The 142411-nt window shown below is 43.7% G+C and overlaps 3 protein-coding genes across 6 annotated transcripts; all 3 read left to right on the top strand.

The window, feature by feature from the left end:
* The first annotated feature begins 46790 nt into the window (after window positions 1-46790).
* Window positions 46791-71131, top strand: SERPINE2 (serpin family E member 2). Of its 2 annotated transcripts, XM_065640024.1 has the most exons (10): window positions 46796-46873; window positions 49343-49503; window positions 60761-61035; window positions 63554-63781; window positions 64756-64953; window positions 67436-67634; window positions 67782-67882; window positions 68899-68985; window positions 69544-69627; window positions 70451-71131. In XM_065640024.1, exons 3-10 carry the CDS (start codon window positions 60780-60782, stop codon window positions 70486-70488), a joined length of 1191 nt encoding a protein of 396 aa, XP_065496096.1. In that variant the 5' UTR covers window positions 46796-46873; window positions 49343-49503; window positions 60761-60779; the 3' UTR covers window positions 70489-71131. The 2 variants fall into 2 exon arrangements, with proteins under 2 accessions (XP_065496095.1, XP_065496096.1); XM_065640023.1 differs by lacking the exon at window positions 49343-49503 and having other exon boundaries at window positions 46791-46873.
* An 8173-nt stretch (window positions 71132-79304) lies between these two features.
* WDFY1 (WD repeat and FYVE domain containing 1) lies at window positions 79305-106535 on the top strand. Its single transcript, XM_065639827.1, has 12 exons — window positions 79305-79488; window positions 87312-87379; window positions 89046-89119; window positions 90319-90373; window positions 91721-91871; window positions 93594-93706; window positions 96355-96481; window positions 98060-98165; window positions 100488-100589; window positions 101538-101668; window positions 102824-102932; window positions 103649-106535. The coding sequence occupies exons 1-12, from the start codon at window positions 79352-79354 to the stop codon at window positions 103706-103708; spliced, it is 1233 nt and encodes a 410-aa protein (XP_065495899.1). The 5' UTR covers window positions 79305-79351; the 3' UTR covers window positions 103709-106535.
* A 2729-nt stretch (window positions 106536-109264) lies between these two features.
* AP1S3 (adaptor related protein complex 1 subunit sigma 3) lies at window positions 109265-131935 on the top strand. Of its 3 annotated transcripts, none has more exons than XM_065640305.1 (5): window positions 109265-109331; window positions 127891-128069; window positions 129326-129434; window positions 130400-130537; window positions 131499-131935. In XM_065640305.1, exons 1-5 carry the CDS (start codon window positions 109323-109325, stop codon window positions 131532-131534), a joined length of 471 nt encoding a protein of 156 aa, XP_065496377.1. In that variant the 5' UTR covers window positions 109265-109322; the 3' UTR covers window positions 131535-131935. The 3 variants fall into 3 exon arrangements, with proteins under 3 accessions (XP_065496377.1, XP_065496379.1, XP_065496378.1); XM_065640307.1 differs by lacking the exon at window positions 131499-131935 and adding an exon at window positions 131137-131211; XM_065640306.1 differs by lacking the exon at window positions 109265-109331 and adding an exon at window positions 114232-114294.
* Window positions 131936-142411: the final 10476 nt, after the last annotated feature.

Below are 142411 nucleotides of genomic sequence, written 5' to 3'. Positions count from 1 at the left end.
GCTTGCCTGCGGATTTTGAACATCCTTCAAGTAAAACTAGAACAAAGCCACCCTCCCGCCTCCAAAGCTCCTAATTTGCCTTTGCCGGCAGCACGCTGCTGCTAACAGGAGCTGGCGGTGCCGAGTACCAGCAGATCTCATGGCAGTGCAGATGGGAAGTCTGACAGGGGAGCGAGCACGTGCTCTGCACCTTGCTTTCCAGCTCCGAGCCGTTGTGGTTCAGCTGCCAGTGCCAGGCAGGAGCCAGAGAGCGCCAGCAGCTGGGCAGGGGCTGCGCTGTTTCCACAGGAGGGTCCAGCGGGCTCCCAGCACCGCAGAGCTTCCCCGGCACTCCATTCCCTTCCCAGGGGTTGCTCATGCACTATCTCACCCCTCAGCCTGAAATGCATGTTTATATGCACCGCATGTTTCGCTTCTCCCCACCATCCTTCAGCGAGGTCCTGGAGGAAGCAGCAGAAGGTGGGTCCCAGTGTGTCTCTGTCGGCAGCAGCTGGGAGGGTTGGGATGTGTACTTCTCCCTCGGGTGCCACGGCTGGCTGTGAGACAGCCTGTTTCAGAAAGTGGCTCTGTCTTTGGGCAGACTTGCACTTACCCCCGCTTATCCTAGCTGATACCCCTGCACCATGCTGCTTGCCTTCTTATCTCTGTATCCCTAATTCTCCTCCTAACTTCCTTTCTCTCCTCCTTTCACCCTGCAGTTGGAGGCCAGCTGTGATGGTGTGACCCGGCATCTTTCTGCAGAGGCGTAGGACGTGCTCTGATTGAATCAGGTACTCATAGAAACACTGAAGGCTGCTGAGACCATCCCTCCACGATATTCAAGTGCGGCTCTGCATCCGGATAAACCGCTGTAAGTTTTTAACAGAGTCAGAACAAGGATTTTCTTTTTCATTCCCATTCCTGATGTAAACATTTCCACTAAAACCTCGAAAAACTCAGCCTCAGGCAAACACCTGGCTTGGAAAAAAAAAATCTAATTGTGATTGATTTCAGTTGCGCAGCTTTGCAAGCACCTGGCAAGGAAAGGTTTGGGGGCAGTTGGTGGCCGCAGCTCCCTGCAGCAGCCGGGAGACCTCGGGGCAGCGAGGAAGGAGCTGGCTGGCTGCGCTGCTTGCACCGCACCACTGGCCGAGGCCAATGGTGGAGCTTGGCTCCAACTTCGTCAGGAATTAGATTAAAATGAAATGCTATCGAGTTTCCCTTTCTAATTCTTGCTTTTCAGTGGGCACACACAAATAAGCATTTAGCATATAGTGCGTGGAGCTTTTAGTGCCCTTTGAAAAGGCTTCTTTAATACCAAGCTTGACTGGAAGTAGGTCAACTGAAAAATGAGTAAATTACAGTTGCAAAAATGCATTAGGAGCGGTGGCGTGCATAAATCTAACTGCCATTTAGCAGAGGTGCTAACAAATTAGATATTAAAGTTTTAGATAGAAAAGTTTTCCAGGCTGTGGCTGCTGAAGCAGCCTCTGCCTCCGGGCACTTTGTCTGCCCTGGTGTTGTTCTGTCACCTCCCTTGGGGACCCGCGGGAGCAGCGTGTCGGGCAGCTCATGACACGGCTTCGTCTGTCAGATCTCCTGTCTTTTTTTCTTATAAGGTTAGACTATTGCATGCAAACTTGTTTCTTGATGCACTCTTTATAAAAGGATGAATATTGCAATCACTGGCAAAGCCCTGTTCCGGGGACAAGTGCTAGGCACCTTCTGAAAATCAGAACCTGCAGTTTATGTTGACGTGGTAGTTTGGCATCACCAGGGGTTTGAAGTTAGAAGCCTTCAAAAAATCCTTCCAACTTTAGTCACTGCAAAGCCAAACTCATGAACTTGCACCTCTTACCCTTTTTCTTAATGAGAGGGTGGGGGAGAAGAGGAAGGAGCTCAGGGGAAACACAGTTTCAGCAAGGAAAATTTTAGTCTTTTAAAATTGTCTTTTTAGAGAGGAAAAAAAAAAATAATCACACAAAAAACCCACCAAAAAAACACAACCACCCTGAAAACCCAACCTTTAAAAACTATCGTCAGTACACCCAGCCAGAAATGCTAGGAAATCTGATTCTCAAAGGATGTTCTTTACTCTCTAACAAACATTTTAAATACCAAGTCTCTAAGAAGCGGCAAAGCAGTTTAACATAAATATAATGGGTTGATTGTGATGACAAATACTTTGAAAATGTCATTTAAAGAAAATATTAGTGTTTTCTTGTTTCTCAGGCTTATGGTTTCTGGGCCAAGCTCCTTCAAACTGCAGAAAAATCAAGATTTTTCCTCCTCCCACCTAATTTGAACTCTGTTCTCTCTTCTCCAGTGTGGCTCTTGTTCTGCTGTCTGCCAGGCATGCCTCCTCATCCAAACACATACAAAACTTGTGTTGTATTTAAAAATAAATATTCATTATGCCCTGGCACCCATGCTCATCCAGCTCTCATTTGAAGGGTAAGAAGTACTTGATTTTCTCCAAAACGTAGCAGAAGGTTAATAGTTAAGAAAATAGCTTTAAAAAGTACCTCCCTTTAAACACCTTTCCAGGTGCTTATTTTACTGACTGTATGTGCTCTCAGATACCCAGGCAGGGATGGTACTTCTGCATGTGCTGCTGAAATCAGTCAGATAAGCAAGTTTAAAGCACAGCATGTTAAGTTCTCCTCTGTACTGCAGGTAGATGCTAAGCACAGTCCCTGGGGATTCCCGGGTACAGCCAAGGGCAGTTGGGAAGGGACATTTTTAATTGTTACCCAAGTTATATATTCAAGTTATATATTACCCTCACAAGTGGTAACAGTATGTAAGCCTGGAAAACTTCTGTTCAATTCTTCGTTGCTGCTAGAGCTGCTTTATTCTTGCATGGTGAGAAAATTCACCCTGGCACCACAGAAGGCAATGTGAAAACCCCACACTGTCACCTTAGGTCCTCTTCTAAATCAGAACCATGCTTTGAAATGTGAAGAGGCTTCTTCCTCATCTGTTTTCATCTCCTCCCCCCTTTCCCAGCTGTTCTGCAGTGAGTTTGTCATCTTCTGTCTCGCTGCATCAATTCCTAACGCAGGGCTGCTGGGTGATGCCACCACTGAATCCTTCTTTCTGATTGAGGGTGAATATTTAGCTGAGTTTTGATCATAATATCCTAAAAGAGGAGCAACTATGAAAACTGTAAAGTTATTTAAAAATGCAACTGAGCTCCTGGACATAACGTCCCTATGATCCTGTAGAGCATGAGCCGCTTACTTGCTTTGCCAGATTAGCAGTTTTTGTGCTCTAAAGCTCTGGAGTCCCGAGTGCTAAATGTGTGATAGCCAGCACCAGAGTGAGGAAACTCAATCACAGTCACAGAGATTAATGTCCTGTCAGCTCCTGGGTTTGCTGTCCTTTGTAACCATGACCCACACAAGGCAACGGAGGCCTTGTAATAAAGTTCAACTGCTTATCAACACCCTGCTGCGTCACCTGCTTTCCTGTGTCAGCTGCATTTTTCAGCAGTGGCTTCTACTTACCTTGTCTTGGGACCTTGGTCTGAACCTCCAAAATACCTTCTTGTGCTTGAACCTAGGATTTGTATCAGTTTATTTTATAGGTTTCAGGGAAAACACCCTGGTTTGGGGAGGGAGAGGAGGCATTCTGCACTGTTGTGTTGTGAGCATCAAGCTGTGAGCATCAAGCCTATGTCTTTAATTCTCCACAAAACAGTTAAAAAGAAAGCTATAGTAATTCTTCTCCAGGTTAAATGCTGTTTTAAATGCAAGGAGAGAATTACAGTTGTAGACAGCTTGCAGTTTCATTGTATTTCAAGTACATTTTCTCTCATTTTATATCTTTTCTTAAATAGTATGCAGATACGTCTACAAATATATTTTGGGTCATTATTATATATACTTCTGAGACAAGGAAGGAAGAGGTAAGACTGTGTTATGATGCAGAAGTGCTTCTGCACCGTCAACAACACAAGTAGAAGCTGAGGCCTGACAGAAGCTCCATTTCTGAGCAAACTCAGCAGATTTCTCCTGGGACTGGAACAAAGGGGCACATAATGATGGGGACAAGAGTAGGGCTGCACACCAAATTACATGTGTGCCACCAGTGGCTTTTCATCCTTGCTGGCATTGGGTTTTTGAATCTTGTTAAAAGAAACAGCACTGCGCATCGTGAGCGTGTAGCCTCCTAGGAAGAAATAAATGCCCTGTCCAGGAGCTTTGCTGAGATCTGAGCTGCAGGAGGTGGCTTTGGCTAATTTACGAGGAGAGGTAAATGAATGGGAATATTCTCCTACTTGTAAAGGCTTTGCCACAGGAATCCCTGGTGGGTCTAAGGCTCTTTGGCAGCATACAGAGTCTTCAAATGGATACATAGCAGATGGCTGTGCTTGTGCGTTCAATGCATCTTTCAAAATCTCTGCTATTATGTGATTTTAAACTGATGCTTTTCATAGCCCCATGTCTTGGTGTGGTGAGTCCTGCCTGTATAATGGAACAGGATTGTCCTGGGAAAGGCAAAGATAATGGCAATGAAAAAGCAGTTTTGCTTCAATACAGCAGAACACCTATCTGGAAAGATAAGCAATTCTATTGCAATCAATAGAGTTAGGTCTGTGTACCAGTAACGTGTCAAGTGCAGGACTATGGTCTTGTGTTGTATAATAATTCTGTTTTAAGCTTTTACAGCTGTGACTCTCCATCTCCTCAGCAGCCACAGAGTAGCACATTCCAATGACTGCCACAGAGCTCTGCTGATTCAAAGCATTTTTGTGTTGTTTTGCTGAGGAAGGTGAGGACGGGCACTTGGGGGCACCGGGAGTCGGGTGATGCTGCGCAAGGACGGCAGCTCTGGGAGCAGAGCTGTCCTCTGCCTGCTGGCCTGAGCACCTTCCCTGGAAAGGTTGATTAGTTTCCTGCTAACCACGGGTCAAGGTATAGGGATGCAGTGGTGATCACAGTTTGGATGAGGCCTGGTGCCTCTTCACCTCTTTTTTCTTAAGTCACCACTTCGTCTGTTCACCATTTCAAAGAAGGAGCAGAGACAGGCATGAAACCCATGGGAGTGCCTTTCTTTTTTTCTGTCTGCAAGTTGATGATAATGATGATGATGATTATTATTATATATTTTGCCACTTGAATTATATATAATCAGAAATCTGAGCCAAGCAAAATAAGGATGATAAATACATTACCACAAGCAAAATATATGGAATATTTGCCTTCATGTTCTTTTAGTTAGCTGTTTTGCATGAAGTATTTCAACAGAGCAATTCATCCTCTTCGGTTACTTTGTATAACTGTATTAACAGAGGATGAAGTAATGATTGTTAATGATGGGTAAATTACTGTCAAAGCTGGTGAATCCCACATGGTTTTGTTACGCATTTAAATTTATCTGTTGGATATTCCTCCACGGGGGATTAAGAGAGAACTGGCCCTTCAGATCCAAGCAACCAACCATCGTGTGTCTATTTTCAGCAGAGGTTGTGCTCTACTTAAAATCTAACTTGTTCCAAATGTCACTTCCAGATGATCCAAAGAGAAGTGCTTACAGATGCCTGCCTTGAGGAGAGCAGCAAGGGAAAGGGGAAAGGGCATTACATGCATCCATCTCATCAGGAAGTTTTGTCACATTGTCAAAACCCCAAAATGTTTGAGTTGCCAAACACAGTTTCTCTTGCCCTCCAAATCAGTTCAGTATGCTGTGCAGAAAAGCAGTCTGAGCAGCAGTGTCCTTGAAGGACCCAGTACAGCTTGATTATTTTTAATTGAAAATAATGAACCAGATGTTCTGCATACACCGGGAAACCCAAAACGCATCCCTACTGCCATGGGGCCAGACCTGCGACGGATGGAGTGCGACCACATGTTGCTGGGACATGTTTTTCCCCTGGAGCTGCCTGGGCTCTCCCTCCCTTCCTCGCGTGTTGTCCTGGGCATCTGCACCCCAAATCTTTCCCGACCCCATCCTGCCCTGTGTCACTGCTGACCCCAGTCCCAGCTCCGGGGTGACCCAGCCCTTCGCAGGGCAGCTCCTGCCTCCCTCCCTCTCCGCGCCTGACCTCGTGTACACTCAGATGTGCTCCACAGTTGCATTTTGTTTTATATGCCTATTTGGAGTCAGAAAATGCACAAACGGAAAAACAGCTGCTGTAACAAGTTACCTGACTTGTCCTTTTCCGTGTGGCTTGGCCACAGCCCCGGCTCGCCGGAGCAGGGCTCAGCGTCCTCCAGCCAGTCTGGCATCTGGTCGGCTTTCAGCTGGAGCAGAATTCAGGCATTTACAGTGAGGAATGGGTGCTTGTGGGAGATGTTTGCATGCAGTAATGTGCTCAATGGCTCTCAGTCTAAGTATTGAAAAATGCAGAACACCCTAGAAAAACTGCCAGCCTTTGTTACTTAACTCTTTGATGATCATGTAACAAGTGACTAATAACTCTAATAACTTGGGTTTGTTTAAAAGTATGCTTGTTTCCTCTTCTACTGCTTAGTTAGGAGAGAAATGAAATCTGACTTCCCAGCCCTGTTTAGAAAAATCTTTGTATACTTCTTTTCTTGTTTGAATGATAGTGCTATTTACTTCACTCTTTTTACTCTGTTTCAGATTTAATATCCTGGTATTTATTGATTTACTATTTGAGTCATTATAAGGTAACCAATTTTCAGGTTCTAGCAAGGATTAATCTGCCAAGACACAGTTTCACAGATGAGCTTTCAGTGAGACTTGCTGAATTAGCTTGCTGGATCACATGTTGTACACAAGCATCATTTGCACTGAGATTTCTCTCAGGGGGCAGCATCTCCTGTCTGAAATACAAAAGTGGTTCACAGACTCGTGTCACCAAGAAAGGGTGACAGAAAAGCTGACAAGTGGCCCTAACATCTCTAATGCTAACATCTGACAAGAAGCCAGGCGCTGGCTGGGGCACTCACGGTGTGGTGAGGGGAGAGGCTGCCCTGGTGTGGGCACGTTCCCAGCACCTGCAGCACTGGGCAAAGGTCGTAGGGGGGTCTGGAACATGGAGGTTATGTCAGAGCTAAAACACTTGTGAGAATTTCAAGGCCCAAATAGCAACATGAATTTTGGTATGTAATTGTTATGTTCAAATGCATGTATAATGATTTATACTATAAAAACACATTATAAATGTCAACGTACAAACACGGTGTATATAGCTTTAACATCTTTGCACTAGTCTTCTGTGTGAAAATGCACAAGCTACTCTGTGAACTTCAGTTGATCTTTGGTCCTTCCTCTAGCCATCGAGTATATTGTTTAATTTTTTTGGACAGTACACACATCACTGATGGGCACTTCATAAATATAGCTAAATCCATCCTGGCAGGCTTCATCTTTAATTTTATGATGTGGTTTTCTGTCTCGGATGACTACATTTTTTCCTAACTGTTGTAACAAAAGCATCCAGCATGATTCAGGTTTCTTCTCTTAGCAATCGTACTTGTTGTGCATTCAAATGAACCAACTCTGCCGTCTGGAGGGCCGTACAGTGCTCTTGAAGCAGCAGGTGAGATGCTTTAATCTGAGATTCCCATTAGAAAGCTGGTGCAATCACTCCATCTGACTTCTTAACACCTATATGTGGATTTTTGCTCCTCCCTGTGATTAGGAGTGACTCACTGGCTGCAACTTCCCTGAATGGCTCTGGAGAAGCCGCCTGCTTGTCTGTGATACTTGCCCTGCTTCTGACTCTCTCCTAGGGTGACTGATGGGCTGGTATCAGCCCAGCTCCACCTAAGCCTGGCTCCACCTGAGCCTAGCTCTAGGGGCTGGCAAAGGTGTGGAGCTGCTGTGCCCTCCCCACAGGATTGTCCTGTGTGGCCTCGGCACTCAAGAGCTGTTGGAAGCAATTTGCTGAAGAGGTGTTACAGTTTTGGTCAGTCTCTTGGTGCTCATAGAGCCAAAGGTTTTACTGTTTTTTTTGGTCTGTGTGGTTTTTGTTTTGTTTTCTTGTGTTTTACTTTCCTCCCTGTGCATGATCTCTTTTTAGAAGCTTGGAAAGCAGAAACATTCAGAAACAGCTGGAGCTGCTGGGTGAGAAGAAAACCCATATCAGCAATCGATTTGAGTGGGAATAACAGAGAGTTGTTGGTGGGAGGTCAAGGCTACAGTGCGTCATGTCTAACTAGCCTGTTTACCTTCTGCAGTTCTTTCAGAATGTTTCTTCACTTTTTTTTTTTTTTTTTTGACATGGAAAATCTGGGGGTGGTTCTTTCCTTTCTGCTTGTAATCTCTGGGTTTAGTTAAACCCACAAAAATGCTGAAAGAAATTGCTTAATCCCACTGAAGTCTGTCATCATCTTTCAACTTGATATAAATTTTTGTTAGATTTTGGAGGAAACTGGCGTTTAAAGTATTTTTTAGGCCATGACAGAAGATGGTATGTGTATATCTGATGGAAAGGTTTTCAATGAGTACAACTAACATATTGCAAAACCAGTGTCCTGCACATTCAGTTTTTAGGGGTATGTCAAGGAAATGTCCTAGAGAGTCGGGCAGAGCAGGCTCTGTCTGCTGCACTCAAGCTAGTACAGATTTCACCACACATGACTACTAAGATTACATATTTGTGAGGGTTTTGCTTTCTGCTGTATTAGCCTTTTATACATCAAAGATCTTACTTTTAGTGCAAAGCTCAACTTCCAGGCTTTATGGCATTGCTGCAGCCTGCTCCAAAGGAGATACTTACTATGGTCTCCCTTGTTACTTCTTTTGAAATCACCTTTCTTTGAAAATACATGTGTTCTGGTGGTTACAAGTTTGGCCATTACCTGTCCATGTACTTGGCAGGACAAGATCTGCAGCAGAACAAAACAGATTTATAGATGTATATAGGCCCTGGCTTTCCAGAGGAGTTATTGGTAAGGACTGCATTTTTTGGCCAAAATGTCCATGACTCAGCATCCGTCATTGATCTTTGGAAGTCATTGTCATACCTGTCAAACTTTTGAGTTTCTTCCACCTTGCAAATTTCCTAAACTGCTGTTGTATAAACAGCCTTTTAATTAGATCTTTCTTACAAGTCTGTTAATAATTGAAAGGGCCATCTGTACTATCTGAATAAGCACCATATCTCCTTCCCTTTTCCTTCTATCCTTCCAAAAGACCTGCTTGTAACTGTGGCAGATATTTGTGTTCAAGCTTCACCTAACCTAGAAAAATGAGATCTTCTTTTACATAGTACTTATGTCCTTGTGACTGTATTTCAGACTCATAGCTGACACTGAGCTGAATTTGCTGTTGAACTCTCTATCTACCAGCCTGAAAATATCTGGTTTCTTGTGACTGAACTGAATAAGCAGCAAATTCAGTATTTTTTTGTTGTTAACAAGCTTTAGCACACATTCTGAGAAACCTCTATATCTTTCGTGTTCTGAATGTGGTCATGAATGTTCCTTGGCTGTAGTAGAATGCCTACCTGCATCTATAACAGGTTTCCCATGCTTTTTTTCCATTGAATCTCTAATGGTAAGAAGGCAACGTGGTGTAGTGTACCAGGCTGGGAAGATACCTCTTGAATGGAAAGCCTGTGTCTGTTGGTTGCAGATGCTGTACAGAAAATTAGTTAAGTTGAGCTGCTTGGGAAGTTACCCTCACTATTTCCTGAGAGGAAGTGTTTCTTTCAAAAAAAATTTTAAAAATAAAATCCAGCACTTGATTTGGGGAAGCAGGGGAATTCAATTCTCCATCAAGGAAATCAGTAGGAGACATTTCGTGTGGGAAATGTTGATGAAATGTTGATACTTGTCAGCTTTTACAACAGTGACTCTGTGCCAGCGTTCCGGTGAAGTGACAGTGGTTTAATGCTGCCCCGTGACTGCAACTCGCTGTGGGTAGGTGCTCTGTCAGCTCGTCACACACGTGCAGCAGGAGCGTGGGGCATCTGAACCCAGTTTCACATCTGAGCAGGTTCATGTGGTTGGTTCCCCACAAGTATTTGAGCCAAGAATGCTCTGAACTCCCACACTTCATGGGAGGTTGCAAAAATGTAACATTTTGTGTTCCAGTTTAAGACAAAGCCAAATGGAGTTTCAGTTGGGAGAAAATGGTAATTCTTGAATGGTCACCCCTGGCCCACCTAAGGTCTGGTAAGTCAGGCTTGATAGTACAGATACACAATGGCCCTAGAGACAGCTGAAGGCTGAGCCAAAATATTTTGGAAGAACTGCAATAGAAATGGCCAGGGCAGATTGTTCTTGTTCTGTCATCAGCTCTACCTTAAAGAAAGCACTGTTATTTTAAATGAAGAATGAATAAATGCATTTGAAAGATGTAACAGTTCAATCCATTGACTAAGGACAACAGCAATAGCTCTGGCTTCACCTTGTGCAGAGTGCTTCCACCTTGTAGAGCATAACAGCAATAAGCTGTATTTAATCACATCTGTGTGCACACCCCCCAAAAAATGCTCTCAGCTGGCTGCAATCCCTGTCCAGGTGAAAAGTGTCTCCTCTGCATCACAGGGCTGCACGTTTAGGCAATAGGGTATGGGGGAAGGCAGAAGCAAGTACTAAACTTTGGGCTGGATTAGTGTAGGAACCAGAACATCACTGGCATGGTGTGGGATCAAGTACTGGCATCCCACCAGGTTCTCTGTGTCGCAGAGTTGCTGCTGGGCAGTGGTTAACGACTGAGCTTTTCTGCCCACTGCTAAAGGTATGAAATGACTCTTCACTGTTTTCCTGTAGCTCTTCTTGGCTGTTTTTCCATTAGCTGTGGGCGTTGTGGAGATTCACTGGGGTCTTTGCAGCGCTGAAACATTCTGAAACAACTGCAAAAGGTGTTCCCTACAGCTCGGAGGAGCTGCATTACAGCACATAGTTGGATTATTTCATTTTAGTAGGGATCATACACCTGGGTTATAACAGATAAACCAGACTTGACCTAGTGGCAAACAGAAGACTCCTGGCATCACCCCACTCATGCCCCACTTGGAGGTTTGAATACAAATGAAGTACTGAGTACAAATAAATACCCTTTTGCACGGCAAATAAATCAAGTTTCTGTATGGAGGATTAACGTAAACTGGAGCCCTACTGATTTCTCTTGAAAATTCCTTGGGAAGACCAGTTGCAGCCAGCTCTTAAAACTGACTTCACTTACAGCATCTTACAAAATTATGTGATAGATGAGGAACATGTGTTCCTTTTGCCTGTTTTATTCTGCCCTACTTCAGTTATTTTCTTTTGCAAAACCTGCCTTTTGCAGTATGTCTTAGCTTGATGTAAGGGCTCCTTCTCAAATCTACATTGTTTCCACTCTAGATAAGTGTGGAGGAAATATTGCTCAACACAGCCTAAAAAGAATGAGCATAAGAAAAGACTCATCTGGATGATTTTTGATCAATTGGTTGTGAACAAATGCAGCCACTGTACCCTGTGATAGTTGGGAAACACCCACTACGAGGCTGATGGTGGTGATGGTAAAAGCCTGGCAGAAGCCAACACCAACTTACTATTGGTATTTGTGGAGGGAGTGCTTTTCACTGTGCTAGGCAGTAAGAATTAGCTCCCCTGCTCCTTCCCAGCAGCATCTGTCTCACCCCAGCTGTAAATCCAAGATGCTGTGTGGCAAAAGCTAAGGCAAAAGGTACTTTTTGGCACTCTGGTGTCCAAGGCTGAGAACAAAACACCATGACAAGATGATCCACTGAGTCATCTGCCCTGGGAACAGCGTGTGCTGTCACCAGCTTCTGGAAATCATTATAGCTGTTAATTTCCCAGGACAATCCCTCAGAGCAGTTTGTTTGCACCGACAGGAAGCATTCACTGTAAATTTAGGCAGGAGATTAATTTCTCCTATTTCTCATCAGCAGGGCCAGGAGGATGACTTGGACAACCAGCTCACGGGCCGCGGGGTCTGGCTGCACAGGCACGTGGCAGAGGATGAGATCATCTCGCTGTTTGGGACAGATGCTGCACCTTGGCGAGGCCATTGGTGCATCCATCCCCGCGGCACCGTCCCTGTTGCCTGGCAGGCTGTGCTTAGCTGGTGTTGAGAAATGAGCAGTTCTACGCCATGCACCCCTTCTGGCAACCAGGTAAAGAACTAAAACACAAAGCTGCTGGCAGCAGTTTTGGTGGGCTCCAGCTGCGTCGCAGAGGGCAAGTGTCCATCTTTTGGGCCTGAGCAACTGACTTCAAACTGGGCTTACCCAAAGCTGCGCTCCTGCTAAGAGAGCATGAATTAACTTTCAGGCTTTGTGCACTGAGGAGGTCTTTAACAGGAAGGAAATAAAGGGAAAATTAAAACTCAGGCTTTCAGAGCAGATGAAAAATCCCAGTGTGATCCAAGAGCCAGGGTTGGCTGTACCCACACACTGAATAGGAGGAAGGAGGAATCATTTCCTCAGGCCTCCTTTTGTGCCTGTTAGCTCATTAATGCCTCTTTAGATCTATCTGACTAGTTTAAGCTTGAGCACCTGGAAAGCTCTAGGTTGCATGTTGGCCAAAGAAAACATGGTTTTGCTATTAAAAGCACTCTCATTTTATCTCATCAGCCATGCTGTTTGCAAAGGTGAATTTGGGCTCTTTGCTCTGTTATCCTCGCATGCAACTATTTAGTTGGCCAAAGGTAAGTTTCTGGAGAACACCTGACCTCACTGAAGATAAATGTCCCATTCTGGGGTTGGAAGGTAAAAAGTCTCATTTAGCTTATTACAGCTTGTGTCATCCTCCGTAGCAGAAACACAGAGGTACGACTCGGGTGGCTGCACATTTCTCCATCAGCCCTGGCTGCTGGGGCCATCACGGGCTGGTGCTGGGAATCCCCAGCAAAGGTTCTGAGCTGACAGTAAGCAACACAGATGCTACAGTGGGGAGAGAACCACTCTTTCATGAGGTGAGAGGAAGGAAATCTCAAGCTGCTGCCAATAACACAAGGGCATCTTGTGATGAACTGCAGTAAGGGTGGGGCTGAGAATGAGTGTCTGCATTTTTTTTTTCCAGTATTACTTCATAGAGCACTTGTAAAAGATATGCCCTTCTGCAGTTTGTTTTTGCTTAACTTGATGAATTTGCTATTTCTTTGTACAAGAGCTCATGGAAAGATGCCCTTGATCCAAGGTGCCACTGGTTAGTAGAAGGACGACCTCTCTGGGTATTGGTCTCTGTAAATCTGTTCTTGCAAGACACCTTCTTGGTGAAGCAGGTGAAGGCTGTTGGATGCTGTGCTGCTCTCAGTGTCCAGCTTTGAGTAGCTCTGCACTCTCCTTCCCTGAGATGCTGATAATAGAACCAGGGCTCTACTGCCAGAGTCCTCCCAGAGTACCCCAGCCAACCTGCTAGTGTTTTATGCAAGGTGAATCATTATCCTTGTTTTGTGGGATTGATTTGGTTTTGTTTTGTTTTCTTCAGTGTGTTAATATGCTATTTAATGTATTGTCGAATTATCAATAGAATAAGAAAATCATAACTTGGTAAATTAACCCTTTCGAACTCAGGTGTCTGAAATTAGATGTACATTGTGTCAACTTGATTTCCAAATGCTTTGGAATGAATGCCTGCCCCATTATTTATCAGCCTTTCTGTGTGTGACTAGCCCTCACCATCCAAATCTGAATGCTGTATGTGGAGACGAACCTGGAGCGATGACCACCGTCTAGGGCAGCCCATACACAGAAGCGATGCTGTCTCTCCACAGCGACCTTGGGAGCTGGATATAGTAGTGAGGGAAGCGAGAGGCTGGAGCAATAATTGCTAATGCACTGAAAAGGGGCTTGGGCTGTGGAAACAAACTGTTACGATTAGTTTTTACTTGGTTTGAAGAAAATATTCCCGTTCCACCTATGTTTCTGGTAACAGCTGAGCCATCCACAGGCTCTGTGGCAGGTTGTGTGTGGCAGGTTGTGTTTGCCAGCGTCCTCCCCTCGCTCCTGCATGTGTTTACAGCAGGAGAGATGTTGAGGAGAGATCCAGCCTTTAAAAGACACACGTCTCCAGTTCTCTTACTCCCATGCCTCTGCTAAGAGTATTTCCTAGGCTTTCATGTGTAGATAACCCTTGCTAACCTAGCTGTTAATTTAGTGAGCTAAACATAGTTGCTAGCTTCTCTCAGCCCCTGGGAAGCAGTCACAGAGGGCTCTTGGTGCAGTGCTGGGCTGGGAAGAAGCTGTCTTTGTTTTGATTGTTGTTTTCTCCTGCAATATTTCAGCTGGGAACAGGCTCGACCTGCTATCCTTAAACAGAGAGGACCTGTGGTTTTCCTGCATGGTTAATGAAAAGCAAAATCTGCACAGCATCCCGAGGGGAGCTGGGGAGGAGCTGCAGTGGTGGTCAGAAGAGGGAAATGCAGATTTCCCCACCTACTATGAAAATGGGGCTAACAGCAGGGAAAGGCAAGGTAGGGGTGGGAAGTGTGCTGTGCAAGCCTCCAGGTGCTGGGGTGGACCAGGAGCCCAGCATTGCCCTGCAGCTCAGGAATGGCTGTAATGCAAAGTTATTGCGGGGCTTGGGAGTCCTCGCCATGGCTCCTGCTCCCTGCTGCGCCTGCTACTGTCAAAAAGGAAAGAGAGGTGGCTCCTGTCCCCCAAACAGTGAACTTTCATAATTTTTTTTTTTAATGTGATTAATGGAGTCATTCTTACATATATTGCTACAAGGTCAAACCATTTGTTTTCACGGGGTATGCTAATATAATCTATTTTTTATTCCTTCTCAGCCATCTCTTAGAGCTTTGTTTGGTAAAGTGTTGCAGATATACTTCTACGTGACATATTTATGCATACCATCACTGATCTGCATTCAGCCCTGCACTACAGTAATAACTGATAGGTTGTAATGTTTATAAATGTTGCTTTGAGATTTAAATTCTAGAGACAAGCCTAGGAAATAGATCTTATTGTAACACACCGTAACCAAATAGGCTCCCAATAAAGAGAAATAAAGAAAACAAATTTTATATCTGGGCATTAACATTCTCCCAGATGTTGGGTACCATCTGCCAGGATTTTTTAGCTCCAAAGTAAGCTGTGTTTATAACACCTATAAACCTGGTGATTGCTTCCCTTTTTTCTCCCCTGCCCACGCTTTTGCAAGGGAAGGATACACACGATAATCACGCAGGGTAACAAATTCCTTTTGGTGTATGGCAGAGCAGTGCAGCACAGTCCGGGGGACTTGGCTCCATCGGCAGGATCAAGATGAGCGCTGTGAGGACTGAGGAGCTGGATCCTCAGGAGCAGGAGACCCGTGGGTCCAGCTTCCCATCGCAGGGCCATGGCGAGGTGAAGCTGCGGCCCAGGAGGAACGTGCGGCTCCATCGGCGTTCCCACCTCTGGGCTGCCACAAACATCAGCGCTCCTGGGAGGGACTTCTCTACGCGAGAAGGTTTTTATCTTCCCAGTTGTTCATATTTGGGATGCTCCTGGTTTATTCTGGCAATAAGGCTGCTAGCTCCTAGTATTGTTTTGAAGAGATCCATACAGGTGTTACATGTATTTACGTGCGCTTCACATGTACTGCTTACAGGTGCTCAAGGTCTCAATTTCGACCTTACTGCTATGTGCTTGTTATATCAACAGTATATTTAGATCCCCCAGAACTCAAGTTTTTCCTGGGGAAAAAGAAAAGTCAGTATCTACTGAGATACTGAAAAGTCTTATCTAGTTTTGTTTTCCCTCTGAATCCCAGTGATTCCACATAAATATGAGACTTACTAGAGGCTTGAATGCTCAGCTGTGTGCATTATTTCCATTGGATTGGAAGCAGATTGAAAACTGGAGAAGTGGACATTCACATGGTCCAAGAAATGAAAGGTACAACTAGCACTGGGTTATTTTTTTTCCCCTCTGAGTTATGCTGACAGCAGCCATAATATTAAGGCTGAAAAGTTTATTTACTATATAAAAGCCGTATTTTCCCTTCTTATCCCAGCTTTTCTTGGCTTGCGTTGCTTGGCAGTATCCCCTTAACCACTAACACCCAGAGGCATGGTATTAAACTGGGATGAAAAATGAACATGCAGAAGAATATTGGAGATTTAAGTGGGTATGGTTCTAAGAAAACCAGTGGAAAATATGTTTACTCCAAGCATCTGTAGCACCTAATTGAAGGAGTGATATTTTCTGTAAGAACATAGGGAATGCTTTTCTGCTTTCTCTTTGGCTTTGAATTTCACGTTGAATTGATGTGACATAATCCATGGAATTATTTTCTCACAGCTGCAATGGAAACTTTCTGCCAATAGACAAGGATGTGTTAATCGCAGTGAAAAAGCTTACATTCAGTCCAGCTTTGTTGCTTTCTGGAGACCTTGTTAGGAACTGTTGCTTCCTCCTAATTTATTGAAATCTAGTACACAGTGAACACTATTATTTTTGATCTATTAATGTTGCTATAAATTTGAATAGTTAGAAAAGGGTGGCAGATTGTGATCAAAAGGGACCTGATCTACAGCTGTGTATGAAATCATTGCCTATACTAAATGTGAGAATGAAACACGTATTTATGCGCCCATAAAGGATGATTTAGTGCTCCTGGGCCTGCAGTATTGGCATCACCGAATGAATTTCTGTGAATCTAATTTAGAAGGACATAAAAGATCCCTTTTCACCTTTAGGGCATCTGCAAATGCTTCTGGTTGCTAGTTTGTTGCTCATTCCTATTACTTTTCCTGGACATCTCTAATCTGAAGGCTGAGTTCACCTCCGGTGCCGGGATGGGGTCCTGGCATGGGGGTGTCCCCTGGAAGAGGTGGTGGGTGCCAGAAGGTCCCTCATGGGGAGGCGGTCGGGGCGCTGAGCGCCGCTCTCTGGGCACGTCTCGCTGCTGCTGGGCAGGGACCGGGGTTTTAATTAAGTGCAGCTAAGCCCTGGTCAGCAGTTTGGTTCATCATTGGTCTGGTGATTTTTCCAGTGCCTTTCCAAAATAAAGAAATACAAGGCACGTGTGTTTTTGACAGGAGCACAGGGGCAGGGAATGGCAGTTTCTTTCCTGCATCCCTGTCCCCCCTGTTTTTTAAGCAATGAGGGCCTGCAGCAGCCATATGTTCTAAGAGCTACTGATTAAAGCATCCAAATCTTTTTTACTGTATTAGTCTGTATTTACAGAGGTCGCTTATCTTCCCAGAGACACAACACAAAACAAAACACAGGCAATCAGTCAGTCCACGATGCATTTGCAGCCCTCCGATGCATTCACACCCCCCGGGTGCAGCAAATGGGCAGGGGACTCCTCCAGCCTCTCCCCTCCACACCTGGCCTTCCAATTCCTTGCCTTTTGTCACACGTGCTGAAACAGTAGCTCTTTCAGATGTTAACTTTTCTTGTTGTTGTTTTTCTTTCATTCCAAGATACAGATCTACAATTTTTGGAGACCTTTGAAGATGTAAGTTGAACAAGATAAATTTTAAAGCTCTTCTAATCAGCATCGCAGCCCTGGTTTGTGCCATATGGAGGAGCAGAGGAACAAACTGGAGCTGAGAGAGTGAGATGGGGTGAGTGATGCACCAAATGGCCTCAGAGCAGGTCACACTAGCAGAAATAAGTGCAGATGAGGAGATTTAATGGGCACTGTAATGTAGACGGTCATGACCATCACAACAGAGCATGACAGTACCATCAGGGTGCCTGGAAAAAACTAGATTTTCTCATTTAACCAACTGTATCATTTTACAGTCGTGTTTTGGAGATTAACAATGAACAGAAGAGGCTACTGATGCAAGTGCTTGAGAGATGGGGAGTTCATCCTGCGAAAGCTCCAGCTGAAAACAGCAGGGCAGTGTTCAGGCTGCGTAAGCAGGGCCAGCAATGGGCTTTGAGCAGAGGCAGTTTCATGAACGTATCTGTGGGGGAAACAGTCAGGGTAGAAGCGGCCCCAGTCACCTGCTGGGACGGCGGCTGGAGGCAGGGCTATGCCAGGAGGTGCCTGGCCTTCACCAGCCTTTGCAGAACGTCAGACATGTAATGCCTGGTACAGGTAATGCCTTGGGAATAGTCTCCAAACATTTCTCAGTGAGCAGTTGGAATAAAAGCTAATGTCCCTTCCTGGACAAAGCTTTGCTGGTCCTTTGGCTGTTGGCCTGAGTGGTGTACCTTGTCCCGGGTGTGGAGCACTGTGCCCATGAGGAGGTGGCTTCACACCAGGCTTACAGCGGGGAGTGCCTTTGGGAGTTGCTTACTTCAGCAGAGGTGTGTGTTGTGACAGGAGGGGCGGGCTGGCTCCACTCACTCCGCACCCCTGCCAGGGTCACTCAGAAGCATTTTGTGGTGGGGTAGCTTTTGGGCAGATGAGAGAGGGGTCTGAGCAGCCATGTCATTGCCAGATGCTCAGCAAGGGCTGCTCAGGAGCTCAAGGCGGGGATAGGAGCAGGACCTCTTGCTCACCTGAATGTCAGTTCTCTCACTTCCCATCATGCAGAGCATGGCTTTATTCCAGGATTAGTCCCTGGGCACAGGTATGGCTCCTAACGTGCTGGGAGCAGCACGGAGCAGAATTCAGCTCCCTGGGGTCTCCACTGGTGTGCACAAAGAGCAGACAAGGGGAAAGGGCTGTGGCACCAGACACAAAACAAAAGCAGAGGTGAAAAGAAAGTTCTTGTTTAAAGAAGGCTGTTCAGACTTTATCTCCACCTTCTCGTGCATTCAAAGCTGAGCTGTGTTCCCTACTTAGTCCTAAAAGCTCTTCAAGCCCTGTCTGAGCGCAGAAAGAGCCCTGATTCTGCCACTCTTTTCCATTTCTCGGTCCTGTTGTTGTGGGTTTGTTTTGGTCTGGTTTTCTCCTTTTCTTTTTTTTTTTTCTTTTTCTCAGGAAGAATTATCAGAGTGCAAACTGATGGGCTGAGAAGGGCAGAGCTCTTCCCCTGGTCCCACCTACACCTGCAGTGGAGACTGGTGCCTCCAACCTGTGTCATGGCAGGGCTGGCTGCTGGGAAGCTCCTGTGGGGTGACAGCTCTCCTGGGGGCAGCTGCACTTTCACAGCTCTGTAGGTATCCAGACACTGACGGGGGGTTCTAAAAATGGTTTTGAAGATGTATTTTTACCATTGCAAGTACTGTCAACCTTCACTGGGGCCTCTGGGCTGGGCTGCAAAGGAAGTCCACAACGTTAGGCACTAAAATAGAAAATATTTATGTAAAGAAGTAAAACATTATTCCTTCTCTTTTCCGGTAAGTGTAAATTAATGGCAGTTCAGCACTGTGCTGAAATAAGTGGGGTGGGATTGTGGGAGAGTTATTTTTAGGCAAAAATATGCAACACTTAGTCACCCTCTCATTTGCTTTTTAATGTGAACAAGGCTTCAGCGGGCTCCAAAGAGCACGTGCCCACCACCCGCACCGCCCTGCTCTGCAGCGGGCTAGGCAGCTCCAGCGTGTCCTCAGGCAGGTTTTTAAACAAATACAAGATCCCTGCTCAAGGAGCCAAATGCCACCTCCTGTGTCTGTGCCTGTAGCCCGGACAAAGGGCTCCACGGTCTCCAGCAGTGGCCAGCTAGCAAGGGATATTTGGGAACACCCAGCTCTGCTCCTTTCCCGCAGCAGCTAGTGGGTGCTGATAACCTCACCAGCTTCTGTGGCGAGGATGTGCATGCAGAGAAACAGCAATCGTGTGCTGTAACGGAAGGGGGTCAAGCTTTGGATTTTTTCTTCCCCAAATCCATGATTGTTTTTGAAAGGGGAGAGAGGGCTGATCTGTGTCTGAGGGTTTTTCAGAATCCTCTGCAGTGGCCTGATCCTGCTGCCACTGAGCTCAGCTGGGGAAGAGTCTGACCACTGCTGAGGACTTCTGGCAGTGGAGTCCAAACACCCAAGTGATGCCCCTGCATGGGAGAGGGGCTGGAGACCCCAGCAACGCTGCTGGTGGCACGTCCAGAGCTGTTAGGCCAAATAGCTCCCCAGAGCCAGCTCTGGTTTTCTGTGCTACTTTGCAGTACTGTGTAGATTTACCTTGAGATTTTTTTTTTTCAGTTTACTATCAAGGAGATGGAGTAACATTCCTCAGCTTCATCTTTGCATCAGAGTTTAAGCATTGTCCTTAACCAGACACAGAGACCTTCCTCCCGGGGCTGTGATTGCACCTGGGACCTTCCCACACCACAGCGCAGAATAATAATAACCCAACACTGACAAGCTCTATGTGTTCAGTCAGGATCAGACCTGCCATCCTCCATCCCAATGCAATTACTGCAGGTCTGCTAGTGCTGTTTCCAAACGTATGTTAAGGCTTGCTATCAATTTGAGCAAGTCTTAATTTTGATTCAAATTTTCTTCTGAAATATCCGACAAAGCCAAAGAAAGACAAAGCCAGAACAGTGAAGCAGAGATTAATGCACTTAAACTGGGAAAAAAAAATATGCAGGACTCTCTTTAATTTGCAGTTTATCTGCAATTTAAAAGAGTAAACACAGCCATACTGAGGATGCATAAACACAGTTTGGAGAGCCATCGAAATCTAGGTCAGGGTTTCAGCTCTGCCTGGGGAGCTCATTACAGGAACCAGGGAGACTCTGTGCTGCTCCAGGAGCCAGGTGGAAAATACTTCTCAACCGGTACAATGAAACCAGGTAGGCTTCTGCACAATCAACAGCAGCTCCACTGCAGACGTAAGCCATTGCTGAGCTGAAATTGCTAAATTATTACTCACACTGTTCAGTAACAGGGAAGGAAATCTTGCTTTTATTGTTTAGCGGCTTCAGTTTTCACTTGTGTGCCAAGCAGGACCTGAAGCATTTGCCAGCAGTAACCAATTCACCTTCCAGGTGCTTGGAGGAAAGTATCGAGCTGTCAATCTGATAGTCATTAACAAAACACGCTTTTTTAGGGGGAGGAAAAAAGGAAAAAAAAAAAAAATCCAAACATTAACTCATGTTCATTTGATTTGCCGTCTGAGTATATGAATTTTGCAGAACATGACTCTGTTCTGAATTTGAGATCCAGTCTGTGTTTGTATTTCAAGCTAGTCTTCCAAGCAAAACATGTGAAAAGAGAACATTCAAACAGGAAGGGTTTGATATCTTTTTTTCCCTCATAAATTTCTGTAGGTCTTGTTGCTGCTAATTGCTGGAGACCCAGCACAAGAGCTTTTCTTTCTAGCAAATCAGCTTCTCATGTTTCCTGCCCTTCAGTTAATCAGTTATAATCTCCCGCTCTGTTTATTTAACTTTTAAAAAGCTAATTGGGTGTTCGTGACATGAGTCGGCCTGAGACTGCGAAAGTAAAGTTTGTTTGTGTGTACCCACAGAGCAGACGGAGGGTGGGCGCTGGTGATGCCCATTGCCTGCTGCATCTCTAGATGTTCCTCTCCTGATGCCCAGCCACCACCGCCATGCGCAGCGGGCGGGTTCAGCCCAGCTCGCTCCGTGTGCTGGCTCCAGAGTCACAACTGGTGAGGGTGGGTTGGGACCAAGCAAGGCAGGGACGTGTGCGGGAGCCACCGCAAGGCTGGTCCTCTGATTCTTCTGGAGGGGCTGGAAAAGCAGATTAGGCAGTAAAAAATTGAGGAGCTTTATTGCAACCTCATTTGTGTTTCTTCTCTGTTAACTGAAGGAAAGTGTTTGTGGTGAGAGTGGTGGTCTTGTGTCCTCTCTTGCTCCACCGTCTCCATATCCCCTCCATGGCTCAGACATGCCCTTTCAAAGAGGTACCTCCTTCTCTCTATGAATACACAGTGCAGAACAGCGGCTGCACCCACAGCTCCTCCCTGCCTCATGCTGTGGACTCAGACTTCAGAGGGTGAAAACCAGCGGGTAGGGGTGTCAAGGCTTCTCTGCAGTTGTTTTCCATCCCTGCCTAGAACCCATGTCTGCACCCTGAGCACCACAGTGCTCCTCAGTGACTGTTGCCTCTGCTTGCAGCATCTCTGGTGAGGCCGGGTCTTGTGCTTGCCAGTCGGGTCAGGATGTTACTAACTGTCTGTTGGACTCTCTGAGCAAGATTAGGAGACGGCTTTTCTCAAATTTTTTATTTAATTGATTGCAAGTGAGATTTTTTTTGACCACGTATTTTTTTTCATTGACTATGCAAGAATAACCGAGCCACACCGATATTTTTTTGTTTTATTTTCTCCTTTTAAAAAGGGTCCCCAGATCACATCAGACTTCGTCCCCCTTATAGCTTTCTGTGGCATCACACGGCTACAGGCTCAAAGGCTGTGGCCAGTGGAGAAATCCTCCTGCCTAAGGGGAGTTTCTGGAAGGATGGGTCTGTTATAAAGTATCTTAGTCATGTTCATGCGTGCATATTATTGCTACAGAGGAGATTTTTTTTTTTCTGGCAACTATGTGCTCCTGGGATTGTACTTCAGCATCAGAGGAACAAGCTGTAACACAAAGGCTCTTCAGAAGGTCCCACTTGAATTCCTGGTATGACAAAACTACCATTTAACCTCAAGCCATCAAGTACGAGGCACTTTCTGTTTCTGAAGTGATTTCAGACATTACACACAGCTCTATAAAAATGCAAAATGGGGCTGCTGTATTACCTCCCATGGTTCAGGAGGTTTGAAGGAACTGGTTCACCATTTATCACCAAAAAAGCGCTTCCTTAAAGCCGTGGCTCCTGCATCTTGCTTTGCTGCAGGCTCTTTATTTTTGTGCTTATAACATTGCAGTTTATTTCCGTGGCAACAACTATAATGTGACAATTTGCAACCATAATCACGTCACTGTTATTAGAAAATGTAACCCTGTGATGATAATTTTGAAAAAAAAAAAGGATCTGGATCTACCTGAAACAGCAAGCTATGGAAAAAAAATATTAAAAATTAAGTGAATTTTTTTAATATTAAATCGTGAGATATTGAGCTGAGCATATGATTTTTCTCCTCTCACTGCAGAAAAGTTGCCAGCTGTAGTGGGGCGCAAGCCTGCGTAAGCAGGCTGGAGAGCTGAGCCTGCGGATAAGGGAACACCCAAGCACTCTCATTTCTATTTTACTTGAGCCTCGCCAGTGCTGTTCTTTGTTTTCCCTTCCTCGAGGGCTCCAATTACTCATGTACTGTTTTCCTTCATTTTACTAAGTGATGCACAAATTGTTTCTACATTCCAGGTCACTTTCTGACATCACTGTCTCCTGTGTACGTGTGGGTGATGAAGATGCTGCCCTGCTCATCAGCAAATGTGTCGGCTGCCGGACTCCAGCCTTGGCCGAAGGGGAGAAGCTGCATGGAGGTCAGTGCAATTGTGATGGCTTACCACTAGCCCTGAATTGGGCTTTGCCCCAGCAGCACCAGTTATTCAGTGTCTTGGAACATGTTCTGTCTTTCATCTGTGTCCAAAATCTCAATGCTGTCCTTCACTGGCTAGTTCAGAACTCAATGTGGGCTCCGCTGGGATGAACACTGTGTGCAATCAGTGAGGAACCAAGGGAGAAGTTACTTTCTCTTGGTTCAAATTCCAAACCAGCCGTGGGGTCTCTTTCCTAGTTCTGTCTGCTGTGGGTTTTGCTTGCTTTAAACTGTTTTTAGAACATAGTAAATTTTTTAATTTTCTTGTGGATATGCACACATGCACTCTCATGTTTAATTAAATAAATGAGAAGCCTGCTTGTATGATGAGACTCACTTTTGCTTCACATTCAGGGTATTATCAACATTGATTCTTGAGGTGGTTCTTGCATCATTTTTAGAGAGATATGCAAATCTAGCCATTTTCCATTTAATATTAACTGAAACTCCCTGGAACGTTATCATCTGCACGACAACCAGCAGCCCATCTGTGACTAACCTCAACATTACAAAGTGAAACAGCCTGCTCTTTATGTGATAAATACGCATTGTGAAAATCCTTATCAGATCTGAACAGGGGTTTAGTGGGAAAAGCCATCTTCTCCCTAACACTAACTGTGAATAATGCACAACAGTGATTCGCTCTGCAGCTAGTCTCATAAAAGTCCTCTCTTATTCTCTGAGATGAATAGGAGCGATATTTTTACAGACAAGTGTTGTTGTTGGTAAGTCCTTTCTAGGTCAGTTTAAACCAACACACATAACCCCTCCTGGCTGACTCCCAGCTTCAGGCAAACTGGCAGATCCACCAGTCGGTTCAGACATGGGTGCTGCAGCGATGCTTTGGAGAGGACACACTGGACAGGCCACAGCATCAGGGTTGGGAACTGGGTACAAAGCCTCACCTAAGCCAAATATCAAAACTCAGGAGTGCTGAGCTCTGCTCTTTAAGGGAAAAAGGAGAGTGCCAAGTGCTTGCCAGGGAGGAAGCCTGTTCATCTCGGCGCTAATCACAGCAAGGATCTTCACATCTTCTGATGGTCTTCGCCCAGGGGTGACACCAGCGCAGGATCCCTGTCTGAGGCTCTGCCTTCCCCCAAGTTAATGGTGCTCTTCTGCTTATAAGAAATCAGCACAATATCCATTTCACTGTCTTAATTATTCCTTTTCTATTTTTCTACATATACAGCTGCTTTTATGCAATATTTTCCATTAAGCAGTCCCATGCAGTACAACAAAAATAAAGACTTAAAATATGCGTAAGATTAAACTATTAAACTTGCTTAAAGTATACAGCTCATAAATTAAAAGTGCTTATGCTCATACTTTAGTATTGATTGCTGAGTTTATAAAAATAGAAGAACTTGCCCTTAGGAAACAAAAATCATAGTTCCTTAAGCTTTTCTTTGTCAGGAAGCCAAAAAGACAACATTACATGGAAATGTTGCCATTTGTTCATGTCAGATGTAGTTTATTCAATTAGATATTTTATAACTCTACTGAGTTATATGAAGGAGGTTAATATTTTTTTTGTTTTTCTTCCTGCTGTGCCTCTAATACACACAAAGATAACTTAGCCTAGTAAAATATACAGTGTAATTTGGTAATGTGTTTATTGGATTCCAGTAAAAGTCTGAGAAATTATTCAAGATTTTTCTTCTCCAGCTATTTTTTTCCCTCCATAATCTTGCAAGCTTTTTGTTTTCTGGAAATGCTTTAAAGAAGAAATTGCTAGAAATAGAGATGCATTTTTTTCCTCAAAACTGTCAGGAAAGACAGACTTTCTGGAGAAGGTGGTCTTTAGTTACTCAGGTATTACAAAATTTAATTGTGTATGGTTCTGAAAGATATCTGACATCTTGCAGAATGATAAATGCAAGAAGAACCTAAATTTACAGTAACTTACCTTTTGAAATTGTCTTATGGAGGGTTCAGATCAATTATGGCTTTACAAATGTGGTTTTATAGTAGTCTGAACTAGCAAAATAGTATTCATCCTTCTTGTGGAGTTAGTTTTCTGCCAGACTGGAGTCTGGAACTCCACTCAGTTCCAGAGGTTGGATAAATGCCACCCTGAACGCAAGGAAGAGAGATGAGAACACACAGCCGGTGCAAGGGAAAGGAGAGGACCAGAGTGACATCGACTTTAGATGCAGTTAACCAGTGGTGGAACAGCAGCCTAAGCAGCTGACAAAGCTACGGGCTTGCTCACGAGTTTTAACTGAACTGGGGCAATGGTGCGGTGGCCTTGCCACAGATGTAAAGAAAAAGGAGAAGCAAGGCTGTTTAGCTGACTTTGGGCTGAGAACCATGCATGTGGTCCATGCTGACTTCCTAAAAGCTCCCATAAGCACTTTCACTCTGTGAATCTACAGGAGGTGACGTTTCTCAAAGGGACAACACCCTCCCTGAAAAAAATTGCAGAAGTTCAGAAAAGGTGAAAGTGGAACACAGCCACCCCTCTCCTCTTGTGTAATTTGATTAGCTCATCCTCTGAGGCAGCAGAAGTTGCCATCCCCATGGTGTTTGGTTTAGGGCTTTTATGAAGTCTTGTGTTGTATTAGGAACTGCTATCATGTTTGAACTCAATTGAGGATGGGAAACCAACTGCAGTTTGGCAAGTAATGTAGACTGGAGCTAATTATTGTTCTCTGTTAATTCACCTGCCTGTGGTTTTCTGTGCTGCTTAGGATTTAATCACAGCTTTCTCATGAGATGCTAATCATATTTGTCCGAAGCTGTGCCGGCAACTGACCGATGGGCAGCGGCGCTGTGTCACTTGGTCTGGTTACCCTTGCCCATGCTGTGCACAGCTGCTGTGCTGTAACACGGACAGACCCCCCACCTAAGGTGTCTCTTGACTCCTGCACCCTCAGTACATGAAAGGGTCTTTCACAGTGGGACAGCTTTGGGCTGCCCCAGCTGGTCAGGAGCTTGTGGGGCTGACGTGCAGAAAATCCTCATCCAGCTTGTGGGTTACACAAAGAGAGCAGAAGTGCTGGAGATGATGGTGTGCTGTGGCCTCTGGGAGGGACACTGCAAACTGTGATGACTAAGAGTGGCCTGGAAGCTAAATCCAGTGTAACTAAGGGTGTAGATTCACTGAACGCTTAATCTAATCTAAATGCAAGCTGCTTCCAACAGAGGTGTCCTCTCCACATCCCATGTGCGCATTCCTGCCCTCTTCCTTCTGTCACCTCTTGGTGTCCCTGAGCCATGTCTCTGCATTGAGAAGCCTATGGTGATTACTTCTGCCAGTCTTGTCAGGTAGGCGTAGCTGCAGAGCACTAACAAAAGGTGTTAGAGAACTGCTGAGAGCAGCAGTGGCTCAGGAAGGTTTGGGGGAGGCACAGGTGGGAGCCGAAAGTGAGGAAATAAGGAGGGAAGTGGAACAGAGACCATTCTTGGAGTGTGAAGAATATTTGGGAGCTGTGAGAAGGATGAAGATGACTTACAGGTTTTATCTGTAATGCAAAAAAAAAATCTCAGAGAAATCAGGAAAGTGGGGATAAAGGCAGGAAAAAATATGGGAGCTCTCCTTCCAGCTTCTGCTTCTCAGTCCTGCTCCTTCTGTTCTCTCTGTGCTCAGTGTCGGCATGTTGCTGCTCTACACCCTCGCCTGCAGTATTGCTGTGAATCCCACCCGTCCTCCTCCTCGTGTGGCTCACAGAGCAGGTGCTGCTGGGGTGTTTTCTGACATGTACAAGTGAAGGCTTTGCCGGGATGGGTGCCCACCTCAGGTGGGTGGACTGGGAGCCCCTTGTATTTCCAGAACTGTCATGCCTACCAGCCCAGCACCCAAAACAACGTGCATGCAGGATTTGTGAGGCTTGTGTGTGGCAGAAGCGGGGCTGCCCCGTGCCAGGATGTTGTGAGTGACAGTCAGATGATGAGGAGAGATTTGGGGGCCCATCAGCTGCCCAGACAACACACCTTCCCATTAAAGCCTGAGGGCCCTACAGCAGCTTCTCTGCCACAGCTCAGGGATGCACAGGCTGGACAGCCTGCCCCTGCCCGCGGGCACAGCTCCGTCCCAGGGCTGCAAATGAGGCATTTTCCAGCCTCACAGAGGGACAGTGAGGGGAACAAACCAACGGCACAGAGCACAAGCCCTGGCACACCTGAAGAGAGGGCTGCACAGGTAACGAGCAGCTCTGGGCTACAGACCCTGCAAACCTTGCAGTTAAAGCATCATCAAGTAAATAAAAAAAAATAATTTAGGTGGCCTGCTTTACGCAGTGATGTACTGCATGTACCATTGCTGAAGTCTTTAATGAGTTCCTCCTACAGTAAATTCTGATCTTTTTTATTATTTTTAATTCAGCACAATTCCAGAAATGTCATCCTATTTCCCACTGTCATACAAAGTGCTCGAGGCCGTGATGGAAAAATCTTATCAAAAGAGTCATATTCTGTTTCAAATCTGATGCACTTCTGTCTTTAGAGCGTCTGCTAGTTTCTTTTTGCCTGTGTGCCTTTTCTATTTTGATCTAACCTCCTCCTTTCCTCCCCCTGTTGCAGTACCTCTGTCTGCAGTGCCAGTTACTCCCTCACAAGTAGTTGATGTGAAAAAACTACATTGCCCCATATCTGGGCAGGTCAGCTTCAAGTACTCCTGAATCACAGCTTCAGCTGATGTTTATGGTGGATAACAATGAAAAGACTTTTTTATATTGAGGATAATGGTGTATTTTGCACTGCAAGATAAACCTTAGATGTAAAAATCATTATTTATTTAATAGGAACATCAAAGAATACCACTGGAGAAGGGAGCTTCAAAGTTTCTCAGAATAATCAGATTTCTGCTATTATGTGGGGTGGTTTTTTTATCCTGACTCTATAATAATGAGGAATAAAACTGTAGTTATCAGAAATAATTGAAAGCATTACTAGACTGAGCTAAAAAAAAGAAATAAATAGTTTCCTTAGAAGCTAGAAACCTAGTAAGCAACAGGACTGCAGGACTAATGAGAGAAAAAGGAGTCTGACTTGGAGCAGACTGCAGCGCTTAGGAAACCCACTCCCGACCACAACAAAGATTTTATTTTGGGGAGGAGGAGAAGTACCATTGGGAAAGCTCACTGCTTAATTTCCTACAGGACTTGCCTTAATTAAATGCGTATTTAAATAAGCAGGAGCTCAGCAGTGGAAGTATCCTATAGCATCATTGTGCATTGTGCTCCAGTGGCACAGAAGCACCACTGAGGGCAGCCCTGTCCCCCAGCATTGCATATTCTAGGTAGACAGTGCCACAGCAAAGCCATCCTTTGTGGCTCTCCCGTTACAGATTTGTCTGAATGACTTTCTAAAGCCTCTGATGACTGACTGAGAAACAAGGCCCCAGTTGATTAAGGAACCGAGTGGCTTGGCAGAAGAATGGGGTCCTTCAGCTTAAATTCAGGCTCATTTCCGTTTTCTCAGTCCTTTCCACGTCTGTAGAGAAATCCCTCATGATTTTTTAACCCTTTGCTCTGCCTGGCTGAGCCTTGGGAAGATGCGGGCTGTGGTGGTCACCGTGAGCTGGCTCTGTGGACAGCACCTCGCCGCTGGACCGACCCCACAGCCCCAGTGCCGCGGGAGGAGACTCACCAGGGGTGGGGGAGCTGGGTCTGCTCTCCCGATGGGCAGAAAGGAGGAACCAAGGGGAAAAGGGAGGCATCCAGCAGGTGAAGCATGTATCTTCCAGCCTCCAGGCCCAGGCGACGCGGTCTGCGGCTGGGAGGGCAGCGTGGTGGCTGCTGTCAGCCCCAAGCCCACGTGCAGCTCGCTGGCCCTGCCTGTGATCTGCCCGTGCCTGATGAAAGCCGGGGTGGGGAGTCCCCTGCTGCGTGCGTGACGTTCGGTGAGCTGGCATTTGTGTTTGACGTTAATATACTCAGCTATTGCTCCAGCCCGGGCATGGTTGTGGCCACAGAATTACCAGGTTTTGATAACAGCTGTGAAAGGTTTCTTTATCCTGAAAGAACAGGGTTAATTTCCTATTCCCACAATAGGTGCATTGTTTGCATGTGTTGGGAAGGAAGCAGAGTTTCTAAGTGGGCAGGGCAATGATCAAGGTCTCATTGGACCTGGCTTCTTGTCCCACAGCTGCCAAGGGACTGCTCAATGGCCTCCAGCAAATCACTTCACCTCCTCATGGCTCAGTTTAACTATTGTGAAGCAGAAATAAAGGTGCTGACCCTTGGTAAAGTTCATACAGTGACTTCCATTAGCAGAGGGTATGGGAGGTTATACCAGTATTATTATTACAGCATGCATAAAGAGAACAATAGACAGAATTGGAACAAAACCAGAAGAAGTGGAGGAGGAAAAGGATGGAGCTTAGACTGGAAAAGAATACTTTATAGCAGTGACAGCAGGCAGGAAAAGTAGTTAGGTGAGAACATGTCCTGTTGACTAAGAGTAACCAGTGCTGTCTTTGTACATTAGGAGATGTGGGTGACCTGTTGGGGCCCAGATGGGATCCAGCTTGCCAAATGACAACTGTTTTAAAACCTGGCTAGTAATGAGCAGTGACACCTCCAAAGGCAGCTTAAGCTGTGCAGTTAGGTGTCCAGGAGCTCCAGCCAGGACATCACTCTGCCAGGGGTGGCCAGTGCTATCACCAAGCTGACCGGGGGCTGTAGGCAGCACAGCAATGCTTGAGGGTGGGCTGGGATGGATCCCCGAGTTTAGACATTTGGAGGTATTGCACTGATTTGGGCTGTTCAGAAGAGCTGTGCTTCATCTGATGTGGCAGGAGACAAGCTATCCTTCCGTAGCTCACCCAGAATTGTTCCCTCTGACACCATTAACCACCATTTCCTTTCTGTGGGTAGTGGATGTGCGGTGACCTGTATTCTTGGCTCAAGCAAGATATCCTTCTTTCCATTTGCCTCACAATAGCAAAAGTGGAAATTAGTTAGTTGAAACAAAACCTCTCATTTAGCTGTTTAGAAGGGGGACAAGGAGGGGTGCAGCACTCAAAGCACAAAGTGGCTGTTGCAGTTGCTCCCTTCACCCATTGCTTTAAAGGCTGGGCTATTTACCCAGGATGTGGCCCTGACTCTCTCCTCCAACTCGCACAGGTCTCCTGGCAGCACCATCACCACCGCAGCGCTGCTCCAGTCCTCCTGCTCTGCTCCCCAAGCCTGAGCTGACGCAGAGTGAGCACCCAGGGATACTGCTCGCCAGCACCGGCCAGCCAGAGGGACAGCGAGTCACTCCATCCCAAAGACGAGCTCAGGATTTCACCCTTGAGCCATGCCATGGGGATGGACCGAGCGCCACGGAGCAAACCCAGCCTGAAAGAGCGTGAGGAATGGAGGCAATGATTTTGGCTGAGTGACACTAGGAACTAGGGAATCACTCAGGAGAGCATGATGAGATTACTCCTTGTAGGACAAAATATTGTAAGACGTAAAATAGTCACAGCATTTATGGGTATGATACCTGAGAGAGAAGGCAAGGGGCCACTCACGGATTTTGGCAACATATGGTGAATTAAGAAAGAAGGTTGCCTAAACTACAAAAACAAAGATCATGCTGGGTGAGCTGCTTATGTTTTATCTAAAAATTGTTCTGAACTTGCAGATTTTGACAAGTTGCATAAGCTATTTTCAGAAGGCAAAAGAATAAAATGGTATAAGTGAAATGGAAGAATATAGATGGTCTCAAGGTCTTGAATGTTCTCTATGTACTTGCAGATTGCATGAAAAGCATGGTGGATAAAAAGAGAATATACCTCTTGTCCTAGTAATAAACAAAATAAGCTTTTGTTCCTAGATAAAGTCTGACTCCAGAAACAAATGTAACACTATAATAGTAATATCAAATACAAAAGTATATTTTCCTTTTTCCTAAGTACCATATGTTTTTAAAGTCTGTAGTTCAAGTGGCCAAAAGTATATGACTTAAAGCTTTTCAGAGATAATAAGCTGCAGGCTGTTCCACTCCTGGACAGTGATGGATCTGCCGCAGAGATTCCTTTCCGCATGGAAAGGAGCTCCTTCTTGTGGGATGTGCAAAACAGTGGGAATGCAAAGCTTCAAAGAATATCGATCTATGTATAGGCAGCAAAGATACTGTCAGTTTAATTTTAAAATCAATACAGGCACTTGCAATGATTCCTAATTGCATGAAGCAAGACTTTTACATCCTTTGGCACTAGGGCTGGTGAAGTCAGTACAGAGAACTTAGGTGGGAGATTAGTACAACTCTAACCAGGCCACAGGACAGGAGAGAAGGGCTAGAGGGTCACAGTGTAGGTGTCCACCAGAAGGATTTTTACTGGGTCAGAAGGAGTAAAAAGGAGGCTTATCCTCAACACAGTGAAGTATTTTGGAGAGAGTAATACTAACAATGATAGCATATAGAGCTGTCATAAGGACGAATTATTGTGGACCAACTCTAAGGAACACAGGCTGGACCAAAAAAAGCCCTGCAATAACATGGGTGGTAAATATAATACCTTCTTCAACCTAGAAAGCAAAACAGAAAGGCTGGAAAGAGTAGTATTCTGTATGTGATTTGTGGTATATTTTGTGGAGAACTCACCAACAGGCACATGATGTGCAGCTTGGAAGTGTGGGGGGAAAGTGCTGGGACAGAAATCTGAGCTTTCAGTGAAATTAATCTCTCTGACATTAAAACAACCTCAGTTCACACATTTGTAGGAGAAAGACTCAAGTGCCAGATTTCTAATGAAAAGGTAGCCACGATCAAGCCATGAATAGCAAAGAGGCATGGGAAAGGTGTTTTGGTTTTTTTTTTTTTTAAAAGCAACATATTGAGGAAAATCTATACGGAATATGCTGGCTCCAACTGCAATATTGAGACAGCTGTTGAACTGCAGCCTGAAAAAGCGTAAAATATTGAGAACTGGTAACACAAGCTCCAATTCTGAAATACTTGTGTGACAAGCAGAAGAGAAACTCGTTATGCAGCTGAAAATGTCACAGAACTAATTGCTTCATTTTGCCAGCTACCTTCTGTTACATGCACATCAAAAGTCACTCCGTAAGATGGGGAATATTCAACTTTTGAGGAGCAGTCGTAGATTCTGTGGCATCTGAGCACCTTCATGCTCCAAACTTCTGCTGTCTGGCACTGCAGTGAAGAAATGTCACTATTCCCGTTTTACAGACAGGGAGGTAGATCAAAACAAATGAAGTGATTTTCCAAAGGTTGCACTGAGAGTTTGTTGGCAAGTCAGGGACTGAACCCAAGTCCTCAAAGAATTAACTAAATCTTTAACCACTGGATTTTTTTTTTCCCTGAATTGTGAAACAGATCATTGTAAATAATCCAGAATTGTTATACTTTTCTTCTTTGGCAGATTTAAGGGCTTTCATGTGCCACCTCCTTTCTCTCTCATGTGTTTGTATGGAGCATGCACCGCATATTTGGTTAAAAGCCAAGTGTGCCCCAGTTCCTCATCTGCTCTTTTTATGTTGCAACTTATCTCCCATCCCACCTCGGTATTGTCTTTTATAAGTGCATCTCTAATCTCAAGCAGCATTTAGCAAACAGAGATACCAACGTCACAAGGGGTGACTGCAACTGTAGTGCTCCTAATGGTCTCTGCTAGTGCTCCTATGGAAAACTTGAGCAGCCCCAGGAACAGATCACTGGGTGTTTGAGATTATTTTCAAGAACCTTCGCTAAGTATTCACCAGGAATAGGGAGACAGCTGTTAACACTCCAGAAATACCAAATGAAGGTTTGAATGCCAATCCAGAAAAGGAGTTGAAAATATAGTAGATGATTTATCAAGGGCATATTGGAGAAGTGTGAATAGAGAGGGTGCTGTCATGATGAATCTTACAGTGTCTGATATTGGAATGACTGCTTAGAGATTTCCAGTTAGACACGGCAAAAATTCTGATAGTTGCCAGTGTCAAGAGAGTCTATGTTAAATGGGTACCAAAAGGCAAACTGTGAAGAGCCTGAGGACAAAGGAATTTGTTGAGGACAATGGAATTTGGGTGTTTGGTTTTGTGATTGGGGGTTTGGTTGTTTTTTTGGAAATGTTCTGACAGATATTATTATAAATAGGTAAGAGAAAAATGGCATTTTATCACCATCCCACTTGCCACCAGTGGCAGTTCTCCCCCTCCCTAGCTCCAGAAATCAAGGGATGGAGAGAGGACAGAGGTCTGGAGAAGCAGTGCTGAGTGTGGCATTGCAGTGTGGGTGGGGGCAGCTGAAGGAAGAGCATCTGCTGCTGTCATTCCCCCAGTTCATCACTGCTGGTTTCAGAGGCAGCTGGGAGGGAGCGAGTCATATAAAGGATATAACTTAATCCAAATAATAGGCATTGGTAATAAAATATAAAAGGATACTTGGCAAGAGGATTGTTCAAAAGAATAAATGTTTCAACCTGAGGTGTGATCACACCTGAGGTGTGAATTGCTGAATTCAACGTGTTTAGAAAAGACACATGCAAAACTGAGGGAGCTGCTGGCACTGCTTGAGCGACATGTGAGCTTGGTTTTGTCTGCATTACTTGGAATTGGCTTTTACCTTCTGCTGCTCTATTATCTGCACTATTTTGGCAGTAACTTAAGAAAAGTAGGAGCCAACTGCTCTGAGACATCTGTGTGTCCATCCCAGGTGCTCAGTCCAAGCCCAGCCTGGTGTCTAGCTGGCCACATGCATGCACAGATGCCACTTCCGTGCACGCAGTTCTGTGCTAGTGCCAAGAGATGTGGCACACACAATTTGTGCAGGCAAATATGCAAACAGATAACTCGAAAATCTAGTCTTGAAAGTATGGTGGTTGTTACCAGAGATGTCATTCACCTTGAGAATCTGTTTAATAATAGCATTTCAGAATGAGTCCTTCCTAATGATTACAAAAAGAGACCTGCGATAGTTTGTCTTCAGATTCTTCACATGTTCCATTCATTTTTAATACAGTGTATGGATACTAAGCTCCAATTTTATGCCTTTGATCCTCAGATAACTATTTATTCCTAGGCAAACTGGACTCTAAATGCTGCTGAACTGGAATTCAGTTGTCCTGCATTGCTCTGCTAGTGCGAACAAACCGCTTCTGAAAGGTGAGGGAGCTCTGTGGTCTTTCATGGCTGCCTGACACGGGTTCTACACGTGTGAAATGCTGAAGTCAGACTTGCTGTATTTGACTGAAACACTCAGGCTTAGCAAAAATGTCTTCATTTTGCATTTGAACAGAAATCATATCCAGTAGGCAGTTCTCTGCTCTTGATGACAGTGAACACTCAGTACAAATGATATAATATTAGATTGCTCCACACTTGACATGAAAAAGCTTATAAAAATTGGGTACGTGAAGATTTATTGAGATAAACTGTGGCAAGCTCCCAGGAATTCTTCTGTGAGAGAAATAACCACTCTAAGAAAGCAGAGCCCAGAACACCTCTGAGGACTGGGCTGGCCAGAAGTGACAGTGAGAAATGGTTTCTCCCGAAGCAAAGGGAATTCGAAGAGCTCTTAGAAGAAATGGATGGCTATGAGAAGCTGAGGCTTTGAGCTGTCTCAAAACTACTTTGAGCCTAATTCCTGGCCTTTCTCTTACGAGTTACTAAAAGCAATGGTTTGATATATGCCACTTATTCAACACAAATGATTGTTCAGCCTGAACAAATACTAATTACAGAGGGCGGGCACAAAGGCATCAGGCGAGATCACCACCTTTGGACTATTGCATGAACCAAGTGGGAAGTTCCTAAGAAAAGCTGAAATTGCTTTAGGCAGCTCTGCCATCTGGGTTACCTTTCTGGACCTTCTTGATAACAGGCGAACTGCCAAAAATAGCTTCCTCTGATACCACAGGGCACGAGAACCAATAATGTAACGCCAGTGCTGATGCATATGCCTCCTGCTGCTTCACATGCCTTTTGCCCCTTCCCACCCAGGGTGTAATTAGAAGAATCCTCTATGAGGGGACATAACTGCAGTCATTTTAAGCTGGCTGGATGTTTTACGTGGTCCTCAGTGACTTCTGAACCACACAGAACATCAAATGAATTATAGGTATTGGCTGCTTCAAGGCATCCGCATTTTTCTACAGAAATACAGCTCTTGGTGTCAACTGTTCAGGAACTTGTGAAGTTAGAAACCCTAATCTGTGTATTTATGATCTTTGAGTAACTAACTCTGGAGATAACCTGAAACAAGCCCACCTTTCTGCAGCAATCCTTCCTCCTCCAGCACTGACAGCTTTCCTGAGTGCTGTCATCTCAAGGGAAGGCACTGGGGCCAGAGCATCAATCATTTCTGAAGTGTTGTCAAGCCTGATGGGGCAGAGCAAGCCTGAGCTGGGGACACTGCTGCCAGTGTGCCAGCTTTCTGACTTAAAAGCTCATCCACTGGGTCCAAATGGTGTGACTGGAAAACAAAGCAGCAAAACCCTAGCTGACAAAAGTGGATGGAGGCAAGCCAGGACTAGAACAAAACAAAAGCTGCAAATAAAATAAAGATCATCTCAGCCCAGTTAAAAAAAAAAAAACAAAAAAACCCAAAAAAAAAACCTCTTGCGTGGCATGGGGAAGTCTATGCAGTGTTGGGTGATGGGCACAGAGCAGGTTTGGACATTGATTTGTGTCTCCCCTTATGACACTGAAACATGGTGAGGAAGGCAGAGCTGTCTGCCCAGCAAAAAAAAAAAGAAGTTATGTTTGCTTTTCTTGTTTTTCTGTTAGAAGGAGGTGACGTGAGACTACCTCTAGTTCATTGTGTCCTGTCTTGGTTAAGGAGTAGCTTTGACCTCTGGTCTACTGGGCTACGTGTGTTTGAAGTGAAAAGGTGCTGACCCAAGGGAGACCTTGAGAGAGAGACTTTGGTGCAGAGATAAGGTTTTCTTAGGCTAGCCCGTGAGCCCACCAGCTTACATGTGGTTTCAAAATGCAGACAGTGGACATAGCTTGGAGATAGAAACATATCCCCAAGCACTGTTATGATAGCTGTGGCAACGGCAGTCACTGTCTGCAGAGCCACAGCAAGACAGATCACTGCAGCAACATCCTCTGTTCAGAACAGGGCACACATGATGCTGGGGCAGCAGCCAGAGGTCCAGACTTGGGAGGGAAATATGCTCCAAGCTGACTTCGGTTTGCTTAATTGTTTCTAGAGGGAGCAATCTGCTGGTGTAACTGTCTGACCTCCTGAATTCTGGCGTGGTAAAAGGTTCCCAGCCTGGGACAGTCTGAACATCTTCCTTAGCTTTCCTAGTGATGCCAGGATTCATGGATGGATCCATCTGCCTCAGAAAGAGATGGAGCTTGTGTCGGTGCAGCAGGGAAGGGGACTGGCAGAGGCAGGACTGCTCATGGGAGAGCCTGGCCTTGGCCATCTGGCCAGGGCTTGAGCTGGCACTGTCACCAAAAGGGCTAGAAATAAATGGCAGCGGATGGGAAGCTGTGGTGGAGGCTAACCACAGGGTGAGAGCACAGGATGCAGCTCTCCACAACACCCACGTACCATGGCAATGGCCCTGCTGACACCCGGGAAGCGGTTCAGCATCGTGTCGATCGCCCGCTTCCCTGTATTTTTCCTTGTGGTATCATTCCCTGTGAGCACTGACCTGAGCAGATGTAGCGTATTTAAGCTTCAGTCAGGGCTTACTTAAGTTTGGCTACAGTAGTATCTAACCTGCCTGTCTCAGAAAGGGTTTTGACCATAATTTTCACCTTCTTCTTAATCTACAAACTTATATTTTTACTTCCTAGCAGCAGTGTGATGCAAAAGGGCCCTGTGGACCTGAGGGCAGAGGCACAGCGGAGGGAAGTACAGGCAAAGCTTTGGTGTCTTCCCTCAGTCTCGCCATTACAGATGTGCAGCCCAAGGTTTCGGTCAAAAAAACCCCCACTTAGGACCCTGGCTGCAGAGTGACTTGAGGCTAAATATGTTTTTTCCCTTGGCAGCTGTTTAATTGTACAAGGAGACTTCTAGAGCATTCTTGGACACCTCTGCGTGAATAAGGACAGAAGGACAGAGTTGTTTCTGCCCAGAAGTCTACCCAGCTGTGTGTACCAAAACACAATGCCTTTCGTGACTAAAGGTACTTGTTCAGTTATCAGTAGCTGTAAAAACTGTTTCCTGAACCTTACTGTTTCTCTTTTTTTTTTTTTAACAGAGTTTTTGTCTCCCATAGCGCTACTGCTTTTTGCCTTTTAATTAAAAAAAAATATTGTAATATATGCTTTATATGTATTTACCATGTATTGAAAATATATCAAGTGTTTCCTATAGACTGATAGTGAGTAGTTGACATTTTAGTCCTAATGCACAGTAGCAACTAAATCTAAAGAATTAGATTTGTCCTCATCCTTCTTTTTTTTTTTTGGTTACATCCTCTCAGCCAGTCCTCCAAAGCAGATGTCGTGGTTTGATTGCAGGGTGACAATAAAACCGTGGCAGATGTATTGTTAACCCCCTCTCCCTCCCATTCTCCCTTCAGCCCCTCCCTCTCCCCCCTTCCCACTAAGGACAGGCGATTGGGAGGGAAAGAAGGACAGAGAGAAGAGAGTTGGAAAAATTAAAAATGTTTTACTAATGCTACTAATAGAAATAGAGAAAATAATACAAAATATACAAAACCAATCCTGAAAGTCCCGGCAACTGCTCCGGCAGATGTGGGGCCGGCGCCCGAAGCCCTGGCCTGGACTCTGCAGCCAACCGGAGCTGGATTCAGTCTGTCACTAGACCTCAGTTCGCAGGGACGACCTGCAAGGTCCTCTCCCAATGTCGGCCATAAGGAAAAGGGACGAGATCCTCGTGATCGCCCACTTTTATATGAAGTATCACGTGAATGGAATGGAATACTTTAGTTGGTCAATTTTTCAGTTCACCTCCTGCTTGCACATCTCGCGGGATGCATCATTATCAATGACCTTGCATTCCATTGCTATGTCTACCAAAACATGTACCTAACTTTCAGGAAAACTGCAGTTAGTAAGAAGACTTTAGCTGACAGGGAAATTCACTAAAAGAGAAACTTGTTTTTAACAAAACAGGACAGCAGACTGCTCTTGTACCTCAGAAAATGGAGACATTAATTCATAAATTAGCCTGGCATTATTAAAAACAAACCCCACCCCTTTCTGAAAGAATGGGTTTGAACTGTGAGCTGTTTTGTCTACTTTGCCTTCAGAAACTGAAACTTCAAAAACTTCAGAAACTACGACTTAAGAAATTGTTAGCCTGAACTCCAGAAAGGGACATCTCTCAAATTATCGTGATATACCTTAATTCTTAAAGGTTTGAAACAGTTAATCCTGTCTTTATTGTGATTGCAGCATAAATGGATTCAAGGGGGTGTCTGGACAAAACTATAGGCAAGAGAAGTTAAACCAGATGTCTCTTACCAAGCAGAGAGGACATGAGATCTGGAAGAAGCTGGTGCTGGAATGCAGAAGGGGGTGTGCAAACCCAAGACACTGAGGCATCAAACACACCAAACAGAGGTGGTGGGTAGAGAAATAAATTGGGAAAATAGAAAAAGAATGTTTGTGAATATGGTGATAGATTCTTTACATATATTAAAAAAAAACCCCATAACTCTATAAAAATTATATATAAAGCTTCACCTTAACCAGAGCTAATTGCTAAGCCCTAGAAACATAGAAAGGTCATGAAAAGCATGACAGAAGCAACAGAAGCTGAAGATCATTAGCATGATCAGAGTCTAAATGCAGGGAGGAAAATAAAGAGACCAAAAGGAAAGTATGAAATATCTTGCTAAGAAATAAGAGTTGTTAAAGCAAGACCTGAAGTATGTTAATTGGTTGAAAGGCAAGAAACCTTTACTTTTAGCCAAAGACTGCCTGATCTGCCATCTTCTACATCATTTTGGCAAAATGAGCAAAGAAAGATTTCCTGTGAGTGTTACTCCAGCTTGCAAACTCAGAAGTTAACCTTTGTTTTGGGAAAAGATGAGCTAACTTGAGATGCCGAGGTCCAGCTATGGTGTCAGGCCTGGCTGACTTGTGATGAGGGAGGTATTACATGTTCCAGCAGAAAGCTGGAGGGTTTGGGGACTCACTGTTGTGCTCACCCTGTCGCACGAAGGAGAAGCCAGGTTAGCTCAGGCAGGGTATACATAGAATAGAATTTCTCTTTAGACCTTATCCTCGGAGGACACAAAGTACTTGTAAGCCACAGAAGTCACTGAAGTGGGTGGAAAACAACAACAACAATAAGAAAAAACTTAAAGTCTTAATCTCTAAATCTCTGGGGAGAATATTAGCTTTTTATTGTTTCCCCATCAATAAAATGCAGGAAATAGTCCTAACTGCCCCACCTCTACAACTTCCCTTTATTTATCACAAGAGATGTCCCTTCTAGGCTCTTTGGTTTACTCCTGCAAATAGATTATGCAAACATATCCCAGAATCCAGCATGTGGAACAGAACAGATCCAAACTCTGTTCAACTGAATGCAAGGTGCCTTCATGTGATGCTACTTCAGAGTGTGAGCTGACTGCTCTGGGAGAAGGCAATGCACTGTCTAGTATTGCAGCCTGAGAATGTGAAAACACCCAGGTAGTCTCAGAAAAATGACTAGTCAGAAAGCATTTATTGGAAATGGCAGGAAAGCACATTTTGCAAGTGGTTGTTTTATAAATTTTTATTTTTAAAAATCAATTTTGTGAATATTCAGACAAAAGAAGTCCTAGAACAGTGAATAGAAACTTTGTTTGAAATGCCTTTGTGTTGATTATATACGTATATGTATATATATGTTTTCTATAACTTCTTATTTTTCAGTTTGAAAGAACTGAAGAAAAAAAATCTAAAAATACCTGTCTCAAGCAGAATGCAGAGCCAGGGCCAGGTTTCCGGAACAATGTGTCAGTAAGAAAGAAACCTACAGCTAGTAACCAAAATACCTTGAGTTGTTAACATTGTTATCTTGAATAAACTATGTATTGTCTATTTCCTGAACAGCATGACCAAAAGCTCATTGAGACCATAGATCTCCCAGCAGGTTATGGCTAAAAGCCCAACTAATGTTTTATGCCTCTTCTTGGTTCATATCCAAAAGGGTTGGTTTGTTTGTTTTTACTCATTCCCTACTCATGAAACAAACAAACTCCCGAAAACCAGCGAACTTAATGGGATTTGCAATACAATATTCATTTTTCATTTGTTGGAGAGCACTTCCTCCAGACTGTAGGGAAATTGTTTCCCAGCACAGAAAAATCTGTGCTGATGTGGCTCAGATTTAAAATTTAGTAATGTATTTCCTCTGCCGGGGACATTCTGAATTTCTTTAGGGCAGTGAGTCATTCTGGTGGCGGCACCAAACTCAACTTATTTATGTTGAATGGCAAAACAACAACAAAAACTTCCCAAATTTTGAAAATATCCCTGAAAAATAATAAAAGCACAATTATCTTCAGCCATTATGGCTGTCCTAATCTGAATCACATGGGAAAATGCTTTGTTAATGGCTTTCTTCTTTTACTCCTCATTGGCAACAAACCAAACCAAACCCCTTTCTTTGTTCTTTTTCCTTTATGTGTTGCTTTTCCATCTGGTTCTAGAAGAAGCTTGTCCCAGGGGTTAGAAATTATGTTGAAATACTAGAGATGTGAGGTCGTTTCCACAGACTTCCTGAATAGCCACGGACTGACCACTTTACTCTTCTGTAACATGGGAATAATTCCACTTTTCCTCACAAAGCTGTTGATAGAAAATCTATTTATTGCTGCAAGATGCCCAGCTACCACTGGGAAATTCAAGGCGTATATATTTTGTATTTTTCCTTACGAGTGTGTACTGTGTAAAGTTTAAGCTAATAAGTCCCGACGATGATTCATGATGATACGACGATTCATAAGAGGAACAAATTTGAATAAATTTAAATACGTACATGTAAAAGAAATATGTGCAGCCTCCCAGAACTCTTTGAAATATAAATGTGAGAATTCCTTTAGGTATAATGCTGGAAGTCTTCATGTCAGACTGTATTGGCAGGTGCCAGGCAGAAGGAGCCAGCCAGGACTGATTTATTCGGCTTTCTGCCGGCAGATCCCAAAGGTGCAGCCCTGCATTACTCCAAACTGCTGGGTAGGTGGTGGGATGAGCTCCACTAATGCTGCCTTCTCCTTTTAAGCCCAAGTAGAAGGCTTATTCCTGTGCGTTCTGCATCTGTGGTCTTTTTTTTTTTTGGTCTGTTTTTCTACACCAGCATCTCCAGGTTCAATTTTCATTTTATTCCCCTCCTTAGACTATTGTTTACAACTGAATAGCAAAATGTTATAGGCTGAGCAGGGCGCTATATATATATAAAGAGCACAGCATTTCCTCACCCTAATCACCTTCTGCTTTTATGTAGATAGTAAATGATGGGCCACAGAGGGAATTGCCATCCGTCTCTAGGAAATGCATGTCGAAGGAGTCTAAGCGTTGCATCCTGCCCACACCAAGGAAAGGTAATTTAGGCTTGACATGGCACTACTGGCTTTTCCTTGTGCTGAGGAGCTGTAGATGAGATCTTCCATCCTTCTGCTGAGAGCCCATGTTTTAGCATGGGGTATTTACAATAGCAATGGCAGCATTCCCAACCTGGAGTAACAGGCAAATTTCAGCCAAAAACAAACAAAAAAAGAAAGTGGCATTAATTCACATCACCTTGGGAACCCGGCCATGCATTGGCCGGTGGCTGGGCTCTGCCCTGCCGGGGCCAGCCTCCTGGCTGCCGTTTGCATGTTTGTGCTTTGGGCTGCTCCTCCAATGTGCCTCCCGATCCAGCTGACTTGCCTGTGCTTTCTTCCTTCTGCCAAGCCTGCTTTGCTGCCTTCTTTCAGGTCTGGAGCCGTTCCGCTGCCTGCTCTTTTTACAGCTGTCCAAGTGGGCAGAAATAGTTGAAGCAACAAAGAAGCTTCACCAGCTCTGGTCACTTGGGTCCTACAACCTGTACATGGCATGGAACAGCTTAAGCAGCAGCTTCGCTGATGTGGCTTAGCTCCAAATCCACACAAATCCAAGGTAATCTCAAAGCAGTTCACTGCTTTCCCTTAAAATAAGTGTCAGATGGTTTCATCTGAGATGGGGGCTGAAGGAGCTGTGTGTGTGTGCCTTGTCAGGGAAAGTTTGTGATCTAAAGGTTTTATAATCTGCATATTGAAAATCGTCAGAAAGTTTAGTGCAGGGGTTCTGCTTTTACCCGTGCAGAGCTACACGGCACAGGTTAAAGCCCAGCTCCAAGAGGCGACCCTGGTACTGCAATGCAAAGGAGCAGAGGAGATGCTGAGGACAAGGCTGCCAGTTACATTTTCTGCCTAGCCTAAGGGTTGTTCATGTATTTTATCCACTGGCTGATTAATGTAAAATACAAAAGCATTCTGCCTTGCCAAGCAGGGAGTGGAACTGCAGTCTCCAGCCTCCCAAAGGATGACTTAAACATGAAGCTACAGTGCCATGCTTTTCCCTTCCTTCTGCCTGATCAAATGCATTTTTAATTCTTTAATGCAAAGTAGGAAGGCATCAACATGAGAGTCGAAGAGTTTTCCCTTGCTCCAGAAAAGCCTGACAGGGTGGCTAGAGACCTCTCCTGGGAACACTCGCAACTCTCCTCCCTTCCGTGGATTTAAGTCGCACTCCCCATGTTCTGAGTGACCACCTATCCCCTGAGGTTCAGGATGAATGGAGCATTGCCCCTTCCCGGCCATGTGCCAGGAATATATAGGCATATATATGCACCAGGTACTGCAGCATGTTGCACCCAGGCCGTCTTGGCAGTGGCCAGTCAGGTCCCCCAGTGAGCCACACACTAGCCTGATATACAGGGCCTGTGGGCAAGAGCAAAAGTGCAGGATTAGTCACCCAAGGGATATGAGCTCTTCATAGTCCACTGCTGGATTGGAACACACTTTAGGAAGCCACCGTTCAGTAAGAATTGTCTTATACCTTTCTGACTATACGAAACACAGATGAATATGGTGGTCTTTCAAAAAGAGAAACTGGACACACAGTTTATTTCAGAAGTCTATTTATTACAGGCAAAGCATTTCAGAGTCACTCCTCCTGGAGCACTAAGGTCACCTGCTGCTGTGTTTCCATTGCAGGCTTGCTATGACCCAACTCACCAATACTTTCTAGTTAAATTGCTTCAGATGAACACAATGAAAGCCAACAAATAAACAGGAGAACTGTTGATTGGAAATATTTCCCTATTCCTGCCACCAGTAAAAGCGGCCAGCAATCTGCTGTGTTTGCAGAGTTGAGACAAAGTACAAACTTTTTAATCCTCAATCCAGAGCTCACCTAAAAAAAACTGAAGGCCAAATATTCCTCTCAGTTACACCAGTGTAAATTTAGGGAAATTTCATCTGAGTTAATGTACTGCCAGGTGGTGGATTTTGCCTCAGATCTCATTATCTGTTGGGCTTCTGGTTATACTCAGCCACTGTGTGTATACACATATACAAAGCAGTAATTTTTGCCAGCAAGGAGAATCAAGCAGAGTTTGCTATATAAATCAGCATTTCTCAGTCAATATGTTGCAACCCCTGAAGGGGTTATAAAAACCATCTGGGGGCTTGTAAAGTGCTGAAAATTTTATAACAATCTAAAGCAAAGAAAATGTCATTTCTTCCAGTCTACATATAGGAGCACCATTCTCTTGGCAACCTGTCAAAACCATACATGAAACAATAAATTCTATAGGCTTATCACTTTTACCATAATTTTTTACTTTAGCTTTATAAAACATGTATGTGAACTGTGAAGTTTCTTTTATATAGGATTTCCAATCTAAACTGCTTGAAAAATGGTGCTCTAAAATTTTTGGCCTTGAAAGGTGGTAGTTTTCATTAAGGGCCTCCGCCTTAGTCTTCTCCTAAGCTGCTTGTTAAAACTACAGCCTATTTTGTCAAGCTTAGGCTTGTTTGTGTTGGAGCCAGTTTTTCTATTTCACCATGACTTTTTGCCTGTCAGCTTCCTCTTTAAGCCTAAATCATACAGGGGAACATCAACATTTCCCTCTGTGGGAAGAGATGTTTTGCTTCAAGTGGAAAAAATGGATGAGATTTCCTGTATTAGCAACTTGGTGTACAGTTTGAAATCTGCCCTTTCTAAGGTGAGATACCATCTGTAGAACCTCTGTGCTTTTCAGTACAGCCTAACAGCACATGCCGCTTGTCGGTAAATTTTGCTTTCATGTACGCATCTTTAATCTCTGTGCATAGGTACTTATCTATGAAGTTAATTCCAGTAGCAAGCAGCTATATCCCACATGCACCCACCTAAAGGAATCTATGCCAGATCTTGCAGTGCCTCCTGTGGCTGAGTTTCCCCAGCAGTTTAAGCCAGTCTCACTCCTGGCTGCTGTGGGCACAGCCACTTTGTTGTTCCAGTAGCTCCAGCATGCATCAAGCCTCCTAAAAGACTCCTTCAGAGAATAAATTCAGGAAAAAAGCTCAGTGTTGGGTTTTTTCCTTGCCAGGATCAGGTGGATCACACAAGGGCCTGGCAAGCAGCAGAGGCTCTGAGACCCCCAGAGAAGTACAGGAAACAGGAGGGGATGGTTAACCGTTTAGTGGGCACAAATTTGATCACCTCAACTATTTGCTAATAAGGAGAAACAGTGATTTCTTGCCAGGATGAGAGGTGGTTGCCCACAGCTACTTCAGTTTCTAGCTATGTGCTACACAGCAACAAGGAAGGGGAGGAGCAGAATTGCAACTCCAGTGTCACTGCACTGGAACTGTGCTGTCCAAACTGGGTGTAAACTAAACTGAACCTATTTCATGGTAATTTGTTTGGAACGTAACTTCTCTTATCGCTGTCCTGTTGCTACTGAAGACATACTACAAAGTTTGCACCTGCAAAGGCTGGGTTCAGATCCAAGCTGAGGGCATTTGGGGGCTTGGCTGTTGGCTTAGGTCTTCAGCCTTCCAGACTAGAGCCAGGCTTATTGCCCCAAGATCTGGGTGCAGCTGGCTAGTCATGCTCTGGCTCTTCTGCCTCCTTTCCATAAGCCAGATTGTACCAAAAAGTTCCCAAAACCACTCAATGGAATTTTTCCATGTGGTTTTCATGAGTTGGGCAAGAGATCTGACATGGTCTATATAGCTTTCCGTCTTCATCCCTGAGAGAAAGTGGATACTCAAAGGTTGTCCCTGCTAATATGAAAAATCCTGCAAAAGGTGGGAGGTTTTGTTGCTGTTCTTTTTAATTCATTTCTATTCTCAACTCAAAAATGGATCTGAGTTTGTAGAAATGACGCCATGAAGTATTTTGGGAAGAGGAAAAGAAGACAATTTTTAATTAAGATAGAAAAATTAAGCTAGTTAGTAAATGGCTAGTTAATAAATAGCCTAAGAAATATCCACGTCTGCTGGCAGTATCCATGAAGAAAACTTTCCTCGGCAGCCCAGCCTGCTGGTGCCAGCACCTTGTCTCAGCCAAATTCCCCTTGCCCTGGTTGCGGCTGAGCTCCACGCGCCGCCACCTCCCTCATCCTGCCAGCCAGCTTTCCGTTTCAGCCAGGCACAGGGGCTCTCCGCGGAGAGAGCCCACCTCCATGGACACAAGGCTCTCCACCTTAAACGCCAACAGCAGCTGCCACCGCTGCTGCTCCAGTTGGTGCCAGGAGATGGGTTGGATTTTTTTTCTCTGGATGAGTCCAGACTCCTGAGGGAAGAAATGTGGTTTGTTGCGTACTTGTCCTGTTTCTTCAAAACTGGACTGTGCCATGCATGTGAAATTTTTTTGAAAACAGGTGCAGAAAGGACGACTTAACGAGGCAGTGTTGTCCACTGCTGGACCAACGTGCTGCCTGTTTCTTTGGAGTTGTCAGCAGCACCATTTCGGTATGAGCCTGTTTCTTTGGAGTTGTCAGCAGCACCATTTCGGTATGAGCCTGTTTCTTTGGAGTTGTCAGCAGCACCATTTCGGTATGAGCCCGTTTCTTTGGAGTTGTCAGCAGCACCATTTCGGTGTGAGCCCGGGGCTGTCGGTGAGTGTTAAGATTGACATGTCTTTTCCCAGGGTTACACTCTGCCGTATCACAGTCGTGCCCATGCTGTTACGCTGGAGTGGCAGCTCACCTGCCTCAGCTCCCCCCTTACACGCTTTGGGAAGAGTAAAACCCCAACGCTACAGGCGCGATCGAGGTCCTAGGCCACTGGCACACATCTCCCCATCCCCACTGCTCGAGGATGGCGGTGCAGCGGCCCCGGCTGTGGGGACCATGCAGTATGAGGTGCCCCTTCAGCCTAAATCCTCCAGTCTCCCAACGCCGCGGCCGGGAAGGGGCCTCATGGTGTCAGGGGACGTGTCAGCCCTTGGCCTCACTGGTCTCCATCCCCTCGCCACCCCCTGCTCCGCTGGCCATCCTGCCAGGCTGGACCTTGCACCCGCCTCTGCTTCTCCTTCTCCCGGCCACGGCTGGAGCGTCTCCCCGTGTGCCAGACAGAGGGGCCAGAGCTGCCGGCGGGGTGGCTGCGCAGGGGCACGGCCACACCGGCGGACAGGCCTGGGGCGAGGGGACGCGGCCGGCCGTGCCCGGCACACGAGCCCCGCGCCGCCCCGGCCGTGCTGCTGCCCGCGGGCGGGCTCGGGGCCGGAGCGGCGCTTCCCCCCGCCCCGCTCCGCAGCAGCTCTGCCCCGAGGCGGGCGGAGGGCCGGGCGGGGCGGGGCGGGCCGCGGGCCCTATAAACGCCGGGCGCCGCCGCGCTCCGGCCGAGCGGCGCGGTGCGGTGCGGTGCGGTGCAGCTGCTGCTGCGGTGGGACCGAGCTGCGAGCCGCCCGGGGGAGGTGAGCGAGGGCCGGCCGGCCGTGCCGCCGCGGGGCTGGAGGAGGAGCGGGGGCGGCGTGCGGGCTGCGCGGCGGGGGAGGGAGCCAAAGTTTCCCTGTGGACACCCCGGAGGCCGCCGAGGGGTCGGTCCGGCCGCGTTGTCCCGGGTGCCGGCGGGCTCTGCGGTGCGCTCTGCCCGGTACCGGCTCCCACAAGTTTCTCAGCGCCGGATGCGTGGGCGCTGTGGCGTGAGTGGCTGGGTCTGGCGTGGTGAGTTTCTTTTTCTTCTTGGTTTTTCGAAAGCAGGGAGGTTTTGTTTCCCCCGCAAGAAGTGTGTTTCCAGGCTGGCAGTCCTGCTCCCCTCTGCCCCCGGCGTCCCCGCCGCATCCCGGGGCGGGCTGGGGACCCCGCTCCGCTCCCACGGGTGCGAGAGGGGCGGCACTGCCCCGGCGTCGGCTCCATCCTAACAGCCGGAAAACTGGAAGTTGCTCGCTTCATTACTGTCCACTATGAAAACGAGCTTGCTTTTCTTATATTGAAAAAAAACAAAAATCATAGATCAGTTAGTAACTGAGATTTTCTTTGCATATCGAGCGACAGAGAAACAAGAGAGAAGTATTTACAGCTATTGCAGCTTGGGGAGGAGAGTGTGTGTATATTCTGTTATTGAGACAGGATTTAGATAGTGCTGGTGATATCAATTGTGTGTTGAAGCAGAGAATTGATTAGCTAAAACTCTTATCTTGGCTCCCTTTTGAATAATGTGGGAGTGTGCTTCATGTACTGGCTTCTGGGAGGTTTTGGAAATGCAAAGTACGCCTCAGGAGAAAGTCTTTTGTCTCCTGGTTAAAATGGTGTTCAGTATCTTGGCTCAACGTTGTGCAACATGGGAGGATCTCGACAAGAGAAATAAAACCTTTGGAAATAGTATTGTGCTAACAAATAGGTGCTAAAATGTCAGATTTCCCTTAAAACTCAGGAATATCTGCTTATGGATTAGAGGCCCAGTATGATTTATTTCTCTCCCCCTTTCTCATGCCTGCATATGATTCTGAAATGTGGTTTGTTTTTTGTGGTTTTAATTGCGTTCTTGGGCAACTTCCTGAAAAAGAAACCTGGTAGACCGATTATTTTTTTCACTGGACTGAAAAATGATGACTTCCCCCTTCACTTTTTCTTGTGTGAGCATTTAGTAATGTTTTACCCCCTGCTTTCCACAGGAATTCATTAGAAATATGGTTTTGTAGGGACTATTCACAAAAAATGTATGTAGGTGTAAGCAGCTATACTGTCATGTAGCTTCAAAAAAGGGGATAAGCTGCAGAAATCCATGAGCAAAGTGAAAAACAGCTGCATGCCTGATGAGTGATCAGATGAGTCTTTAAAATGTGTGAGGTGAAGACCAATGCAAATAAAAAGACAGAATTATGAAGTAGATTGATACAAATACATGTAAGATATGCTAGCTTGGGATTTTAGCATTTTATGAGGTGTGATTAAACCCATGAGGATAGCAGCTGTTTGGCACAGGAGTAAACTTTGAGTAATGAATGCTAGTTCACAGCTTCTTTACAATTATGGACAAGTTCTATGTCAGAAAATCTGTCAGCAAATTTTGTCAATGCTCTTAAGATGCTGAAAAGCTGCTTAGTGGGACATTACCCTTGCATCTGCTACCTAGGTACCAGGATGTTATAAAAACACCTCTTTGCTTCAGATGGTGATATGACCATCACTATAGACAACTGCGTATATATAGTTCCATGTACCTTATGTGGGAGGTGAGGTAAACTAATGTTAGTACAAAAAAGAAAACAACAGAAATCTGCAGTGGATTTTGTCTCAAGGTGTATAGGGAAGTGTGGAAGCTTCTGTTTGGTGTTGTCATTGACAACCAGGAGAATAGCATGTCTTAGTGACATGTGGAGACTTTTAGTGTGAGTCTCTAAATTGCACAGCCAGAATTGTGTTCCAGTCCTAAAGCTTCTTAGCAGCATACTGTTAGGCAGAAAAATGTCAAGCAGTGAGCCTAGTAAGTTGCACTAGGTATTTTTAGCCTAGATTGAATTGTGTGTGTATGTATATAAATGTATAAAAATAACCACCTCACCTTATTGCTAGGAATTAAAATGGAGACGTATAAATTGCATACACCTGCAGTACGGGAACTAAAAAGTTCAGAGGGATCTCTGGCTAAAGATTTCTGTTGCTTCGGTGGTGGTGGGCTCAGTATCTACCTGGTTCATGTAGCTGGTGCGGCTTTTGATTCTTGCTGGGCAACTGTGGTGCTCGTGCTTGAAAAAGCTGGGGCTCAGTGGAAGGTTCTTCTTGGAAGCTGGAGTTAAGGTTGTCTGGACTGCCTGGATTGCTTAATCACAAGCAGGCATGAGACAGCATGCTTTTGTAATATTAATTAGGGGGAAATCCAGCCTAATCATCAGAACACTTCCAGTTAGTTGGTCTGTTAACTGGATTCTACTGTTCTTTAGGGTCAAAGGTTTTATACATGGGAAGACAGGGAAAAGATGGATTAATCATCACTAATCTCTGAAGTGTTGCTGGATGCAGTCATCTTTGCATGCCTCCAGGCATCCTCCCAATCACCTGTGACATGACTTGCAACTCATGTTTTACAGCAAAGTACTAGCCTGTAAGTACCATGTAATTCAGTGCGCCTATACTAACCATAAACAACTTTTGAATAAGCAGAGTGATATAAAGAATTGCTTCTTTTTAGCTTTGGAGAGCAGGTAGCATGGCATAGACAATCACAGAAGAATCTAAAGATTAACTGTGTAAATTAAGAGAACTATGAAAATATTGAAAGGGTTTTTAAAATTCAAGTAAATAGCTTCTGTGTGTGAAAATAGGAGAAAGCTGAATATGTGTAACCATGTACATGTTCAGGTGTGTCTCCTCTGCGATGGTTAAAAGGACGGGGTGAGAGGAGAGCAGAAAGAAATTAAAATAAAGGTGGTAGCATTCTACATCTGTAGCTATGCAGATGTTTAGGCTGGCATGCTATGGAAAAAAGCTGTCCTTTGTTCTGCTTTCTCCTGTCTCCGCTTTAGTGCTAGAATCTGGTTCACTACACAGCTACATGAATACTTGTGCAAGCACAGAAGAGGTCACTGCTGAAGTTGGAGCCAATGATCATCGACAGGAGGAGGATGGAGCAATTTTAGTGGCAATGCTAGTATGAGCCACAGTTTCTCGAGATGTTTGTCACAGCCTTGAAATACACTTAAGTGCTAACCGAAATGCTTTATTTATCCTTTAGCACCTCTTCTTGTGCAATGTCTGTGGAAACACATGGGTTTTGGCAGCTACTGTATCTTGTCTGTGGTCTGGTGTTCACCTTTAATGGCCAGAAAGATGCCGTTGCTTATATTTCCAGGATGAAATCAGGAGGTGACTCATGCTGGGGTCTGATAAATATGCCACAAAGTGGCTTAAGTATGAAAGCACGTTCATCTTGTGGGTTGATCTTGCCATGGTGGAAATCTCAGTCTTGCTGACCGTACTCAGCAACATGATGTAAACCATGTGCTTCAGGCAGCCTCCTGTTCACTTCCTAGGCTTTAGAAACAGTGATGTGAAGTTCATTTTAGTATCTTGGGACCATGACAGCAATTATGGAAGGCATCAAGACTTGATTACCAGTGAGTTCTGAACTGAAGACCCCTGCTCAAGGCTGTGTGTATGTAGTGGCCTCAGCATGCAGGTAGAAACTGTTTATTTGTGAGAAATATCAGTTGTCAGCAGACTGTAAGCTACACGCTGGGGCCTCCACCAGCAGTACTGTGAAACTTTGCTACATCTTAGCTCCCTTAGTTCAGCTGCTGTGCAGATGATACTAACTTGTGTTCATCAGCTATGTAGCTTTGACCAAGCTTTTGTTTCTTTTTAAATGCTTTTCATGTTATTTAACAACTTGAACTTTAAACACCTGTTCCCACGGAAGGGCATGTTGTGGTACTTAGCGATGGTGCTTGCTGTTTCTGAGGTGGCTGTGTCATCTTGTCTGAACTGTAGGCTTTTGTTGGCTGAAGGTTGTGAGTGGTTTTTGAGGTTTCTTGTTTTAATAGGAGAGGGGCAACCTCTCTCATTGGCTCTGACAGGTTACAGGTACAAAAACAAGAGGAGAACTGGACGTACCTTTGACTTTTCCCCTTCCATTCTGTTATCTTCTTTCTTTACAGCGTAAAACGACCTAAGAAATTCTATATAGAAGTTAGTGGGTTTATCTGTTAGTTCCATATCTCCATCTTGTTATGTACCTTGCTCTTCTAGAAGAAGTAGTTCATGGAGCTCTCTCAGCAATGAAGCAAGCTTGAGGCCTCCAGCTGCTCTGGCAGCTCAGCTTAGGAGGCTGCTTTCCCAGCTAATTGCCTGCTTCCTCTGCTGAGGTTCGTCATCTGCGTTACAGAAATAGCCATGGACTGCGCGGAGGCTTCTCAGCCAACGCAGCTCACAACTCTGCCTACAGACTTCCAATCTGAGCTGAATCAGATGGTTTAATATATCAGGTCATGACCTGCTCTTGCAGGATTCTTGTGCATAGTTCGTATTTAGTTGTCTCTTTTTTCTGTGGATTTAGGTCTTGCCTTTCCAGAAACCTGTAGTAAAGCCAGTGGGATTAATCACAAGCGAGGTCAGATTAATGAAAACAGTGCGTTTTCTTAACTATAGGTCTTCTAGATAGCTGTTCGTTCTCTTATTAACTGGTTAATTTTAAGTAATCTTGCAGATGACTGAGGAGGTGTCTGTCTGAGTAGACAGTAAGGGTTCCCAGCCCATTGCTTCATTCCTGCATCATTACTGGGTATGATTCCTGCATCCTTACAGCATCTGACTTCTGGTGCTTCTGTGGTTGGCTGGTTCTGTTTCTGAAGCTAGGGAGGGGGAAAAGATGGATGTAAGTAAATGTCTATATGCTGTAAAGAAAAATGTAAATATGCCTATCCTTTTTGGGTAACATTTAAAGTGGTTCTAAAATGGTTGAGAAAAGGCCAATAGAAAATGAGTGTCTGTTTCTGTGACCTGAAGTATGTTTCAGTGATGCTGTCCTAGAGATAGAAAATCAATGTTGTTTTCATTTTTTAATATTAATAACTTTAATCCTTGGCTACATTACATTTCAAGAGTTATATTTGTTATTTAGTACTTCAGATAAGAACAAGGTTTCTAAATTCACTTGCAAATAGGAAGCCATTGATTGTAAACATTGTACAGTATGTTTAATAAATAAGTGAAAGGCTAGTCACCTATCACTTCGCAGATCTCCAGTCACAAGTGAAGTAAGTTATTAGAACAGTGTTCCTGATCTCTCCAAGTGTTTTTCAGGTGGTATTATTCCCTAGATACAAATGCTTTAAGCTTCATGTCTTGGATATCAATGAGTTTGTACAAGTTCTTATTATGAATAGAGAATACTGGAGTTGTTTCAGTTTATTTTTATGGTGAAACGAGTGTATCAAATACAACTGTGTAACCTTATAGAACTGCCAACACTGTTATTACCATAGCCTTACCTCCTGTAGGAGGAGGAATAAGTAAAAACTTAGCAATGTTGAATTGCTTGCATTATTTTAAGTGGGGTTTCTTAATGGTGACTTGGAAGAATGAGAGCCTGTCTGTTACTTGTTAGCAGTTCAGCATCTCTAACCAAAGCATGTATAGGGTTTGCTTAGATATCATGTGGCTGATATGTCCTGCCATCTCTCTTCGCTTCCCAGAGTATAAAAATAATATAGCTACATAAAAAAAACCCATTTTCAGATGTGCTGTAAACCCAGACTGAACCATAGGGTGTGGAATGATTGGATGATCTAGGGTAAACTAAATAAAAGGTGTAGAATCTGAATAAAACCAATTGTCTCCTACTCTGCAGCAACCCACATGCCTTGTCAAAGCTTTACTGAAATTTTCACTATTGGTTTGAGGACTTGATTCTGTCTTTAACTTTCATTATTTTTTTACAGAGATTTTTTTTTTTTCCTTTGCTTAACAGTTCTCTAGGTCTGAGTGCTACAGATATTAGTATCTTAACCCTTCTGAAGAAGGATGTGTAGTGGGAAGTTCTCAGTGTTCTATCTGCTCCAAGCACAGCTCTCCATGCAGTCTAAAAGTGGCCGTAGAGCCATCTCCAGAGGGCTGTTTCTCCTGTCTTGGACTGGGATGTGCAGGAGATGGAACATATGCCACTGGCCAGCAGATTAAAAATTTCCTGGGGAGGGAAGGAGCAGGTTTTGGTTTGTTCTGCAGGGGTGTAGAGGTGCGAGACTCCTGGTATTAGATGAATCCTGCAACAAGTGGAAATGAGTAAGGGTACAGGGTTTCCCTTTAATATTATTTGAGGAAGAAAAGAAGGTCAAATACTGTAGCAGAATTGGGGGTTAAGGTAAAGGTGGTGGTGAGGGACCTGAGTCGGTAAAACAGCAGCCATTATTAGTCCAGCACCTTGTGGAGTTAATAAATGTGTACTTATGCAGCCTGTTACCAAAGAGTTAATACCCTATACCTTATTAATGGGAGCGTGCAATCCTGGAGGCTTGCCTTTGGTTCTTAATGAGCCTGTACTTGCATAGTGAGCATTGTTAATGTACAGTAAATGTGGGAACTGTGGTTCCACAAGGCTTTTCTGCCACAAAAAATTAAAATGGGAGCCTGGGTTATGAACCTGCTGTTAAATTTTAGGAAAATGCTTTAATCGTCAAACCATTGTTGCCTCTACTGGAGTCAATCCAGAGCAAGAGGGTATAGCCTCAGTGCCATGTTGTGAAACACTACTGTGCTGCATCTTTTTGGGAAACTGGTTCTGCAGCATTAGTCATGAGGGGCTGACTATCCCATGCTTTTTCTTCATTATGTTAAAATCACCACATTGCATGAAGAACTTAAGATGAACAAAACCACTTATTTAATAAAGGGACACCAGTAAATTGAAAACATAATTCTCTTTAATCTTCCTGATACTGTAAGACTTGATTGTAGATCTTAGAGAAGGCTGTGGAAACTCTGCTTTAAATACAGGAGCAAATAAGACATAGAAACTTTAACAATAGTTGTTGAGCCTACCATAATGAGAGAACAGAGAAAATTTTAAAATGGTGATAGAACTGCGAAGTCTGAGAATTGTCTCCATATGCCCCCTGCCCTGTGGTATCAGAAAACTGCGTATTTGCTTCATGAAGCAGAGCTCAAGTTGGCTTTTTAAATTATGTACCAATAAGGGAGGGAAGTAAAAGCAAATGATAATGCCTGTCTGTGTTCTTGAAACTCTGAGTAGTGCTTGTGTATGGTTACAACTAGGTGATGAAACCAAAAGCTGTCTCTGGTCAGCTTTATGAAGACCAGTTTCACATCATGCAGTGAACTACCGTGAGTCACCACGAGACGGTGTAGAAGGCAGATCCTGGTGAGAAAATCAGTCTGGTTTATGAGCAGGAGACACTAGTCATGAGGCTACAGAAAGGTTTAAATGGAGCTTGTCCACCTGTTCTTCATGCTAAACAGAAACTCCCCAGAAGTGGTGGTCAAGACCCTTCATAAAGAAGCACTAAACTCTAGCTTTCTGCTCATGAGAGCTGTGCTTGGACAAAGAGATGGTTCCTGTCTGGGTCCAGCCAGTTTCACAGGTCGGTGCTCTGCTGGGAAATTCCCCCTTGGCCGGGGAGGCTGGCCAGACACGGCTGAAAGGGGGGTGTTCCAGATGGAGATGGTCCATCTTGAAGCAAACACAAATGCACTGACAGAGAGAATTAGAAATAGAGAGAGAAGCGATAAAGGTGGAGAGAGGAAAGCCTCAGAACCAGTATCATGCTCTTTGCACTTGTGTGCAGTGTTGGCTGCGGCGCCTGAAGTCAGACCAATATCTTAACATACAAAATGTTTTAAGAAACCTACCCTAACCCCCCTAACAACCCTAACCCCCCTAACGACCCTAACCCTAAAACCCTAACCCTTCCAGTTTCTGAGTACATGGTTATCTCATGTTGACAGTAACTTACTCCTCTTCAGAGCAATATAAGTACCATTCAAAAGCTAGCAGTCATCATTTCTTAGAAACACTCTGCATATACTAAACCTTCCAGGTATTGAGTAATAAAAATCTGTTTTGTTGTGTTAGATATTTTTCATGTGACCTTACATCTTGATATAATGTGGCTTGTATTTTTATATCTATGGGATGTCTGTAGGGTTTTTCCTCACTTTTTAAAAGCAGGAAGCACTGGAAAGAGTTGTTACACGGAAGGGAAGAGCCAGCATTCAGGATGTACCAGAAAACCTGGAGGAAGATGAAACATTTCACAGTTCTGTTGTGCGGAAGAAGCCGCTTCTGAACTCTCCTGCATTAAGACTGCGGGTCCTGCTGCTCCAGACCTGAAAGCATGTTTAGATGTAGCAGAGGCCGAGCAGCATGGTAGGAGAGGATACTGAAGCTGAAGGCTTTGGCATAGAAGAGGCTTAGGCAGAAGGGGAGTTGTGAACACCTGTGAGGGGGAGAGGAGAAGCCTAACTGAGAGGCTGGAGTGTTTTAATATGCTGCCAAGTGTGCATCATCTGAAAAACAAGACCCAGCATGTGACCTTTCCATTGCAACCAGAGTGGTCCCATTGCTTTGGAGAAACAATTGTGGTGAGCTGAGCCAGCTCCTAAATGACTGTTAACAAGTCTGGTTGAGTATTTATTCAGTCCTGCTGGAGAGTTAGTTAAATGCCCGAAGTGAAATTGCTTTCTCTGAGCTCACATGTCAGTTGAAATAAGACTTTTAAATTAGTAGCACAGATGGCACTGACAAGGAAACATCAACATCTCAAACTTGGAGAAGTCCTCAAATGTTTTTCCCAGGCCAGGTTTCTCTGGGCTCACAGGCTTCTTGGTGCTGCCGCATGGGCTCAGGGTCTTTGAGCTTATGGGGTTTGATAGAGTGAGACCAGCAATGCTGCAAGATTCTGCTTTTAGTTTTGCTCTGTTTAGCTGCACTTGCTACTGTTTTGGTTACAGGTATTCACAGAAGTGAAGTCTGGTGTCTAAACTTCCTTATGCTTGATATTATGTCTTTAAAGAAACTGCAGAATCCATCTTGCAGCTTCAGGAATGAGTCTTGTGGGTTATAGTTTATTGCTGTTGAAGTCAGGCTTCAAAACAAACACTTGGAGCTGTCTCACAGGATACCAAAATACATACAGTACTTAGTGCAGTCAGTACAGATACCTAAAAATTTATGTGCAGTTCATGATTTCTTCCTCTATTCACTTCAAACTGTTCTTCAAGCTCTCTGGGACAGCTCTTTTCTCTAACTTACACTTTAAATCTGGGTATGTTTCTAGCTCATGTTTCTTATCTCAAACCAAACTAACTTCTCCATTTCCTATGGGAAGAGTGCAGCAGCTCAGTTTGGCTCTCTGAAGACGAAGTCCTTCCTAAGCTGGTACTTTCCTATAGGGGGATCTCCATGTTCAGCAACTTTTTGTGCCTGGGGCTGAAGGCGTAACTTCTACCTGCTCCACCAATGCCGTTCTAGACCCAGATCAAACAGTCCATGTCAATGTAACTTCGCTTTTGTACCAAGCGTTCTGTAAATGAAGGCTGAAAGCATCGTGTCGTCTTTGACATAAATACTTCCATAGTAATAACTTCAGCCAAAAACTTAAACTATGCATTATGCGGGTGATCGAAATAGCTGAGCCTAGTGAGAGTTGAGTACACTGCCTAGTATGTGTGAGAGGTAGTGTCTGCAATGCTGGCTAGAGGCCGAGGTCGGCTGGAGATTGGTAGCCTGAAGGCATTTCATCATCCGTCATGGAACAACACAAAACCACCAGTGCAGATACTGCACACCGTAGTGTTCCTCCCCTGCCTTGCCCAGAGCTCTGTGCCTGACCGGGCTATTTGTCTAAAAATAGCAGCTTAAACTAGGCTTTGCAGTTGGGTACGGGTACTAACTACGACTTCAGCATGGTGTACAGGACTTGGTGGGGTGCAATTCAGTGAGGCAGGGCGAGTGAGATAGTTTGTGGTATGCTTGCCATGGAGAAGGCATCCCTCGTACAGCTGAGTGCATAACACTGTCATCGGTTTTGTTCAGAAACTTTAGCGTTAGGGTTAAGAACTGGATTTGCGTAACATATTAAATTTAAGGTTTATTTTCTGTCATTCTCTAGATGCATTTATTTGCATCATTGTCAGTATTTCTGTTGTCTGTTTAGAAGTTTAAGTTGTGGGATGTTGTCTTTCCTGTAAATTCTCAGTCTAAGAAGTGGGCAGCCTGCCTTGAAGAGGAGTTTTTAAATTTTTTTTTTTTAGTCCAGCATCTTTCAAAAGCCCACATTTATGTAAATGAATTTGCCTATACACCTTCCTTCTTCTCTTTGTGAAAATATAGAGGTCATAGGCAAAAAATGCCTAGCTTGTATTTTTGTTTGGCTCACTGAAGCATTAGATTCAGATTTAACTATCACTAAGTTTTTAGCTTCAACGTTATGAAAGCTTGTTGAAAGCTTTTTGGTATTCTGTATAGCAGGTCAACTGTTTTCCATCCTACACATCCTACATACTTCTGGATTTTTTTCTCCTTACACTGTACTTAAGCTATTTCTTTCAGGTTATGCAAATGCAGTTCTTGTCACTGAACTGCATAGAAGTTGAATATACTGAAATCCACACCAGCAACATTAATAACACAAATGCCACTTCTGCTTGACAAGGACATTAGCTCCCCAGTTACCTGGTTAAGCTACGCAATGGGCATGACGGAGCAAGAAGTGACTGCTCCGTAACTAACGCTGAAAAGCAGTTCTACTCTTTTTCCCATGCTCAGAGCACTGCACAGCTTTGTTTCACGTATCTGCTGGAGATTGTGCTCGGAAATGGAGACCAACCTGCATTAATGGTGTAGCAGGAGGGAGAGGCTGGTCAAGTAGGGAGACCTTTAGGGAAACCAGGTGAAGGAGGCAATGATTTTTCCCTGAAACAACAACAACAAAAGGCAAAAATCCTGCAGTAGTGGCCTTGGGACCAGAGTTGGGTTGTTTTGACAAGGCTTCACATGTGTCCTGGGGAAAATGCAAGGGTGTTGGTAGCTGTCACCTCAAGTCTGTCAGGGGCTGTCACCAGTGAAGTCAAGAACTTGGCACCTGCAATATATTCTTGTAAAGGCAAAGAAGAGAGAAATGTCTGATTTCAATTAGGTTTGTACAGATGCAGTACATAAATGGCAACAAAACATTGTTTTATTTGGTTTCATATAAGTGTCACTCCTGTTTTTGTCCTTGTAATATACTTCTGGCAATGTGATGCGTCAAGGGGTAGAAACACTCAAAACAGCCCAGTGTCTTCTGGTTTGCCAGCTGGATCAGGTGGAGCTGCCTCGATCAAAAGCGTGGGTTTCAGATTACACCTCAAATTCTGTGCTCTGATTGCATTGTCTGTCACTGTCCCTGGTCTCCATCACTACATGGGACAGGCTGTGTTGCACTGTTTGCTTGCTTGTGAGTATATCTACTAAGAATCTCTAATATTTCTGGGGTTTATAGCTTTTTTTTTTTTTGCCGAGGTACTAGGTAAAGGTGGAAGTCTGATTAATATTGGGATTAAGAATTTTTGTTTCAACTTGTTTCCCTTGGGTCTTCTGGTAGGGAGAAGAGATGGTCACCAAACCGCCAAAGAGAACCCCTAAAACCGAAATGTGGTTTCTCTTGGAGTGGCAAGCCACACACTTGCCTCCTGCAAGGCAGCATTGCCGTGTGTGTAGAGCTGCTGCCTTGGAGAGAGGGAAGCCCTCCACAGAACAACAAACCTGGAAATTCCAGGTGGTGCATTTGTACTAAGATCGAAGAAATCTTAAGAATATTACTTAATATTAAAAAAAAAAAGTACAAGTTCATTTTCCCTGTCAGGCTACTGGCCTACCCCATAACTGCTCCCTGCTGCAGCCAGTGGTGTGGGACACAGGACATGTCTAGAAGTGTCACAGAACCTGCTTCAGGGGGTTGGGCTGTGTTTAGGTTTTGCTCCTGCAGGTCCCAGCTGCAGCCACCAAATCCAGTCTAGCTTTCCAAGTAAGCTCGAGTTGAAGATACCAGTTGATGGTTGGTACGGAGCTCCTTTGGAAGGAATTGTACCTCAGTGACTCCAAAAACTGCTTGGGGGGTTAGTAGGTTGATGGGAAAGATTTAATTAGTGGGCAGGCTGTTAACCTGCTTTATAGAACAGCACTTTCACTTTTTCTTGCATAACTTAAATCAGTCTGACAGGTTTCTCTGGTCACAGCTGTATTAACAGTTGGGTTGGGGGGAGAAAGATGTCTCAACTCCTGTGTTATTTCCAGTTCAGCATTTGGTTTATTCCGTGCTGCAACGGCAAATTTTGATAAAGCCAGTTCTGTCCCCTGGAATGGTGTAGATGGAAGTGGAAATGCTGTCTTCATTACTTGCAAGTGGTTTAGCACAATTAAAGTACATGCTATTAAAAGATGATTAAATGGATCTGTGCAAACACCAGCTGGTTTTCTGATAGCGGAGAGCTCCGGCATGGTTTGGGCTTGCAGCGTAGGTGGGCTGTGCAGTGGCAGAGCTCCGGGTGCTGGGACCCTTCCCGGTGAGCGGGGGGCGGCTGCCAGTGGTGCCTCAGCCCAGGTGCTCTCCTGCCTGGGTGCTGCTGGAGCCAGAGCAAGTGTGCAGTGCTGAGCAGAGGACCGGAGGGGAGACCTATTTTGGGTGGTATGCAAATGTCATTTTAATCAGTTGCATGCCTTCTGCAGCCTGATTAGCCTTTGGGGAGCTAGGGACCTTTTTGACTCCTCAGCATGTTTGAAAGACCTAACACCTAAGCGTGCTCTTTGGAGCACCAGTGTCAGCTCAGCAGGGGACCAGGCTTGCTTGGTGATCTGAAAATGGAAGTGAGGACTCTTGAAATGCACAGCTGAAATGTCTTAAAATAAAAATGTTGTGATTGAACTTCTCAAAGGTGAGCAGGGAAGCTCATTTCATGATATAGGAGATTATTGCATGACTATTCCTGCAGTTACCTGTTTACCCTAACAAAAAAAGGATTGAATATACTTCATGAGGAGGAAATACAGCCTTGTAGTTACACTACCTGGTGTTTAAGATTTGGGCTCGGTTCTCTAATCAGTTGCTGAGACATCCTGAACAACCTGTTGCTGGTGCTTGTGCCTCAGCTCCTGAGAGTTGAAGGGTGTAAGCATACTGAATGCTGTTGAGTGTTAGGTCTGCAGGCAAAGATGAGCCTATTTTGAATGAACTTCTTTCTGTACTCATTAGCTGCTGAATTTTCTTAAATGGACAAGTACAGGCTAAAATCCAAACTTAACCTTGCATTTTAAAGTCTAAAAGTCATCTTCTATATTCCCATCATGGAAAATGCCAGTTATGCAGCTAACTCTTATTATTCTAGGCAGGTGTAAATTCCCATAACAGAAGGTCTGTTTGCATATGTATACATGCTTCTGTTCACTGCAGAAAATGATCTATAAAATGTACTGTGCATCACATCTTAGTGGGTGAGGACCATATCGCAAGGCTTCTTAGCACTAATTTATCTTAAAGGGCAGTTTAAATAGGATGCCAAGACTCCATTTAACTGAAACATGAAACTAACTGAACTTGTGTGTCATTGGGAGGTAGTCTCCCAACTTGGTCCTGTTATATAGTCACTGATACATAGCTATTTTGTAGTTATCTCTGCTTTTGGAAATCCTTAGACCTAAAATACTGGTAGCAGTAAAATGCAGGTGTGAGTCCCATGCCAGAGCTCTGTGAACCGTGTGCAGAGCATGTGCAAGACTTGCCTCCTCTTTAGGTAAATAAGAATTTAAGTTGAAAACAACAATGCTGTGTTTGTGAAAGCTGACTTAACTTTCCCCTCTTGTCCTCTTACAGGTATCTCCAACCAGAAATCATGAACTGGCACTTCTCACTTCTCTTTGTTCTTGGGACGTTAACATCTGTATGTTCCCAGTTCAGTTTTTATCCTCTGGAGGAACTTAGCTCTGATGTTGGAATCCAGGTCTTCAATCAGATAGTGAAAGCTAAGCCTCAGGACAATGTTGTTGTTTCTCCCCATGGGATTGCATCAGTCCTGGGGGTGTTGCAGCTGGGTGCTGATGGCAAGACAAAGAAGCAGCTGACAACTATGATGAGATACAGCGTAAATGGTCAGTGATTCCTAAGCTGTTTTTGGGTGTGATTTATGTCAGAATCTTCCTGTTGTTTTGAGATGGCTTTCAAAGTGTGGTAGATTGCATCATACACCAATTAACTCTGTTTACCCAAGCACAAAGTGGACGTGTTTGAAGTTAATTGGCCATTTGAGTATGGACATGTTCGTATACTGAACTGGCTTATAAGCACCTTTGTTAATGACTTCAGGGCCCTGGCTAGAACTGGCTTCATCCTTGCAAAACTGATTTTCCAGAACAGTGTCGATGGTGGTCCAGTGCCAGCACTATGGGGGAAGGCTGCAGTACCCCATTTCAGGCTGTACCGAACAACCCTTAATGTGCCACTCCTTAGATAACAGGGCAAAAAAATAGTTAATTCTCATCACCATGTTGAAACCAATGCAAACTCTAACCATGCAATTGATACTTTCACTTTGATGCTCGTCAGCTTTTTTCATTTGTGTTTCTGCTGTCAGGGTCCCTGAATCTGTAGTTCTTGCAGTGCCCTCTTTGTGAAACAGCCATTCCCGCGTGTCTCTGTGCCTGACACTGCATGAATTTGTGTTCATATTCCTCTGCCAATGTCAGCCCTTTGAGAGGGTGTAGGCTGAAAGTTCTTGCTGCTTTACTTTGCATGCTGAGTATTTTTGTGTTTGCCAGCAAGACTTAATATCTCAGTGCCAGCATTCTACCTTCCTTCCAGGAACAGGAAACCCTCCAAGAACTAAGTGCACATTTAAGTCTTGAATGGTATTGCCGTATAATGTGTTGTCCTGTCTTCATTTGCTTTGCTGTTTTGGTTCTGGGTTTAATGTACAGCAAAATGATTTGTCAGCTTTGTCAGATTTCTCAGGTCTAAATGTTGTAGATGGAAATCTCTTCATGGGATAGTCAGCTTTCGGAACACTTGAATGCTCAAAATATAAGTACTTGCAAAAATTTTGAAGTGTTATATCAGCTGTTTTCATTTGGCCAGCAGACTTTCTAATCCTAACTGTGAGACACAGAGGTTCTCAAACTCCTTAGAAGGTGGCCAGTACCATGTTACAGGGACTTGTTATGGGATGCTACCTATCTCTGCACATATCTCCTCTGCTCTTGTTCATGATTGCCTTACAGTCCTTTGGCAACTACAGCAACTGCTTCTCTGGAAAGGTAGTAGTTGGAAAGTATTTAATTTATCTTTAGCTGTCTTTTAATGCAATTTAGCAGCGGGAAGCAAAGAGGAGAGCCAGCATGATGAGACCAGCCAGCTCTCCCCGGACCACCAGCAAGTGCTCCGTGGACCACCAGTGGTCCACAGAATACAGTTTGAGAACCTCTGTTATGGTATGTTCTCTAAAAGAATTTGCCCATAATATTGGAGAGTGAACATGTAGAAAATCATACAAAAGGTACTGCCAAAGCATTCATGATACATGAAACAGCAAAGCCATCTGAGGCTTTTTCTTATGTGCAGCTAAGAGAATAACTCTGAACTAATTTATTCCCTTCATATCTCTCATCTCAAGTTTGTCTACATAAGGAAGCAGTTTGGAAATGTTTCTGCCTAAATTGTGTTGGAAAACAGGGGTAACCGACTAATCACTGCTGTAAAAACAGCCACCTAAGGATCCTGTTCAATCTGATGGTTAAATACGAGTTTGCTTGCCTGCCAATAACTTCCCTGTGTAGACAAGCACTCACTCATGAGCCATAACAACGGGGAGAACTGGGTATGGTGAACATAGCAGTTCTTCTGTGGTGCCATATGCCTTCTCTCATACACAGCGAGGGAGCTAGTGAGTACTCAATATGAACTGCTTTCAGATCCTAGGGATTTTGACTATAAGCACTGGAATCTACTGCTTTCTTTTTTTTTTTTTTAATTAAGTCAAGTTCATATGTTAAGGGATTGACACCTGCTTGTAGTTGATTTAGGCCAGGACCTAGTCCTTAAGGAAACTAAGACTTGACTTGAACCTTACTACAGAAATCTTGACAGTTCCTTTCTTCTCCAGTAAACGGAAACGAAGGATGGTGAGAAAACTACATTTGCTTCGTACTCTGAGGTTCAAGACCACCTGCATAATCCTGCAGACCTGTTGACTCTGAGCAGGCTGAGCCCTAGACTTTCTTTGTCACTGTCACAGAACTGACAGGTGATCTGGGCTTATGATATGAAATACATTTTGGAACAGTCTGTTCTGTGGAAAAGTGTGGTTAGTAGCACCACACTGAGGCTTGGACATCAGTGTTATCCCCAGACCCGTCTGTAGCATTCTGAGCAGACAGCTTGAGGGGCAGCAGGCATCACAGTGAAGGTCACGTTTTTGTTGGGAAACAGTAGCATTCTTCAGATGAGAGATCAGAAAATGGTTATTTTGGAAAGCCTCTCCGAATGCCTGCTTTGCTCTCTTTTTCTAGTCCAGCATTTAACATCTGACCTTTCATGTCATTAATAGTTGCATATAAAGTAACTGTTTGTTCATCATCTTATTCTAAATTTAAACTTGCTGTTCTTTCCGACTAGGAGTTGGTAAAGCGTTAAAGAAGATAAACAGGCTCATAGTCTCAAAAAAGAATAAAGACATTGTTACAATTGCTAATGCAGTGTTTGCAAAGAATGGCTTTAAAATGGAAGTGCCTTTTGTTACAAGGAACAAAGAGGTGTTTCAGTGCAGTGTCAAGAGTGTGGACTTCGAGGACCCAAATGCAGCATGTGATTCCATCAACCAGTGGGTGAAAAATGAAACGAGGGGTGAGTATTTGTGAGTGCTTTTTGTGCATGGCAGGGTTGTGTCTGAAACCTCTCCAATTCAGATGAAAATACTGGGGAAAGGTGTGGAGGTAAAAAAAAATCTCTGCCTTGCAGCTGAAAATTGCCTTTAAGCTGGCCTCGAGGGATGTGTATGGTGTGTGTCCATCTGCCCATGGGATCAGGGAACTTCTGCTGTTCTTTGCCCTCATACAACTGTTGAGAAATCCAAGCAGAGTTCTCTTGGAGCTATGCTTTCCCAAACATAAAAGATGCTTTCAAGTAGCTGAGATGTTTGAGTCAGTAAATCACACTTGTGGAAAGCTGTAGAGCAGTTCAGCGTTTGCTCTTATTCCCCTAAACTCTTGCAAGATATGGCTGTGTTCTTAGGAGTCGTGTTTAGTGGAGGATTTTTAATTAATCCTGACTTGACAGAACTCTTCATGGTTCAAGCCTCTTGGCATCTAGTTGTCAAGCTTACATATGCTAAAACGAGAGATCATGTTTTGCAACATATTCACAGTCTAGGTGAACTACTTGTATGGTATCTCTTGGAGTTAAAACCAGTGCCTCCTGGATGTGAGGAGTGTGTTAATGGCGTTGGATGTGGTATTTGTGAAAAGAGGCTGTTGAATTCTTTCTCTACCACATCACCAGTCTTGCATAGCGATGTTGCAAGCAGTGTGTGAATGGGGAAGTGCTTCAGCTGAAACTATCGCCACTGCAACATGGTCTTAGATCTGCTCACATCCTGGAAACATCGTTCTATTGATTAGCAAGATGTGTTTGCTTTCTAATTATCCCAAAGACTTACTTTTTGACAAAGAACACCATTGGCTTTATGAACCTCAAATGTATTGCCTATGAGTTGGCACACTCACAGATCAAGAGCCCTAAAGTAATATGTGCTTCAGATTCTTGGTGAAGAGTTGGCCAGCATTGACAGCAAATGCTCAGGCTTTCTTTATTTCTTCTAGGTATGATTGATCAGGTTGTAGCTCCGGATGATATTGATGGCAGTTTGACCAGACTGGTTCTAGTAAATGCTGTGTATTTCAAGGGCTTATGGAAATCCCGATTTCGACCCGAAAATACGAAGAAACGTCCATTTTATGGAGCTGATGGGAAGACCTACCAAGTTCCTATGCTGTCCCAATTATCTATCTTCCGCTGTGGTAAGCTCAGTAACTCCCACTGCCACCAGCAATGGTTGTAAAATTTGCTCTTGTCCTTCCAACTGAAACAACAGTTTGCTGTACATGTGATCTTTAATGGTATTGCTTATTGTAGCCGGTGTAGGAGGCTTTGTGTTAGAGAAGGATCTGATACTGCTGAGGTATGGATGAGTTGCTTGTTCAGGGTATTTAATAGTTGCCTAAGGTCGAATACTCTGTCAAAGTACTTCCTTATCCTGTTGTTTTTAAAAAGGAAAATCTGAAGTACCCAGACTGAGAGCTTTGCATGATACTTAAGCTTTGTAGTAATAAGAAATCCTTATTTTTTAAGGGTTGAGAATAAAGGAAAACTACCAACAGAAACGGAACCCTAGGGTTTATCTGGTGATGAGCTGTGTATGAAATACAGATTGGAGTAGAATCAATCTATATTTTGCTGTATAATAAAGAAGTGAGATTTGTGCAGTCCCCAGTCTTGTGGGAGCCAGAGGAGCACAGGGTCAGTGTGTCGCTGTATCTCTCAAGGTGTGAAGCTGCTCTTCAAATGCAAATTGAGTCACAAAGAAGTTCAGCAGGTTCAGCCAGATTCCCATCAGGCTCTCAGAGCTGACACAGGCAGCTCCATGCGACTGGCAATGTACATCCCAGCCTCAGTGTTGCAGCCCTGTGGGGATTCCATTGGCCAAAGTAAGATTGAAGCGCTGATAAAAGAACCTTTTGTTGCGTCCTTCCCAGAAGACAGCAGTGCTGCCTGGAACACACTTCCATGTGTGCTAAATGCAGTCTGAGAAACAGGCCTGAGAATACAGCTTGCTATAAATCAAATAAAAATCAAGACTCGCTGTGCTTTTAAATGCCTAATTTTTCTGTCAGTAGTGCTCAACTAATATTAGTAGACTTGTGTTAAATAGCTGTAACTTCCTGTCCCAAACCCACATATTAGAGCAGATGTAATATTTTGAGATAACTGCTGAAAGTGTGAGTGGGGGAGGTGGGCAAGCCTACTGCAGTATATGCTGCTTATCTGTGGAGTTTGAAAGAAGTTCATAACTTAAGATGGGCTTTATCAAGACTATTTTAAAGGCTTTCAACTTTTGATTTGGATGCTGCTTAAACTCCATTATGCTGACCTATATTTAAGCTAGAAAAGCTATTAAGGCTAGAAAGGAACAAGAGAAATACTGCCAAGCTAAGGCTGGTTTTAGGTTGGGTATCTCTGGGTATCCTAACACAGGGTTTCTTTCTTATTTATGCTTGCAGAGGGATTTTTAAAAGCTTAGATTTCTTAAGCATCCTAAATCCCATCAGTTGACTGTGAAGATGAACTGCCCTCCTGTTTGATATGCCTCAGTAGTGGTGATAGTAGCACCTCACCGTCGGACAGTTTACTTCTCGTTACTGTCCTGTAGTCGACTGATGCAACAGTATTTTTAATCTGTAGGTCCTAGTCTGAAACTACTGTCATAGTAAAAGGAAATAACTGCCAAGCCTGACACAATTTGTGCAAAGTAAGTGCAATACTACCAGTTTTCAAGCAATACAAGCTCAGTCAAGGCAGGTTGCATGGCCCTGGCAACGAGAGTAAATTTCTAATGAAGATGTTGACTTTCAGCTTGGGCTGACAAGCGCAGACTTATATAAAGAAAGGGGAAAGATAATAAGACCTTACTGCTATCCAAAAACTTTCCCAGAAACCCTGTCTGTACTTAAACTGACAAGTTTTCACTTGAAACTCTTGTAAAAATCATTTGCTTCCCAGTCACGTGCCAGAAATCCCACAGTAACCAAAGGGAACTTGGAGGAGAGGGTTGCTCAAAGACAGCGTTCCTGGCACTCACTGTAACTCTTGGAGCATTGCTATCTTGCTCCTTCTCATCTAGTTGGCCTCCTGTGCTGCCTCGAAGTGGCTGCTCTCCACTGCCTCGAAGGACTTAAGACTGATTCTTAATGAGATTCTTATTAAGCAAGAAAATTAAGTAAATGCAACAGACTACTTCAAACAAGAGCTCCTCCAATAACTCTTGGAGGAAAAAGAGCTTGTCTACAAGATCTCTTCAGTTTGGAAAGATAGTCTGCTGCTTTTCCTTGCTGCTTGTTTTTCCTTGCTCAGTCAGTTCTGGTACAGCTGAGATCTGAAACAGAGATCCTGCTGATTCACAGACCTGGTGATTTCCAACAGAGCTGGTTTATCACTCTGGGCTGATGAGGTTTGGAAAGCAGTAAGCATATCAAATTCAAATGAGTGTTTGCTCCATGGTATCATTCTGTCTGTTTTTTTTGTCAAACTAGTATCTGTGCAGACCCCATGCCGCTTTTGAAGGTTGCCTAGCAGGAAGCCTGGCACTCTGTGACTCTTTAAAGTCACTTTTCAGATGGGGGCAAAGCTTTCCTGACAGACTCTGACAAGCAGTAGGTGTCTGAAGGTAAAACAGAGATTTAAGGCTGTGAGAATTATGGCTCATTAACTTCGCTTATTTTTTAGGCACTACAAGTACTCCAAATGAGCTGTGGTATAATATTATTGAATTGCCATACCATGGTGAAATGATAAGCATGTTGATTGCTCTGCCTACGGAAAGCACAACGCCACTCTCTGCTATCATTCCTCACATCAGCACAAAAACAATAGGAAGCTGGATGACAACCATGGTAGCAAAAAGAGTGCAAGTTATTTTACCTAAGTAAGTACTACTAATAATCCACTTCTCTTTCAGGCAATGTTTTGGGAGTTATATATGCATTCCTTCTCCGGTACAGGAGGAACAGAGCATTTAAGGCAACTTCCCTGCATAATACTGATGCCCTCTTTTTTCATTTGTTCCAACTAGATTTACAGCAGTAGCAGAAACAGACTTAAAGGACCCTCTGAAAGCTCTTGGCATTACAGATATGTTTGACCAGTCAAAGGCAAATTTTGCAAAAATAACAAGTAAGTTATTTTTATGGAAACCATGGTGGTCTTTATTAATAGCTTTTGGCACTGAATAAAGCGCTGTTTCACCGATGCAGTTGTCTGTTTTGTCTTGGATAGGTGTTACCATGACATTGGAGCAAAGTTCTATTTTGTAGCCAGCCAAGCATGGCTGTTTGCTTCTATTGAATGCTGCAGTGGCTTTTTTCCACTTGTCTTGTATTACAGCAGTAAATCATGTTAGTCTGCATCTTAAGATTTGATAGTACAACTGGAGGGTCTCAAGCGTTGTCTAAAATCTATGGAAGGACTTCTAATAATACCATACGTTAGCGTGCACCAAATACTGCAACTGCAGTATTTAACTTTTCCCTGAAGTATGTCTTCAATGACTTAAATTTTCTTGAGCTGTAGGAAAGCTCAAGGACTAAATTCCCAGTTAAGGGACTGGACCACACCAGAGCTGTAAATATTAGTATTTGAAAGTGGGGTGTAGATGTTTTTGAATTTATGGCTCTAAAATGTCATCTTATTTCTGTTCTCTGATTCCATTAAACTCCTGATTAGCTTCTACAGAGGGGTCTAACAGAAAGGCCTGCATTGTGCTGGCTTAATTTGAAAATAAATTCCTATTTTGCACTGAAAGTGAAGTGTCTTGCTAAGTGCCCTTTTTTTCTCTGTTGAGATAAATGGGAGTGTAACAAATTCAGATAGCTTTTTTTTTTTCAGTCATTTCTTTATTTAAAACTAAAAATGTAAGTTAGCCCTTCTAACATAAACCATCAAATAAGAAAACCTAGTAAATGGGGAGGAGGGAGGAGTAAGATAGGTTATTCCGTATTTTTTTGTAATTACAAACTTAGTGACTGTATTCAAAGTTATTACCAGTAATGTTCTTCACTGCAACTTTATGATTTCAGCAGGATTGTAGCAGCTTTTATTCTTACCCATGCTAGCGTAGCTGCCAGCCACAAGGTGCTTCAGGGCTCTTGCAGTTTGTTTTACTGAAAACGCTGTTCTCCTTGGGTTTTCAGGAACAGAAGGTCTTCACGTATCTCATGTTCTGCAAAAGACAAAAATTGAAGTTAGTGAAGATGGAACCAAAGCTTCTGCAGCAACAAGTAAGCAACTGTACTGATAACTATCAGACTTGGGAAAACTACGTTACAGGGCTGTACCACTAAGCATTGATAGAGCCCACTTTGAGACCAGCGCATGGATGTGCCCTGGCTTCAGATCAGATCAGTTGATGGATTTTATGTAATTTCTCAGGAAAATCCCAACTTGCCAGTATTCATCAGACCATTGGTACTCTCTAAGAAATATAAACAGGCTTACTTCTAGAGACGTGTCTTCTAATAGTTAACACTTTGGCCACCAGCACAATGTTCCTGGCTATCCAGATGGAAAAGAGGACTTAAGCTGCTACATCCTTTGTGTGACAACCCAAGACTTCCTTCCAGCTTTCTGTGGGTCTTGTGTTTTGTCTTTTTAATGTGGTTCCTACAAGAATAACATGTGACCTCTGCAGCTTTAAGCGTCCAAATTGTTAGGTTTAGGTATTTCTCTCTACCTGTGCAAGCTTCTAGTATACATTATAGGAAACTTCACTTTGATAGAGTTTATAATGTGTTGTGGTACTCGCTTTGTCTAACCTGAAACCTTATCTTTCTTGCAAGCTGCAATTTTAATAGCCAGGTCATCCCCTCCCTGGTTCATAGTAGACAGGCCATTTGTATTTTTCATCCGGCACAATCCTACAGGTAAGCAACATTTATATGTACTTTTTTGCTTAAAAGTTGAATATTAGCTATGCAGTAGAAACAAAAGAAGTCTGGAGCTACTGAGTAACTATCACTTCAAAAAAAATCCTGCAAGTATATTTTATGCCTTTATATTAAATTATCTTATTTGGAGTACAACTCAAAACAGGAAAAAATATAAGTATTGGCTGCCAAGTTAACAGAAACCAGCATGGCAGGTTCATGGTTACAAAAGAACAGCCTTTAATACTCATAGCTCCCCTGAGTGGAGAGCAAATAACTCTGTTAGGGACAGCGAATTGGTGAATAGGACCCATCTTTCTGATGGGCAATGAAAGAGTGCTAGGGCAAAGGCTAGAATAGGGGCTTTGAGGATCCAGGGTGTTGCCCCAGCCTGCCATCAACAGAAGTGAGTGTTCCAACATAGCGATCGTGGTTTCTTTGCAGCATGGGCCGGCTCTGCTAGAACAGAGCTGCCCCAGCGACTGTGAATAACTCATCTACTCCTTGCAGTGACATGCGTATGATGGATATGCTAGTTAGTAGGGAACAAGATGCAGCTGCCAGCAGCAGGGAAGAGTCTGCTCCTGGCAGCAGTCCCCATCCCAAGGCTCCACAGAGCATCAACAGAACTGTGTGTCTCTAGAAACATGAGCTGGCCACCGATCCAAACATAGGTTTCTCTGGGCTCACAGACTTGAGGGAGGCTAGACAAGCCTGTGACGAGGTGGCTTGGTTGTGCTCTGTGGACTTTGTGCTTTCATGGAAAAGTTTAACTGTTTTTACAGACTGTGGTAATCCTTGTTTTCATTTCATCCCTCAGGTACAATCTTGTTTATGGGACAAATAAACAAACCTTGAATGTGGAAAATACTTTCTTCAAGAAGTACACAGACTCATGTGACACACCCCTGTTCTGTTAAATATTTTGTACACTACTCTTTGACTTCACTCAAGCTAGTTTTAACCACTGACTAGGTTTTGAAACGGGAGTCGACATAGTTCTGGCTTTGTTGGGAAAAATACAGATTGAAAACTACAGTATCTCTTCAAAATGTCTAAAAGATTCTCTAAACTACTGAATGGTTACCTATGCTAACAAACTTTTGAGCTTTTTCTGTATCTACTAAGAGTTTTATGTATGGCTTTTGTGAGAGGATTTTAACAAGGAATGATAAACATTTCTATTCATGTTGGTTTCTTCTTGTGTATGGAAAAGGTCTAATTTTGTAGATACCGCCTATCAAGATTACTTCTGGTTCTTGAGTATCTTGGTTCCTGGATATTCTTGGCAGAAAATAGATTAAAAGTTTAGCAATTTTTATTTTATATACTGCATGTATCACTGAGAGTTTTTAAACTAATGTGGTGTTAGATACACATCGCATTGTCCTGTCTTACTGTAATGTAAACTTGTCATTGCTAGTATACACTTTCTATTGGATTTAAATTTTATATTTGTTTTTGTACAAAGGAAAAAATAAAACTGCATTATGAACAGTCAGTGTTGTGGATCATGGATGTGCTGATGGGTATTTAGGTCCAGAGCCCTGTGAAATACTTTACTGAGATTTCCAAGAAAGGTGAAAGAAGGGTAGTTTTGTGATTTTGTTTGTTTGTTTGTTTGTGGTGGTTTGTGTGGTGTTTGGGGGGGGGGTTTGTTTGTTTGTTTTTTCTTAACTGCTTGCTGCTGATTACTTTTTCTGCTGATGTCATTCTGCTGTGGATGAATTATCCATTGGTTCAGTATCTGAAGAGAAAACTCTCTGTATTTTCTGTGCCCAAGTTACTGCTAAAACTGCCATGTGAGGATATCTCAGTGCACCTTCGGGACCTTTTCCTCCTGCTTCACATGGTGTAGGTTATGTGCACATTTGCATGTCTTCAGTCCCTTGCAGCAGTCTCATGAGTGCAAAGCTCTTCGAAAGATAAGCAGTAAATCTCTTTGGCTTGTAACAGATAGTTCTTTGTTTGCAAGCATGTTGTACTGCTCCTGTGGCAGCCGAGGGATTTGGATGGGGAAGGTGAATCTTTGATATTAGCTGCTTCTCTTAAGGGCACATCTGCAGTGAGAGGAGGTTGCCTGATGGTGGTCTATGGGGAGAAATCTCTGCAGTGTTTGACAGACTCAGTGCTGGTGTAAGTAGATGACTGTTGTATGTATCCCCAAGCTGGAGGATGAATGAGTGTTGAGCCTCTTTGCCAGGTAAGAACACAACATGAAGTGAAAATGGTCTTAGCAGAAAATACCTGAACGTGTCATGGGTGGCTGGTCTTAACCTGGTACAAAACCCAGGATGAGAGCTCATAAAATACTGTCACAGGTAATGCACAGGTACTAACTTGGTAAGGGGGGGTCAGGAGTAACAGAACAGCTCTATAGGAAGAACGTCTGGCTGCCACTGTTGCCTTCTCTTTTCCTGCTTGAGTTGGTGACTCCAAATGTCAAGAAGAATAAATCTGTCTAGCTGTCCTATGGTATATATTAGCTGCCTGCCACCAAATAATCCTTCAAGGCCAGGCCGGACGGGGCTCTGAGCAACCTGATTTAGTTGAAGGTGTTCCTGCTCATTGCAGGGGAGTTGGACTAGATGAGCTTTGAAGGTCCCTTCCAACCTAAAGTATTCTATGATTAGCTGGGAGACAAATGCCCCTGCTGCGTTCTGAGGGCCAGGTCTTCTGTACTCAACTCCAAAGAGGTGAATGGAGAAACAAGCATGAGTGAGAATGGAGAAATTCTGCCTGTCTTATTAAAGAGAAAATGAACAATGCAAGCAGAAAAGAAAAATCTAATCAACCCATTAAAACAAAACAAACAAACAAAATCCCACCACACACAAAAGATTCTCCAAGTATGTGACTGTAATTAAAGATTGTGGTGCTGAGCAGGAAAGCTCTTGTGGCTGGTCTAGCCAGGCTTGCCTTCGACTCCTCGCATCTCATTGGAGGTAAGGAGCAAAAGTAATAATGGTATTGTTTCTGACTTTTGTACAACTGAAGTGACACTTGTGTTGGTGGGTATGGATTCTGCAAAAATAGAGGAATGTTGCCTCACAGAAACTATATAGCTAGGACCTGAGCTGGACTTCAGAAGGCATATGATATACGTGAGAAGTGACTACTGGGGTGCAAAGTGCTGCCTTAGGGCTCTGGAGTAGTATGGGATTGTATTTCAGAGTAACAGTGTTGCTATTTTACATCAAAATAAAATTATAATATAAGAGTTAATTTTCCAGCAGTTTCTATGTGATCTTCCTGGTAAGAATTCAAATATTAAGGGGTTGGCACTCAACTCTCATAGAGCTTGTACACAGCAGCAGTGTGTGCTCTGTGCAGCAGCCAGGCCTGGGATTAGATTTGGGCAAGAAAAAAAAAATGCAGTGACATAAGTTTTCAGGTTTGCCTTAACACAGTTTCTCTGTAAACAACTGTTTGGTCCCTTCTATTAGTCCTGAAATTATTTGCGAAATAAGATGACTGCTTAGAGCACTGACGAAAGTAACTGTGGGTGTTTTTCTTTTTCCTCCAGCCAGGCCAAAGCTGGACAACGAAGAGCGTGGCTTGGCAAATGTGAACGGGCTTATTCAGCCTGATGGGGCCAGGACTACCTGCCCAGGCTGAGCTCTGAGCAAACTGCTGGGGAATTTCACACATAGCAGCTACTTGGGAGCTTCAAGGTTCTGCAGTACATGGGTGAAATATGTCACTGCTCAGAATAAGGGAAGCTCTGCCACTTCTGACACTCCTAAGCAGTATTTTTTTCAGTGTTGGGAAAGAAAAGTTTAACAAAAGCAGATGTAAACTAAGATGCTGATGGTATTTGCCTATAAACTGGGTGAAGGAGATCTGGATGAAGGGAAATGAGATAAGAGCCAGGGAAGGGAGAGCGTTAGGTTAGCTGCTAAAAACTTCCTTTTTAGTAAAGCTGTAAAAACACTGTCTGTGCTTCAGTCCTGGGAGTTGATTCATATCAAATTTCAGTCCTGCTCAACAGAGTAACTAGAGTTCAGCATGGTGTTTAGTGTTAGGCCGGCACTTACTATAGTCTTCTTAACCCTTACCTTTTTCTCCGTGAATATCAAGCATAAGGTGAATGGGTCTGCTTCGATCTATTCCTCCTTTACTCCCAGCTGCTTCACAGTTGAACTTTGTCTTCACGGAAAAGCCGAGGTGGTTTTGGGCCCCTGTGCCACAGGCAGCCTGCACCCTGCTTGAGGGCAGGAGGAGGGCTGCGGAGGACTCGTCCTCAAGGAGGAGCAGAGACAGTGAGACTCAATGTGTAAAGCTCATAACGATGGATTGGTAACCTCAAGCAGGAGTGTAACTCTATGCAGAATTGCTGCTCAGACCATCTCATTCTCTTATCTGCTATTAGTGGCTCAGACCGTCTCATTCTCTTATCTGCTATTATGCCTCAGTTTCTTCATCTTTAAAGTGGAAGTAACGCATCCTTTGTAAACTTTTCTGAGATGGAAACCCTAGAGATACTCTTGGCTCTTCAATAATATGAGACTGAGTCCCAGGGAAGGTAATGCTTGTGGAAAATGCTTGTGGTTACAATTGATTTAGCCTAGAGACTAAGTAGGGAGGAAGAGTTTGGTAAAACTCACGATATGTTTCCTGAGCCAGATCAGTAATGAAGAAAGTGCTTATTCATTAATTAATGGGAAAAATAGAAGGCTATTAATCCACTAAACTGTATCAACTTTGTTTTCATAACTTCGGAGAGCTCTAAAAAAGCTGCCTGTCTTTTAGAACTTCCACATTTCATTAACGCTTTGTAGTCTTCAAATCTTGTTTGCTGGATAGAGTGGGGAGGCTAGGGAGAGGCCAGATCCTCGGCCCATGTAAAGGGATAACTGCTGTTCATCCCTTAGCATCACACCAAATTCCCTGCTGGCAGCCCTCTTCCGACAGCAGCCTCTCCTTTAAAAACATGGCTGCATTGCCTCCCTGCAGCAGAGCAGGTTAATAAGGACGAAAAAGAGAAAGAAATTCAAATATGTCTTTGTCCTTGTGCTTCAAAGAAAGAGAAAGCCTTTTAGCTTAGCCCTGTCAATTTAAACTGCATGTATTTATTAGTAGTGCTTCTACTACCTGTAGTGGTTGAAACCGGTCTAACACTAATAATTTCCATTATTAGTGTGGTGCCAGGTGGCTGTGATAGTCTCATGTGCTGGATGTGACACCCAGGAGGAGACAAGCCCCTACCAAAGACAGGAGGGGAACCTGAAGGCAGGAGCTACACAGGGTGGTGCAGTGTGCGCTCCTCCCCAGGGGCCAGTGCTGAAGCTGGTGACAGACTCTGCAGCTCTCCTCACTCTCGGTTTGCCGGGCTTGCTGCTATGGCTAAGTGGGCACTGCTTGCTTACCAGAAGACAATTTTCTGTGAGTGCTCGACTAATGATGCTTTTTGTGTGCCACAGGGACATGGAGTCATGCTGGGTGGATGCTGAAGTTCCTAGGGATGCTGTTTTGGCTTTCAAGGGCATTGTGGGGATAACTGTTACAATCTGGAAGACCTGGACCCTGTCTGGGATGTATGTAACACGTACATGCATTAACATGCTGACACTTCCCAACATACCTCCGAAGCAAGATTAGCCCTGAGCCAAGCACTACCTTCCTTGAGCCTTTCCTGGCTACTAAGCCTGCGGCATCTCCCTTGAATATTGGATCTGGGCTCCTAATGCACCAAGTTCCCTGTAATTAAGTGTACCGGCTCCTGAAGGTGTTTGTGCAATAGGGGGAATGAATCAGATGCTTTTCCTTCAGGGCACTGAACACCTGGAGCCTGTGGCCATCAGTTAATTATATTGGCTGTGAGCCACCCTGCCCTAGACCAAAGGGCTGGGTGTGTCTCCTTGGTTCACAGGCAGCATCTGTTTCACTTCCAGACTAATCTGTGGTGGCTGGTTTGGGATCTGAATGGGTGGTGGAGAGTGGGGAAGGCAGCACTCTATCTTTTGCTGTGTCTGATCAATCTGGGCTCCTCTACCTTCCTGAAACGGCTGAGGTGAGGATACCACTGCTATCGACCTCTTCAAGGCCTCACTGGTAGGTGTGTGACCATGGGATGCACAGACTTGTGTCACCTCTGTCCCTTCTTGCAAAATGCCCCTTGTCCTGGCCCAGGCTGGCTGCTGGGGCTTCTGGTGGACCAGGGGCAGCATGTGTCCCTTTGAGAAGCAGTGCCACCCTCAGCGCTCCTCTTTGTCCTGCAAAACAACAAACTAAAAGAATTCTGAGGTGAAATGATGGAGTTTGAATAGTTTTGTTTTGGTTTTTTTTTTCTGTTACATTTCTTCTTTTGGGAGGTCTTAGGGATGTCTTCTAACAATGAGGATCACATAGAGGGGCCGAAGGGGTGCATTTCCTGCATTGTTGGTATTTCAGCAGGAGCTGCCATATGTCGCATTCCCTCTCACCAGCACCTCTGCGGGGTGGCCCGGCCGCTGTCCCCGCGGTCCCGTCCCCTCGGTCCCGGCGCGCTCTCGGCCGCGGTTCCCCGGGCGGACACGGCGGGGCCGCAGGACCCTCTTGCGGCCAAGGCGTGAACACACACTCGCATCTCTCCTTAATAACCGGGTTCTTGCTTAAACCAGGCTTACCGAGCCTTGCGGAGCCTTAGCAGCGCCCCTGAGCTCCCCCACGGAGCTTGCCGGCAGGAGGGGGAGGCGATGCTCCGAGATGTTCCTTCAGCTCTCCCCAGGCCAGGAGGTTGCTTTCCCAGCGATTTTGGGAGGGGCTGGTCCTCCTCCCCACCAGCTCAGAGCAGGGCTCTGTCAATCCAAGGCAGAGAGGTTGAGCAAGCAGCCCTGCAGCAGGGTGCCCATCGCCAGGATCCCCCCCGAGAGCCCTCATCTACTTGCTCTCCCTGTTCCTGCACGCAGATGTGCTGGGCAGCATCGCTTTTCCCATGTGTTTGTGGTCCCTGCCACTGCCTTGCCACCCTTGTTGGTCCTCTGTGGGGTTCCAGTGTGATCCGGCACATGGGGGAGAGAGGCAGTTGATTTTGGGGGCTTTTTTTACTTTCCCATTTCAGTTCTGGGGCTGACAGTGTGCTAATTATGCCTGGGAAAGCTGTGGAGTTGTAACCTGGCTGATGGCTCTGCCTGTTAAAATGGGCTGGAAAGTAAAGTCTTCTCTTCTTCCCCATGGCAGAGGCTGGTATGGAGGGTACACCGGCAAAGAATTTCCCGGGTAAGGTGTGACCCTGCTAAAGGCAAAGGAGGCAAAATGTGCTGTGCCGCATTCCTCTGGAGAGGCAGAAGCAGGAGGAGGAGCAAAGGCCAGCACAGGTAAGGAGTAGTACAAATGTAATCTGCTTAGGGAATGGCTGTTTGTTTGGTTGGTTTTGATAAAAGAACAGCTTTTGCTGGATTTCTGCTGTGGGAGAGGAGCTGACGTGATCCAGCCTAAGAAACAGGGTTGCACAGTACCTTTCCAAGTGCTGTGAACACAAATGGGAATCTTGCTGCTTCAGTGCAAGGTGCCACATGGCTGTGGCTGTTATTTACCTGGAGCAATATGCCTTAAAACTAGACTGACCACCGTGGCATGCTATGGCATGAGTTATTTATGGGAGCACAGGAGGGAGGGGAGAAATGACAGTGCTGTATTTTTTGCCTGTATGGGAGGCAATAAGAGGCAAGACAGAGAAAGGGAGGAAGAGGAAGGGTTTACCAAGGAGGATCCAGTAGGTTGTGATTCTGGTGGTGGAAAACACAAGGTATTTTCATAACCCCTGTTCCTGTAAAGGAGCTCAGAAGGAGATGGAAGAGCTGGTAGGAGGATGTACTTCTAAGCCAAATGCTTTTCCACCACAATCCCAAGTCACGGTCAGCAGGATGATGAGTACCAGATGATGAGGCCAGAGGAAATGTCTTGCATGATAAGAAAGGAAGGTTTAAAAAAAAAGCTCATAACCACTAGTCATCAAATAAAGTCTTCAGATAGTTGTTCCTGTGGCCTCTCCCTGTGAAGCCTGTATGAAGGCTTGCACAACCCTGGAATTAAGTGAACATGGTCAGTCTCTTGTCATAGGAACTGTTATCTTGCCACTTCATTTTATAGCTGAGCCTCTTCAGAACCATGGGAGTTGTGAGGTAGTGCAGGGCTGGGTTGACTTGCTGCTTGGTTTGATTGTGGTGGTGCAAATAGAGTGATGGGAAAAACAGGTTGAGAAAGGATAAGAAATGAAGATGAAAGTTATAAGTTTAGGTAACTGGACCAAAAGAGGCACGCTGCAGAAAGAAAAGCAGTATGACACAGGCATGAGCTGAATGAGTGGGGAGCAGGCAGGATTTAGGAGGTAAGAAGGGTGGAAGAAAGGCAGACTCTGGAAATGCAGAGGAAAGATTAGGAAACAAGCAAAAGCTGAAGGCAAATCAAAGTGTATTTACCACAAGTATTTTAAAAACTTCAAGCTGGACACATTCTTCCTAAGTCTGTTTCCTTTGCTGTCTAGTGAACAGCTGGGAAACCCAGTACAGCAGATAAAATTTCTCTCTTGGGGGACAGGTCAGGGGACACATAATTACTGTTTGCTGCCCTCCTCCAAGAGCCTGGGGAAGCCCCGTTCTGCCTGCCTGGCTGCAGGTGTGTGACACGGTCTGTGGTGGTTTATGAACTGCTGCAGTCCCCACCACTGTGCTCCAGGTAGTTTGTCCTTACCTCATCTTGTAGCTCTTATCTTCGGGCACAGTTCTGTCTGGGACGACCTGAGCAGAAATAGCTTCACGCAGTTCACAGTCAGGATTTTCAGGTAAGCTCAGTGTGTATGTTGGTGATATCCAGACACACATTTACATGTTTGCTAGACCTGGTATTAGAAACTACAGCTTGCTCACAGAGGAGGGTCCTGACCAGCTTCAGTATCCTCTCTGCCAGCCCCTGGCTAGTCCTGACAAGCAGGAGCTCTGGTTCAAGTTTGAATTCAAAGGTGGGAACACAGCAGCTAACCAAAAAACTAGCAGTGAGGGAAGGAATTCTGCTGTCATTTAACCAACTATGTGGAAAATATTCCCATGCAGTGGACACAAAGACAATAACCAGCACAATCCAGCTGCTTCTGAACTTAAAGGATAAAGGCTTACAGCTGCTTCTAGTTTAGAAGACATAAAGAAACTAATATATTTCCTGTGACTACACATCCTTCCTCAGTCCATATCCCCCCATTAATCACTCCATAGGGAATATCCTTTTCTTTGCTGCCTTATTGTGGCCCCAGGCCAGCCGGGCACGGGCAGGGCATGGTGGGCTCCTCGGGGCTGTAGGGTAATGACAATAACTGTATTTTACAGGAGCGCTTCTCCTGAGCAGAGCTCCGTGCTGTGTGTACAGGACAGCATAGCCCCACAGCCCAAGCCACGAAAACACGTGCTTGACCCCAAGGTCACCTTGTCTTCCTTGGGAAGCCACAGCCCAAGTGACACTTCCGCACACCGGGTTGGCTGCCAGAGACCCCCACCAAGAGCCCCGAAACGAATTTTATATTCCCGCTCTTCTACGAAATACGGCCTTGAGGCTCTTCTATTCTAGGGAATACGCCTGGCGTCGGCCCGCCCTACGCCAGAGCTGACGTCAGCGTGCGGCTGGGAGTGCGCCGCTACACAGGGCACCTCGGCCCGGCGGGGCGGCGCCGCTACACGCAGCGTTACGGCGGCCGCCGGGCTTTCCCCGCGCCGTCAGCTGACGGGCGCCGGGCCGGTCCCGCGGCAACATGGCGGCCGAGATCCACTCGCGGCCGCAGAGCAGCCGGCCCGTCCTCCTCAGCAAGGTCGAGGGGCACCAGGACGTGGTGAGCGCCGCGCTCCTCATCCCCAAGGAGGACGGGGTCATCACGGCCAGCGAGGACAGGTAAGCGAAGGCCACCGGCCCGCCGAGGCGCCTGACGGGGCGGTGAGGCCCCTCAGGACCCGCTCCCCGGCGGGGCTCAGCGCGGGGCTGGCGGGAGCAGGAGCGGGCGGGCAGGCCCGGGCGGCCCCTGGGCGGGGGTCGGGCCCCTCCCTGCTCTCGGCGGTCTGCTCTCCTTGCGGGGGGGCTGAGCCCCCGGTCCGGCCGGTCCCCGCGGAAGGTGGCGGGAGCGGGCTGGGCCGGGGAGCGGGGCGGGAGTCAGGGTTTAGGCTGTGAGAGTGCCGGGAGGCGCGGAGCCGTGGCTCTGCCTGCCGCCGGGAGGAAACAACCGAAGCTGCAGTTCGCGGGAGGAAAATAACGCGAACCGGGTTCCCGCCTCGGGGGCAGCGGCTCGGCCCGGCCGGCTGCGGGGAGCGGACAGCGGCCCGCCCGTAGGCAAGCGCCGCTGCGCCGTGCGTGCCTGCGGGCCCTGCGAAGGGCGCGCAAACGGGCTGCTCGCTCGTGCGCGTGCAAGGGCTCTGCAGCGGTGATGGGCAGAACCGAAAAAGTGAGAATGTGCTTTCCTCCGCCTGCAGCTGTGCTGGCTAAATCGCTTGTAGGCACCTTACAGCTTCCCCTGTCTGTCCGGTGAGGTGGAGCTCCCCGAGCTGCTGCAGCCGAAACAAGCCGGTTATGACGGCTCAAACCTGCTGCATTCTGGCTGAAACGGTTCAGGGGGTGAGGATCTGAGGTGGTGATGGGCTGCTGAGGACAACGGTTCCTGCTTGGGAGGGAAAATGTCTTCAGAAACTCATCCTGATCCTCGGCACTGGCTCATGTAGCATGTGAAACATCTGTCACAGAAGTTGGTAATGTCATTAGGCAGGTATTCTGAGCAAATGAAAGTGGAAACGAGGAAGCAGGTAGCACGGAGGGTTATTGACTAGAAGAGAGGTGAGGGGTCTGCAGTGTGGTGGTGAGAGCTGGAACTTCCCCCATGCCATATAGAAAGTGACTTTTGAATGTGAAGAGGAGCAGGAGATGCTTCTTAAGAGGTCCTGTCCAGAAATGGCAGCAGTGTTTGAAAGGAGCATGTTAAAGTAAGAAAGTGCATTCTTTGACGGGTAGCTTGGTGGAGGGATAATTTTACTGTTGTAATATAAAACTTTCAAAACTTAATTTGGATTAATTTTTGCATGAGTTCTAATTTGAAAAGCCTGACCTTATGACACATGGTAGGGTGTGAGTGCTGGAAGTCAGAAGAGCCGTGGTGTTAGCTGAACTGGTACACTTTTTTTTTTTTTTTGCATTTATTATTAGGTCAAAAAGAGCAAACAAACCAGCTAGCAAAAGCATGTGCTAACTTTATAAGCTTACTATTAGCCAAGGCATTCAGGATTTGTAGGGGAGAGGGAACAAATCAAGTGCAAAGGGTGTAAACTTACCCTGATTTAAGTGAAGTTTACCAGATGTCATTGGGTTTTAATTAGCTGGCATGAAAGCAGCAAAATTTGTATAGGATGTGTCATGGAACTCTTATGCAGATCAGGTAGAAACACTGCCAAATTTTTCAGACTTCTCAGTGACCTGGCAACATAAATCCGATATTAAAAATGGGAAGCTGTAGCAGCACTTATTGAAGCTGATTATCAGCACCTCTGAGAAATCAAAAAGTGCTAGTCTATCTTCACTGCCTGTGGAGAGGTTTTAAGAAGTGGTAAGAACGTAGTTTTCATTGGTATACTAAGAATTGTTTTCAAGTGCCATTTGAACTCTTTAGAAAACAGGCAGTAGAAGTAGTGGAATTTGTAGCAGTAGTTCTTTAAAGTGGCTAATTGGATTCTGCCCTCCCACACACTTTTTTTTTTTTTTCCCTGAAGATTAGTACACTTAATTCTTAGATGAGCTTTCAATTGTGAGGGCTGGAGTAAAAACTCATCACTAAATTCTAAAAGCCTGAAGTACACGCACTATAAGTTTGGGGTAGCTGAAGCCAATGATTCCTTATGTTGTTTAAAGGCTATTTGAAAATATGTTTCTGAAGCACTTGGAGTCAGGCTCCTATTCCTCAAAAATATTTTTTTCAGCCATCAGATTGAGTGCCTCTTATAATAGGCCATCAAAGTAGTGCTCTTAAGCACATTAAAATTAGTGTTGGGGTTATACTGTCAACTTCTAGCATGTGAAGATATCTTGGTCATCTTTCCCAAGCTTCCAGAATGCTGGAGGTTGGGGTGCTGGAAGCATTCAGCACAGCATTAGCAGGATCAGAGGACAAATAGCATGTGTGCTTCTCAAACTGTACAATTAGATATTGACATATTAAATACTTTGATGCTCTTAGACTATAGGACATCATACTGTGCAATGTGTGCACTGAAAGGTGTATATTTAAGGGAAATTGAGTTTTGTGACTCCACAGAACAGTGGCTGCCTCTTCAGAACTTGATTTTACAACTTAGTAGGACTTCTTATAGCTTAAAATGAAATTTCATGCCTGGTAAAGAGGTAGATGGCTCCCTTTACTGAAGTAATGCCCATGTAAAAGCAGCAGGATTTAAATCTTGACCCTTCAAAGCAGTAGTACCTACTGCTCCTTGTTGAACCATGGCAGTAATTGTACCTAGCTGGCTGCAAGTGGTGACACCTGGATGTGTTAGGTGTGTTTTCTAGCTTTGATTGAAAGATGGTCTTGGTTGGTCTCTTCCCTTCCTGTGGAAATGACTTTCTGTAGCACATGTTGGATTACAAGTTGTGAATGTGTCTGAGCAGTTTCCTTTTTACTCCACTCTTACGTGCAGTTCATCTGGTGCCTCAGTACTGTGCAGGATGAAGTGGAATGCATCCACCTTTTGGGTGCGAGTGTGGGCTGAATCTTAACATGTTTGTGTTCGGTTTATTTTGATGTGCTTCTTGAAGGGGAGAAGAGGAAATAGCAATTTTCAAGGGTTCATATCCTAGTTAAACCTGAGCAGAATTTCATGGGACACGCTTGCAGATGCTTCCCTGTAGCACGCAGTGCCAGCCTTTAAATGTAAAGTTCTGATACTAAAGGTCAGCAGTCTGACCTGTGTTGATAAACTGTGTTGATAAGGGCCAAGGATGCAGCTGCATCTTTATCTGGGCAAGTTTTGATGTCAGATACAGGCCTGTGCAAGGGGAGCAGAGGTGTTACCCACCTTTGAGGTGTGTACATTTCTAAGAGAAGCTTTGGGCCCCAGGCAAAATTCACATAGCCTGCCTTACCATGGCAGTTTAGTTAGATCTTTTAAACTTTCAGAAACAGTTGCACTGTATTACCTCTAATCTGGGATAATTCCTACATCAGATCAAAGCCTACTCACTCACGTATCTGTCACCTAGAGTTTAACATGTTACCAAACTTCTTGCTCTCCTGTTTGTTCACTAAAAATAGGGTGTAGGTGTTAATACTGCATAACCGATCATGCTGCCAGCAGCAAGCAAAGTACAGAGTTCAAGAAGCAAAAGAGCTGCTGTGTGCCTTTTGAGCAGTGTACCAAAAGAGCAGAGCCAAAGTATTTTTTAGTAGATCTTAATACAGCTGAGGCTGTGAAGTATTTCATAATAACCAGTCCGAGGAATGTGTTTACAAATTGACTGAGGAAAACATTGGTGCACAAACATTCTCCAGGAATGTTGTAGATTATCCTCTAGTTAGAGGAGGTGTAGTGCTTTCTATTTTAAATATTTCCTAGAATGAGAAGCAATGGTTCCAGGTTTTTTTGAGGGTACAAAAGGTGCCATAGTAGATCTGTGAATACCAATACAAATCTGGCTCTTTTTTTTTTTAAGTTTTGAAGCCAAAAAGGGAAGCAAGAATATCTGCTGGAGTTAAATAGGAAATTTTCCCAATCTAATTTTTCAGCAGGATACTTGCCATCTGTGACGCTTTCTCAGAACTTAACCTAGAAAGGATGATTAGCTCTGTGTCCCTACGGGCATCTTGCCTGACCCTGGCTCCCAGACAATGTCTGGAATTGTTGCAGTGTGTCCCCCAGCCTGGGCAGGCAGCTCGGGTACCAGCTCTGAGTTGGATCCGCCTGCTCCAGGCTGGCTCCTGTTTTCTGGCAGCTGAGATAGTCCAGTGTGGGCTGCACAGGTCTGTGATACTGTCACATCTCTGGACTTGGCCTTACTGTCCATGTTCTCAGCAGACAGATAACTAAGGCAAGATGAGTGTTTCCCAGCTGTAGTTGGGGATGCTGAGGGATGATAAAGCTAGTGTGCAAAACCCTAAATGCAAGATGGTGGTATTATATTTACTACAGGCTGACAAGATCTCTAAAGTCACTAGCACATCTGAATGCTGGTGTTCTGTGACCATCAGCAGCTTCTGTTGCATTGAAACTGCTGTTTAAATTGCAGTATTTTTTTTTTTTCAGTTATGGAACTTAAATATTGGTCAAAACTAATGTTTTAGTGACAGAAATTTGATAAAAAGCATCAGCTGCAAGCTGTGTTCTTGAGCTTGCATTGCACTGTGATTAAACCAGATTCCTAATGCTGTTTTGGGAACATGGTCAATAGCAGTATAAATACCTCTGGTTTATTTTGACTACCAGAAAAATGCAGTCTGTTCTTTCTACAAAAGCAATTGTTAGTGGTTGATTTCAGACAGGAATGCAATTGTGCGTGGTTTGAAGGTGTTAGGAAGATGCAGTGCTTGAACCAGGGCTAGTGTAGCTGTGCAGTACTTGCAGTAGTGCTTGTGTTGTAACAATTTTGGGTTTACCTGCTAATGTTCCATCACTTCTTTCTCCCTGACATACAGGCAGTTGGCTTTTAGGGGGCATCTTATGTGTCAGGAGCACAAATACTGTTGGAACGCTGAAGGATTTTCTCTCCTCTCAAACCCCAGGTTTTTTTTTTTCAACACTGTTGGGTGCTAACTTGGTCTGTAAAAGAAATGGCAATTGAGGGTAAGGAAAAACCTCAGAAATTGGTAGGGCTACAGTCAGTATTGCTTAAAGATGGCTTTTGTGTGTTTCTTTATATTACGTAAAGAAACCCAACCAAACAAAAAAGCCCTTTTAATTACTCTCTATAAATGTATGTGCTCTCCAGCTGAAAGCAACTTCTGGTTCAATACTCTGTGTTTGGGAAGTTTGGAGGTCTTTTTTAGCCTTGTTTTACTTCCTCCTGACACTTTCAGATATCTGAGTCTACTGTAACTTGAAAAGTATGTATCTATCTCTATCTGTATCTATCGCTTCTTAATGACTTTCAACATTTTTACATCCTTTCCTGAGACTGCTGTCAAACAAACCTGTCTTTCTCGGCCCTTACTAGGCAATGCTTAAAGAAAGGCGAGTGGCAGCCGGCTCTTCTTGGGACCTGAGCACAGGCCTCTTCGTTAAAGACCAGGTTTTGAAAAGAGTGCTAAAGACTCTAGGGTTGATGTGGTTGTTCTCATAACAAAACAGTTTCATAGACTGTGGAAGCGGCATCACTGGAGGATGTCCCTAGTCCTTTAAGCTAGAACTGATAATTTCACAAATTAATTTGTCCTAACAAAAGGAGATGCACCACAGCGGCGGGTGCGTAGGAGAGAGAATCAAGGAGAAGTGGGATTTTGGCACAGGTTATTTGCAGACTGCTGTGAAACAATCTCTTCAAATTTTGCTCAGTCAGAACTTTGTATAAAGCTGTCTTGCAGCTTATCTTTGCAAGCATGAGGCTAGCAAAGTCTAAATCTTAAACCAAAATAAGAAGCTTTTGGAAGTTAATTTTACTATCTTTTTCAGGTATTTGCTTAGACTTTCCACTTCAGTGGGGGACTGTATTGTTGATGATCAGTGCACAAATTGTATTTCCAGGATGCTGTTTGCTTAGAAAAAACAAATCCTTGCTTCCTTTATATTAATTCCTAGTTTAGTATAATCAGCCAGAACACTGAGAGGAAACAAAGTCTACTTTGGGAAAACCAGCAATGCATGACCACAATCACTATGATAACTACTAGTCTTTTTATATCAAAAATAATTACATGTTTTTGGCTTGAAGTGAAAGTTGAATTAATAGGGCGGAAGCTACCATCTGAGATGTTCAGAATGGTTTGAGTATGATGTTGCTGCTTTAAAAAGCATATTTAAAAGCCATTAAAATGCACAGGTGCTAGCTCACACTACCACTGGCATTTGCATGGTAAGAATGACTTGGAAGCATTGTTTCTTTTGCTTTCTCGTGTTACTAAGAAATAGCAACTGCTCTTCTGAAGTATTTACTTTCTGATCATGAGGCAGGGTGTGGGTTATTGTAAAGGGGAAGTGACAGCTTTTCAGAGACAGTCTTGATGTTTAATGGACTGGAGTAATATGCATTTGCCACTGAACTGGTGGAAAATTGACTTGATTCAAAGCTGAAAATTGTTGTTTTGAGGCAGTGTGCACTCAACTGTATTGATTTAAAGGTTTAGAAAAGGAAAGTAGTGCATGAAAGGTGGGCATTGTCTGCTTTATTTTTAAGTGGTCTTTTAAAGAAAAGCCCTTAAATGGATTACAAAATGAGAACGCTACCTAAAAAGTTCTAGTCCTGATGCTAGACACCAATCTCCTCCTGTGCTCTTTTTGTTAAATTCTTAGTAGCAATCCTATATCATGTTTAGCAAATCTATCCCCTAGTTTTTTTCTAAAAAAATTAAAATACCAGGTCTTTTTTTAGCTAAAAGTAAATAGAACAACTCCTCTCAATGCAGTCTCTTGACAGTGTTTCCAGGTAAATGTATTTACAGATTGTTTAGCTTTCCATTTAGGAAGAAGGAAGTTGGATTTAAACAGTAACAAGAAGGCAAACAATGATTTGGAGAGGAAATTTCAAGAAGGCTTAAAATAACTTCAACGGTGTGGTCTACATGTGTGCTCTTAACTTCTTGATGTAGATTCCCGTCAAATGTGCCTGTTGTGGAAATGTTTTTAAATGACAATAACTTTCCACTTCCTTGCTGATTCTCTTATATCCCTTCTGCCAGTCATGAGAGTGGTATAATGCTAAATGTTTTTCCTTTCCCCCCTGATTCTGGAAGGTTACAAACTAAAATCAATTTTATGAAGAGCCTTAACATGCTGTCCAAGTCATCTTGTCAACTACTTTCAATTCCCACTTGACTGGCTAATCAGTTCTGTTCATATTTAGGCTAGAGGAGCAGTGGCAGTAGCATTGCTTGTCCTTTGTGTTTGTACATGAGGGAGCAGGGGCATGGCTTAGGGGAAATAATACTGAACTGGATATGATGTCCACCGTGGATTTATACATCAATATTTGGGGATGGAGATGTCAGTAATGTGCTGATCTGGAGGATGAGGTGCTTCTGCTACTGATATTCAGGATCTGGCTTGCTGAAGGGTGAGTTGCACAGAGGAGCTGTAAAAGTTCAGACTTCCGTAATGGAATGATTTGTGATTCTTTATTTTATTGTTTTTTAAACATATCGAACACTTAACTTGCTATAAAACAAGCTGTGGCTTGCTCTGCCAAAGCTAGAAAGTTCCTGCAACTTGAATTTGACTTAAATCAGCAGGAGCCAAGGAGAAGGAATTAAAGGGGTACAATATGTACCAATTTCTGAGGTCAGCTGAAATAGTATTTCCATCTCATACTTAAACTCCATCTATAAAGAGTTTTGTAGAATCCAAGAGTAGCTATTCTTAGTACTGTTATTCTTGTTATGTTAGCATACTGTTATTTCTATTATGTTTTTTCTCTAATTATTATATTTGAGTAGCACAAAAGCTAACAGGCTTGGAGCTGCTGTACAAGTAATGAACTGATTCAGATGCAAGGGATGATGCACTTACAGCTGTCTTCTTCCTGCTCTTCCCATGATGCAGAACAATACGAGTATGGCTGAAGAGAGACAGTGGACAATACTGGCCCAGCATCTATCACACCATGTCATGTAAGTACAATGCTGGAGATGGCAAGTGATGGCCAAGCATAGCTGGGGTTTTGTACCAGTGCTCTGTGTGGGAATCCCTCCCTCCCATTTCCCCATGTGCTGGATTCACTTGGTCTTGAATTTGGGAACTTTGCAGCAACTCTAGCTCAGACTTTAATTTGAAACTAGCTGCCTATTGGATGAGATCTCAGGCAGTATTCTGTCAGAAACAGATCCTTCACTAGGTAAATCACTGTGCGGATCTGCAGCGGAAGGTGTCTCAAATGCTGGCAAATAACTCATCTGCGGAATAAGTGACCTTTTCAAACCACTAGCTGGAAGTTCAGACATAAGAATAGTCTCTGCTTTCCAAGGTGTGTGTCTTTTTTTAAATTATTTTTTTAAGCATTTAGATTATTAAGGAAGCAATACTGAGTAGCAGTTTCAGTGCTGAGTAGCTCTTGAGTGTCAGCATGCTTTTTTGATTTTGAAACATCACTCAGCCTGGGCGCTTTGCTGCAACTACTTCAATGTAGAGTTGCTGCCTAGACACATACCACATATAAAAAGGGGGAATACAATGACAAAATAAAACATCATACAAGGGATAGTCTTTGGAATGACAATTTCGAAAGTAATTTGTATACAAATGTTAAATGAATACCAAAGAGCTGGGCTCCTGGCTGTTCTGTGTCTTTTCAGTGCAGGCTGAGTAGCCTAGGATCTAGATTAGAAATGCCAACAGTAACCTTTTTTTTTTTCCTTCCTAATTGTTGGTCTAAATTACATCAGTTGTTCCATTTATCAATTTTCTAAATAGACTATTCAGATTGTGCTCTAAAAATGTTTATATGAAATAAAGTGTGCTTGTAGGTATTTCCAAGACATGGACTTACGAAGCACAACCACTGTAATATTCCAGACTATCCTGTCTGGCTTTAAATTTCTAAAATCACCTTCAAGGCCACATTTTCTGAGGGTCTTGGAGAAGAAGGCATTAGTTTAGAACACTATATTTTTCTCCTTGTGATTTGCAAGTTTAATGAGGACATTCTTCAGGGAAACCTTTTTGCAAATTTTTCGTTAGGATGCTTTATTGTAATTTTGTTGTCGTTGCTTTTCACATCTATTTTAGCTTTGAATTTCATAAAGGGAAGTAGGTCTTCAGAGTTTTTCTGCTAAAAGAAATTGAAAGTAATCTCAAAAACAGGAGTCTCCTTGAAGTTGCAGATGTTGAGACATGATTCCATATGAAGTTGACATGCAATTACGTATTTCTGTCTAGCACTTTACTGCCTTTAATGATAAAGTCCTCAAATGTAAAGTATGAAATATTATTCTTGGATACAATTCGAGGTTCTATTTGAGATAAATTTAGGGAGCTCAAGTTCTTAAGCATAACTGAGTGCACATGTGCTCTTACTGAGGTGCACCTTGTGGCAGGAAATCGTGTTTGCATATGGTTCCTAGCAGTGTATCTGGGTTCCTGCAGTAATGTACCTTCCCTTAGCTTCACATATGGGGATTTAACTGTTTTACCAAGCAACATCATCTATGCAGACTAATTTCTATTAAGCTACTTGATCTTAAACAGCTTTTGTCCAGAATGAGATATTTGGTTTTAATAAGTTGTGTGTATCCTAATACCTGTTTCAATAACTGTAATGTGCTTGCTTTTTTTTGACAGCGCCGTGTTCAGCCATGGCTTATCATCATGACAGCAGACGAATATTTGTAGGCCAGGATAATGGAGCTATCATGGTATGTTGCTGTGACTTTTCTTCAGAATGTGAATTAGAATTGCTTAGATTGACTGTGAGCACCAGGTGTTGCTGGCAGCTGATAATTTGTTTTCTTTCACTTTTTGGAATGCAGCTACTACTAAATGGCTGAACTTCTTGGCAGTTCACCTGAGATGTACATGGGAGGGTTGCAAATAAAGAAGGGTGCTTCTGGCTAGATATGAGCCAGCTAGCCTCAAGAAGTCATTGAGCCATTAGTGTAGCGGTGGACCCAAACAATTATACTTCATCAAGGAATTATTTTGAGGAGTACATTAAGCTGGGCAGAGCGCCATGGCAGGGTGCTAACAGGGTTTGTGAACTGCGGCTAGCTTGCATGGCCAGAGGCATGGATCTGCCTGTATCGCCATGCACCTGTCTCTGGATTTTCTTGCTGCAAATCTTTTTATGATGTAGAAATTTCAACACTAGCTCTAAAATTCCAAGAGGCAGGATTGGTTTTGTTTCCTTCTGGGAAGCCTTCTATCTCTCTTTCTGTACTTGTGCTGTAATTGCTTTCCCTCTCCTGGAGAGCAAGTACGTATGGCAGAACAGAAAGTGGGTCTGTATTCTTTCCCGCTTTTCTTGGCAAAAGAGGGAAGCTTGTGACTCTCAGATGCTTTAATGGTTTCCTTTCTCTATGAAAATAAGGTGAAAATAACTGTTCTATAAAGAACCAGCGTACTGCATGAGCATCATAAAGTGGTTTTACTGATAACTACTGTGAATGGCCTACTCAGAACTGCATAGAATAGTGATTCTAGTGATAACTACTTGAATTTGTAAGCTGAGACTTTTAAAATGTCAGTAAGCCTAATGGATCAAATAGAGAATGCTTACTTAAAGCTGTCCATTATGAAGTCCCAGATACTTAAATCCTAAATACTACAAGATACAGTTTTATTTGTTCCTACTGGGGACAAATGAGATCTTATCTCTTCCTATAATCTTCCTTCAGCAAATTTGGTTCTGAAAGGATGCTCCCTATTGAAAATGTAGCTCACTAATAACCTTAATTTATAGTTGGTGTGTCAATGTGCTATACCCCAGCCTGAGAAACTGCTAGTTTTTAGTGAGATATATTGCTGCTATGCAAATTTTGGCTTGTGAGGTTACCACTCTTTTTGGGGTATTAGTATTGCTGTGGTATCTTTTCTAATGGTTCCACTTTGCTTTTAGGAGTTTCATATTTCAGAGGACTTCAATAAGATGAACTTTGTGAAGACCTATCCAGGTAAACCGTTAGCCAGTGTCTACACTAACATTTATGTGAAGGGGAGGCATCTAAAATATTTGCAAAACTGGACACTGTCACAGATTAATCAAGTCCATATATGCTTTAAATCTGACTGACTTTCTAGCTGTAATTTAGTTGGGGATAACAGCCATAAGATAGCCATTCTGTTATTGAGTAATCCTCAGTCAGCTGACTCTGGGTTGCAGTCATTATCATTAAGTTTAGTACGTCATTAGCCTGCGAGTGTAATGAGTCAGAACTAGCGAGTTCAGATTTTGCTCTTCAAGTAGTTATACTACATTAACATTAGGGTAAGAGCTTTCTAAAGGTGCATTGGGGTATTTGCAATTTCCCTCCGTACTTTCTGTAATCACTGAGCTTGGTTACTTCTAGCTGAAGACAGTCCTTGCCTTCTCTGTCATCTTAGGAGGGCAACAGGGATGAAAAAGACCTTATTTTTTTGGTACGTGGGGAACAGAGATTGTTCTCGTGTTTATGGAAATGCAGATTTCAGCATTTTCCTGCATGTTTTTAAAGGAAATACAAAACTCGATTGCTGGTTAAAATTGGAATATTAATGTGAAAGACCCAAAGGAGATTCTTAAAGACTGCAGATTATGTAGTGAAACAAAGTGCAGCTTGTTGTATGACTCCCTGCCTGACACTGATAGCAGCAATATTCTTGCTTCAGAGAAAAAGACCTTGTTCTTAAAGCAACAAAACCTCCCTTTATCCTAAGAAAGATGACTTGACAACTCTGTCAAGGGAAATACTTGCATCTTGGGAGTCAGGGGGATTTATTTCTAATGTTCTTGTAATTTCTTGCTTAATGGCAGTGTTCTAAACAAAGCTGGGTGGGATTTGGTTGCTGTCACAGGTAGCAGTTTGAATGCTGTGGACTAGATACACTTTCAGGTGCTTGAAAGCATGAATCTGGGCATAGCTCCCCTGTGGTCAGGAAAAGAGGCACTTAAAGCAAGCAATTAAGGTTTTTAGATGCGTTACATTCTCCCCAGAAGTCCTGGCCTAGCTAGAGGAAGCTGAGGGTTTGCTTGCTTCTTAACCAGAGCATCTTGGGTATCTGGGCTGAACTCAGCTTCTCTCTGTGGGAGAAAGGCTTGAATTAGCTGGCTGGCATGTTTGGTTCACTTAAGAAGGCAAATACCACACAGAACAATGCTAACCTTTTAATTCAGCTTAGAGCCAAGTATAATAATGATGGTAAAAACATCTCCATGGGGCATTGCCTAGATATCATCTTCAACCTGTGTCTCTCTGAATTAGAACTTAAGAACACATTGCTTTGATTTTTAGGAGAAAGTAAGAATCTTTTCCTTCCCACAGCTCATCAGAATCGAGTGTCTGCTATTACTTTCTGCCTGACATCAGAGTGGGTTATCAGCACCGGTCATGACAAGTGTATCAGCTGGATGTGCACCAGGAGTGGGACTATGCTGGGGAGACATTACTTCACCTCTTGGGCTTCATGTCTACAGTATCCTTTGAAAACTGAGTGCTACCCTGAACCTGGAAGAATACTTTATTCTTTTAGCTCAATTTATTCCCTCCTTTTCGTGGAAGAAGCTAGAGCGAGATCTCTTTCAAGTCTGAAAACCCTTATTCTGATTAGATGTTTCATACCTTTATTTCTGTTAGCTGTTGTTAGATGGTAGAAGGAGATGTTGTGACCTTGACTTACAGAAATAGCAGTGTGTACTGGTTCCTAATTTTGAGATGTTTGTCTGTAGCATCTTGTGGAAGTGACTAAAACCTGTATCTACAGCCTGGCCTGTATACTTCCTGGGCAAGTCAGTTTGTTCAACAGATGCCAGTGTGCATTTTAGTTCTTCTAGAGCACAAAACATCATGAAAACCCTTTGGACTGCTTTAATTTTTCTGTCTTTGCTCATATGAGTCTTTTCTATCTTCAAGCTACGTTGAAACTTTATTCATTACTGGTAGCAATTTGTTTCTGTGCAGCTGCTTTCCTTCAAGTTGGTTTTAACTGCAGCATTTGTAGCTTAAGAACTTCAGTTGTCTATTCAGCTGTAAGTACTTCAGGACATTCTTTATCCTACATAAAAGACTTACAAACTCAGTAGTCTAAAACGTAGTTCATATATCAAAACTTTCGAGGATGAGTTAAATACTTTGAATTCTAAAACCATTTTTTAGCACTTGTAAATGGTGGCAGTTTAGATGTGGCCTGACAGTAAGTGGAAGTACTGGTATGAGAATTAGTGGCAGTAATGTAGAAGTGGCATGATTCAAAAGCTGAAAGAGGTGAACTACATCTCTTGGAAAAAAAAAAAAAAAAGACCTCTAGAACTGCTATATACCTGTGTAGTGCTAAGAAACTAAGAGAAATGCCAACTGCTTGGTTGCCAGCAGCATGGCTGCCCTCTGAGGTCTCCTGCCTTACTGACTGAAGAGCCAACGGGTTTGTATTGTACTGTTGCTCTTTTTGCTATCCTTGTTTTAGAGTTCGAAGGCTTTGTGTCCCGCAAAAGATTTCACATACAGCTCACCTCAGCTGAATGCAGCGCAGAACTGGGTTAATACTGGGCTCTGTGTGTGTGTGTTAGGAGACTAGCTTACAAAACAGTCTGGCGCTTCTGAGCCTCGCTATTTGAATTCAGTGGGTTCTATAGCTAATGCTATTGCAAATAATTGAACAGTTTATTAAGAAAATGGAGAAAAAAATATGACCTTTTATATTAAGTTAAAATTAAGTTTCTTTGCTAGAAAACTAAGAGTTCATAGAAGCAGACAGTAGGTAAGACTGAGTGCCACCCAATGTCCAGTGAGGTGCTCCTAATGGTAGCTCTCTACTGCAACAAGTAGCCTGAGGAGTTCTGGCATCTCTAGTAGAAGATCATGAGTGTGTTCTGTAAATGTCTGCTAGAAACGATCTAGATACACTTGGCTTGCCTTAAACTACAGCATGAATTGTCTCACGGCTTCTCCAGTGGTTTTCTAAAACATTTCTCACTTATTTTCCATATTGTCTTACCTGCACATGTAGGCAAAGGTGAAGAGAAGAGAGGAATGAAAAAGGTTTACTGTTATGGTCTCCAACCCCTTTAGAAGTAGTTATGTAAATATTTATCTCACATATTAAGATGTTCTTTTCCAATTTGTTTAGACCCTGTAGCTGACAGCTGGGCTATCTGTTTCAGTCCTGTAAAATACTCTTAAGACCTTGACTGGTGTTCAGATATGATTATGAAACTCAGCATGCATTTGTTGGTGATTATTCTGGGCAGATCACTCTCCTGAAGCTTGAGCAGAATACATGCTCGGTTATCACAACACTCAAAGGGCATGAAGGTAAAATAACTCTTCCTCTTAATTCTACTTGACCCAGATTATAGTACCTCTTTGTAGATCAGGATGAGATGTTCAGTTGGATATCTACCTCTAAAGGATAGATATTGGATAAAAAACTAGTGCAGAGTAGTAGTTATCAAAAACTGTTCAAAGCTGCACATACAACTGTCTCTTAAAGAACAGACACGTTCTTTGTGAGGGGAAATCTTAGCCTTATAAATACTGACAGGTATTTGTGTTATAGGTGAAAAATAAAGGTAAACAAATGCATTCAATTAAACACAAGTTATCCACTAGATGGCCACCTTTAAAAGCTTTAGTGTGCTTAACATTGAAAAGAAAGGATAAGAATTTATTACTTTTTTTTTTTCTTCTGGTCATCTTGTAGTACTATAATAATACCTAAAGCAGCTTTAGCAACTCCCAATCTAGATTCTAAAAAGCCACTTAATTCTTCCCAACGCAGACTTTGTTCTGATGAGTCTTCATGAGACTCTAGTTCAGTTTTCTATGTTTAGCTGAAACTAAGCTATATGCAAGAAATTTAGAGAGCCTTTTGGAATCAAAACTGTCTAGTCAAAGACAAATTTCTCATCCTGTGCAGTATAGCTGAAGTCCTTATATCAGATGAAGAACCAAATAGTCTGTAACATGATATGGAGCCATTGTCTGCTGTAATGAGTAAGGCAAGAATGCAAATCACAGAAGAATATGTAATTTAATAATATGCTGAGAGAAACAGAAAAGACTTAGTGCCTCTTCCATGTGGTACTGGCAACTTTCAAATCAGCTGTCTAGTTTGGGTAGGGGTTGAATTACTGGCTCATAAGTCTCTGACCCACTGGAAAAGGCTGCTTTGTTTAGTAGTACAGAGTAGACTTTGCTGCAGCTGGATAGACTCCTGATTTGCAGCTGACTGTAAAATGATAAAGCTGGCTTTGAATGAAGGAGGCAAGTTGAGATTTTCAAGTGATAAATGCCTCTTCTGCTTTCAAGCAGCATTTCAGATTGTTTCAGTTAAGAGCAAAATAATTCTTCTGGCCCTACAGACTCCTTTACCTCTATGTGCTTTGCCACTACCCTGTGCTAAAATGCAACTCCTTGATAACTGCTTTCAGACTAACAATAGCATGTATGTCTCAACATGGCACTACTAATTGTGCATATATTGAGTTGCACTGGGCTTCCAAGCACCAACTTCAGCAGTGCTGTCTGTTTAGCAGACAAGTTTGGCTTATATATAAATTCCCTAAGGGGATTGTGGTCCTCAAAACAAGAATTGATCCAGTATAGAAGTTGGTTAAATTTGAGAGGCGGAAACAGGCTTTTCTTCAATTGGTGTAATAGCAGCTCCTTCAGTTTTTTCTTCTCTGCCTTTTTTTTTTTTTAAACAAACAAACAAAAAAACCCCCACCACAGCACAGATTATGTGTAACTTTTTTTCCTCCACGGTGTTTGCGTAATATTCTCAAGGCCTGGTAACTCTAAACTTAAATGGCATTAAGTTCTTCTTTGAGTGCAGCTGTGTTTGCCAGACTTCGGAAGTTTTGACTCCATCTTGTTTCCTTTCCAGCTCTTGCCTAACTGTGACTTCATAAGCAAGCAGCGTTTGTTTTGCAGTGCAAAGGGTTTTAGAGCTTGTCCTTCAACAGTCAGCTTCCAGAATTCTCCATATTTAACAGCCTACTCTGTGCAATGCTGAGATAATACTCAAACTGCCTTTTATAGTGAGGATGGTCACTGTTCTCTCAGGGACAACGATTCTCAAATGGGTCAATCTGAAAATGGTATAGCCCTAAAGGAGGCAAGAAAAACATCTCTTCCTCCAGAGAGCTGGAAAGAACTGATTTCGGCTGTAATTACCATTCATCTTGCTTTCAGACTAGCAAGGTTTTTGATGACCACTGAGCAATGGGATGATACTTTAAAGGGAAGGATGTCTGTGAGGGAATAAAATATTCCTGCAACTTCAAAACTATAGGCAGCATGAGTGACAAAATTACTTCTTTAGTCTCCTGTCCACATTACCTACATGTGGGTTTAGTATTAGACTGCTACTGTCAGATGACTCATTTCTTTCTATGCCTGACTAATGAGGTGCATAGCCAGGTTGGGCCTTCTGAAATTTAGTTTTGTAATTTAGTACATAGTGGCCAGATTTGCTAACGACAGTAAAACTGTCAGGTTCTTATTCCAACTATTTCGAGTTTGTAAATGGTTGTGTAAGGGAGTTGGTTTACCTGTGAACACTGCGTGCTGCCTTGCAGCCACTCACCAAGCACTTTATTGTAGATGCCAGTTTCTGCTTGGCATGTTTTAGTACTTTTCATCTTCAAAGATCGCATAGCAGCCTGCCAGCTCTTAACTACTACCTAAATACAAGGCGCAGACAGCTTGTAATTTAAACTTTCTGGTTTATTCTGTGTATCTAACTTTCTTATTAGGGATATTTTGTTCTGTTGTCAAATGCTCTTTGCCTCTCTAGCAGGACTGTATTTTGCTGTTGCATGCTGTCCTTTGCCTTAAGGCTTTCAATGTCTCTTATTGTAGTAAGGGGGTACCTCAGCTTTCACTTTAATAGCCCAGGAGAGCATCATTGTGTTGGGCAGTGACTCCCTTAGATCTAACTGCGTAATGTTCTTTCCTAGGAAGTATTACTTCCCTGTGGTGGGATCCTGTTCAACGACTGCTCTTCTCCGGTGCCTCTGATCACAGCATTATCATGTGGGATATTGGTGGAAGGAAGGGGCGAACACTGCTGCTTCAGGGACATCAGTATGTAATGGTGTCTTGTTTTTCCTTCATGTTCTATAATGACAACAGAGTCCCAGGAAGACTAAATAGCATGGCAAGATATTTGATTCTTTGCAAATAGTGGAGGAAAAAAAACTTTTGGCAGGACTCTGAAGAGGAGCAAGAAGGATAATCAGTACTAGGAAAGCGTTACTGATAAATCTTTTTTTTTTTTTTTGCTCATGTTTGCTACTTCTAAACCATGGATAATGAGAAAATAACATAAAAGTAGGTTATAGGAAGAGGTGGATAAACATCCTAAATCATCTTGCTTGGACTTTATGTAAAAGTTGCATGCTTCTGTGTTGTAAATACTTCACAGTGTTGCCTGTGAGAGTGGGGCTAGAAAATTAATGCATAAGCATGTTCATGTGCCCATGTAGAATAAGCTTCAGTATGTTCCTGTTCTCTGTCTCTTTCTATCAGTGAGGTGATAAACTGGCTAAATTACAGGAGTGGGTCTCTAGACTTCAGAAAAGCATCCACTGTTCTGTAGATTGGATAGTTGGTTGTCTGTATTTAATCAGTTCTTTATAGAAACACAACGCTAGCTGCCATTTTTAAATCTAGGGCCTTAATTCAGTCTGACAGGCAGTTCACCACTGAAGATATGTTCTACTTAGAAAGGCAGTGGTAGTAGAGATATTGTTTACGTTTAAAGATGTATTTGTATAGTGTATTCTCCTCTTGTCTAGTTTCTTAGATGCCTCCATCCACCTTTGATCAAGACTGATAACCTTAGCCCTAGAACTCTTGTTAAATGTGGAGGATTTAGTTTTATGGCTAAAGAACTAATAATAGAGTACTGGTTACAACAAAGTAACTGAAGTCAGTGAGTGGAGGACTTTGTACAACTGTTACTGCTGTATCATGTGTCTTGCCGAAGTCTGATAACACTGTTAGTTTCTCTTCAAACATCACACTCAGTATTGAACTTCATACTGAATGGGAAAGTAGGTTCTTCTGAGAAGCAGAATGGCTTTTTAAATGGAGCATAGATGTTGCAAAGCAGTCTAATACTATTGAGAACCTTCGTTTAGTTTCTTAGGATAGACTTATTTTGCCATGACTATTTAGGATTAATCTATCTTATTGGTGAGTGCCTGCTTTGCTTTGCAGCTACAGACTTACTGTGATTTGTAGCAAAAATGGAAGCTCCATCTGCTTCCTAGCTATATCTTGAAACAAATATTTATTTTTATTTTTCCAGTTGTCTCTGTTTAGATAACTGTCCCTCCTTGCCAACACAGATGCCCACTCTGAGCCAGTTGACACTCAGCTCACTGTCAGTACTTACTGCCAGCAAATGTTAACATGGAACTGTATCTCTGGTATTCTGGTCAAGCCTGTAAGAATACTGCTAGGCAACATCCTGACGATAGGGCAGTGCTTAGGTGGCAGCATCTGTTCACTCATCTTCATAGCTCTACTTAGTAGACTTAGCAAAGTGGAAATCAGTTTTGACTTCCTAGGTAGCTTTACAAGGATAAATTGGGCTTTGCTGGGAAACTAAGCTTTGTTTAAATACTTAAGGGTAAATAGTGTCTACTTTGTTTGCAGTGACAAGGTGCAGGCTATCTGTTACATCCAGCTGACACGGCAGCTGGTATCTTGTTCAGCTGATGGGGGAATTGCTGTTTGGAACATGGATATCAGCCGAGAAGAGGTAAGATCATGTCCTAGGTCAAAGATTTCTTTTCCTTCACTTTTCAGGGGCTGATGTGGCTTTGCTTAGTCAGTTCTGCAGCCTGTTTTCTTCATATTGCCTGAAACTTTAAGGATGAATGATGCTATTAAAACCTGCTCTGTTCTAGTGGCTCTCCATACTGCATTGTACCAGATGGATTCCCAGGGCAGGAGAAATGCAGGACAGGCTTGGGTCTGCTTACGGTCTTACTGCAGTGAGACAACATGTTCACTTGCTGCTGGAACACTCTAAAGCAGACAAGCCTTTGCAGTATAGAAAGCAATGGACCATGCTTCAGCAGTCTGGAAATAAGTTCTCAACTCATGTCAAAGCAGGTAAAGAAATGAGATGCTGTTTTTGAGATGCAGTTCGGAATGTAGAGATTAAGTCCCTAGACAACATTTTTTTTAAAGACCTCGGTACACAACAACTGAGCCTGCCATGCACATTCTTTCTGCATCAGCTCACATCCATCATAAGAGCTGAAAAGATGTATATTACTACTATCTTTATTTAAACCATAATTAAAGGATTTAGTGTTGGCTGCACTATAAAGTAGTATATAAGGCTCAGCCTTCTTTGCCCTGTTGCTTTTCCCTAAATCAAGTGTCGTGATTAAGAGCTGTTTTCTGACATGCGTTAAGCTGTCACCGTGAACACACTGAATGCTGTCTGTGATGCTCCTAACATTTTCAGCATGATGATCTATCTTCAAAACTTCTGTGATATTATGAAGCTTTGTCGTTGCAAGGAATTTACTTATAATGCAATTGGGAAAACAAGATGTGGCTGTTTTGCTTCTGGATTTGCATGCAATAATTAAGGGATCCTCTGAGTAATAGACAGTTTTAGTACAAATAAAATAATGTGGTTAACTCAGAGCAGCCATAGTGTCTTGGAACTCATTGGAAGAACATAATCCAGTGCAGTCCAAAACCAAAGAAAATAAATGTTTGAAGAATTATGAACACACTGTCTCTGAAACATTAGCTAGTGAGTAGGTATCTTCAAAGGGTATCTTCAAATATGCAATAGTGCATGTAAGACTAAAAGACAGACTTTTTTGATTAAAAGGAATGGTAACTCCACTGACAGCCTTGATCTTGATCTTGGGCATTTCCAACTGTATGTTGCTAATATTGTTGACAGGTTTTCACCTGTTATTTAATGCCTGAAATTAAGATGAAAAGAATAGGAAGATATCATGTTTTTCTGCTAGAGGGAGCCAGAGAGTGGATTGTCTTTTCAAACATGCTATTAAGTGAAAAATGCTATTGTAAGTAACTAAAAGAAGCAACTCGTGGTGGAGAGGCAAATAATTTTCTCTACTCTCCTCCTCACCCCCCATGCTGGACTTCTTACTCCCCTTTACAATATTTTCCACTAGCATGGGGGAAGGAGGGGTTTGCAATCAAGGTTGAAGATGCAGGAACTGGACATCTGGTATTAATAAACTTTAATGGTGAGGTGGTGCAACTGACAATACTATTGCTTTATTACTATCAACGATGGATGTAAGCGAATTGAGAAGAAGAGCTGCTTTGTTGTTCCAGCTTTCCTTCTGTTGCGTTTCAGGGAGACTTCCACATCACATGCATAAAGTTGTATAGAATATACATGTTCTAATTCAAGTCTGTGTACTAGAAATATTGTGCCTCTCTTTCTATCTTTTACAAGGATGCTCAGTTGAAGTATCTGAGAGTATTGAAATGTGTGAAAGCTCTAGCTATTTTCATTTGGCCTAGTCCCTTTCTGGCAGGAAAAATATGTGGGTGGGAGAAGGGATGCTTAATGAAGATGTGGGCAGGATGGAAAATGCAGATGAGTTCTTAATTATTTCAAACTGCAATCCTAGGGAGGCAGAAAAGATATTTACTTAGGAGTTTATTTCTATACTCTGCCTCTTAAAGGGAATGACTACCTCGTAGCTTCTACAACTTGGATGACACTGGCCCTTAAAAATCACGTAGGCAACCAGAGCAGCAGTCTTGGAATGCCTGCAGCAAGTTTAATAATTTAAATGTTGGAATTAGTTTTCTTATTAAGGCAGTAACATAACATACTGCTGTGGGCTTAAAGAGTATAGGTGGTGTCTAGGTAACAAATAACTGTAGCCTTGGGTTTGGAGTCTTTTGTTCTGAATTTCCTCTTCACTATGCCGTAGGCAATCGTTTTAATGTCCAGAGCTGAGACAGGGCATCTTTCCAAGTAAAACTTTGCTTTGGTTCTTCAAACAAACTTACTTGGCTGTTGCATGAGGAAAAGTAATTCTGATTGCTTGCATCTCTTGCTTTTTTGTAGGCTCCTCAATGGCTAGAAAGTGACTCCTGTCAGAAGTGTGAACAACCTTTCTTCTGGAATATAAAGCAAATGTGGGACACAAAGACATTAGGGTTGAGACAGGTGAGATTGTTTGAGTGTTTAGCTGTGCTTCAGCACTTAAGCAAAATGCAAATAGAAAACCACTAAAGCTGTTAGATCTTTTAAACTGCTGGTATTTTTGCTGCTTTGAAGTGAGGGTTCATTGGGAGGTCACAGCTTCTAGGCAGTGCTAAGAAATTTCCAAATTCTATGGAAATGGTTACATCAAACAGGGCAAAGCATGCTGTGCTGGGAGTGCTCTGTTGGATTTATCTGAATATTTGTGTACACTGGACCTAATCCTAAAGTGTTGTGTGAAGTGGCACACAATACCCCAAAACTGAGCAAATTGCAGTCTAACATAATGTAATGATGACCCAGCTCTTACTGGACTGGAATGTGAAAGCTTTTCAGATAGCTTTCTTTTTGGAGGGACTGGACAGGCACCAAGACACCCCTCTACAGGGGGTTTCAAAAAGATGGATCCAATTTGAAATCACTGTATCTCTGCAACCAGGAACTGTCCATGAATGAAACTCTTACAGTCCATACAGCAGGTGGAGGGAACATAGAACATTTAAAAAAGGTTACTAAAACTTTGTAACTCATTAAACCATTTGTAAATTTTTATCTAACATGTTGGGTCCATCTTTTTGAAACGCCCTGTATTTCTGGCTTTCTTAGACTGTTATTTCCTTTGTTGCTTTTCGAAGCCTATTTTTCCCCTGCTCCCAAAAGGTGCTTGCAAAAGGAGAAGAGGATGCACAGGTAGAGTATGGAGGTAAAACCATTAATGGCCAAGAAGACCGTTCAGAACTCCAGAGTCCTTAGTCTTTGCTTGAAGTAACAGAGGGTTTCCTAACAGGCTACTTCCTTAACAGGCTATGAAACAGAAACATTCTTGTTGTTCAGTGAACACTGGAGGAGGTAGTCAATTGCCACAATATAGTGATGGGTTTTGTTTGTTTGTTTTCTTCTTCCTTCATGAAGCATCATTGCAGAAAATGCGGGCAAGCAGTGTGTGGCAAGTGCAGCACCAAACGGTCAAGTTACCCGATCATGGGATTTGAGTTCCAGGTCCGTGTCTGTGATTCCTGTTTTGAGTCAATCAAGGATGAAGAGTGAGTATTATGGAGGAATAAATTAAAGTAATACTACCGAGGTGCAGAAACACCTGTGCTTGCTCCGCATCCGCACACGATGCCACACAAACATGCCAAGTTGACTCTCTCCTAATAGCCCACCTTTGCCTTGGGCACTCAAAGCACTACAGTGGCAGAGATCCCTCAGCTGGCTCTGCAGGCTGATTTGGATCAGATGTGGTATTACAACTTTTTTGTCCACTTCTTCTTTTCCATGAGCCCAGTTCTAGAGTTGAAACATTTGTCTCAAGATTCCTGTTCAGATAAAAGGCTGTTGATCACACCTAAAATTGCTAAACGGGTGCCTGACAATGCATCACAGCTACCAGGTTGTATATGCATTAGTTCATGTACACTTACTGAACACCGTTTCTACAAGAATGTTCTTCGCAGTCCAACATTATTTTCCCTATGCAAGCAACTTTGGTTAAACATCATTTGCTGTCTCATTAAACTCTTCTTAGCAAGGAAGGAACCCCGGTTTTATCTTGTAGACAGCATTTTACTGTTCACTGTCTTGTCATCTCCTTGGACACATGGAATGCTAAAGGACCAAAGTAATCAGATGCCAATTTTGGGGGTGTTTGGGACTTTTTATTGTGGTGGTGTTTGTTGGGTTTTGGTGTTGTGATGGTTTTGGTCTGTGTTTGGCGGGTTTTTTTTGGTTGTTTGGTTTTGGTTTTGTTTTTTGGTGGGTTTTTTTGTTGTTTTGGTTTTGTTGTTTTGGTTTTGTTGTTGATGGAGTTTTGTTTGTCTGCATTTTTTGAAAAAGGGAGGTACTGTACCATAGCTGACTCACTATAGCCAGCAGGAAAAAGTGTAGCCGAGCTTGACTTTATAACCAAGAGTGGAATTATTTACTAATGCAGTGTCCCACTTCTGCTCTAGTATTACTAGCAGTCAGGCTGCAGAAGGCCAGGAAATGTCACATACACCTATATAACTACACCAGCAATGCCTTAACATGACTTGCTAATTTAATTCTGTCCCCTTTAATATGGCACTGCAGTTTTCAGGACTGATTTATTAGTACTAGAGCAAGTTAATTTTCTTGTAAGTTTATTTTGCACTGCTATAATGATGCTATCAAGCTTCATCTGATGGCTGGCTTTCATTTGAATTGTTCTCTTGCAGCCGTACTTCCTTGGCAACCTTTCATGAAGGAAAACACAACATTTCACATATGTCCATGGACATCTCCAGAGGGCTAATGGTGACTTGTGGGAGCGACCGGATTGTGAAGGTATTAATGTACCTCTTTCCTGCATTTATTAGAGACATTTAATGGTGAGCTAATGTTTGTATATACTTTTTTCTTTCTGACAACTGTTGCTACAAAGCTAACTGTTGTGGGCAGCAAGAATTATATTTCTTGCAGACTGTTCTTCCTGCAGCTGAAGGAGGAAATAGTCTGTGACTCCACTGTGTGGAGTCTGTAGCTGTTAGAACTGGTTACTCTTGGTGTCCTGTGGACAAGCAAAGCAGGCATCAGCAGTAGGAGAATCTGGCAATGGCTTTAAGGACACAGATGTGATGAAATGTGCAGGCTTCCTTTACTCTGAGCTCCCTGGCCTCTTGGGGCATGCCACTAAAAGCCAAGGTTATGACAGTGACGTGGAAATCAGACTGATGTAGAATCTTGCTGAGCTTAGGCTATACATCCTCCATGCATGTCAGGACTGAGACTGCTCCTGGTTTTCTGTAAGCGTGTTTATAACAACTGCGTAGCACTTTTTAAAACAGACCTACAGAGAACTTCTGGAAGACTCTTGAGGCATAATTCGGCTTTTGGCTTGTAAGGCTGGTATGACTCCTCATGATATTTTTCTCAAGTGCAGTTTAAACAGGATTTGTTACCTCGTGTCCAGGGAGGTCTTTGTTTGCTTCTGTGCCTCTTCTAAAAATAACTCTTAGTTCTTATAATAATGCTATGTAATTCTCTATAACATTTTCTTCCAGATCTGGGACATGACGCCAGTAGTTGGCTGCAGCCTTGCAACTGGCTTCTCTTCACGCTGATCTCGTACCTGACAGGTTTATGCACCTTATGTACAGCAATATGCACCGAATGAATGGAATCCTTCTTAAGAATATTACCGCAAACACGGTTGCTTGATTCTTCTCCTGCTGCTGTTCCAGGATGGACAGTCACCTATGTAGAGCACGGCTTTTCTGTTGGGCTCACCAGGAATCTCCTTGGTGCAGAAGTGCAGTTTTGCAGCCTCTTGGACTAATGTAAAAAGGCTTACCTGCAATATGACACCTTGATGAAAGGACCTGTTGTTTCTCAGTTTACATATGTAGTGTTAAAAATGTGCTATCTCTGCTGATATATCTTGTACAGATACCTTGTAGCTAAAACATTCTTAGAGTAAAATGAGTGTAGTAAATTCACAATTTGTGCAAATAGTAAAATAACTTATTTTCTCTTCCAAAAAGCAGTTCTGTAGAAATACTTTTGAGCAGTCACTGTCTAAACTGCCTCCAAAAGATATGTTGGTTATTCCTATGGAAGGAGGAGATACTTCAAAGTGACAGGTAGCTTCTTTCAGATGAGATAGTAAAAGAACCTTTGATCGCACAAGATTTCCTTTATTGGCTTTCTTGTAGTGTTTGTCTTCAAGTTCAGTTATTGGTTAAATCATTTTTGTGGGACAGCTGTTCTGTTTAGGTAGCTGGTGAGTCTTCGAACAATTCTAGGCTCTTTAAGTAGTGTTTTGGCGTTGCTAATAAACTCCTATAGTTCTTACGAAAATGTACAGCCCAGCTAATCTACTTCAGACTGTAGGTATGAGCTATATACTTTGACAACTCTATGATATTGTTAGAATGGCCTTGTTAAATGTAATGGCTAGGAAAAAATGGCCAGCTAAATTTTAGAGACTTTTTCCTGTGGAAAGGCTGATGTTTCTTTAATGGTAGGGAACCAGTCTCCTCTTAAATGCAGCATAAATTCAAATACTGCTTTGGTGTTGCTTAAAACAGATAAATACCAAGCAATAATTACTGAGGTACCGAACAGCTGCTTTTTTGCCTGCACCTAGGTCTGTTAATCCTGAGATACCTATATTGATCCTTTCTTGTTTCAAAGCTGAGGAGTATGAAGAAGAGCTGAGAGGCTTTTATGACTGTGCAGTTGGCACGCACAGGAAATAACTAGTGAGATATTGTCAATAAATTGGTCTGTCAGTTGTGTGAATTTCCTACATTTGAACATTGCAAGAACTTGTTTTGAAACTCCGAAAGCTAAGGTAATATGTTACAGAGTTTAAGCTTGGAGCTCTTTAGATTTTTCTGAAAACAGATGCATATGTATGAGGACAAAAAAATGTGGGTAGGTCTGCTGGCCCGGAGTAGGTGGTGTTGCACAACTATCAGAGTTAATAGGTTCTTTCTGGCAGAGGACTTTAGGGTTAGACTGTCTTTATTTACAGCAACAATCAAATGGTGCTATGAGTGTTGGCGAATTCAAGTCCTAGGTGTGTAACTTGACACTAATAATCTGTATTGGACCATGCTGTAGGCTGAAATAGATGAAGATCATGGTATCGTTAATACGCCATGATTCACTTGCGTTTTAAGCCAAGAAGCTGATAGTCTCCAAAGGGCATTAGAATCCAGAATACGTTACTGTTATTTTAGATCTGGCTTTGTCTATGTTTCCACGGGCCTTCTCTGGAAGTTGGCTTATTGGGCCACTGAAGAATAAACAAATCTCTCACGTGGGAATCCCAAAATTTGCGTTGCCTTCAATTTGGGATTTAGCACTTGTCACACTGATTTGATTCATCCCTAGCTACATGCTGTATAGCTTACAATTTTTTGTGAAGGCTTATTTCTAAGCTATCGAGAGAAAATCAGCTCATACTGGGGAAAAAAAGTTGCAGCTTTCTGCTGTTAAAGCCTTCACCCTTGTAAACTGGGAAGGAAACTGAGTGGTTGAAGGGGTGACTAAGCTCTGGTAATGCTCTGCATTCACATTCAGACTTCCTACCTGGCTCTGGAGGACAATGGAAGCCTTCTTCCTCGCAGCGTGAAAGGCAGAATATGAGTTACATTGGTAGAACTCGCAAGATCCTACTGTGCTGTGGTAAGGAGGATCTAGGGTCACAAGTTAAGCTGGGTGATTGACATAGATGTGGGAAGAATAGCATATTTTTCAAACCAGACATTCTTAAACTTACACCAGTGATACTGAGGTGTAACTCCTTTGCAGCTAGCACTCCTGAGCTTCAGCTTTTTTAGTTCTGAGTAGTTGACATGCCCCTGCTCAGCATGCAGCTCCCCCCTTCCCTGTGAATACTTCCTCTGCTTCTTGACAGCCACTTACCTTACATTGTGGTTTTGCAACTAGATGATAATATATTCTCTACTACATATCGTTAAACCTAAGGAATCTATTTTCTATAATCAATATACCTAAAGATAGCATCAGTTCAGATATAACAAGACAATTATGGCTGCTAAGTCATTAGTCATTTAAGTATACTCTTGGTGTTGAACGAGTAATGCTTACAAACCACTAAAGAGAGAGTGGTTTTGTTGTTTATAAACAACTATTTTGAAGGCACGTACTCTCTCATGAAACCGAACGTACTTCATCAGCTCAAGTGTGCAAATACTGAGAAGGCTTGATCTGAAGCATTACTAATCTCACTTGTATAACCACCTTCACTGGAGCAGGGAAGGGGAGCAAAGGGTACTAATATGTGCTAATTCTTTTCTAGTTGTATTTCTGTACCCTGCATAGTTAAGAGATGCTGGATAAATCTGTCCCTTGCTCCTTCTTGTCTGTTTTTTAAACTTTGATTACATGTACAATAAAATATTTCTTGATATTCACTTAGTCTACTTGGATGATCCATCTTTTCTTCCATTCTGTGAATGCACAACCCCCATTGTAGGCTCTGGCTCCTCCTTTACAGGGCCTGTGTCCAAATTCTAGGTTGGAGAGTTGTCAGTGTGTTGTATTGGAGCCAAATAAGCTGGAGCAGTGGGGTTAAAGGCCCATGATGACCCAGTGAGCTGAGAGACAACTGTTGTGTGGTCCCAGCTAGGGATATATAACCCTATCCTGTGTCCTGCTTGCCAGCTCATATAGACCTCTTATCTGGTTCCCCTTCAGAGGTCTGCAAAGAGTATCAGAGGATCAACCCCTTCCCTGAGATCTCTTGGACCTGTCTGAGGTATTAGAGAAATACTGGATGGGATGAGTAGAGTCTACAAGGTAATGGACACAGAGGACACAAACTGCAGCCACAGGAGGTGTTTACACTTGTCTCGTGATACTTTCTCACAGAGAAAGGGTGGTGACACGCTGGGAAGCATCCTCATCCCCCCGCAGTCACCCACTGCTGTCACAGGCTCAAATGCTCACATGTGGCACTGGCTGGCTTGATAACGCTGGGAATGCCACACTGTTGGCCTGTGAACATGTGGTGTAGCTCGCTGCTCTCTGGGGCATTGAGCAATAGAAGGAATCTGAAAAGGTTTCACAAACACTTTCCACCTCTGAAGGGTGGCAACACTTTTTTTTTTTTTTTTTTTTTTTTTACAAGACATGTCAATTTGATCAGCTTAAACTTCTCACCGTGTTTTCTAGTTTGAACCAAAACTAACTGGAAACAATGAAGCCATTACTGAGCTCTAGTTAGAAAAGCCTGCATAGACATCTGTGTAGATCATCTTATATAATGTTTTAAATAAGGCATATGAACTCTAGATTAGTTAAGTCTGAAAATGTTCAAGAACTGCAAATGGTGCCCTTTTAGTGAAAGCACTGAAATATATGTATTGGTTTTCTAAATGAGAATGCATAGTTGGTCACTTCTCACATTCTTTATGTCACAAATTTCATTTAAGTTTCAGATAAGCTGTGTGGCAGGTCTTAGCAATGAGATTTTTGGTATGGTGTCAACTTTAGTCACTGGAGAGATTTCGAATACACTAGATGCAGGAAGGGGACAGGTTTCTATGCTGATCAGATTTAGTACAACATAATTCAGAAGCAAAGCTCTCTAAGGCTTTTTGTCTGTGTAGAAGAAGTCCTCAGTTCTGAACAACCCAGCTAACAGTAAAATACCATGATCAAACTCTACAGAAAATGATGAATTTCTGCCAGCTTAATATAAAAAAAAAAATGTCATCAACTAACCATCTTTCAATGAGTTGTAATGTGACCTTTGAAGGGTTTCTCTGCTTCTCTTGGGGGTTTAAGCCAAGACTTCTCAATCATCTCTTAAGTGATTGCTACCAAGTGATCCTGCAAAGTTTTTTTTTTTTCCCCCTTTGGAGGAAGTAAGGCCATGATGTCTAGGTAGCTGAATGTGGTCTACTAAACTCGATTACTATACAAAATGTAATAGCTGAGCAGATTCAAAGACAGTGTTACTGGTTTTAGCACTTTGGCAATGGAAGACAGTATCAAAATAACATTGGTAATAAAATCTATACCATTTATTTTTCATAAAATTAAACAATAAACTGAAATATATAGGGTCACTAGAAATTTTGCTTTCTGCTCCTATAGCATGAGCCTTTTTCTCCCCAACATAGAGGCAGCTCTGAGTTGCTTAACTAATTGCCCTCCAGCTCACTTGTGTACCCAGGGCCTCTTTCCAGTTTTACTATATAACCTGTGCTCACACAGAGAAGTTGAACCATATTCTTTGACTTACTCTCAATGTTTTCTGCACTCTTGATGTTTTCTGCTCACTCAGGTGGGACTGACTGTCCTGTCTGCAGACTATTTGGTATGTTTGTTCCTAAATTGCTTTTTGTCACAAAGATGTCGCGTTGCCTTACATCTAGCTGTTATAACTGAGTTACTAAGTCAGTCCTGTCAATTTTGTTTGCAAAGGCCCCTGTATGCTATGAATCATGCGTTCTGTGAGACACCCAGAGGCTTCAGTATCTCTTAGCATTTATCCAGCTCAAAGCCAATATAAATTTATGTAGAAATACAGGCTGACTGTAGGATTTCCCATCTGTATGTTTACATGTGGTCTTTCCATTTTTCCTTTGAAATGCTTCATATAACCTTGTTCTTCAGGAAACTGGTGTGCAATAGCAAATGTTATGGAGGTACATGCTTTCTTCCCCTTTACCTTGTTTATAGGGAAAGACACAGAATAGGGTTTAACTTGCTCCTAGCTTTGCTACTATAGCGGTCTTTCAAATTAACAAGATACCACGACTCTCACTATCTATATTGATTTTTATCTGTAAAGCCTGTTTTTCTTATGGTTTCAGCTGCTCTCAAAATCTACATGCATGTATTTGTCAAAACTCTTTTAAGTTTTCATTTACTGAAGTGCAGCCCTGTGTTGCTGATCAAGAGTGTGGGCACTGCTTACTAATATACCTTGACTTGGTTGCTGCTAAGCCATAGCTATTCTTCTGTTCTAGTGCTGGCCTTTATCCTTTCTGTGTTCTCATTCCTCCTTCTTTCTCTCCTAGTTTATGGCTTCTTCTCCAGGTTTCCTCTGCAGCAGCACATCCATGTTGGAGTTTGGCTCCTTGAGACAGGTGATAGCAGCTCTTGAAGCACAACTGCACTGCTTGCCTGAGCCTCCTGCTCCACAAGAGTGAGGTGGTCTTGCAGTGGCTGAATTAAGGATGACTGAGACAGCAGATGTGGCAGGTGAGTGTCTTTTTAGGAAAAAAGACTTCATCCTATTAAGCACCCATAGCAATGTAACTGTAACTTGCTCTTCTGTTTGCTACAGCCTTTGCAGGTTGGAAAAAAATCTCATAAAAGCTACTAGTTCTTACAACCCTGACTGTGCAGTGTCCAAGCTAAGTGGTGGACTCCAGAGTTTTTAATCTTGGTGATTGGTAGGGAAGGTCTGGGATCAACAAGGCTGTCAATAGCACTTACAGGTTTTGGAGAATGCCGGGGTGTTTTTTGTTAAGGGTAGCGAAATGTTGCACATGTCTAAATGGTGTCTGTGGGACAGAATTTAAAACTTCATCTTCTAAAAGAAGGAAAGCAGACTGCAAACTGTGTTCATTACAAACCTTTAAAGGAGAAGAAATGCTGGGAATATAAGCATGCTTACAGGCAACGAGAGACGTTTTAGTCCTCCTGCTCCAAAACAGTAGTTCTCTTGTTTTACAGTGTGAATACACCAGCTGAGCATTCTGCTGTTTCATAGTCTGAATACGCTTGGATCTTATAACCAGGATGGAAAGAGGGAAAACATGAGAGAACCTGAGGGAAGGTGGAGAGGGCAAAGAACTGAATGTTAGTGTGGTTGAAGCATGCAGTCTTGTTTGAAGGGGTTGCCAGGAAGGACGCTATGGATCTAATAGCTGTTAATCCAACTGAACACAAGAGGGCTACAATAACACATTTTCTCTTGATAGAAGGAGAATTCTGGATGGAGTTTTATTAATGTCTGTCTACCCTTTGGCCTGCTCTTTTATACAGCTGGGGAATGAAATAAAATGCTACTTGACACCGTTTAAATACTTGTGTACACCTATCGCTTCAGTACAGGCTATAAGGATTTGAGACTGCTATTTTTAAGACTTTTATAGTACTTTAAACTGCTTAAGTGTTGGGACTACTTGTTGAACATGCTATTGCTGCTGATAAGGTACCAAAATCTGTGGTACAGATATGTAAATCAATAAGTTCTCTAGTGATATGAATGCTTTGTTCTGCACTTAAATTGTCGAGAATCCAAATTGTGTGAGAGCAAATAAGGAAAAGGGAACATAAGAAAAGCAGGTGAAAATTGTCTGGAAAAGTACAAACCCCTGCCTAGTAACCAAGAGCAAGTGTTAGATTGCTTCTCTATTGATCCACAGTGCAATTAAAAGCTACCTCCTGCGGCTGAATTTAGATTGGGCTTTTAAAGTTTTCTCTTTCCCCTACGGACCTAGTATCAAGTGGAAAAAAACCTGCACAGCAGGTCTCCTGCACAATCAGCAAGTGGAGTGCGCATCAGCCCCAACTCCTTGGGTCGCACAGGGCTCCTTACCTGGAGCAGTCTGGTTCTGTGCACCTGGCAGCAGCTCCATTTAGATGATGAAAAATGACAACCAAGGCCTGTGCTGGCCAGAATCGGTGTAAATGGCCAGTGTGCTGCTTCATTTGTTGTGATACTGCATATCAGTAAAAAGGCTTCTTTCTGCAATAAGAAGGTGGGTTTTTTTCAGAAAGGTTTTGCAGTTTTTCAGAAGGAAGTAAGAACATTAGATTTTGTTCTCTCCTGGCTGTTCTTCAGACAATGGTTTGTCTCTCTTAGTTTGAGCTGTCAGGATTTGTTCCTTTCCCTGGAAATGGACATGAATATAACTTCCCAATCAGTCGTAAACCATTAGTGAATGTATAGCTTTACTTATATGGTCCAGGATTAGCTTCTGCAGTCCATAAAGCCTGCAGAGATTAGGAGGGCCTGATATAAATTTTGTTGCAGGTTTGGGACTCCACCAGTCAGCGGCATCTGACATTTTAGCACTGACTTCTTTTCAAATGATGTCCAAACTCACCAAAACTTATACCTAGGAGCCAGAGAACCTCTTAGCAGGAGCTGTAGGCACACAAGGCTCACTGTAACTCTTGGTGTGAACCTTTGCTACTTCTGAATGTGATAGACTGCTAGAATAGTGGAATGGGAGGATGCAATCTCCAGTAGCAATAAAAAGCTGCTTGCCTCACTTAAAAGCCTTTTCAAAGGGGCCTCAAGAAAGGAGCATGAGCCTTTTCCTCCAGGCAGAGAAAGAAGCCAAAGGACGAGGGGTCTCAAAGCCTTTTGCAGCCCATTTGGAGTTAGAGAGATAAATTTGCATTACTTTGCAAGCTTTTCTGTCCAGATTCATCAGCTAAGGGAAGGACCCAAAGTAGCCCATAAGATCACCCCACCAGTTCACCTGGCAGGCTCCCCCACTCCCATTGCTGTGACACTGGTAACCATCAGTAGTTCCTACCTGAGAAGTCTGAGCCATCTTCTTCATCACATTATGCAGGCACATTGTGCTAGTGGAGAGGCAGGGGAGGTGGGGAATTCCAACTCCTTACTGCTTGTAGTTAGCCAGTCAGCCTGGCTTCCTGTGCTGGAAAGCATCAAATTCAGGCACGATCCTGCAGCCTTGTTTCTGTCGGGCTGAAAAATTCTCTCCGCTGACCTGCAAGATTGGCCATAATGGGTTACCACTGTTAACGTGCACTGTATGTACCATATATTGCTGCTGCTGCTTTTTTTTCTGATCTACTTGCAAAAACAGAAAAGCAGCAGGCTAGTTCTCTTGAGTTGATGGCCTAATTAATGTCTTTGCATAGAAAAGTAAGATTATTGGGAAAAGATTGTTGAGCAAAAAATATTGTCTATCATCAGAATAAATTACATAGCTGAGTAAGATGTAGGCTGACGAAGAGTTATTTTCGTGAAAACTTTTTTTAAAATTAATTTTGGAGATGAAAGTGTTAATACCCTGCATCTCCAGTACAACTGCACTGTGGTGTCCACATTCTTGCATGCTAGGCAAATCCAGTTCCAAGTGTGCACAGAGACGGTCCCAATGCTACAGTGGTAACTATGGACACTCTCCATTCACTGACAGTGAGGAGCGTTTGGGGTTCAAGGGCAGAGCCAGCTCTGTTGTTCTGCATAGGCCACAGCAGGTAGAGCTGGGGGCTGCACGGAACGGGAGCATGACCGTGCTTGTGGGGAAGCCAGATGTTGACCTCCTGGAGAAGGCAGCATGGGTCCTGTGGCACTTTGTGTGGCCTATTTACTCATCACAGCGATCTTTTGGAGAATCTAGCAAAAGGTTTTGGTCTACTTTACCAGATGCTGATAGCAAGCACAAATTTGGCAGGTTCGCTGAAAGGCAAGATGGTGCCCCAGCAAAACCAGCGAGGCCAGCGCTGCCTGGCAGCATGACGCAGTGTGTGCTGCACCACAGCTGTGTGATACGGGGTGAGCGTGTTCCTGCAGTCTTGAAATAGTGCTGCTTTATGGGCCCGGGATGTGTACTCAGGAAGCGACAGAGGCAAGCGAGCAGATGAAGTATCAGTGAGGTCTGTGGCAGCTGGGACTTGTATTTCTTGTGTCGTGCGCTCCAGAAGTGAAACCAGAGCGTTTGGCAGCTAGCAGCATCACAGCACAGCGCACGTCGTGCTGCTTGGTGAGAGGGGGTTGGAACATGCAGAAATGAAACTGAGCAAGAAGCAGTGAAGGGCTCTGTGAACAGCATGTCTATGTAGATGAAAACAAAGCTTAAGGAGGGCAGAGAAGAGTAGAGTCATGTGTGCTTAGGGAAATGTGGAAATTACCTCTGCACTGTTAAATGATCATAAGGAGAACACCCCTGCATGTGTACTCTGTTCTTGAAAATGAGCACTTCCAACTGGGAATGGATTTCAGCCCAGTTGCCCTCTCAGTCATGCATGCATAATTGCCTTTGACTGAGAGACCTCTCCCACTTTGCTGAAGCCAGAGGCTGAATAGGGGTTCCACTGGTGTCAGCCATTGACACCACAGTGTCCCCTGGAGTCCCTGAGCTGCTTCAGAGCTGCTTCTCACTGATAACTTAGATGCATCTAGCAGTGCGTGAAAAAGCAGGGCATGGCTCTGCCCAGAGAAGATGGGACACACCTGAATCCAGACACACCGTGCTGGGGCTAGATGCCTGCTGTGCACTGGGCAACATCTCTTCTTTAGACTACAGACATGGGACTTAAACTTCCACGGTTTTCTCGTTTTATGTTCGTGTGGTAGTTTGCATCTGGATCAGACTCTTGGTAAGAGCCTGAGAAGCCTTAGGCCTGGATTTAGAGCTTTTGATTCAAGTGCTGAGTCTGTGGATGTCGCACGTTCTTTTGGCACCAGCTACTTATCAGCAAATCCCTGCCAGAGGTTGCAGGGATTTGCAAGTCTATGGGTAGAGCTTCTCATGTCTTGGCTTTCTCATCCAGCTCCATCAGAAAAGCACAGGTTAGCAAAGCCCAGCCATTCAAGGTATTTAAACTATCCCAGTTTCATTTTGATGGAGATGGGCTGCAGAGCAATCATGGCTGCGGCTCCACCAGAGTGCCTTTAGGGCATGAATGCTTGGAAGGGGAGTAGTTAGATAGCTCTAGGAGGACACGAATTGCGTTTTTATCAAACTCAGCCCTCTGAGTGGTTCTCGCACGCACAGGGTGACAGCTGGGGTCACCCCGTGTAGGGCCGGCGTCCCTACAGCCCCGGCCTGCCGTCGGCACCCTCGCTTCCCAGACACGAGTGGTCCGCGGGGCAGCCGTGCCGGGGAGGCCACGCTGCCGCAGGCACACACGCTGCCGCGGACCTGCGGCTGGACCGCGTCCGTGTCCCGGCGCCGCCCCGCTCCCCGGAGGCGGTGGCAGGTGGCCCCGGCGGGACAGCGCGGGCAGCCCGCCCCGTCTCTCGGCCCCGCTCCTCACAGCGGCCCCGCCGGGAGCCCCGGGAGGCGGCGGCCGGGCCGTTCCCCGTCGGGGCATTGTGGGAAGGCTCGGAGCGGCCCGGCCTCACCTGCGCGGGGCGGGGAGGGGCGCAGGGCGGGAGGGAGGCGGCCGGCAGCCAGCCAGCCGGGCCGGGCCGGGCCGGCTCCCAGCCTGCCGCCGCCGTCGCACCATGGTAAGTGGGCCGGGGCCGCCGGGCTTGGTCCGAGCCGGGCGGGAGCAGCCGCCTCCGCCCCGCCGCAACCACCTTCCGCTACCCCGGAGCCGCGGCCGGGCCGGCAGCGGAGCCCCCTCGACGGGCGCTTTCTCTGGGCTTCCCGGCGGGGCTGGCTGGGGCAGGGCGGAGCTGACCCCGGTCCCCTGAGACCCGTGGGTTTCTCCGGCCGGAGGCGAGACCCGGGGGCTTGTCCCCCCGCCGCGGCCGGGGCAGAATCTCCGCGCGAACGGCCGGGACCTCGGTGCCCGGGAGCCCAAAGCAAACAGAAATGTTTGTGTGCTGCCTGGAAAAGCAAAGTCCCCGCGGAGGTGGGCTCAGCCTGGCGAGAGGGCAGATCCCGGAATGGTGCTCCAGCGGCTTGTTTGTGTTTGGAAAAAAATACGCTTATATTTTTTTGAAAAATCGTTCTGCTGGAATAATCCGAGTTGGCTTTAAATAGAGGTGAGATGCGTTCTTTAGAAAGTGCATGGCAGCCTGCCTGCTAGGGCTGTGCCGGCTTGTCCTAGAAACAGAAATGTTTCCAAGTTGGCTTGAACAAGGTTTGCACCTGTTTTGAGGAAATGAAAGTTTTCTTCTTTTACTTTCTGTCTTCCCACCATTGGGGTGAGCTCGGGTCGTGCTGACAGCCTTTCATAGCCAACCAGGAAAACAAGGCTGTTACAGAGAGGTTTTATAAAGTCTTCCTGTAACTTGAGGAGCTGAGGTTCGAGTCTGCCTGGAGGAGGATGGAGTGTGGTTTCATATGGATCTGTGTCTTGGCTGGCTCTGGTGTCAAAGCGGTGCAGGTTTGGGCAGTGGGTTTTTGTGTGAGAGCAGCATCGGCAAGAGTTTTTCCCCAAGTGCCGGGTAAGTGGAGAGCTCGGGCGGCAGCGTGGCCTCCAGCTCGGCTGCCTCTGCCCAGCTGCCTGGTCTCACGGAGTTGTACGGACTTTCCACCAAGTAATGTGGCTGAGAGAGCACATGGATCTGGTTCCGTTCGTTGTACATCATGTATTGGCAACCAGTCTATGAGTGTGACTTGGCTCCACAGCTGGGCAGAGGTGGCAGCAGTGGCTGGATTTAGCATGGAAGGGAACAGCAGCCCTTCAGGTTAAAGGACTGGCAGGATCCTGCGAGGGAGGCACTTTGGCTCTCCAGTGCTGGGCTTGGTGGTAGTTTACTGGGATCAGAAAAGGTTGCGGGGGTTGATCTCTTTTGTTAAGGGCCATGACCAACATCCTCAGAATAATGGCTAGATCTTCCCCAAGGAAGACTGCGGGCTCTCAAGCAGTAAGATGGTCGGTGATGCCTCTTAGTTGAGAAGGCTTCTCGCTGCTTGATAATTCAGAATTGGGGCAGGTTCTGCAAGCATTTCCCAAGCTGTGTCTTGCAGTTTGCCTTTTGTGTGCATCTGTAATATCAGTTACCAGCAGTGCAGCTGAACAGAAGTCTCTCAACTCCCTTCATCAGAGGCCAAGGTTTGTTGTTTGTCCTCAAAGGCAGAGCGATGTTGTTTCTTTTCAGTGGTTTAGCCAGAATGCTAAATATGTGTTAGTCTAGTGTATTTAGAAAGGTGTCATTACATTTGCAAATAGAATATGCACAGTAATTAATTTACAGATGGCAAAGCAGTCTCCACACCTTAAGTCCCTATATAGACATAACCTTTCTGGTTACACCCCGAGACAGCCCTACATATCCACTTCCCTCGGGTAAAGCTTATGTAAACAATTGGAGTTTCTATTTTGCCTTTGAAGGTCAGTAAATATGGGAGCTGATTTCAGGGAAGCTGATCTCAGAACTCTCCCTGATGCATGCACTTCACAAACGCCAGTTTTCAAAGCACTCACCATGGTCCCAGGGGAGTGCTGCTTACAACAGTGCTGCTTATTGACAGTTTGGAGACTGTCTGCTGTATTGATTGTTATAATTTTATAAGGTGAGTATGCATTCTTACAATTAATAATTTTTTTTTCATTTTCTGAGGTCACAGTACAAACACTTTCTGGCATTACTACATTAACTAGTGCTGTCAGCCTCACCTTGTTCTGCTGTTGCAGAACCAGTGCTTATGAAAAGGTGCTTTTGTCAGGGTACTCTTTCACTTCAAATTCCTGTGTCTGTCATCTTGTCGCCGTGGAAGGGATTGTTACACTGGGTTACATGTCAAGAAACAAGGGTTACTTGGTTACAAACCAAGACTAAGCCTTAGTCATGCTCACAAGCAAAGAACTCGGAACAGGTCATTTAAACTGCCCATAGACTAGTTTCTCTGGTTGGCAGGGACACGGTTGGTTGTGCTTGCCACGATTATTCTGTGTTTCGAGATCTGAATGGAAGGTACTTCTGCAAATGGTACCATGTCTTAGCAAGAGGGTTGTTTCAATTGCTTGCTCTGTTGCAGATTTCCAGGGAAGTTTCAGGAAATAGTCTCTTTAGCAAAGCCAACTTCACATCGCGCTGAGAAGGACAGCGTTTTCTCCCCGGATGCTACATGTGACATGTAAAAAACAAAAAAAGACATTTTAGGAAACAGAATAAATTCTGCTCCCTGACAGAGATGTGTTCAGCAGAGAAACATCCTGAAGGATTGCTGTCTCAACAAAGTTGGAGAGCGGGGAGAGAGAAGAGAGGAGAAAATGGTCAGTTTCCCCAAGGACACATGTTGCTGTAGTGTTTGGTGCCTGTAAATGCTGCAACACCCCAATCCTACTGCCGCCTCAGTGTTAGCAGTGTTACTGTCATGACAGCACAGGGCTCTGCTCGCATAGCTCTGAGAGCAGAATTGGTGCCTGCAAAGTAAAGCACCTGCTTCTCTCCTACCTGTACTGCTCATCAGTACAGTGAGAAAAATTAGTACTCGTGGGTATTATCTGAAACCCTGGGGAAAGATCAAAAGAATCCCATTGAGCGCGGGGGCTCTAAAAAGGTACCTGGCCCGAACAGAGAAGGAGTTGACAAGCACTGTTTAGTTGAAGTGACTGCAGCTGCTGACACCTGCCTGGTGTTTGGAAATGAACTCTCAGCTATTCTGAATATTGACTTCACTAGCAGTGTCAATGCCCTTAATTGTTAAAAGAGACACAGATTTGCAAAAGATGTTTTCAATGCTGCACAGAATTTACTGTCTAGGGTTTGGAGAATAAGTGCTTTTTTCCACTCTGTGATACAGCTGTATATTGGCCTAGCAAAGACAATGAACTTTGCCTCTAGGCATTTACTTCTGAAAGGCAAGAAGGGCAGCAGATTAGAATAGATGAGGGAAGGTGAGAGGATTACAAATAAATGGTTCTTGTTGTTTGAGGCAGCGTTATACATTACAAAAAAAAGAAAAAAAGCATTATACATTAAAAAAAAAAAGAAGTCCATGTGGTCTTTCTTTGGTTATCTATCTTGTAGTGAACTCTGAGTGTGGGAGTAGGTAATGGTAATGGAATGGCATCCTTTTTAGAAGATCCTGAGTAGAAAGACATTTCAGCTTGGGCTGCTTCAGCCCGCTATAGGGCGAGTGGTAGAAATGCATTAAATCATGAATGCTATAAAGAATAGTTGCTACAAGAAGAGTCAGGGTACATCCTGTGCACTTTTTAGGCACCAAATGTAAAGAAAACAAAGGGGAATACTTTTTCCTGCAGTGCAGATGCATGTTTTTCAATCCACTGCTAAGGATGCCGTGGGTATCCTAGTAGTTCACAGAAGATGAGTCCACAGGTGGTTTATCTGGATCCAGTTTCTGACCCTGAATCCTTAATCTGGTGATTCTTGAGAGTGGGACTACCAGAAGGATTTTACACATCCCCTGGTACTTATACTCTCTCCTTCTGGAACCTGCTCAGATCAGAGTACTGCTCAGGGGTGATCCATAGTCTGGTATTCAGTTATTCCCTGCTATTCAGTTGAATTTTTGAATACCATTTTGTGGGATTTCCTAGGAAAAATGTTTTCTAGGGTTCTTCTCAGGACATCTGTAATCTTTGACTGTTGATATGATGCTGTTCCAGTTTTGGATGTTCTCTCTCGAGTACTCACTATTGCTACAGGGTGTCACTGTTACATAAAGACGGCTCTGGACTGGCTATGCAGTAAATGCGATGCACACTTCAGTGTCTCTGGGTAATAAGCTCACTTCTGAAAAGCAAAAGAAATATTATGATAGATTGTCTGCCGATTCTTTGCTTAAGTCATTTTTTCAACCTTTTCACTCACAAATAAGGAGATTGGAGGCATGTCTCACAGCCAGGAGTTACTAGCACATGGAGTGCCTGGAGGGCTGTGGGGAAAGCTATGGCATCTGGGGTGGGCAAATGCAAGAGAGGGCCGGGGGGTAATGGCCAGCTGGGGCTATGAGGAGTCGGGAAAATGCTGCCAAGTTGTGGACCATGTGAAATGTTTGCTGCTTTTCTGTATCATTGATCTAATTACTTCAAAATCCCGTGCTCTATAAACCATCCCATAGACCTTCTGCCTTCTGAAGGCATCAGTTATGTGTAAGAGCAGCAAAGGGACAAAATGATGAAAGTACTGAAGAAACTGATGGGTCAGGGAAGTACTGAAGTATTTGCCAGATTTATGCTTCAGCAAATACCTCAGGCATTTATGTGAGCCAGTTGTAGTCTCGGCAGTGATGCCAAAATTAAAACTGTACTGTCCCTGTAAAAATAATTCTCTCTGTATCACATATGCACAGCTACTACTTACCCTCTCTGCCCATTCATTTCCCTACTGTCCTGTTCCTGCAGGCTGTCATCGGCATTACCTGGCTGCTTTGAGTGGTGGATGCTTTCTTGAGCAGCCACTCCTGAGCCTTTGCATTTTTGCAGATGTTGCAGTTTAGAGAGGTGCAAGATGCAGTCACGCACAAATTATGGGTCATTTGTGAGTAGGAATGTAGCATGCAGAGTCAGTAGGCTAGGATGGAGAAAGAAAATTTACATTACAGTGTTTGAAGGCAAGTGTGACGTGCCTTTCTGGCCAGACATGTCTTTCTGGCCTGATACGTCCTGGATTTATGTTGCTCAATATCACGGATGTAACCCCAGGCACTCTATGCACTAGTCTTTTTTCTTCTCTAACTTGCTGAATTTGTGTAGGATGCCCATCTGATATCCTCTGTTCAGGTCTGAGAAGAGACAGCATTAAAATCCCTCTTTACCAGCCAGTAAATGCCTGTTGTTGCCTTGCTGCTTGCTCTTAGAGTTTTCAGGTAGTTTTGCTGGGACACTTGCAGTTCTCGATGGCTGGTTAACCAGTGCAGGAACTCCCGTATGGTTATCACCCTCTGCTTAGTCCCCCGAGGTGACCAGTCGACACAAACTGCAAAGGAATGACAAACAGATCATTTTGTTTGATGAAAATGCAGAATTTTCTCATGTTGTGCCCTTGTCTTGTAATGCTGTGTGGTGGAAGGGGAACACGTGAAGTGCTTGGGGCTCTAGAAGAGCCATGGGAATGGCTACATGAAGCCGTCACAACTCAACAGGCTCAGGAGATGGGGATGGGGAAGGGGCAGTACCTCAGGCATTTCCTTTCCTTCAAGTCTCATGACAAGACCCAGATGAATAGCAGAATTAATTTTTTGTCCACATTTTCATTCTGGAGGCTAAATTTTAAGCCAGCATAGTGTTCTGTAAGGTCTTGTGCTCTGGCCCTTCCTTCCATAAGCAATAGTTCCTTCTCTCATGTTTAGTTTATTAAATATATGTTGGGTTTTTTACCTTAATGAAAAAGTGTCATTTTAAAATTGAAAATTTATCTGTTGAGAATGCCTAAACTAAGTGCTTTAATGTTTCAAAACCAATTACTCCCGTGCTCTCTCGAAGTTATTCACAAGTGTGATCCTAACTCACGTGTATCTTCGGTCTTCCCAGCGCTCAGGTTTTCCGCGAGTGTCTCTGCCGGGCGCTGGAAGGATGGGTGTGAGGGTGTCCCGGCTGCAGCACTGGCTGTCCCCTGGCAGAGCAGATGGGGAAACTCCTGCTGCTGTCACCTGCTGGTGTGCCCGCCCCATCCCAGGGCAAAGCTTTTTAACTTTGCCCCTTGAAAGGTCAGAGGCAAGGGAAGGGCACTGCCGTACCTTCATGTACGCGATAAGACAAACTGGAAATGAAAATAAGAGGCTGCACCTTTTGTTGGAGTCCATTGAGTTGGATTTTAGCTCTGCTTCTTCACCAGGTGTTCAAGAAACGGACTGGGAAAATGGCTTCTTGTGACTGGAAAGTGCCCTGGGGCTGCAGTGAACTGGGGGTAGCTCTTGGCAGCTTGTTCAGCCTCTCCCCTGCTCTCCTCTCCTTATAGTAACATAACAAAGATATCCACTGCCTTCAAAAAATGTATAAACAAGTAAAAGCTCCCCTGAGAGGATGTGATTACCTAGTTAATAATTGTTCTGAATGTCTTCAGATTGTGCTGCTTTCCATAAGGTCAGCAGCTGCCACCCCTGCAGGTGTCTGTCCCCTGAGCTGACGGCAGGTGTGATGGTGTCGCTGTCTCTGGTTCCCCGGCTGCGGTGCGGTCACTGGCCTGCTCGCACGCTGTAGGGCTTGGGGCAGGTTTTATGCAAACTCCCTGCCTGGATCTGTTCTTGCTTATTGCCTAGAAACTGGAGTGATTCCACTTGGAGGAGTCAAAAAGCACTGATTTAAGAAAACCGAGAACAATTATCCTCTGGATGTCGTTGCTTGCATCTCCATCTTGGGAGATGTCTTGGAAAGCCATGCTGTCTCTCCTCTGCGGAGAGGTGGTGGAAACTCGGCGTTACTCTTGGTGGGACGCCGGCACCCTGCGAGGAGTCGGCAGAGGACGCCCGTGCTGGGGGAGGACGTTGCTGGAGGAATTCTGCAGCTTGTGAGGAGCGAGCTGAGGTGGGAGGACCGGACCTGCCTGAGGCGGCCGTAAGCAGGAGCAGAGACCAGGGAGCGTGGGGGACACTTAGGGCTTCCTTGAGCTTTGTTTTCTGATACTTCAGCAGGGAAGTGAGGAGCTTCCAGATGTTTTTGGCTCAGAACTTAAGCTCAGCTATACTGTTCTGATTACAGTTTAACTCAAGTGAGGCTATCAAGGGGGTTGTTGGCTGGATCAATACTATATGGTGTAAATATCCTTTAAATGCTCGTATACTACTCAATTTAAAATCTTCATTAATAAGATAAGGGTGACTTCTGCATCACAAAAAGCATAAAATCAATGTGTAACTATAGTCTTGTGTGCCTGTAATGATCTGGCAGAGCTTTTATTGCATGGACTTTGGATGTATTGTTTAGGGGAAATTGTTCAGAAATATTCCTAATGGAGATTAAGTGAGAAAGAATTCTGTGCCAGTTAGGCAGCAATACGCTGCTTCGTTGCTCTTTTTTCACTTTCTTTTTTCTTATCTGCTTGCATCATACAGACTAAATAAGTGTTTTAAATTTTAAAGCTGAGATTCTGCAGCATTTCACAAACATATCTGTCAGCTTCTGTGCTGCTATGAATAAAAGTTTTAGTAACAGAGTAAACAACTAAGGAAATTAATCAAGTAGCCTGTTTCTTGGATTTCACACGATTGCTTTAGAAGACCCTAAAATCCCCAAAGTTATGTGTTAAATGTCAGTGACCAGCTGGGGACTTTGTGCAGCAGCAGAATACCGAAATACCTATACTTCAGCGTGTTGTTATTCTGTCTCTTCCTAGTGTGGCTACATTGTTAATATGTTAGGTCAATAGTTGTACATTTGGTATTTCTCATTTCACCCCAAATGCCTGGCATTCCAAACCATCTGTGTGCTCACAGTAGCTATTCATTTTTCTTGGGAATATTTCAATATCTACTCTTCTCCCAACAACAAAAAATCTAAACAAAGTAAAAACCAAAAGGAATTTTTTATTCTCCAAATGTTTTGGATCAAAAAAAATCAGCTAATGACTGGAATAATTTGGATGTCCATACTTTTTTAAAAGAAACATTTAAATGATGGTAGGTTTTGTTCATTTTCAAATGTGATGTAAAAATAAGTACCAATAAAAAGCTTCTGGACAGCTGTTGATGTTAGGAGGGTCATTCTTTCATGTCAGAGGAAAACATGACAAATAGTAAAAGATAAGCAGAATATTAAGTCAACTAGACTGAAACAATGCCTGAAGATCAAGCAGAGTTCAAGGAAGTCAGACTAAGTTAAAAGAGAACTTTATGATAAAAAGTTGCTTCCTCTCGACCAGGTACAGCCAGTCAGTCTGGTTTTCCCCGGGCTTCTGTAAGCAGCTGTTGTCATGTCAGCAGCCGAAGGTGTGGCTTTTTTCATCCCGTTTCCTTTTTTATGTGGTTCATGAGTTTTTCTTTATTAGCATGGCATACATTGCCTGTTGCTGCGCTGGCAGCAGCAGGCTTAAATGGAAAGCCTTTAAGGAAAACTTAGAGTTTCCAAGTTCTGCCAAGTTGTCTGGTTTAGGATAGTAATTCCTAATTTGCAAATTTTAGTTAACTTGTGAATTTCAGGAGTATTTCTGTTTTATAAAGGTGACTTTGATTCGGGAGGGCTCTTAACTGAATTCAGAATGGTTGGAGCTGGAACAGAGTCTAAACCCGGTGCTGCTGGGGTGACAGAGCTGCCTAGCCCAGCGAATCCTTGCACAAACCAGTCACCCAGGACCGAGGAGGACGCTCGTTGCTTTGCTTGTTGCTGTCTTGCACCCGCTGTCTCCTCTTCTGCCTTCGCCCCCTTGGGCTCATTGCATCCCCCCGTTTCCCCGTCCTCCTCTCCCACCGAGGGGCCTGGAGCGGCCAGGTGCCACAGAACAGGTTTGAAACCAGTCGGCAAACGTTGTACAGGCTGATTTACAGGAGGAGGAGGAGGAGGAGAAGCATTTCTAGTGCAGGTGGTTCTCACAGAGGGGTGAGTTAGAGCCGTGCTGCGGTGACCCCTGGAGTTCACCTTGCAGAAGGAAACGTGGCATCTTTTGCACGTTCATGGCGTTGGACAGCAAACTGGAGAAACGACCCTGGCAGTCAGGAAAGCCGCTTTGACTTCCCGTGTGATTGTCGTTATTTCATATCCCAACAGGTGGTTTGTTCTGTATGTAATAGAGTGGAGTCTAGAGTCCTTTAGACAGTTGTGCTAAATGTTGCAGTACAGATGAGTATAAGTTTTAAAAACTCTGCAAAAGCTACAAATGATCCAAGTTTGCAGCCAGTGAGCCAACTGTAAAGTATTTGATTGGTCTGGAGTGTGAAAATGCCAAACACTGGGGAAGGCTGCAGCAAAGGGGACCTTCAGTCTTGGCAGGGAACAGTCCAGGAGACAAGCTTGGGTGAGTTGCTTATCGGATCATGACAGCCCATGAGCAAAGAAGGGAAAGGTCTCCCAGGGAAGGTGGAAAAAAAAAATCACAGTGTGTGTTAGTTTTACATATTTCACTTAGATTTGCTGTGTTTGAACATGCGAACCTTCTGTATTTTGTCTTTTCAGTGTCTGTTCTATTTACTGTTGAATAACCTCATGTCAAAGTCTACCATTTCATTTTTTGTAGCCCTGAAACTCAGGGCGACGTTTGTTATCCTGGTACAGTTTTGTAGCTCTTGATAAAACAGAAGGCCCCACAACTTTCCAACCTGTTCTATAGCTTAGAGCTGCAGTTGATTCAGAGATGCATGAGAAGGGAATAGAGTTCAGGTTTAGAAATCTGTTTTATATGCTTGATCTAAAAAACCCCCCTATTTTTCCAACTAGAAAATAATGGCCTACGAATACAAAATGCAGTCATTTAGGCTACTTACAGACATTTATGGGGATCATTTTGCACAGTGCTGTAGGTGGTTTGGTCTGATTCAGTAAAATAAGCTAATAAAATTACACTCTGCTACCGGAGCAAAGCTCGTCTCCTACAGACTCAGCCTGCGAAGGCAGCCGATGCTCTCCCAGGAACAGCCCTCCTCATCTCCACCCACCCACTCAGGCTGGGACCTACAAATTCCTGCTGGCATTGCCCCAGGTCTGGTGATTGTTGTGGCAGCCAACAGCCTTGGAATGGTAGGAGAGGAAACCAAGCACCCTGCTTCGAAGGTATTTTGCTTGAAGCAAGTAATTTGCCTTTGTTTTCCTCTGGAATTACAACTTTTAAAGATGAGTAAAACATTGTAGCATGATCTACCTCTATTCGTAGTTCGGCTGCTGAAAACCACCCAAAAATTCCTTCATCAACATCCATCTCGTCATTAGCGCTACAGGAAAGCAAATACGTTTTCACAGTCAAGGAGCAAGGAACAGATGAGCTGTTAGATTTGTGTTTGTACAGTATTTCAACATTTCCCGCTTTACTGATGCATCAAAATCTTTCCAGTGAGCTGTAATGAACAGAGCTATGAGCATGAGGAATGTGTTGTATCATGTCGGTGTGGCTGGGCAGAGCAAAGCTGAAGTGAATGAAACAACGGGCCATAGCAGTTGGATGATTACAGGAATTAAGCCATTTAACCTCTTGAGGATGTAGAATTACTTCCTAGGGAGTTCCCCAGATTGAATGGACTTTAGAAATTAGAAGAAGGAAGAAGACTCAAAAGAGAAAAAAAACCCACAATATTTTCTCTTCTAAGCATCTGCAACTTTCTAATATGTTCTTTTATTACAGGAACTCTCGGCAGGCCAGTAATACATTTGTAGGCTTGAGGGTACACTGTTTTGCTGCAGACTGTAAAATTAGGAATGGACTACAGTAGAGCTTCTTATCTATTTTTTAGCTGTATATATTTATATAATAGTAAAATTGCCTCATGAGGTATACAGTTATATTCTGCATATAAAACAGTGTGGGATGGGAGACCCAAAAGATAGGATTTTTGAAGCTTGTGTACTAGTCTTGATGCATTCAAGAGGTTTAATGGATATTTTCTGATTGCAAAGAATGTCGTCTCTGCTCATGAAAGTGGTGGTAAAACATCAACTGCATCTTTATAACAAACAGTGGAGTTTTCAAAGCAATTTGAAATGGAGAGCAACTCACTTTCATCTGGGTGAAACAGAACATCCTGAAGTAAACTGATCGGCAGAAAATGGTGGTAATATTCACAGTAATTCCCTGGCTTGTTGGCGTTTAACCTTTAAGAGGCATAAGGTCGCTCTCCTGGAGATACATATATTACTTACAGGCACTCAGATTTAAAGTCTGTTGGGTCCAACAGCTAAACCTAAAGCAGAATACTCTTTCATTGTCTTTCCCTATTGAGGTACTTCAGGCAAATATATTTCTTCCTGAGAATCTCTCAAACAGCATGATCTTGTTATGCTGAACATGCTGTCAGCTTTTGATTGGGTTTCCTTGACTAATTCCCTGCATTTTCAATCAAATCTGACCATCCTCTCCTATCTGATTCACCATATTTTTAGAGATTTGTTTATCGAATAGCTGCTACCTGGGCCTGATTGCCTTTAAATGGACACCTGCTGACCTGCTGCAGAGCCTATGCCCTGCTTTTTGAAATGCGCCTATCTTTACAAAGGCTTTGGGGTTAATGTGCTGTGCAGCGGGCAAAACACTCCTTCATTCATCCAGCTCCTCTCAGTGGCCAAGTGTATGGACAGTAAGTACTGTCCCTTCATCCACTGGAAGGGGTAACCCTGACAGCGGGAATATTAATATTACCATGTCAAAACCCAGTTGTAATCTGAACAGAAAAAGGCAAGAACATGGTGCTTTGATCTTCACTGTAATCAGGCCATGCCTACTGCCAGCAGCATAATTGTTTTTATTTAGCAAGCTCATCTGGAGCATATTACAGGACTCAACATAAGGCAGCTACAAAATCCTTGTAATTTTATCAAGCACATTAGAGTAATCATGGCAAGAGCCATATTTGCAGCAGTAGTTCCTGCCACAGGCAGATATGAATAAAACAGTCTACCTTTCCCCAAAATGATCCTACTTTTGAAGCCTTTCTCAATATAGTCAGAGCTCTTATCTCTGGATTACTCAACAATTATAATAGCTAGAGAATAGTCCTGAATTATGAATGAATGCTTTGTTGAAAATCCAGTGGCATTTCTTTTTTTTCTTTTATGTAGAAGCTTCCGTGGTGCATTTCTCTGCTTGGACTTTACCAGAGCATAGAATGATTTTTGTCTTTACAGAAATATGCATTGTAATCTTGATGGTAATTATGAACATTAACTTTAATCCTCGCCGGGGAGATGGAGTGATGGGGAAGTACAGGTACAGCAATAAACTGGAATAGAAAACAAGAGGGAGAAGGGATGAGGGTGTAGGTTGAGAAGGGTAAGGGCAAGGCCAGTGGAATGGAGATGTGCAAGGGCCTGCCAGCTCTTCTGTTGGGAGTTTGCAGGGATTGGGAGCAAGTGAGGAAAATGAGGCTGGTCCTCCCAGCGTCGGGGGAAGCCTGGTCTCTGCACGGGCAAGTGTCAGCGTGGTTGTCACCATGCACACGGCTGTGACCGTGGTTAGAATCCCTCCTGCGGTCCCTGGCCTCCCAGCATCCGTACTGGTGAGAAAAGTGATGGAGATGCCTGTCAATAACAGGGATGTTCACCATGTCCTCAGCCATTGCAAGCATCTCTATCCTCACTAGGTTTTGTTGGTTGGTTGGTTGGGGTTTGGGTTTTTTTCCCCCCATTTACCAGACATGTCCCGTTGATACAGGTATCATCCTCAGATAGATTTCCTGCATTCTTAAAGCCGTTTCCGTGCTGTGGGTAGATGACTTACTGTACTGCTTAAAGACTTAGTACGGTCAGTTATTTTAATCTGCTGATAAAACTATTTGTATAAATGTGAATTGATAGTTTTCTCCCACAGACCCACTGGCATTTAAAAGCTAGCACTGCTGTATTTCAAGAAAACTGCTAATGGTAAGCATGAAAAAAAATGGGTCAAACTATGTAAAATTATGACTAGCTTTAAAATTGAAATTTTAGAACACTATACATATATTGTGCTTTATTTAATGTAATCTCCTTGGTCACTGAGGTCTGTCCTCTGTCATCACAGTCATCTGTGTTTCATAATCTGGTGATTTCTTTACCAAAACTTGTCAAGGTTCCTTTCCAAGGTAGTTGGTTTCTTCTTCTCCTTATAGCCTCTTCTAGGAACGTGCTGCTTCGTTTGTGACCTGAAATAGTACAATACTAGAAATGTTAGTGATTATGATTACTGTCTGGGTATTCAAACATCTAGTTGCGTGCCGCGCTGCATCCAGAGCCCTGTTGTGTGTGTGTCTATATTCCCTTCACTAAGGTGTCTAATGGTGCGGGAGGAGGGGCTGGGGCCCTCTTCTCACCTCTGCAAAGTGGTGGATGCTCCTCCTGCTCCCCGGGGATGGGGCAGAATAGGGAGCAAAGCTGCTGCTTGCACAGGGTGAGGGAGGGCGGGTGGGAGAGGGTGCAAAGGAGGTGCTGGGGGGAGAGCTGGGGGGGAAGGAGCAGGAGAGGGAAGGGATCCCTGCTCCCAGACCTCACTGACACCGCGTCCAAACGTCGCGCCAGGGCTGGAGATGCCTTCACGAAGATCTCATGGATTTCAAGCGTCAGGCAGAGGAACGCTCTTCCCTGGCCATGGCTGCGGCGTTAATTAACCGTGTTGCTTTGTTTGCTCTAGATACACTTCATACTGCTGTTCAGTCGGCAGGGGAAATTAAGGCTTCAGAAATGGTACACGACGCTGCCTGATAAAGAGAAGAAAAAGATCATTCGAGAAATTGTTCAGATTATTTTGTCTCGCAATCAAAAAACAAGTAGTTTTGTTGACTGGAAAGACCTCAAGCTTGTTTACAAAAGGTGTGAGTAATTTTATGAGAACACATAATTACTATTCGTGTAAATAACATGTGCTGGAAGATGAAAAATAAAGGCTCACTTTAAGAAAAACAGCAAACAAAACACGAAGCGCTAGACTAAGCTAGTGGGAGCCTGCCATCGGCAGTCTAACTGTGTGTGACAGCACAGCGTCCCTGGATAAATCAGCAGGGTAAATTGTGGGGTGAAAAATACTTGTATAATCTGTCAAATGAAAAAAATGGGAGCAGCTCGAAAAAGTATTAGTGGTTGAAATTCTGTTAGAAGGCTTTTAGGCTTCACTGCTCCTTCTAATTCCCTATGGTAGCCTGCTGAGACATGTGCTGGGCTTTATCAGGCTCTTCAGGAGGCTCAGGAACTGTTCTGAGGCACTTTCAACATTTTGTCAAATTTTGTCTTTGAAATACTTGTCGCTCTGGAGAGCGTTAATTCCTATTTCCTTTTCCAAACAAATCACCGGTCCCCAGTTACACAATGTTTAGCATTAACTGCTTGTTAATTCCTGTGAAGTTGTGGCAAACAAAACTAGCCTTAAGGTATAGCACACTGTACAAAGTAAGCGACATCTCCCATTTAGCAAAAATTGAGTTCCATGCTGTGCAGCGATGGATGAAAACATCTGACCAGATGCTGTGGCAAGTTGAGCCTCCAGCCACAGCACTAGAGAGCTGAGGTAGATCGTTGGTCCCATCTTGGATTGATTTAAATATAAAGTTCTGCTGCACATTAGTGATGAAGATTGTTTGGCCTAAGCACTTTCATGCTTTCTGGCCCTATGTGAAGCACTGTCAGTCATTTGATAGTCAACAGGCCTGCTGAGATGTAACTCCTTCCACCTTTATTTTTATTTTTTAATAAAGACTAGTGACTCATTCTGCAGTTTAATTAACCCCACCTTCTGTAGTGCTATTACAGCAGGTGAGGGAGACCTTAAAGTACTACCGATTTAATGTGGTGGGGGTTCGTTTGCTTGTTTGTGGGTTTTTTCTTTTTTTCTTTTTTTATTTATTAAGACCAGTGTTAGAGGTGTCCCACTTTGCCAAGAGTGAAGTTTGTTTTTCTAAGTAAATTAATGATTTGTTTAAATTATCTGATCTTTTAAAGTATTCTCTGAAACACTATAAGAATGAAAGAAAATTATTATTTTAGAGGCCAGCTAGACATTAACTGTCACGTGCATAATTCTGAGAGATGAGATCCATCTGTTCGCTCTCACGTTTTTGCCTTTCTTTCCCTAGGTATGCCAGTTTGTATTTTTGCTGTGCAATAGAAGACCAGGATAATGAGCTCCTGACACTAGAGGTCGTTCATCGATACGTGGAGCTTCTGGACAGATACTTTGGAAACGTAGGTTTCACTTTCTCCCACGAACCGCATTCCTGGCTGCTTGGTAAACTAAGTTATCTGGAGCTGTTTTGCTTCATGTTTCCATCTGCACTATTTACCCCATAGACTTTCTCAATCCAGAAGGAAATTCATTATTAGAATGTTTTATAAAACAGTGCTGAAACAATCATAAGATTGTTTTTCTGTCCTTTCTCCCCCTCAAAATTTAATCTTGATGCTTTGTATGTCTGTCATGGAATAGAATTTGAGGGGAAAGCTTGAGGAAAATAAAAAACCCCTGGGTGACAGTACTTTAATTCTCTCTCCTGACATCTTCCAATATACTGGTTTTGTTTGTTTCATGGTGCTGTGTAACAATGACATATAAAGAGGAAGAAGATAAAGTGGGATTTTTTTAAAGAAAAGATCTGTAAAAGGTCCAAATAAGCCCATCGATAACTGTCTAGAAGACTACAAGAAACTCGTCTCTTCTATGAAAATTTTTGAAATTGTTCCCACTACCTTAATTCATCTCTTATTTAAATCACTGTGCCATGACTCACGTTTGTAGCACCTCAAAGCAAAAAAGCAGTTGGTGACTATAAGGTCACTAGGACAGGGAATTTGTCTTGCTCTGCGAAACTGTGCATGAATGTATGTAACCCATATGACAAGTGCTATATAAGACCTCTTATAAGGTTACTCGGCTAGGAAGTCAGCTTTGTTATCTGAAAACCAGTATGAATGCAGTGGTTTATATAAAATATAATAAGTGGAATATCCTTGCTGTAAGTCTAGACTATATATGTGAGAAGAATATGTGCAGAAGCTGCAATGTTACATAATATGCAGTATCTTTCTTCACCCTGCTACCTATCACAAGAGTGCATATGTTGAATACATTTGATCATCTTAACTTTTGGCCCAGTAGTGCTTATAATGCTGCAAAAGTGAGTTAAATGTGGGGTGTCCTTTTGTTTTGGCAGGTATGCGAGCTGGATATTATCTTTAATTTTGAAAAAGCATATTTTATTCTTGATGAGTTTATAATTGGTGGAGAAGTACAAGAAACTTCAAAGAGGTCTGCAGTGAAAGCCATAGAAGACTCTGACATGTTGCAGGAGGTAAGGAAGAGGGAGATAGAAACCAAACACCTAATCTTCCTACATGTTCCTTGTTTGACGGGAGCTTAAAATACAGCTAAGCACTTCTGGTACTTAATTATCCAGATATGTCTTACATTCAGTTTCAATAGGTACAACAATGCAGTGAAGGCAGCAGTCACATAACACTTCAGTCCAGCCTTCTTGCATCTTGCAGAATCATCTGGCGGGTCTTTATTTACCTCTGTTGCTCTCTTGCAGTTTAACTGCTAGAGTTTCTCAGATATTATATTAAGAAATAGTTTAATATATATCTAAGATATTTATAAGGACATAATCTATCTTTTATGTATACATATGTATATATAAATGCAGAAAAATCCATTCTGTTTCACTAATACATTGGAACAGATGACCTACTATTAATGTTTAAAATTGGAAAGAGTACATGCTGGCAAACTCCACTTTCATTCATAAACACCTCTGTAGTTTCTCTGCAGGGCACCAATATGTAACCTTTATTCAGAACCCTGCAGGAATTCTCTTCTGTAACTTATACTGTTGAGCCAGCAATGGCAAAAGGGGTTGAATATGATGGATTTACTTCGTTTTTTTCCTAGGTAGTGAAAGATCCGTTGTAACACTGAAGGAAACAGCAGCTGGTAGAACTAGCTAGGGACACGCTATGTGAGTGGAACCGTTTTTCACAGTGGTCCGGCATTTGCATGTGGAAATAAGCCAGCGATGCAGCGAGGCCAGTGAGGCATGATGAGTTTAGCCACAACTGTGGTATATTGTGATTTGAAGATCAGATTCTAAAACACCGTTAAGGGTTTTTAAAGCAGATTTATTTCTACATTTTAATTAATCTGATCTAAATCCACGCAAAACTGCAACTATCTTCAAAGAGGAGAGAGGGTTGGTTTGAATATTATTGTAACACTCCATAATGCATCAGTTTTTTCTTGTTTGTTTTTCCCAGACAGTGGAAGAGTACATGAACAAGCCTGCATTTTAATGTTAAAACTACCTGGAGAGAGAACTGCTGTGCATGCACCTGTAAAATGCACTTCCTGAAACTGTTTCCCAATGTGCCAGATCCTCAGAGCGATACCAAAACCCAATGACTAAAGGGGTTTGTTTGTATAATGGTGAAGATGAAGGTCAGCTAATGTAGCACAGGGTTTAACAATTCTGTACTTGCATTACTCTGCAGAGTTGTTATTACCCTTGATCTAGTTTCTCCTCTCCTTGCTGGACTAAACACTTGTTTTGTACCATATCTTTTAGCTACGGGTTTTGTCATCACAAAATGTTACTCTGCCAGTACTTTGAAGAGGTATTTTTGCTAGTTTTGGTCCACTGCTGACCGTATGACTCTACTTTTGTACAAATGTCCATTATTTTGAATGTAATGATTATTCTGCTCTAATAATAATTTTTTTTTTCTAAAAGCCAAACTGTTGTGGGCCCTGATTTCACAAGCTCGTTTTGAAAAGATTAACCCATCCAGTATAAGGAGAAATAAGTTTCTATTTGGACCAGCCCCTTTCACTATCTTCCTTCTATTTTCTGCTCCAGTCTGCTAATAAGACTGTTTCAGCTGCTACTAGAGCACACTCCACACCTCCATTCACTCTGGAAAACTATTCTGACTCGAGGTAAGCTTCTCCCAGCTTTAACGAATCCTTTTTGCTGCTGCATGCAGATGGCCTGTTTCTGCCTTTCTCCTCATTTTCCTATCCCCTTCTTGGATCCCCTGGACCGAGGCTGCAACCTTTGGAAGTGTGCAGCTTGAGAGCAGGAGATATCCCAAAGAGAATAAATTATTTTTGGGGATTTTAGGGTGAAGATCCTCTCATTTATCTTTTGGTATCCACCAATAATCATTTTTTCCCAGTAGAGTTTTCCAGTCCCAAATTCACACACCTATTGGGATGATCAGCTTTATAGTAGTTGAACATGGCCCATTTTTGTGATGGTTGGACAATTCAATCAACCTTTTATAAGTTTGCAAGCTGCACAAAGGCAAAAAGGGTAAAACAGTAGAGAGAAGAATCATCTGGGCTGTGCATCTTGCTGTGTGTTATAGGACATTGCAGCTTGTGGGGTGTGTTAACTTGCCTGTCTTTCTGTCACTGCAATTTGGACTTTTATCAACTGATTGAACTGTCTGTCTTAGAGAGATTATTTCCTCCTTTGACAGAATTCAAAGCTCAGAGAAATTCTGTTTGTCTCTGTCAAATCATGAAATTATCTGATATAAAAACTAGGTAAGTTATCAGACCAAAATTATCTGAGGATCGATGCACATTTCCCTTCAACATATATTTTCTTTGATTTCTGAGATGTACAGTCAGTATTTTTCTAATATATAAATGTCCCGCACACTTATTCTAATTTTTTTGTTTCTCTTTCCTTCCCAGTCTGTTTGTATCTTTCTGGGAGGGGTCTTGGGGTTTTGTTTGGAGGATGGGAGCACTTTGACACAAAGTGACAACTTTGCTAATTGTCAACCCACTTTCCTGCCTGGGTTGTCTGGTCTGTTAGTAAAGCTGTGACAAGCTGGTTCACCGCGTCATGCTGCTCTTTTTATAATTACTTTATCCATCTGTTTTCTTTGTATTGATGTCAAAAGCATAGTTTCAGCATTAAAAAAATAGTGAAATTGCCGAAGGGCTTTTAATAGCTCCAAAGACACTCAATTTAATAGTAAATTAATGAAATTTTATGTGTTGTATATTATTTTCTCAGGGTTTGAAATGAAGATTTTTAAAGTAGACTGTTTAATTGATTAAGAAGCCACTTCAGAATGTGCAAAGAGGCTCTTTCCGCTTTTTACTTTTATAAGTGACTTCTCTTCAGTGAAATCATCAGTAGCTTCATTTGACTTTACCTTCTTTTTGGAGTCATGCTGTGGTGCTCTGACTCTTGTAACCGTCATGTTGCATGAATTCTGGAGTATATCAAAATAGGAGTTCCAGAAAGATTTCTTGGTACAAATAAGGATGTCATTCTAAGAAGAGCTGTAGGACTTCTTTCTCTCTCATTTCAAGTGAAGAATTCCTTATGGAAAAAACCCAATGCATTAGCTATTGCACCAGCCCTATCAATGTAGTATCTGAAGTGAATAGCATTGCCAAACTGATGTATCCAGTGTCAACTTGGGAAGTATGATTTCCTTGCCCTAGTGCAAAAGGTCATTGGCAAATGGTGTGCCTGTTGTGCCAACTGCATTTGTGCTGCAAAGTTGGATTGGAGAGTATGTGTTAAGCACTCTAAAGAACTGCTAAATTATATTTGTGTTCTAAGAAACATCTACAGATTCCTGTTGCTTTTCCCTGCAGATGGGCTACACAAATTAGGCAGGTGAGCATTATCGAATATGAGTTTTACAAGTGTTGGTCTGTACGTATAGCATAGTTAAGAACGGATTGGTTTGAAACATAAGACTTGTATTAATACTGTGATGGGTTGACCCTGGCTGGTTGCCAGGTGCCCAGCAAGGCTGCTCTGTCACTCCTCTGCTCAGCTGGACAGGGGAGAGAAAATAGAAGGAAAGGCTCATTGGTCAAGAGCAGGACATGGAGATTACTCAGCAAATACCACCACAGGCAAAACAGACTCAACTTGGGGAAATTAACTTAATTTATTACCAATCAAATCAGAGTAGGATGATGAGAAATAAAAGCCAAATCTTAAAACACCTTCCCCCCACCCCTCCCTTCTTCCTGGGCTTAACTTCACTCTTGAATTCGCTACCCCCTCCCTCTGTGTGGCACAGGGGGACAGGGAATGGGGTTTGTGGTCAGTTCATCACACGTTGTCTCTGCTGCTCCTTCCTCCTCAGCAGAGGACTCCTCACGCTCTTCAGGTACAGGTGGCTGCAGCCTAGGCTCCTGTCCCCGTGGGGTCACACGTCCTGCCAGCAAACCTGCAGCAGTGTGGGCTCCTGTCCCCGTGGGGTCACACGTCCTGCCAGCAAACCTGCTCCAGTGTGTGCTCCTGTCCCCACGGGGTCACAGCTCCTTCGGGCATCCCCCTGCTCTGGCGTGGGGTCCTCCATGGGCTGCAGGTGGAGATTTGCCCCAGCATGGACCTCCATGGGTGCAATGGGACAGCCGGCCTCACCATGGGCTGCACCGGGGGCTGCAGGGGAATCTCTGCTCCAGCACCTGGAGCACCTCCTGCCCTCCTCCTTCACCAACCTTGGTGTCTGCAGGGCTGCTGCTCTCACGTGTTCTCACTCCTCTCTGGGTACAGATGCCTGGGTTTTTTTCCCCTTCTTGGCTATGTTACCCCAGAGGCGCTACCGCTGTCACTGATGGGCTCAGACTCAGCCTGTGGCAGGTCCATCTTGGAGCCGCTGGCACTGGCTCTGTCGGTCATGGGGGAAGCTTCCAGCAGCTTCTCACAGAAGTCACCCCTATAGCCCTCCTGCTACCAAAACCTTGCCACACAAATCCAATACATATGCTTTTTACAACCGTCAGTGAGAAAGTGGTCACTGACCTGAGTGGTCTTCTAGTGTCATTCAGCTCAACCTGACTCTTTCTTCAAAGGGAAAAAGCCCAGATGAAACCCAGTTATTGCCAGGTGACCTTCAGGTCACAGTGTCAAAACACCTGTGCAAATCCTTGTGAAACTCCATTGCCATCAACAGGACTCTACATAGATTAGTGCACTGTGGAGTACAGCTCACCAGAAGATTTATGTCTCTTCTGATATCTTAGTTCTTTGATTTTTCTTAAAGCAGGAGATACATGTATCTTTCTATATACATTCACAAGTCTCTCTCAAGCATTGCCCATTTCGTTTGTGTTTGCTGTTGATGCTTCTTTTTCCAGCCAACCTGAATATTCTAGGAAATGCTCAGTGTAAAGTTTTCTGAGATTACTTTATGAAATTATTATTAAAAAAACCAAAGTATTGGAAACCAGTTCCCTAACAGTTTTCTCAATCTCACTAACATATTTTGCAGTTACCTAAACTCTTACCTTTCTGACAAGTTTCAAGCGCGTATGTCCTAGTTTGCAAAATTGCATTTACTGAAGTAACCATTAATCGTGGTGGTGTTGCTAGCCTAGATTCCCTGCCTTGCTTCCCCCAGCTGCATCTAACAAAAAGCTTCTTGATTTTCTTATTATTAATAGCATCTCTGCCTGGAGGATTCTGACTGGGATCGTATTGCTTACCAGTTATGGTGACGTGGCTGCCTCTCTGTCGTGTGACTATTTGCAACTCATGAGTTGTGACATCTTTGAACATATCATGGCAATTAAAAAGAGAGAGACAGACATTAGACTGGGATAAAAATAAGTGTAATAATGTCAAAAGGAATATTAAAATTATAACAAATCATCATGAGTGAGAGGCAAGAGTGGCAGGATCTTGCAGGCTTCATGGATTCTTATAATTTGTTTCTTTTTTCGTTATGCATTTCTGACTGTTGCGGCTCATTAGAAGGTTTCAACTCTTATAAGTAACTAGGAAAACTGGCATTTAGGTTATCTCCTATCAGCCTTTGTTTAACAAAAAGCCACTGAATCTTCAACACCCCCCCCAGCTGCTCCCACAAACCCGCCCTGTGCTTTTAGAAACCCAGGTGGGAAAGTTATTGTAAAGTTTAGGTATGGTTCTGTGTCTGAATTTGTGTTGGACAGAGTAATGCTGCACTTATGAGAGGTTGAGTTACTATTTTTTCATTTATTCTACAGTCTGTCCAACAGGTAGCACATTTTTTATCCTCTGTTTAGCACTGTTCTGCCTTGGAGTAACACAGAATGCAGCAATGGTACATTAGGAGTCAGGAGGGATTGGTTTACAAAGAAAGATTAGAAGAGATTAACAGTGTGAGTGAGGCTTTCAGAAGTACCCAGAGACGTGCAATCAACAGTCCCCTCAAAATAACAAGGCTCAACACAGTTCATAAAGACAGAAAACTCCTATCCATGCCTGATTGTGACGTTCTACTCCACTGAAAATGCATTAGAAAATACTTCTGTTAGCTCAGCTCCTGGGTGAGGGGGACGTGCTCTCACCCTGCGTGAAATGACTAAACCCAAAGGCCTCTGTTCTGCAGTTAATCCCTGCGGTGGGATTTTCATTGACTTTATCTGATGCCTTTATGAGCATGGAGCCTGCATCATCACTTACGTCATTATATTTTTGTTTTAGGCAGTTGCCAAGAACCCGTGAGCTCAGACCAGGTCAAAGCATCCTTCTGAGGAATTTGACGACATTCTTACTGAATTCAATAGCATGCGTGTTCCTTAGCGAGATCATAGGATCATAGTACAAATAAAATTTAGCTGTTGATGTGCATGTCTGTTAGGATTTCTCAGGGAATTTTTTTCATGAAGATAGCTGGTCTAGGTTGCAGTATAGTAGTGAAAGCTTAGTGTCTGTAGCAGAAATAACAGGCTGTGCTGCAAGAGACTTAATGTTTGCTGTCATGGAAACCTGTTGCCTTGGAACATGACTAATGAGACCCAGGCTAAGGGAAAGGAAGAAGCTATTCTTGAAATTATTGTTCAGCAAATCCTAAGGAAGACCAGCAATATACATTATCATAAATTACAGTTATTTTGAGTTCCATTGCTTAGTCCACTTAACTGTATCTTTTTATTTACTTATTTAACAGTACTTGTAGCTAGGTGTTTTAATTCAAAGAATGCTATAAAATACTTCAATGCTAATCTCTTTGCCATCTAGAAATAAATAGCATCTTATTTGCGTTCCTCTTTCCCAATACACTACAATTTTTGTACAACTTTTGTGGAAAGGACAGACTGAAATCAAACTTGTGGCTGGTCTGGAATGCCCCAGTAAGCTGGGGGATAGTTAACAGTTTAGCTGAGGATTTTTGCCTTTGGTTGTAATTACTCATTTTGAAGACAATCCAAGTACATGGAGGGGGGGAACATTTCTGTGTGCATATCCATATGGAAAATCACCCCTGTGTATCAGGGTGATAAGATTGCTGGTCTCTAATGCTGAAAGGAAACTTGGCGGGGGGAACATGTAGAAAGTATCTTAAGGTTTACTTTACCCTTCTGTCATCTCCTTTTAAAATTCCCACTGATAATTCTTCTCTCTTCTGGAGCTTCTTGCTCCAAACACAATACATATCATTACACACTAGATTCTGCAATGGAGAATAGAGTTCTGGCATTTTTTTTCCTGCAAAGGTGAACTTTGTGTCTGTTGTAAAAACAATGCCAAATGTAGAATCCCTAGTTACACAGGGTGACAAATTAATTACAGCTGCTCTCTGGATCAGGATCTTGCATGAATCAATTGCCAGCAGCTTTGTGAGTCTCCCCGCCCTGTGGAGATCAGGTGCAGGGTCCTTCTGGAAGCTCCCAGGGAGGAATCAGCCTTTGCCGAATGGAGCCGACAGTGACAAATCACAGAGGAACATCTTCACGGAAGTTTCAGGTGAAAGAATATGTTCTTTTTTATTTCTTGAGAGGGCTTGGGACGTGGTCCTACGTAAGTATTATGCTGGACAACAGCTCTGAAAGAACGATCTGACAATGTGGCAAGAAAGGAATATTCTGGGAAAAAGAACAAAGAACCGGCTGGGTTTGTAAGCTAACAGCTGCATTTGGGGTGAAGGAGGATTTTTTTCTGCTGACAAGGTGGTCCTTGTTCTCAGAGGGAAAACTGGCTTGGGCAATCAGTTCTCGTTTGGCAAGGACTGACACAGTGTTATGTTGGCAGTGATAAGAAAGTTCTGCTGGCAAAAAAAGTACCTCAGAGTGCAAGAAAATGTTATAAATTATTTTTAAATATGGTAAGAAAACAGCTATTCATTCTGGTTGGGTTAATATGGGCAAAACCACAACCTTTAGCATGACAGTTCTGTCTGAATTATAATGAAAATAATTAGTATGTCAAAAATGTTATGTATATTCTAACATTGATGTTTAAACCTGGCATAAAAGTGGAAAGAGTAGGACCTCAAGAAATCAAATTGTTCATCCTTCAGTGCCAGGCAGGGTCAGCTGCTCTTAGATCACATCTGAGTGATGGTTTTCTAACTTCTTCCAATCAGTCTGTGGTGGAGATCCCAAAACGTTCTTGGACACTCTGCTCTGAAACAAAGCTCCACCTCTCAGTTGAAACGATCTTCCTAACACCAGCTCCTTTATTGCCACCTAAGCCCAGTACTACTTGTGATATCAAACATAGACGTTGAAATGCCTTTTTTACATTTATTTTCTGCAGTGGCCCTTTAAGGGATTCTCTGGTTTGCTGTCCCAGGTGATGCTTGGGGAGTGAGAAGTACAAGGACACCTGTGCCTTCAGAATAGGGGTATGGGGTGGTTTGAACCTTGACTCTGTTGTGTGAATCATATTCAGCTGTGGCTCACTGGTAGCTTGTCAGCAAATTTAAATAGCAATTAAACTGAGGAAATCCAGAAACACAATTCCTTTCTCTTTCTTCTGTTTTATTACACTCTCTAACTGCTCATAACAACTGTGCATGAGGCCTGGATTCAGCAAGTACTTTGGGGTGTCCTCTGTTACAAGCCTGTAAGAAAGCTCAGACTGCTGTAATGGGGCTACGTGCATTTTTGAGGTTTAACTTAATCCACCTGCCTTGCCACCTCAGCACTGGGGAAACAGGTATGTCTTTTCAGATGTAGAAAATGGGAGTTCTCTTCACTGTAACAGCTCTGGAGTCATGCTTTAAGACAAAGTTTGTTTAAATTCTAATAGGTGATGGCTGTGGCTGTGGTTCTGGCACATCATTTTCCAGCTGGAATGCAGCAGAAGAGCTCACCTCTGACAGGCAGGGCTTTTCGGGAGGGGAGGGGGAAGTCCAAATATGAAACTGAGTATGTTTTGAAGCCAAGGCAAACAAGGAAGGCGAGACATTACAAAAAGGATGATTTCTGCCTTGCCTGGCTCCTCTGCTGAGGTCAGCAGGGCTGTGCAGTGGGTGCTGTGGCACATCTGGGCACAGCTGTCCCTGTGGGTTTTCTACAGCTGCAGAAGGCTGTATATGTGGGGCCAAGCAGTAATAGTGTGGCACAAGTCAACAGGAGCATTCTCAGCTCCCTTTCTGCTCCAAGTTATCCTGGCCAGGAGAAGGAGGGATGTCCTCTGGCATCAGCGTCCCCTCTGCACAGCTCGGGGAAGCAGGAGGTCTCTCAGTCAGGGGTGGCCACCAAGAGCAGCAGGTAAGTCCTTGGTGCCAGCTGGCGATGGGAGCTACAGCAGCTTCTCCTGCTTCCAGCATCCCTGGGGAGCAGGGAGCTGGGCAAAGAGACGGTGAGCCGCACTACAGCAGGGAGAGAACTTTTGCAAGAGAGAGGAATGAGAAGAAGGTCCCTCCAATGCAGTCTCCACACCATTTGGAGAGGAGTTGTTTCAGCAGTGTTACCCACAGCTTTAAACTCTTTCTGCTCTATTTCTGCGTGGGCTGTTCCCCCCCATAAGCTCATTACCACTTTTTTACAACCCTTCCCTGTTTTCTCCAGCCTTGTTTTTCTTCCTTTTTGTTTCCTGCTCTCTGCTCTTGCATGAACTCCCCTTCATCTCTCATATCTTCCTTTCTCTACTCATTTATAAATGACTTTCCATAGAGGGAGTGAAGGGTCTTTCTCCAAGGACAGCAGAGCAGTGGAGCCCACGAACCGTGTTCTGCTCAGCCCTCAGCTCCACCTGCCAGCACTTCTGCCATCCTCTCCCTCTCCTCTCCCTCTCCTCTCCCTCTCCTCTCCCTCTCCTCTCCCTCTCCTCTCCGTTTCTGCCAAGAATGCAAAGTCTTTTGGAAAGCCTTGTTTGAGGAATGCCCACATTTCTGGTACTGTATTCCCCGTTTCTCCTTCTTAAGCAGTTACAGCGCTCGGTCTGGCGCGGATGTGTGGCGCAATGCAGCGGGCTGTGTGCGGTGCCTCGCTGCCACTGCAGCAGATGGCAGCTTGCTGCTATTTCAAATGGAAATGTTATTTAGGGCCTAAACTTGAGATTATGAGGCATGTGCAAAATTCAAGTCTGTTAGCACTTCATTGCTAATCGATTCTAGAAGGATAAGCAATAGAGTATTTTCACTCCCATTTTAGAGTGCTCTATTGCCCAGGGTTAACTTGGACACCCAGAGGCCATTTTTGCTGTGAACTTTCTATCTCGGCTGCATATCTATGTGAGAAAACAAATTCTGACTCAGACTGCAAATAGACAGAGACCCCATGGAAAAATAAGCAGTCACACTAAATCAAGGCTAAGAATACTAACAGAACCAAAAGATCAGACAGTAAACCCATTTCTGCAAAGTGACATGAAGATAATGTTGTTGTTGTTGGTTTTTTTTGTTTTTGTTTTTTTTTAATAAAAAAGCATGTTGGGCAGAGGCTCATGCCGTGGTAACTCTCAGCCTGTATGTAACACGTTTTTTCTGCACCTTTTATGTCATCTATGTTTGATGAGGGATTTCAGTCACCCTTGGGCTTTCTTATCATATCTGTGGCCTGAACACGTAGCTGGGAAGAGAGTGCAGGTGGGAGTGCAGCCGTGCTCCAGCTGTGTTTTCCAGCTCCGGCACAAACCCCATGTGTGTGGACAGCCCCCACACCGCCACGCTCTTCCCAAACCTCCGCTGTGCTCCCTGACTGCCTGCCTTTGGTGAAGAGGCCGAGCTAACAGCGACATTTGTGCTGTCAGCACCATGCTGGGGAAGCCGGGAGCCGCAGGCTGTGAGTGATGCTGCCCTGCAGGCGGCCAGAACAGAACTAAATGCACCTTCAATGTACCTTCAACGTGCCTCGGGTCCCTGCGTGGCCGTGCCCAGCCGCAGAGCCAGCGGCTCCGTCTGGGATGCGCTGTGCTGCAGCTGGGCTCGCAGGAGGCTGAGGCTTGGCTTTGCAGCATAAAGCTAGCAGAGAAAATAAAATATCACAGCTGTTAGTAATTAATCCCATGTAAGAGAAAAATCTCAAATCACCTGGCTTATGCCCCTCTCTGTTGCTTTGCAGATTTTCTGCGTAAAACACCTTTATCTGTGTGACAGAAGGACTTGCCGTCTGGAGTAAAAATCTAAATTTTAACTACAGAGGAACAGCACCTTTCTAAACTACTTCTTTTTGCTTCTAACTTTCATGGCACTGGGCTCAGGTCTCGTTTCTAAGATAAGGAATCATGGCTGCATGCACGTAGAATTTTTTCCACGTCTGCACATTTCAGTGCAACCTCAGCAAAGCATGGAGGCACGTTTGGGGGTCTCGAACTTGGCAGCACTGGACTTGTTGATGCATCTCTGTGCATCTGTTTGGGCACCCTTATTGGGTGTTACTGGGAAGCATTATTTGGGCAATTTCAAGGAGCGGGGAAGCGCTCCTGCCAGGTGCACAAGCAGGCTTTACCAAAAGGCCTGATGCTGGGGTCTTGGTTTGGTTTTTGAGCCAGTAGCTAAGAAATCAGCTTGCCTGAGGAAGAATGTTTTATGGGTTTTAGTATTCAACAGGCAAGTTTACCCTTTGAAGGAGCTGGGGTCCATGTGCAGGGTTTAACTCTTTAGGCGGCAGTGGCGGAGATGACCCCTGACCACACCCCCGTGTTTGGGAGGAAGTTCAGGCTGTTATGTTGATACTATTTTTTATCTTTTTAATGAAACCTCCTTCCTGCCATTTCGGAGGAGAGGAGGGTTTGACGTCATGTGCTGATGAGTCACTGCTTTTAACAGGCCAGCGAGCAGGGATTGAGAGTGCTGTCTGGAGCAGCTGCTCGGTTAATCATTCACTAAAAGCCCAGAGAAAGCTCAAGGGAAATGCTTGTGAATAATTAAATTTCTGTTTTCATTATGAAGACGCAGGTGATTTACCTGGATCTGCTAGAATCCAGGTATTGGGAAGTGAGGGAAGAGGACAATGATCTCACCAGTTTATT

The sequence above is a fragment of the Caloenas nicobarica genome, chromosome 8 (genome assembly GCF_036013445.1).
Source record: "Caloenas nicobarica isolate bCalNic1 chromosome 8, bCalNic1.hap1, whole genome shotgun sequence".
Lineage (NCBI taxonomy): Eukaryota > Metazoa > Chordata > Aves > Columbiformes > Columbidae > Caloenas > Caloenas nicobarica.
Note: the sequence above shows the minus strand (reverse complement) of the source record. Positions and strands in the feature narration are given on the sequence as shown.

What these genes read in the sequence shown, in the direction of transcription:
- SERPINE2 (XM_065640023.1), top strand. Translation starts at nt 60,780, where the DNA reads ATGAACTGGCACTTCTCACTTCTCTTTGTTCTTGGGACGTTAACATCT. An exon ending in CAAAGCTTCTGCAGCAACAA is followed by an intron (nt 68,986 to 69,543) that starts GTAAGCAACTGT and finishes CTTTCTTGCAAG; the next exon opens with CTGCAATTTTAATAGCCAGG. An exon ending in CATCCGGCACAATCCTACAG is followed by an intron (nt 69,628 to 70,450) that starts GTAAGCAACATT and finishes TTCATCCCTCAG; the next exon opens with GTACAATCTTGTTTATGGGA.
- WDFY1 (XM_065639827.1), top strand. Translation starts at nt 79,352, where the DNA reads ATGGCGGCCGAGATCCACTCGCGGCCGCAGAGCAGCCGGCCCGTCCTC. An exon ending in CTTTGTGAAGACCTATCCAG is followed by an intron (nt 90,374 to 91,720) that starts GTAAACCGTTAG and finishes TCCTTCCCACAG; the next exon opens with CTCATCAGAATCGAGTGTCT. An exon ending in AACACTCAAAGGGCATGAAG is followed by an intron (nt 93,707 to 96,354) that starts GTAAAATAACTC and finishes GTTCTTTCCTAG; the next exon opens with GAAGTATTACTTCCCTGTGG.
- AP1S3 (XM_065640305.1), top strand. An exon ending in CTCAAGCTTGTTTACAAAAG is followed by an intron (nt 128,070 to 129,325) that starts GTGTGAGTAATT and finishes TTCTTTCCCTAG; the next exon opens with GTATGCCAGTTTGTATTTTT. An exon ending in ACTCTGACATGTTGCAGGAG is followed by an intron (nt 130,538 to 131,498) that starts GTAAGGAAGAGG and finishes TGTTTTTCCCAG; the next exon opens with ACAGTGGAAGAGTACATGAA.